Source organism: Hemibagrus wyckioides, linkage group LG16, assembly GCF_019097595.1.
Source record: "Hemibagrus wyckioides isolate EC202008001 linkage group LG16, SWU_Hwy_1.0, whole genome shotgun sequence".
Classification (NCBI taxonomy): Eukaryota; Metazoa; Chordata; class Actinopteri; order Siluriformes; family Bagridae; genus Hemibagrus; species Hemibagrus wyckioides.
Window position 1 is genome coordinate 1,056,024 of NC_080725.1, and position 144,179 is coordinate 1,200,202.

The 144,179-nt window shown below is 39.0% G+C and overlaps 6 protein-coding genes and 1 long non-coding RNA gene across 16 annotated transcripts in view; 4 read left to right on the forward strand and 3 right to left on the reverse strand.

Annotated features, from left to right (window-relative positions):
- Positions 1 to 32,887: 32,887 nt before the first annotated feature.
- Positions 32,888 to 61,030, reverse strand: wrn (WRN RecQ like helicase). 2 transcript variants are annotated; one of them, XM_058412451.1, is made up of 35 exons: positions 60,073 to 61,030; positions 56,553 to 56,671; positions 56,198 to 56,343; positions 55,969 to 56,117; positions 55,666 to 55,815; positions 55,159 to 55,207; positions 54,378 to 54,483; positions 53,703 to 54,036; positions 53,540 to 53,620; positions 52,363 to 52,477; positions 50,602 to 50,677; positions 50,290 to 50,357; positions 49,588 to 49,696; positions 48,902 to 48,970; positions 48,728 to 48,810; positions 48,343 to 48,449; positions 48,075 to 48,262; positions 47,812 to 47,986; positions 47,049 to 47,230; positions 46,814 to 46,915; positions 46,361 to 46,453; positions 44,755 to 44,896; positions 44,470 to 44,640; positions 43,032 to 43,126; positions 41,788 to 41,854; positions 41,578 to 41,645; positions 41,384 to 41,462; positions 41,034 to 41,146; positions 39,861 to 39,975; positions 39,610 to 39,747; positions 38,471 to 38,633; positions 38,212 to 38,372; positions 36,832 to 36,960; positions 36,025 to 36,168; positions 32,888 to 33,050 (listed from the first exon to the last, which is right to left on the reverse strand). In XM_058412451.1, exons 1-35 carry the CDS (start codon positions 60,136 to 60,138, stop codon positions 32,937 to 32,939), a joined length of 4,266 nt encoding a protein of 1,421 aa, XP_058268434.1. In that variant the 5' UTR covers positions 60,139 to 61,030; the 3' UTR covers positions 32,888 to 32,936. The 2 variants fall into 2 exon arrangements, with proteins under 2 accessions (XP_058268434.1, XP_058268435.1); XM_058412452.1 differs by lacking the exon at positions 53,703 to 54,036 and having other exon boundaries at positions 32,889 to 33,050; positions 53,540 to 53,648; positions 60,073 to 61,028.
- Positions 59,308 to 83,590, forward strand: LOC131367181 (testis-expressed protein 15). Of its 5 annotated transcripts, none has more exons than XM_058412448.1 (9): positions 59,308 to 59,401; positions 74,928 to 75,072; positions 75,219 to 75,384; positions 75,465 to 75,702; positions 75,842 to 75,985; positions 76,643 to 76,805; positions 76,969 to 82,139; positions 82,229 to 82,278; positions 82,609 to 83,590. In XM_058412448.1, exons 2-9 carry the CDS (start codon positions 74,952 to 74,954, stop codon positions 83,267 to 83,269), a joined length of 6,714 nt encoding a protein of 2,237 aa, XP_058268431.1. In that variant the 5' UTR covers positions 59,308 to 59,401; positions 74,928 to 74,951; the 3' UTR covers positions 83,270 to 83,590. The 5 variants fall into 5 exon arrangements, with proteins under 5 accessions (XP_058268431.1, XP_058268430.1, XP_058268429.1 ...); XM_058412447.1 differs by lacking the exon at positions 59,308 to 59,401 and adding an exon at positions 59,870 to 60,043; XM_058412446.1 differs by lacking the exon at positions 59,308 to 59,401 and adding an exon at positions 73,529 to 73,682.
- Positions 63,738 to 70,536, forward strand: purg (purine-rich element binding protein G). Its single transcript, XM_058412453.1, has one exon. The coding sequence runs from the start codon at positions 64,762 to 64,764 to the stop codon at positions 65,770 to 65,772; it is 1,011 nt and encodes a 336-aa protein (XP_058268436.1). The 5' UTR covers positions 63,738 to 64,761; the 3' UTR covers positions 65,773 to 70,536.
- A 3,559-nt stretch (positions 83,591 to 87,149) lies between the features above and the next one.
- ppp2cb (protein phosphatase 2, catalytic subunit, beta isozyme) lies at positions 87,150 to 93,731 on the forward strand. Its single transcript, XM_058411526.1, has 7 exons — positions 87,150 to 87,653; positions 91,556 to 91,765; positions 91,854 to 92,027; positions 92,123 to 92,212; positions 92,461 to 92,622; positions 92,746 to 92,864; positions 92,992 to 93,731. Exons 1-7 carry the CDS (start codon positions 87,552 to 87,554, stop codon positions 93,062 to 93,064), a joined length of 930 nt encoding a protein of 309 aa, XP_058267509.1. The 5' UTR covers positions 87,150 to 87,551; the 3' UTR covers positions 93,065 to 93,731.
- Positions 93,732 to 94,205: 474 nt separating this feature from the next.
- Positions 94,206 to 99,952, reverse strand: ubxn8 (UBX domain protein 8). 2 transcript variants are annotated; one of them, XM_058411528.1, is made up of 8 exons: positions 99,796 to 99,952; positions 99,456 to 99,584; positions 97,712 to 97,791; positions 97,076 to 97,201; positions 96,802 to 96,927; positions 96,624 to 96,665; positions 95,961 to 96,035; positions 94,206 to 95,321 (listed from the first exon to the last, which is right to left on the reverse strand). In XM_058411528.1, the coding sequence occupies exons 1-8, from the start codon at positions 99,878 to 99,880 to the stop codon at positions 95,157 to 95,159; spliced, it is 828 nt and encodes a 275-aa protein (XP_058267511.1). In that variant the 5' UTR covers positions 99,881 to 99,952; the 3' UTR covers positions 94,206 to 95,156. The 2 variants fall into 2 exon arrangements, with proteins under 2 accessions (XP_058267511.1, XP_058267510.1); XM_058411527.1 differs by having other exon boundaries at positions 96,802 to 96,939.
- Positions 99,953 to 118,973: 19,021 nt separating this feature from the next.
- LOC131367296 (roundabout homolog 2-like) overlaps positions 118,974 to 144,179 on the forward strand; it is a 134,784-nt gene continuing 109,578 nt past the window's right edge. For 2 of the 4 annotated variants that reach the window (XM_058412628.1, XM_058412629.1), the window contains exons 1-2: positions 118,974 to 119,755; positions 126,092 to 126,418. In XM_058412628.1, the coding sequence (XP_058268611.1) occupies positions 119,701 to 119,755; positions 126,092 to 126,418 (382 nt within the window). In that variant the 5' untranslated portion in view covers positions 118,974 to 119,700. The remainder of the gene's footprint in view (positions 119,756 to 126,091; positions 126,419 to 144,179) is intronic. The other 2 variants (XM_058412630.1, XM_058412631.1) reach the window with 1 other exon arrangement.
- On the reverse strand, positions 133,587 to 142,658 carry LOC131367298 (uncharacterized). Its single transcript, XR_009206922.1, has 3 exons — positions 142,547 to 142,658; positions 133,840 to 134,004; positions 133,587 to 133,742 (listed from the first exon to the last, which is right to left on the reverse strand). It is a non-coding gene; the product is annotated as an uncharacterized LOC131367298 (long non-coding RNA).

A 144,179-nucleotide genomic window follows, 5' to 3' on the forward strand; every position in this document is an offset into this window, starting at 1 on the left:
TATTTGGCTTCCACCTAAACCTCTTAAGTCCACTGACTTGGACCAGGCAGAAACCAGTTTCCCAAAAACATTAAAGAAACCTGCAAGATTACACATTGTTGAGAATAGCAAGCTTCAATGTCATGCTCCTTTCCATTTAACTCGAATCATTACTGGCAAAACTGTTTCTGAGAATCCGTATCGAGATCTGGTTTTAAGATAACGGCGCACACTGATAGACCATTTGTGGATGTAGATACAATTACAGTTTACCAGCAGTTTAAATAATTGAAATCAGGGGGTTAAGGGATATCTGCATTGTATTTACTATTAATTCTACTAATTAAAAAAATAGGATTTTTTTGCAGAGTTTGCCGTATTTTACTTTACACAGAAAACATAAAAATCATTTTGTCATCAACAAACTGTTTACTTCCTCCTTAAAGTATGGATCACTGGCCATTTGCTCGTTTGGCTCATGCTTTTATCAAAAAACAGCTTACAAAGGACACAAGATAAAATGAAGCAGTTAAGAAGGTGTGCTCAAGGACAAGTGCTGAGAAATCTCCAATTTATTTAACTCCAGTTAAAGTTGTTTCATTGGTCTCATTGTAGTTTCTATAAATTATACAGATCACTGATAATAGATGTCTTATGAGATACACAACGTTCATCTAAAGTGGATGGAAAAAGTGATGGCAATCACATCTTTTTCTATTACGCTTCAGTCCAGAAAGTCTGAGGGTCAGATGGGAATCGGGGTCTTTGGGAAATACACTGTGATGTTGTCAGTGAATTGACCTGTAACTGTTGTTTTCACACCCATTAAAGTTAACAAAGAAATAATCTTTTATGGGATATCTAGAGGAGCAGAGTGTGGACAAAAAAAAATTTAGTTGCTAGTAGCAGTCTGAAGATGGTAATGCTGAAGGATTACAGTATGTAGGCTCCATCTTTTCATCTACAATCTATATGCATTGGATGGCGGTAGATTTCATGGGTCACTACAGAATGAGTCAAGTTCTGATTACTCACCAATGTTGTTTTGTCGGAAAAATACACCGGCTTTGATAAAGTAAATATTTTTCCCAACTTTTCAGACCACAAGTGGGAGTTGAACCCGATGAACATTTTTTACGCAGGTGTATGTTTTTATTCCCATAAAAGGTCATTTCAACTAAAAACCAATGACAAAAACCACAATTAAAGTTGGGCTTTGTAAATATTATGAGTAATGGAGGATAGCATTAAACATGCACTTTTGCTTCGCTGTGTTCGAGCAGTTATTCAGAAGAACAGAGTAGACCGCCGAATCATCAAAGCCATTTTTTTCACACAGAAAGCCAGATGTTGTCTATGTCATGTGTACTCGCTGTAATGGAGTGTTTTCATGAAACGTTGTTGAAAGTGAAGTTGTTCTAAACTGTTTATTAAACACAGTATAGTCTGAGGAAAAGTCCACTCAGCAAAGCCTAGAACATATGGATCTGTAGGGAGATTACAATGTGGCCAAACATGTACACTACTGCTCAAAAGTTTGATTTCAGCTCCAGAGGAAGACTCCATCGGCCAAATAGCAGCAGTGTACATGGCCCCTTAACGGACGGTGGTGGCTCAAGTGGTTAAGGCTCTGGGTCGTTGACCGGAAGATTAGGGGTTCAAGCCCCAGCACTGCCAAGTTGCCACTGTTGGGCCCTTGAGCAAGGCCCTTAACCCTCTCTGCTCCAAGGGCACTGTATCATGGCTGACCCTTGTGCTCTGACCCCAACCTCCAAGGATGGGATATGCAAAGAAAAGAATTTCACTGTGCTGTAATGTATATGTGACAAATAAAGGTAAATTTAACTCCTAATCCTAAATCTCCAATTATGTCAAGATGGGGCCTTGATATCAGCATTTGAAAGTTTCTGGTGTTGGAGAATTTCATAGTACACAGGTCACAAATGACTATGCACTTCTGAGATTCAAGGTATGAGTAATACGTTTCTTTTGAATGGAAATTCACATGGTGCATTTCTGAAGTCAGCAGGTAAACCCTTATCTTCATGGCTCCTAAACATTAGATTTAATGAAGCAGAAACCAAAAGCATGCAGGTCCGGTACTATTTAATCTCCACTTACTGGCTTTCACATGCTTTCTACCGCTTCACTAAATTCTAATGGCAGGATTATGATAATTGGCAGAATGAATGAAGTCATCACCCTTTCGACTGTACACTTGTCTGTCATGATGGACAAATTCTCTTTTATTGTATGCTGAACGACATGAAATAATAATCTTATTTTATGCCAAGTCATTTACTGCATAGTCACACAGCATAAGAGAGTGTCCTTTCAGCTGGGATAACTCTACAAAAATAAACAGTCACTAGTGAATCACAGAGCAACGAGCGTAAGAACAGATGAATCCTCCAGCCAAAGAACATTTGATATTGTGTCAGTGGCCAAAGAAATGGAAGGTCATCATGAGTAATTTGTGTATAATGGAAACCTGACCTTACATGTTTTTACATGATACCTGCATGACCAATGGACAAACAATAAATATTTAAACTAGGAAAGTACCATAAGTACATAAAATAATGTGTTTAGACATGTTTAATCCAAATGAATACATTTGAAATGAAAGAATTTTGGATATCTATCCAATGGGTGAGCAGCATACTTTGCGTGGTTTCCCGTCACTAATCCTACATTAGAGGCTTTTCAGCTTTTATTACAGATTTGTATCCTATTGTCCTATTTGTGCCCACTTTTTAATGTCAGAAACACATTATGAATCCACCAGAGCAATTACAGTGTGAGAAACAACTTGTATGGATCACAAAGTAGGCGTCTGCTGAATTTCTCCATTAGCAGCCACCAAATTTATTGCCTGCTCTCTGCTGGTTTCAGAAGGTTTGAGTTTCTAATATGTTTAATGGCACAGACTGTTCCTTACCTGCCAGGAAATTTATCACTGTGTCCTGCATTGTTAATAAGTCAGCACTTATTAACAATTACACACAAAAGTGACCCAGGTGCACTCGGATAAAACACTAAATCAACATACACATACCACTTATATTCTTTATGTATACATTAAATAAAGTACTTCATTCCCTTACATTACTCACATACAGGTACATTCCTTCAGATTGTTAAATTGATATGCTAATCCTGTGCAGAACTGCCCTAGATTCAGGATGCATGCATTACCTGAATATTAGTGTCATGTTCTCCACTGCTCAAAAAATACACAGCAGACCAAGAATAGCCTGAGATGAGGCTACAGATAAATTACAACCAAATAATAGTTACAACAGTAGTTTTCTTTAAAAAAGAAATAAATATCCATTTGGATGCATCTATGATGAATGAATCTAATCTTCTGGTGAATATAGAGATAATATTCTAGTCCAAACATGGACTTAGCAGTGCAGAATCTTTGTCCTGATGACAACGATGCAGCAATACAAGCTCCAGTTTTGGTACTGCCCCAATGATCCTTGTGCCCGTGGCCAATAAGACCATTCTGCCCCAAGAAGTTTAATCTGTCTTAGACAGAGGCAAAGTTAACAAGTTCTACTCACAGGGTTCTACTCAACATATTTTCTGATTCAGAAGGACACAGATGTTTTTTTTTAAGATTTTCCATTCCAATTCCAGATGAATTCCAATAAAGTTCAACCTATTCCTCTTTTTTTTAGATTTCTGCACACAGTCCTGTCTCCTTTGGTAACCAGAGACCTCACATTACTGCAGTATTTGGATGAATGTCTCTTAAATGTTGCCAGAAAAGAGCAGGTTATTTGTGACAGCCTTCCTCCTTGCTCACCCCTCCTTGATGCACTGGCCAACAACTGTCCCCACCACTTTCTATACACCTTTCCACCTCTTCCAGCATTGCTCATAATCTAGCAACTCAGCCAACTACTTGTGGCTTCAAGATGGCAGGCAAGCACTTGGTTCCCAACCAGTCGGTTTTTTGTACTTTTCCTAGAGGTCAGAACACCCTAGAACAGAACATCTTGGTTAAATCTGTTGTCCCAAATGGACAGTACACTTCAGTCAGGGTCCTTATGTTTGTGGAAGCTGTTCCATGTCCAGTCTTCACTTCTCACTTGGATCCACAACTACTGACCTTCCTGTAGGAACTGCAACACAGCTGAATGTTACCATCTACACTAAAAGCCAGTGAGGTGCAGCACAGCAAAATGGACGGCAATGTATGACAGCCTAACTAAAAGGGTTGAGGTGTTTTTTAGGTGCTCTTCAACAATTCCCCAAGAACCCAGCATGAGCTCTGCTGTTTGTACTTGCTTCCCCAGCCCAAACCCGTCACATATGAGCTTATGCAAAATTCCGAAATGAAATGTGTGTCTCTACAAATGGCCTTATTGCTAACAGTTGCATCAGCAAAGCCTGGGAGGAAGAGTGGAAGAGCTGCATATGCTTGGTCAGTGTGCTTGCTTTGCATGTGTGGTGGTCAGATGAACTTGGAGTGACCTTGTGTTTAAACCTTGGGATCCTGGCCTTTGATTGACCTTGCAACATTCCATGAAGCTGAACATACAGAGCGTTCAGTGTGCACCCTATGGTGTTAATTAGACATTAGATTGAATGGTGGCCATGTGATTCCCAGGTCTAAAACAAAGACTGGCTCACTGGGTGGTGGACATCACCACCATGATCTAAAAGTGAGCTGGGGCCCCGCCATTACCACAAGCAGTCATTCTGTATGGAACATCTCCTCCTCATGGCCATTGCTCCAGGTGTGCCACTCCAGGTGGTTTGCACTATTGCTACATGTATATATATATAACAAGTGCAAGTCTAGATTTCTGTAAAAGCCACTTTGATGTTATAAGTTCTATAGAAATAAAATTGAATTCAATTCACATATAAAGTGCCGTTTTTCACAGTATTTCAGTGAAAGGTCTGCATATTATTAAAATCTGATGCCATGTAATAAATCTTAAAAGTAGAGGAAACTTCCTATTCATTTTTTTTTACCATGAATAAATTTCAGATGTCAGATGTGTCAGATGTTATAAAGGCTTATGTGTTGTCTGTCCTTTCTCTATACAGCTTACTATAAAAGTTCCAAGAATTTAAAAATGAAATATCGGTGTAACCTGCAACAAGACAACAATCCCAAACATACAATAAATTTAGCTCACTGTAAAGTTTGGAAACATTTATCAAGCTAAAGGGTAAGCATACATTCAACTAAACATACACATTTTTTTCATGAGATTAAGAAACATCTGTGAAACCTAACACAATAAATATCTTGTAGCTGTAAATTACATTGATAAATTGCGGTCTTTCTCAAGATGTATTTAAAATTCTCTAGATTTTCTTTGTTTCTTACAAAGTTTATCACAAACACTACAAAAAGTCAAATGATTTAAAATGAACCTAAAATAATGCTGGGTGAGACCGCACAAGCCCTCATGAAACATAGGCAAGCAGAACATAAACACCATAGAAAGCCAAACAGATTAGAGCCCACCACCTGCACAATCTCACCAGGAGATGGCAAAGTGTATGTCACAGCATGAGGAGGAGGTGGAATGGTTACTTACAACAGGATGTGTTCGCCAAACAAACCCACTCACCCCGGGAGAGTACTAAAGCTTGGACTCGTCCACCCGTCCTAACACTTCTATCTTGAATCAGTGAGATATAAACAGTAAGTAAAAGTCACAACAATACAAAACAGCATACAGGGAAAAATATATTGGATGTGTCGTCCCTGAAGAATCGTTCAACTGTTCGCACAGAAAAGCAAAATGTTGACTTGCTGCCTAATATATCCCACCATATATATTTAATATATTTTACATCATTAGATAATTTTACAAATTATTGTTTACAACAAAGGTATGCTTAATTGTTTTATTTAATATATAATACCTAATGTGATCTTAATTATCATGTAGAAAATTTTGTTTTTGTCTTGCTTGACCATGTTCTACTGTATATACCTAATTATATAATTGTTATTGTATTATTGTTATGCAAATATAGTTGTGACACATAATGTTAGCAAAAAACACATTTTACTAAATATTTCTATCAGTGTCAGTGTCAGTTGTGCATTTTGTACTATTTTTAGCTCAGTATAATACATAGGTCCTTGGTGACGTGAGGAAAGGCCTTTATCCTGCTGCAGAAAGACAGCAAGCAAAACAACAGATAAAAGACATACAGTGGGGCCGCCCTGCTCTTTTTTTAAATAGCACAATGCTTATCTAAAAGAACAATTACATTTTCCATGTGCTTCTGTGGATTAGCGCTGTCCAAAAATAAAATGTTTAAATGGTTTGTTAAAAATCACCTGGATGATTTTATTGAAGGGTATTAGTGCCCTTACTAAATACTTTAGTACATCAGGATTTATGAAAGTATGGTACTGTTAAGTTATATAAAACATAATGTGAGAATCCCAGCATTCCTTAATACGCAGTAAAACAGAGGAACAAGTGACACACTGACACTATTTGCACTATTGAAACAAGATATTCTCACTAGGCTGGACATCTGCCACTTGATACCGATGAAGCAGAAGTTTCAGATCACTGATAATCTTTGAGCCGTGGTCCACATGCGCTTGTCACTGATACCAATACTTCTACACATGAATATTAAAAATGCATATGAAAAAGTGATTCATGTGCAGCCCAAATCCCAGTCAACCTAAAGTCTTGTAAGCAAGATGGATGGTGATAAGTCCAACAAATAATTGTCATATAGATATATTACTATGGAACGTTCACACAGGAGACCTTCTTCTCTGGTGATGAATGATCACAGCTCACACTGAACCATTTAAACTTGGTATGATATGAAAGACCAAAGTGGATATAGCTGGGAGTTTTTATAAAAGCTTGTCAAGACAATTAAACACTTTCCACAGTCTGTGAAAACATTTACAATCAATACGATCGGTCATAACATTGTGAGCAGTGAGAGGTGAAGTGAATAAGACTGAGTATCTCCTCATCATGGCACCTGTTAGTGGGTGGGATATATTAGGCAGCAAGTCAACATTTTGTCCTCAAAGTTGATGTTAGAAGCAGGAAAAATGGACAAGTGTAAGGATTTGAGTTTGATGAAGGACCAAATTGTGATGGCTAGACCACTGGATCAGAGCATTTCCAAAACTGCAGCTCTTGTGGGGTGTTCCCGGTCTGCAGTGGTCAGTATCTATCAAAAGTGGTCCAAGGAAGGAACAGTGGTGAACTGAAGACAGGGTCATGGGTGGTCAAGGCTCATTGATGGACATGGGGAGAGAAGACTGGCCCGTGTGATCCGATCCAACAGACGAGCTACTGTTGCTCAAATTGCTGAAGAAGTTAATGCTGGTTCTGATAGAAAGGGGTCAGAATACACAGTGCAGGACGGGTCAGGGCTGTTTTGTCAGCGAAAGGGGGACCGACACAATATTGGGCAGGTAATAATATATTAGTAGGCACTCATTAATACATGAAATGCATTTATGCATTTTTTATAATGGTTTATTATCAAAGTATTTGAAGGTTATTTCTATAAAAACAAGCTCAAATAATGCTACAGTGATTAATTAACAAAGTGAAACATTAACACATTCGAATAAAGCTGAAAAATTTCTGTGAATGAAAATGTTGAAAAAAAAAACAGCTGCTCCTTTCTATAATCTAACCCATAATTAATGTGGAAAAGAGTAGTCATTAACACATTTACCTTTCCTAAGACTATTAGTTTAAACTATGACTAATGGTAATATGGATTGGGTTTCACAACCCCTAGTAAAAGTGACCTACTTGTGCAGGTTATGGAATGTTTAAGACCAGGAATATTGCTGAAATATTGCTTTTGAAAAAAAAAAAAAAATTCAGTGGCTCAGCCCCTTAGTTCCAGTGAAAGGAACTCTTAATGCTTCAGCTTCATACCAAGACATTCTGGACAATTTCATACTCCCAACTTTGTCGGGAACAGTTTGGGGATGACCCCTTCCTGTTCCAACATGACTGTACACCAGTGACCAAAGCAAGGTGTGTTTATGGGAATTTTTGAACATTCCTCTAGAAGTGCATTTGTGAGGTCAGGCACTGACGGACGAGAAGCTCTGGCTCACAGTCTCCACTCTAATTCTTCCCAAAGGTGTTCTATGAGGTTGAGGCCAGTCAAGTTCCTCCACACCAAACTCACTCATCCATGTCTTTATGGACCTTGCTTTGTGCACTGGAGGGTTGTCCCAAAGCTTTTGCCAATATAGTGTATTCTGTTTTGCTGGACAATTGGATAATTAGCTTTCATTTATCATTTGCTCATCAGAGTGAAGTAGTTTAATTTATAAGTACTCACTAATTCATGGTTAAGTGACAGATGTGTATTATACTGTATTCAGTGTGTGATTTGTTGTATATTAACTGAATAATTGCCAGGTGTCGTTAAATAGCCATTAATACAATATACTAGTGCTGTTTCCTTGCAGATCATTACAGATGCAGACATCTGCTTACCTCATTGAATCAACATTAAACTACAGTTTATTACTAAAAAGTGAGCAAGAAAGACCATCACTACTGTAGGACACATTTGAATCTCATTAAGTATCTATCTATTAAATACATGCAATGTATTAAACCATAGCAATTCCTTACAATGTGACATCAACACTAACTAACATTAAAACTATTACAAACCACCAGAAAACCACTGGAAACAATTAAAACCTGTAACTTTTTCCATGTAGGTGGTGAAGGAGCTGACAAAGGTATCAGGCAATCTTTTATGGGTCTCTATGGGCATCACTGTAGGTAATTTCCAATGTGGAAAAACGGGTGTCATGTTAAAGAGGGGAAAAAAGTATAGACACCATGCAGACTCATACCAGCAAGATTCATCCACCAAAAGAGCTGAGAGGCATTATTGATTAATGAATCCATTAAATGAGGTCCACTTAACCACTGGCTCCAAAAGTACATAGTATAGAAGATTTCAGGCAGCTCAAAGTGCTGGACTAAGCAAGAGATAAACAGTAGGACACAGCGCCCTCTCTTGAAAAACAGGGTAAAACAAATCATCTGGACTAAAAAAAGAAAGCAAATAATAGAGATTTCTGATCCGATATATCATTAGCAGCTATATGTGCATTACTGCTGGTTTGAATGAGAATAAAAATCAGATGTTATACAATACAAAATGAGTTACGACTGAATACTTTACATCGTGAAAGGAAATAAAAACAAATGCCGGATTTAGGTCCCAGTTATTTTTCACGATAAGAAAGAAAATGAGTTATCACTATGATTTAGTTCTCTGCTCTTACTGTGCTCACAGTGGTTCACCGATGAAGCATTCGTTCCTGTAAGCATATGCAGAATGTACAAACAGCTGCACACCGTTCACTTTGTGTGTGTGTGTGTGTGTGTGTGTGTGTGTGTGTAGAATGCAAGCGAGGCCCTCTGGGGCTCTACGTTCCTACTCAACATGACCTTTCCACAGCTGGTGCACACTAAAGGAGAAAACATTTGTTGATAAAAAGGCCCTGTTTTTGACTTGAGAGCCAGCATGAGAGGTTAAGCCAAGTTGACCTTGCTGAACAGGAACTCATCCATTAGATGCTGAGCCTGGCCTTATCACAGTCCTGCTGCTGCTGCTGCTGCACCCACCACCCCCGGGCTTGACTCACATGTGCCGCACGTGCTCACAGGCATACAGGACGTTTCTACAAAGCCTTTCCATAAATAAGGGCACAGCACAGTATGGAACATCATTTGTTGGAAGCTGATATTCTGTAAGACACTGATACACCACTAGTGGATTAGATAAGAGAGGTTTATATAGGTGCTGCTTGGCTTCTCCGCACACTTGGACCATTTTCGGTTAAATAAGCAATGGATTCTTCTTTCGTATCAGTTTTACCTTGCATTTGGTGCCTTTTGGACCTCAAATTGATTTATAAACCTGATATTAAAGCTACTACAGAGCACTTGTTTAACTATATATAAGTCTACTTGTTTATAATTACTGATGTGAGAAGCACCTTTATGCTTGTGATGGTGTTTACGTTATAATTTTGGAAAAAAAGCAACATCTGTACAGTTTTTTTCCTAACAATGTGACATGTATAAAAGTGGATAATACAGTATTCTATAGCATACACTTATATAGAAGCAAAAAAGCAAAAAGATAACAAATAAAGAGGAGTGTGAGGACAGTCCGAAACAGAAAACCCACTCAGTCATCAATATTAAATTTTATTCATTGCATATTATTAGCTTTTTACTTTCTTTTTTTTTTAGAATCTAACTAGCTCTATATTGGAAATAAATCTAGAATTTTGTGGCTCATGTAGCAGACTGTATATTGTCTTCTTGTCCGACAGATGATACAAGCACTGTGTAAGAGTCTTTTAGCTATAGGTTTAATTGGTTTACTCTTCAAGTGCACCTTCCTAAAGTCATATCGAATCCTATTAGATTCAAGAGCAGCAAGTTACTGAAATACAACTGTCCAGGTCTTATGTTTAATATTTTCCACATTTAGTGGCCAATCTGCCACTTATAGCACAAGTGTACTCGATGAACTGATTTTTAATGTCATTAAAATTAAAGCGTAACATGTGGCTGCTTAAAACTGGGTCACTTTTGTTCCACGGTACATTTGCCATAACCGGCTCTTATGTTCCTAAAGTCAACTACATTTGGCCAGAAATTCTTAATTATATTTTCTTTATTTTGGCATGAATAGTGATTGAACTGAAATAAAACCAAAAATACATAAGTGTTCAAAACATATCATCTGGTGCAATTTAGAGTGTGATTATTTAATCAAGATCCAAATAACAGCAATAAGGAGAATTCTTCATTTAAAAAAAGCTGAGGCGCTGAGAGAACTATGTGATGCTCACCATAATTTTACATTTTTTTTTATACATTGTGGGACTGTTCCATCAGGAAGAAGCTTATCTAAGTGAGCAGACCCGATGGAAAGCCTAATCATGCTGTAGTGAGGTCACTGTTTACATGGAGAGCTGAGATGGGCTGTTCAACATTTCCTGTTGATATCCACCACTCCATGTGTTGTGTGTCCTTTTTTTTAGTGTAGTGACTGTCCTGAACAACAAGGAGTTTCATTTATCTATGTATAAAGAGCCATCTTGGTTAATTTTAATACATTTTAATGAAATCCAACACTGCTTATGGTTGTAAAGAACATACTTTGGGTCAGGGTTAGCTGATGACTTGTTTAGTTGCACCTTAAAGATTCATTTTAAGATGTGATGAGTTTGAACCAGTACAACAGAAATTTAAAAAAAAAGAACAAAAATGTACTATTTCCCCTTATATCCATGTTTATCATATCAAATTGCTCTAAATTGACTTAATTTTATTAGCATTAATTCCCAATGCAGTACTAACAGGCATGAACTCCATTTGTTTTATCCAAATGCAAGATTTTCTTTTAATCCAATTCAATATATGCATATTTTTTTTTACATTTAAAGATTAATTGGATTTAAAGATTGTGTTAAGTGAAGCAGGTGACGATCTTTAAGATTTATAAGTATACAACACTGCCATCTAGAGATCAGAATGATAAATCCTTAACATTTCAGAAAGTTTGCCTTTATTAAATATGTAAAACTGCTGGAGTCAGGGGCACTGAGTGAAGGTCTAGTGGAAGAACTCCTCGGTCTCCTTTTCCTGGACATGTCCTTTTTCTGAATTATAAAATATTTCTCTGTATAAAACTCTGGATTTAATATTATAGAATGTACCAAACGTTTATTTATTTATTCACACATAGATAAACTCAAGTTAATGATAACACATTAAGTTAATTGCAAAACACAACAAAATTAGAGACTAAATAGATGAATAAGCTGTAAAAGAAAATAAAGAAAACAAAATATTTCTGTTCAAACCCCTGTTTTTTCGTCTGAAGGAATTATTTTGATATGTATTATAATCTATTATAACATAATCTTGCAGAAAGTTTATTTCCATCAAATTTCACCACAGTTAATAACATTCATGACTTTAGAGGTATGCAGCTAGTGTTGGCTGAGGAAATTATTGTGACCATACATAATCTGTCCCTGTTTGTGCGTAATGCTGACTGTAACTGGTTAACGCTTGGAGAAAGTCACGTCCAGGAGATCCGAAGGGTTTAAATTTGGCTGGAGAGGGAAAATGTGTGAACAGAGGAGATGGAGATCCAAACAAACACACAATGACTGCTTGTGTCTAAGGCAGCTGTTACTATCTGTTTAACGTTACAGAGAAACATCACTCTCAGCAAACCCAGAGCCAACAAGCCCAGCTCCAGGCACACAGCCAGACTACTACAAGCCCCACAAAAGTGGAGGTTTTTATTACAAGTAAAGGGAATTTAAAGCAAGTCATAGCTTGTCCTGGGTTTACTCTTAGACATTTAACCATGGCTATTATGTAGGTCTGTTTTCCCTAAACTTAGATATTGTCCAATTCATTGTCCAGGTTCAAATGTTTTCCCCAACATTTAGCCATTTATCCACCTGTCAGTAAATAAGTCATCAAGGAAACCAATTCAACTGATTTATATCTGTACATTTTGACAATATAAGCAATAATAATAACAACAACAACAATAATAATAATAATAATAATAATAACAACATAATTTTTAAATGACTTTATACATTCTAATTAAATGCTTTAAATTTTGGGGATATTTGAGTTCCAAAATCACATTATAATCATATTGATTATGAATTATTTAGCTATTTTATATATATATATATATATATATATATATATATATATATATATATATATATATATATATATAGATATATATTATACAGGTTTTGTAACTACTAGCTACAGTCTGAGCAGGTCCTGTGAGTTATATAAGAAAGTGAGTGATTTAATTGGAAAATTGGTTCTTTGCTTTTTAAATTTATTTGTTTGTTTATTTGTTTGTTTTTTCAGGGTTTGGTTGGAGGAGAGGCGAGTTGGTCGAACCTAGCTGACCCACATTTATGCATGTACACATTCATATACACTGTAGGGTGTTTTCACTGACATGTCTATTACTGTAGATAGATAAAGCTATTCCAAACGCTACACCCTGTCCTGGCCTTAAGCTCAGTATCCAAAAGGTAATCACTGGCACAAACACAAACACACACTATAACTGATCTCTCCTCCACATTCATCCATCATCAGGCCAGTTCCAACTTCCTGTCACACACACATGTGCCCACACACACACACAATATATATAGAGCTATTAAGGTCCCTAAAGACACATTTACATACATATGTACACAAAAAACAGCTAACTCAACATCTATGCCTTCCATGATTCACCATCAGGCACAGATGCCACACACTGCTTAACGGGGCTCACTGGTATCCCCTGCAGTTGTGTGCATGCATATGGCAGCAAAGGGTCCAATTCAGGATCATGCTCTCAGCACACATAACTTCTCCCATGGGATTCCTATAATGACCCACACACTAATCCTTTTGTAGAATGTCATGCACACACACACAAACACACACACACACACACACACATGCATATATGTACACAAACACCCAGAGTACATTTGCACAGTCTTAGGCCCAATTCCAAATCACAAATCGCAGACCTCCCACACTTTCACTTGCAATTCCAAATCACAAGGCAAAATCTACTTTGCAAGAATGCACAGCTGTCGTATTTAAGCCACTTTTCCTAATACCAAATAATGGTTTTCAGTTTTTTCGCATTGGATTCTGGCTCAATTATTATTTGAGTATCTACACATAACCGTTCTCGGAAAGGAATCAGAGACGAAACATCTAAACATCACATTGCACCTAATACACCTAATCCTGATGCTGATTTCTTTTCAGATTCTTTTATGTCTGCATAGAACCTGCATCTGTGAAACTATTGCTAGACACATTCCTGCTAAATAATTCAGGCTATCAAACAGCAATTTTCTGGTCATCAAACACACACACACACACACACACAAAAACCTGGCTAAAGGGAACAGAGTCAGATTTTATTTAATACGGACCAAAGTACATCTGCAAGCCATCATCACACTGAAAATTTTACACTGAATTTGCATTATGTTTAATTAACAATCAATCTATATGTATTTTATTCTTTATCAGTGTATCTTCTTGTTATTTTTGCACCTCAGAAACTGTTAATTAACTATTTATTTCCATTCAGATCCATGCGTAATGAGTGAAACAACTGCAATCAGGCATGTGGACAGAGCCACAATTGTCTAAAAGCATCAGCATCACGTCTGTGAAGTTAGTGTCAGAAGGGAATGTCTGAATCACACATACAGCAAATACTCTGATCTGATATTCTAAGTATATTGATATTGGATTAATCAGGTTGTGTGGTGTGGTGTAGTGCACACTTCAGTGGTGTATAAATGAAACATCCCAGGTTCATTCCTGAGCGCAGATCTCTGTGTGGATTTTCTGTGCATGTTCTCTTTGTGGGTTTCCTCTACCAGTTTCCTTCATGCCAGTAAGTATATTAGTCACTCTAAATTACCCCTTGGTGTGAATGAGCATAAAAAGGTTACTGTAAAAAAATTGATGACTTATTAGAGCATTCACATTTGGCTGTTCTAAAAAAGTTCAATGGGAAGAAACTTTTATTTTGTCACATATACATCACAGCACAGAGAAATGCTTATAGGAATATCCCAGCTTGTTAGGAAGTTAGAGTTAGAGGCAAACATGATACAGCATCTCTGGAGCAGAGAGAGTTAAGGGCCTTGATCAAGGACCCAATGGTGGCAGCTTGAAACCCCTCTAACTTCTGATCAACCTTTGATCTAACCATTTGAGCTATCACTTCAATTTAGAAACACATTACAACACACATATAGAGAGGTGAGGGGATCTGTAATGTCCTGGTGATTCAGATATGATCTCTGAATGTGCATGATGAGGCTGATTATTAATTTACATATATATTTAAATGCAGATTTACATTAAAATGGAGCCCAGGTAAAAAAAATTAATCAGTATATATAAAGCAAAATTGATTTCCACTCTTGCTTGTACTGGGAATTGTAATTATCTAATTACTTGGCACAGTTATTGAGAATGGTAAAAAGCCAACAAGCTTAATTATGATCAAAGCCAAAAATAACCAGTGACAAGGTCTGACTCCAGTCTGGTTTATGGAACAATCAATATATTACATTTAGCTCTGTGCTTACGTTTTAGAGTGAAAAAAGCAGCTATTATGTACTGCCAGTGATGTACCAGTCTGAAAATAAAGAACAACATAATCCTCTTTACTGATCGACAATGTTAAAGTTATTCGATAGATCAGTTTGCTTACAGATGTATAACTTGTCCTATATAATGTATAATGTCCTCAGATGTCAACTTACAAGCTTACCATAATCTATCATATAGTGATTCACAGAAAGAAGCCTATAAAGAGCTCTAAAAGGTGAGTCACAAGACTTTTAGTACCTCCTGTATTTTATTCAGATTTTATATTTATACTTTGATTAAAGATTGCTGAGACAACATCACAGTTATCTCTCAGACCCAGATCAGGAAAACAGACGGCTCAAATCACACACTCCTGCTTGATATCTCCACGGGTGTAATACGAAAATAAGGAGAATCTCAACAACTTGTCCCATTAATTGCAACTGGTTAATGATACCAGCTTGGCAGCAAGGGTACATCAGATGACGATAATCTATCATTCATTAGATTTTTACTTTACAAACTTACCTGTTTTGCAAGAAAAATGGTAAAAAGAGCTTATACATCATGTTCCCTCTTATAACATTGGACTCTAGAATCTTAATTTCAATTGCTTTGTTCACGCTACTATACACTAATCAAGCAAAACATTATGACCACCTGCCTAATATTGTGTCGGTCCGCCTTTTTACTGCCAAAACAGCCCTGACCCGTCCTGCACTGTGTATTCTGACCCCGTTCTATCGGAACCAGCATTAACTTCTTCAGCAATTTGAGCAACAGTGGCTCGTCTGTTGGATCGGATCACACGGGCCAGCCTTCTCTCCCCACGTGCATCAATGAGCCTTGACCGTCCATGACCCTGTCTCCGGTTCACCACTGTTCCTTCCTTGGACCACTTTTGATAGATACTGACCACTGCAGACCGGGAACACCCCACAAGAGCTGCAGTTTTGGAGATGCTCTGATCCAGTGGTCTAGCCATCACAATTTGGTCCTTCATCAAACTCGCTCAAATCCTTACACTTGTCCATTTTTCCTGCTTCTAACATCAACTTTGAGGACAAAATGTTGACTTGCTGCCTAATATATCCCACCCACTAACAGGTGCCATGATGAGGAGATACTCAGTCTTATTCACTTCACCTCTCACTGCTCACAGTGTTATACCTGATCGGTGTATATACATATACTCTATACTGTATCACTCTCTATATGTATATTACTCTCAAGGCTGAAAGCTCCTGCTGCTCACCATGTAGTCTGTTGACTTTTGTATTGTGAGATTGGTATATGATGTAGGCTTACAGATTTGCTGGCAATTGTGCCCCTACACCTTTGTCTGTGAATTATTATTACACAACTCTCAGGGTTACTCAAAGCAGCTCAGAAAGATCTGCTTATTAGATATTTTCTCTGCAATTCAATAAATCATAGCTTTTTAACAACAAAAATAACCTAATCACTTGTAGCTCAGATTAAATTAATAGCTAATTTTTAAGCTAAGTATGCATGATATCTTCTAGCTTTCAGCCTAATAGAAAATTTGTCTTCTCAATGGAAAAAAGCAATATCAATTTTCAACTACATTAATACTCCAGCATTCGATGTACACAGATCAGTCATATCATGACTATAACATTGATTATCTCATTACAGTGGCACCTGGCAAGGGATGGGATTTATTAGGCAGTGGGTCATTTTAATATTATGGCTAATTGGTGTACATAAAAGGGATGATTTCCAGTATTAAAGTATCGAGGTAAAACAGTGGGCTGAATGACTTGAAACCCAGCCAAAATCTACTGTAAATGATCTTTTAGAGCATCATGGTAAAGCACAGGATCTCTAGACAGTAAAGTTGTATACATCAACACATTCCACATACAATGGCAAAAAAGAGAACATTTGCAAGGGACCAAGTAGCATTAAAGTTCAACATCTTTCATCATTCATGTATCTTCAGTAATGGCTTTATCTTGAGAAGGTGGTGTTATAAATCTGGATCTCAGTAGCACTAGGCATAAGGCGAAAGTGGACCTCAATTCATTTCAGGCCAGCATGAACACACACTTTCACATCTAGGGGCAATTAAACATAGCCAAACCACCAACTAGCCCACATTTGTGAAGTGAGAGGAAAGTATGTGTATTCATTTAATTTTTAACCAAAGTTATTAGAAGTGAAAAAGAATCCAATCAAAGCTTAGAGCTGAGCATCTGCTAGCACTCCTCTGGGAGTCTCACAATCTTTTGGCTTTTAGCACAGGACCGTAACAGCAGAGCTATCATTGCAAAATAAGATGTTGCAGTGCACAGTGAGAGACTTAATTATTGTCTATGCAATAACAGAAGACTATCAGGATGGCAGATACTGGGCTGTTTAATTAATGAAGCAATAAAAAAATGGAACAAGACTTTAATCACCGGCTCTTTACGAGATCATTTCGGTTTCTTCAGTGCATTAGTAAAATTATGCATTATGATGATCTATATTTGAGCACCTTAGCTCCTAATCATTTTAAAACAAAAAATTATTATTATTATTATTATTATTATTATTATTATTATTATTTAGTAGTTATTGTTTAGCCTTTGGCATTGTTTTTAATTGATAATTGGCTGATGCCACGTTATCAGACTGAATCCCACAAACACCCAATCCTTTGCTGTGTGATGGTCAGTAAAATAAGAGGGAACATCTGCAGCATGTTTACACATGACACCATGTCCACGGACAGCTGCTGATCGTGTGTCTGCCAACTTGTTTCATGTTTTATGTGGGCTGACTCTCAAAAGCAAGAACAAGCCGATCCTTCCTACTATACAAAACAGCTGTCTGGGGATTAGGGACATATTAAGGACACTTCTGTTTCAGGTTTTTGGGGGCGCTGAAATCAACATGGTGCACTAATAGAACAAAGAATCAGGAAAACCTGCGGACAAAATGGTTTCTCAAGAACAGGAAATATTTTAAATAATAATGTCATAGTTTCCTAGCAGGAAGATTTAACTGCTAACAAAATATTGACATTAATTTTTATTTGAAACCAATTTGAAGATTGTATTTACTAGTGTTTCACAATCAGTTTTAATGCTGTTAGTGGTCATGTGTTGGCTCCTAGGGGTCATATTTGTGGCTTTTTGTCTCTTACTTTACTTGCAATAATACATAAAACATTGGTATTGATTGTATGGGGGTCCTGTGCTAATAATCAGAGAGAGAGGAAGAGAGACAGAGAGGAAGAGAGAGAGAGAGAGAGAGAGAGAGGGGAAAAGACGAGGGGAAGAGAGAGAAAGCTGTGGATTACAAGTCTAAATATAAGCTTTGGGATGGAAGGGTAGTCATTCATGTTGTAGGTTCCTCCAGATTGGCCATAACACTATAGTAAACATATCCTGCTGTCAGTCTGTTAAATGTATTATGTAGTAAAGGAATATCTTTATACTGTAAGTCATGAATGTCTCAAACACCATCCAACCGTATGTAAATCCAGAGCCAGCAAATTATACTTCTCACCATTTAGAGCTTTTTCTAACTGCTTTTGTTTCAAACCTTTATATCCATAAAGCATTAGGCATATTTCTCCGCCTTCAGTACTATATGATCATCTCAAGGGGTAAGTTATGTGAAGTTCCTCAACCATTTACAGCAGGAAATATCACGGACATCCAATTCCTAAAATATGATGTGGCACAACAATGGAGTTCTTATAGTGAAGCACAGTGGGCATTGAGAAGGGAAGCATGATCCTTAACTCCAGCAGTTGTCTTGAGCAGCTGAGGAAGTGGACACAAGAGGAATGAGGATAAGGGGGGATTGGAAGTGGGCACGTGCCAGACGTAGACAGGTGGGTCTACTGTATATGCTACCGAGCCATTCTTCTACACTTGGTGTAGGTGGATTTGAGGCTTTAAGGATCAAAAATCTTAACAATACTGTGATATAAGAACAATTAATAATAATAATTATTATTTACACATAAGTATTTTTGGTATTTTAATTGTGATAGGTGTTTTCTACAACAGTAAGACAGACAGTAGTTCCAGATATAAGGCAAATCACAGTCTTATATTAATATATTAACTTTGTGAGTGGACGTTCAACATTAAACAGATTCTAAAACAGATATGATATGAATTTTGCTGTGAATAGATTTATTTATCATTTCCAGTCTCAGTCCTGCTCCTATTTAAAATCCTTCTGAATAGAGTGGCCTTCAGTGTAACTTCAGATGAAGGTTATATTAATGCTATATTAGTGTTGTATAAGAGGAATAAAACACTTAATGAATGCGCTGTTCATCCCATCATTTTCCCCTGTTTTCCTATAACAGCACTCATGTTTTATTCTTTACATAACAACTCTCTGTCAGATTGCACTTGAGCTATGAGATGGCCATAAAAACTGTATATTTACTGTATGTAGCATATACAGCTGCTGCTGCGCTTCCAAATTTTATAAAGCCCCATGCTAATACAAATCAGGGTGTTTATTGCAGGATAAGAAAAACACAATGTTTTTATTAATAAAGTTATACTTGAATTACGAATAAAAAAAAAAAGAAAAGAAAAAGCTTCTTGATTGAAAACCTCTTGCGGATGTTGGTGCCCCAATTTAAGTACCTAACAGGTGCCCTCAAGAGTAGGACTGAGGCTCAGCGTATACAAAAACTCAACAAGACGTTGTGTCTGGAGAGCAAGCTGTGATCCTGGTGGAAATTTAATCTCTCGTTCATTACTTGTGTACCTTTCTCCAGCCTCCTTCATCTTCCGATATATATTCCCTCTTCACATCTGCTCATTCCATCAAACATGCCTCATCTTCTTACCTCCAAAACATCCAAAGAATTCCCCAGAGCAGATCATCACATTTTCCACACCGTCTCAAAGAACTGTGATGTATAGGAGGATGATCAAGAGGGGATAAGGAGAGCAGGAAAGGACAGATGAGGAATTTCTTTTAGGAATTTTAAAGATTAAGTGGTATAACAAAACATATTGTCCTCTTATGTCGTTATGTCTTATGTCCCCTTATTATATCCAGATCAAAGTCTGTGCCATGTTTATCTTGAATGAAGGCAAATCTCTGTAAGATTAAATGACACAAACACCAAAATAGAACATCAGAAAGGCCAGTGCTACGATAGAAGTGCCCCAGTGCTAAACCAGTAACACAAAGTTGAAATATACATACTGTGGTATGTATATTACCCTGTGAAACACTTCCGTGATATACGTTTCTAGCTTCAGTAACATGATTATTAAGGCTACCTTAGTTTCCTTAGTTCCTAGAAGCTATCAGTGTCCTTATCACTCAAAATGGATGGACTCTAAATACCGAATTAGCAGGACGTTAAACAAAAGCAAAGTTTGTTCCTTCCGAACACAATGCCTCAGTAAACTACATTCGCTACAGTCACAGTACACCCTTTACTTTAGAATCATAATAACTGATGGAACTGCAAGGGCTTTCCTGTATCAAGCACTGCATTAAGGAAAATGGAGCTTTTAAGGAGCCTCTGCTAAAATACATCAAGCATTATACTTGGAAGCATGCCATCCATGCCAGCCAAAATGGGGCTGGTTCAATAACAAATCAGCTAGAATATAATTTACCAGCACATCAACATTACATTTATTCATGTCCATTTGGCTGAAGCTTTTATCCCATGTGACTTGTGACCAGACAGAGACAAGAAGTATTACAAGATTACAAGCAGGAGAGAGTAGAGAGCTGGGACAACAAATATACGACCATGTTCATGTTTTCCTAAAGTTAATCTGCAGAGCTGAACTATTCATACCACAATTACAGAATGTCAAGAGACTGGTTTTATCACCATGTTCCATTCACCAGACCAGCGACTGTCCTGATGAGTGACTATGCAGATGTGTGAAGGTCTATTGATTACTACAGTAGGCTGGTATCCAGGAACTAAACCAGAGGAGAGCTCCATAACAAGCCATGTCTGACTTGAATGATTTGGTTAATAGCTGGGCTTTGGCTGTTACCCCAAGTTTTTTGGAGAGGCTGGATGGAAAAGCTTGCCAGTGATATTGTGTTAAATCGAAGGACATGCCATAAAGACAATATAGTAAGTTGTGAATAAGTTAGAGGTGGCCAAGGCAACTGGCAGAATGTTGAATGAAAATATTTGCTCCAGCTAGTTATTATTTTTTAGGTTGGATCTTGTCCAGAAGTACAGAATTATGGAAATAATTCATATTACATAAGGTTGGGTTGATTTAACTACAATTGAAAGGTAATGTCTGTGTTACGATTTCAATATCGAAAGTAACAGTAAGATTATTTGGAGTATCAACAGCATCAATACCGTTACTCACAGATCGTTTCATTTTTACAACTGATGTATTTTTTCTTATACTTCTATCAAAGTGTTTTCTTTAATTAAAATACAGGGATTGATCTATTCTATTTATAAAATATCACACTGCTCTCTGCACATTGTTAACTTTATTCAAAACCTGTAGATCTAAATAATTCTATGCATATTGCATGTAAATGTGATCTTTTTTGCTATAAATTCCATTTGCAGTACAACACCATCTTATTATACAGTATACAGTGCAAATATAAATAATGTTCGTTATTAATTAGCAAATAAAAAAATTACTAGTCATCTATAATTATTTCTCAGAAAGAAGTGGCTCTACTATCAATGACCAAATGAACGGCCAGTGTAATAAAGCCTTATAAACAGCTTACACCCATTATTTCCCCTGGATACTATAGATGTGTAACTAAAAACTTTTGCTATAATCATAAAGGCTGTTCTGTGTTAATCTCAGGACATTTTCCTCTCATACTTAACACCCTGATTGCCTTTACTCATCACCTAGAAGAGGATGCTTTCTCTTTTGAGTCCAGTTCCTCTCAGTTCCTTCATGATGTCGTCTCAGAGATTTGCTCTTTGTATTTTTGTACTTACTATTAATTTACTGCTGATAAGTATATATGTGAACTCCTGCAAGTCCTGTAAAAAAGACACATATCTGTGCATGTACACTGATCAGGCATAACATTATGACCACCTGCCTAATATCGTGTCGGTCCGCCTTTTTACTGCCAAAACAGCCCTGACCCGTCCTGCACTGTGTATTCTGACCCCTTTCTATCAGAACCAGCATTAACTTCTTCAGCAATTTGAGCAACAGTAGCTCGTCTGTTGGATCGGATTACACGGGCCAGCCTTCTCTCCCCACGTGCATCAATGAGCCTTGACTGTCCATGACCCTGTCACCGGTTCACCACTGTTCCTTCCTTGGACCCCTTTTGATAGATACTGACCACTGCAGACCGGGAACACCCCACAAGAGCTGCAGTTTTGGAGATGCTCTGAACCAGTGGTCTAGCCATCACAATTTGGCCCTTTTAGTCAAACTCTCTCAAATCCTTACGCTTGTCCATTTTTCTTGTTTCTAACATCAACTATGAGGACAAAATGTTGACTTGCTTGATGAGGAGATCATCAGTCTTATTCACTTCACCTGGCACTGTGTTATGGCTGATCGGTGTATTCCCAGCACTGTCAGCACAGCTAGACGTACCTCCATAGAGTGTCTAGGTCAACAGTGGTAAATGTATGTAAGTACCAGACAAAGGGGCTGGATTCAGCTCATACCTGTCCATTAGCAAATGATTTTAAGTTTATGAGAAAGAACGTCCTCTTCATGTGTGTGCTGCTTCCCCACTTTAAGAAATTAGAAAAAGATCTACGGCCTAGGACTTTAAAAGAAAGTTGCTTACTCATCCAGTTTATATGTCAATGTTTCTTATCCATACAGAGCATTAAACACACAGCAATCCATGGTTTGTCATCCATGTATAAAGAAGCACATTACTAAGATGAGGTAAGAGTGTTATTAAATGGTGGGTTTCACCTAAAAACACCCAAAAATATATTCTGTTCTGGATATATAAATGATTTTCCAAATCAGATAAGACTCATGTAATGGATTCTCTTCCCTTTGTGACATAAAAAATGATTCATTAAATAACTATTCAGTTTAGCCGTGAATATTATGCTGATGTGTAAAAAGCGACCTCCATATGCTGTGTTCAGATTCCAAATATATGGCAAACTTGTGATTCCAGTGTGACAGTAATGTACTGCAATGTATTTAATTACAAATCATGTTTTCTTAGTGGCTTATACATTAGCTTTGGATATCATTTGAAGAGCACTATAATGGATTTGGATTTGTGAGAAATGAATTTTCTTGCCATTAAATTTTTAAGTTTGCACCAGATTTTCTCTCAAGTAGTAACGAAGCCATTATTGAGGAAAACATAACAGTCACATTCTTTTAGTCACATTCACCTGGACCACTATAACAAGATAACAGTCGCATTATAAGACTGAATGTTCACAGTCCAAACAAAAGAAAGAGAGAAATGATGCAGTGTTTCCTACACACAGGTAATACAGACCGGCAGCGTGCCCAGGTACGTTGACGAACACCCAGGTATACTGTGTCCTACTTAAAAGAAAATCACATTTTATATATTAATGGATCTGTGAAAAAACAATGCACCTTCTAAATTGGCTATGGCATGAACTCAGCTCAGGGTCAGAGAGAGAGAGACAGAGAGAGAGGCGAGAAAGAATGAGGCACAGACTGAAAAGTGAAGGCCTGAAGCTTCCAGAAGTGTCTAATTAGATGCCTGCAATTATTAAATTAGATTTTTTTTATTTCTACATGACAGTCATGATTTTATACAGCAGTTTAGGGAAGAACCCCATAAGGGTGCAATGGTCAGGTTTTTACATACCGTTATAGGCCATATAGTGTATTTTAGCACAGTAGCAGGGGCTCAGGTTATTATCTGGGTAAAATTTTGAATGTTCTGCCTGTGTTCATATAGGTTTTCTTTTGTTTCTTTCCACCACCCCCCAAAAAACCCATGCAGGTAGGTGGATCAGCTGCAGTGAATTGGCCCGAAGTATGAATGAACGTCTACATATGTGTGCATGTTTCCTGGTATCTCATATGAGGTAAATTCTCTAACCAACTGAAATATGCTCCCGATCCATATACATATAGATATAATGCACTGCACATTCATCCATCTGTTGTTAAAACATATTCCACATTATGTCACACAGTCCCATGGGTAAATAGTTTCCCCATATGGGCAAATAGTAAATCAATACTTTTCAATCAGTCAAATGAACTAACAGTGTTATCTGCCAAGATGATCCAAATTTGTAGTTCCCATAAGACTCCTGTGTCTTTAAAATCAATCTGTTTCCTGGCCATTAGTTAAGACAAAGGATGCTTGGGACAGACCTGAGAGCTCTACTAAACTACTGTACAACAGCACTTTACTCAAATCAGGTCTCTATACAGAGGTATAACCTGACACAACTGGGTTAGTTAACTTCACTGTGCTATGCTTTTACAATGATAATGTCAGTTTAAAAGAGAGAGAGAGAGAGAGAGAGAGAGAGAGAGAGAGAGCACAGAATAGATATGGAGTAGAGACTGTACGATTTACCATGATGTGCTACAGCAGCCACTAAGTTCATGAAAAGAACTTCTTTTTAAGCCATAGACTTTTTTTCTATAGTGAATAATAAATTTCCCAAAAGAAGACTGAAATAAAGAAATGCAGAGAATCACGTGACACCATAAACTCCAGGACTAGATCCCCCTGTGTTCTGGTAAACTGATCTTCTTCATTTAGATATTAAAACATGATTGGCTCTAATATTTTCTGACCATAAGTTTTCTTTGTTTCTGAAAACACTGTGGCTAAATTTTTGCCATAATGACATTTTTCATACAATTACCCCTTAAACTGACGATCCCAAAAAACAAGTTTAATGAGCTTTTGAAGCCTGGTTCATCATTCACATGATGCTAGAAGACAAATTTCCAAAAAAACAAAAACAAAAACAGAACAGTGTCATTTTGCTTAAACTCTTTCTCTAATCAAAATGAAATGTCTTATATTCTGCATCCCATCATGGAATTCACAGATATCCTGCCTGAATGTGTTGCAATTACATTTATGTAATGTCAAATTAGAGACCAATCCACATCTAATAAAATCATATCATGCTATCACCATCTAATGATCCATAAACTGGTGTTCAGGTGAAATGTGTGACCTCAAAATGCCTTCAACAGACAGATCAACAGCACAACATGTAGATATGAAGTGCCACCCTACCAGTTGATTGAAAAACAAAGCAACATTCAGCTACAAAAAGCTCCTTACCGCATTGTTTGCATGCCCATACTCTCTGAAGCAATGCTAAGAAATCACAAAGCAGTGACAGATGCCAAGTCCAAACAAAGTACAAAAGCAAAAATACAGGTTTTAAATGTGTAACACAATCAGAAAAAGAGTATTATTAGTCATTACATTGAATTTTTAGAGCCATGGGAACAGATGTCATACAGTTATGTCTGGGGGGAAAAATGAGTGGAGGTGTTTAAACAATAGACTTGCTTAACAAAGTTGGGAGTATTCACTCACTCACTTTTACAAACCACTTTATCCTGATCAGGGTCACCATGGATCTGAGCTGATCTCAAGAACTCTTTGGATGTACAGCAGGGAAACGAATAGGGCTCTAGGTGCAGGGCACCATGCACACACTCATTCACAGTTAAGGGTGATTTATCTTAAACTAGGTAGGTAGGAAGAAACCAAAGAATCTCCACATAGAGAGATAATATCATTGCAAATATCATTTGGTAACAATGTGGATTCTGTTACTGGACATTTTGCCAAAAGAAAAGATTTTGGGCAATAAACGTTGACCATCTTAAATGTTGACTTAAATATCAACATTTATACAGAGAGAGAGGGAGTAAAAAAGGCCTTTAAAAATCTTTTAAAGGCCTTTAAAAGTCCCCCGCAGGTTCCTTAAATTGTGCCAAGTTCAGCACCACAACGCCTAGAAAGCTCCATCTAGTCTCCATGGCTGTTTCCTAAACACTTCCCTGTTATCTATTTAAAGTGCACTACATTGGTAATGAAATGTTGGCTTCCTAACCCTATGTAGGGAACTATTTGTTCCACAGGGATGGCTTTGATATTTAGTGTCCTGCATCTCTGTGCGCTTTTACGCGGTATGACCTTTTATACAGGCGCAGGGAAATACTGCAGTGAGTCAAGCACAGGGTTGCCAGATTGGAGCTACACTTTTTCCAGATCAAATCAATTCAACTGTAGAAATTCAAAACGCTTTACAGCCTTCTTCCATGGTAGACTCCGAATTCCTCTAAAGGAAAAGATAAAAGCAGTTCCTGTTCTTCAGTTTAGAAAATCTTGCCATCAGGTTACAATCACACCTAAACCAAAAACTTTTCCAGTGTTGCCAGATTGGATGGGGTTTTCGCTCAATATAAGGTTTGCATGGATGACAATACATGAATTAAGCTGGAGAGGTTTATTTCAAGCGTGGTAAGTGCCATCCTGTGACCATGTTTATAGTTAATCTTTCAGAATTGACAGGAAATCGTTAAATGTGTCAAAACTTATCAAAGTGAGGGGAAAGTTTGAATGAATGAATGAATGAATGAATGAATGAATGAATGAATGAATGAATAAAGGATACAATAGATGAGACTCTTACCGCATGTTTGGCACAGTGCGTGAGTGATATCCTTTCTCACCGCGCGCTTGCTCTGCACAGGAGGAGAGAGCGCGCGCAACACCGCCGCGTCTCCGGTGGGCTCCGTGAAGAACACGTACCGCGTCCCTGCTTTCATCCGAAAGCACATATTCTCCCGGGACCAGATAAGAAACGCCACAGCGTCCTTCCTGAGCCCTCCCGTCTTGATCTCCCATACACGGTGAACTCTTATCCTATTTTGGTGAAGCTCTGCACGCGGGTCCGGCTCGCGCGTCTCTCGCGTTACCCCATCCACACGGAACGGTTCCGTTTCGTACCCCGGCTTCTCCGGGGATTCCTCCAGTACCCCCTCTAACACAACACCAGCGCGAAGCGCGAGGTCCCGCACCGGGATGGAGAAACAGTCGGGATTCCCGCACTCACACACAGATAGAGACGTCAAGAGTCCGCAGATCAGGCACAGCAGGCGCATTGTAACGGAGGTTTTAGCACAGGAATGGACGCAGGTGGCACAAGGGAAGGGCAAGATAAGCCAACTGAGTTCACTCGGAGTGCACACTTGGTGCTACTGGAGAGGGCGGAGTTGCCCAAGGAGAAAATCTGAGTCTTGTGTGAGAGGATTTTCCTCTTCACAGTCTCCAGTCAAATGTGACATCATTTATCACCGAATTTACCTCAACACGCTTCATCACAGCAATCTGAGACTCAAAATATAAACTTCATTACATTATCATTAATGTGCATGTACAGGTAAATAGGGTAATTAAGTTAAAAAAAAAAAAACAACCAAACAAAAAAAAACCCACAAAGTATTCCAAGAATTATGTGCATGCTTTAATAAACTAAATCTAGCCTTTTAATGTTTTAGAATTTAGATTTAGACTCTGGTGGAATTGATATTTAAAATATTTTAGACGTGAAACTGATTAAAAAATATTTAAAATGCGAAATTCCTCTGTAATATTGTTCTAATTAGGGATAGGAAGGTATGCCTGGATGGGGTGCCAAGCAACACAAGGTCATGATTTCTCACTTAAAGAGGTCAATCAGGCCAGGATATATTGCTAAGCATCATATAATGCAAATATGGTGCAAATATGAAAATCTGAGAATTGACTGAGCGACTAAAATGGTCATTTCTACCCATAGTGTCTTGCTTTAATAGGTTAGAAAAAGATATTTACTAGAATAGTCTTAATGTTAAGCAAATGCCCCATACTTCACATTATACTCCGATAATACCCAAATACCCCCTTAATTTCACACTGTATGGACATTTTAGCTGGATTTTTTAGGCTAAAAAGAAGTAGAAGAATAAACAACAAATTTTGGAAACTGAGGCTTAGCATAATTTACAGAAATACAGAAATCAGCAGAAATACTTCAAAAGGCAGCAAAACACCCAAGTGTAATACAGCTGTATTAATACTGCACACTGACTGACTGTATCACTTGTGGTAACAAACACAGAGGCATAGTGTGTAGGAAATAGTGGAACGGTCTACCCAGACCCCCTAAGTGGATTCGGCTCCTTAAGGGCTTGGCTGACTAAAAACCTTGCTATATCAAGAGGCCCCTCCTACACTATGTGTCTATATGAACAGGGAAAATTGGAAATCTGTGGAAGGCCCTGGGTCAGAATAGTATAAATAGTGCAGCGTGTGGCGAGCATGTAGCATAGCGGGTTCCTTTTCGTTCTTTATGCTTTGCCCAAAAATGTTTGCCTCGGATTCTTTTCCTGAAGCTGGCATACTGTTATTCATGATCACACACTCTGTTCACAGCAAGGGCCCTGTTCAAGTCTACTGAAACACAATCTTCCAGCAAATGTCTGGTTTTTAATAGAGACTAGGATTTAAAACACAGGAGCATCCCTTTATTTCATTTACTGACATAGTTCTCTGTGTTGAAATGAAACACAGGTGATGTGGTAAAGACGAAAAGAAGAAGCATTTTGTTGTAAAAGGTTATTATCAGATCCAGTGTTAACTTGTAGGACCATTGCATTAAAGGAACTTTCAGTAATATGTGTAATCGGAGTAGTACACACACTCAGTCCAGAACAAGACAATAATTGTGAGAAATGCATTCGTCAAGCCAAGTGGGATCTGATTGTTAGCGAGAACTCCAGCTGGAACTTTTATCAGGTGAAGAGTTCAAGGTTTATTTTATACTCCAGGAATTCTCAAACTTTTTTGTAGCTAGTGATTAATAACATAAGCTGTATTTGATTACATTCTATATACTGTGTTTATTACATTATAATAATATTTTATTAAAGCTTTTTATTCATGAAATTGTTTTTGAAGTTTGAAGTATATATTTACACCGATCAGGCATAAGATTATCACTACTGAGAGGTGAAGTGAATAAGACTGAGTATCTCCTCATCATGGCACCTGTTAGTGGGTGGGATATATTAGGCAGCAAGTCAACATTTTGTCCTCAAAGTTGATGTTAGAAGCAGGAAAAATGGACAAGTGTAAGGATTTGAGTGAGTTTGATGAAGGACCAAATTGTGATGTCTAGACCACTGGATCAGAGCATCTCCAAAACTGCAGCTCTTGTGGGGTGTTCCCGGTCTGCAGTGGTCAGTATCTATCAAAAGAGGTCCAAGGAAGGAACAGTGGTGAACCGGAGACAGGGTCATGGGCGGTCAAGGCTCATTGATGCACATAGGGAGAGAAGGCTGGACCGTGTGATCCGATCCAACAGACGAGCTACTGTTGCTCAAACTGCTGAAGAAGTTAATGCTGGTTCTGATAGAAAGGGGTCAGAATACACAGTGCAGGACGGGTCAGGGCTGTTTAGGCAGCAAAAGGGGGACCGACACAATATTAGGAAGGTGGTCATTATGTTATGCCTGGTCAGAGTGACTGGACAACTTTAGAATACTTAGAAAAATATACCTTTGTTAATAATGGGTTTTACACCAACATGACTACATGTAAAAAATTGGACAAATGCTTGAGAAACACTGCTCCTTCGGATGGACAGCTGACGAGTAATTGTAGGAAGCTGCTGTTTTAAACCGAATCATTACTGAACCATACACCAGAGTAATTAGACTCAGGTCCTGCCCAAAGCCTTCAGTGGTCATTCTTTGATCTTTTTTCCATGAAAATCATCAGAAGTAAATTCAAACTAGAATCTGAATGTCGATCTTATGAAGTAAGTGACCCCCTCATTGCGGCTGCAATAAACAGAACATTCAGGGATTTAAAACACTGCTTACTTTGTTTTTTTTCCTGCTGCAAATTGTATGATGCAGCACTATTAGAAAGGCACCTTGGGCTGCTGTAAAAGAACATAATGTAGCTGTTCCTGGCAGTAAAGTTGGCTCAAAATAAATTATAACGTTAATGACTTAACAGTTAATGTTATTTTGAAGTTGGGTATCATCATTTCCTACAGTTAAATAATAATAAAAAAATAATTCTCTTGCAAAATTAGCATAAATGACTATATATATTCGAATAAAATGCTTCAGCTAACTTCTTGGCTCCACACAGAAGTGCAGCAGTGTTACTCCAATGAATGCATTCATTACACAAGAATCACATTACAATAACAAGTCTACAGTCTCTGCTGTTTGTCTCAGCAGGCGGTCATGTGTTTTGTTTTTTTTTGCTTGTACAGTAAGGCACTGATGCTTACACACAATATCTAACACCCATAGCACCAACACATGTTTAGTAGAATTTCACCACAGCCTTTAACCTCACCCAGTGACTTAGCATGGCAGGGCCAATCACACTGCATGTCCTGGCCCCGAGCATGACCACAAGCGCCTGTGCCCTGGGCAGCTGGGAGCGGCAGTGGCGCCTGCCGTCCACCTGCTTCCAAAGTCTTTCAGCCTCACTGAATACTGGCACATCTGACCTGAGGGCGTGTGACATGACAGAAACAGCTGTGTGGGATTCCCCAGACGCGACGACAACACCGTTTCCTGAAGGCCTCCACAGTGAAACACTGCTAATGATGGATTTCCACTTTTCCGAGTCCACTGGGGTCTCCAGTTCACTAGCTCCCCTTTAACTGTGAAAAAATCCCCTCAGTACGGAATGGTATTTTATGAACATGATCCGACCTTCCAGATTTTTCAGCTCATGTGCAGTAATATTCAGACTATTTAACGGAGCCTGATTTCTGATCTTTCCAAACAAAGAACACATTCTTTCATCTTTAGCAAGCAATGAACACAGACTATCCCAGAACACTGTGAGTGTGAGGCAGGAATACACCCTGGACTGGACATTACTTGATGTTTTGAGTTAAGGTTTGGATTGAATCCATTTAATACAAGCAATCTGTTAAACAGGCTAACACCACTGGAACACCAGACCTTCTAACAAAGTTCCACAGATCTCTGGGGTCCTTCACAGACCACTATGAAAACCAGAGCACGAATCCACTTCAGTGCAGGCAGAATTACTGACCGGATTTGCTTCAATGAGTAGCAATGTGTGAGTCTGGGCACTTTCATATAATAATATTATTATTTTGATAAATCATGCTAGATTTCTCTGGGTTATAATTCCCCGAGACATGAGAATGCAAGAACAGCTGGGATTATCAATGCTGTTAATATGCTAAAAGAAAAAGAACTTTAGATGGAAAAAAGACTTGATTGCATTAGAAGAAGCCTGGAAGTCTGAAAAAGCATTAATTTCACTCATCAGTAGCTGTCTAATGAGACAGATCGATGCACAGAACTTGTAAAGCATAAAAAAGCGCCAAAGTTTAGCATGTGCACAATAAACCATGTTAAAAGTTAGTTAATTTAATCGATGTTTAGGTATTCTGCCAACTTTTCGATCTAAAGGCTTTCCTATAAACGCTGCTTTACAATTCCTTAGACACTCGGACAAGTTCAATAGATACATCATTTCATCTCTTCTGAACAGCAGAGTATTGTCATGCCTCAGGTTAAGCCACTATCTCTGACTAGTAATCCAATGACAACTTAATCTGAAAAGACAGCAGAGCTTTACTTCACTCAGGATTAACCCTGTACACAGGAACTGTTTCTATTCGCAGAGTAGCTCTTAGTCTTAGTGTCTGGTCTGAATGATTTATCATTTCCTGATTTTTATTCTTAATGAACAGAAATCCATTACTCATAAAAAATGTCTGTTTACTACCAACAGAGGTGTAAAGAAAAACTGATCCAAATAAAAAAAAAATTACATACAATTTTTTTTAAATATACACTGATCGGGTATAACACTATGAGCAGTGACAGGTGAAGTGAATAAGACTGAGTATCTCCTCATCATGGCACCTGTTAGTGGGTGGGATATATTAGGCAGCAAGTCAACATTTTGTCCTCAAAGTTGATGTTAGAAGCAGGAAAAATGGACAAGTGTAAGGATTTGAGGGAGTTTGAGGAAGGGCCAAATTGTGATGGCTAGACCACTGGATCAGAGCATCTCCAAAACTGCAGCTCTTGTGGGGTGTTCCCGGTCTGCAGTGGTCAGTATCTATCAAAAGTGGTCCAAGGAAGGAACAGTGGTGAACCAGTGACAGGGTCATGGACGATCAAGGCTCATTGATGCACGTGGGGAGAGAAGGCTGGCCCGTGTGATCCGATCCAACAGACGAGCTACTGTTGATCAAATTACTGAAGTTGTTAATGCTGGTTCTGATAGAAAGAGGTCAGAATACACAGTGCAGGACGGGTCAGGGGGACTGACACAATATTACTCAGATAGTCATAATGTTATGCCTGGTCGGTGTAAGTTTGTTTTTTAAAAAGTTGTATTCAGTTGTGAATGAGGTCTGAATGAACACTGCACTGAAAAGAAACAGTTCAATCCTGATTGTTACAGTGAAAATGGAAAGTGTAAATGCTTGTCATGAAGATTTCCTGATTTGGGTTTGAACCGGATCATATTTGGATCAGTACTGAATTAAAGTACCAAATCATTGCATGTATCATATTGTAAAATATGTATCAAGAAATATATCCTATATCTCTAAAAGAAGCAAATTCACACTCCTACAATAAAATAGAGATAAATTAAAACATTTATTTTTATTTAAACTATATACACTTTTTTTTTTTTTTTTTTTTTTTTTTTTTACACACAGTGTAAATGCACAGGTTTTTCTGAGTGACACGTGAGGAGTCACATGAAGAGTCCTTTCTTTTTTTTGTTGCTTTTCGATGCAGCAGCGTTCAGAGAGTCTGCTGGTGCTTCTATCCAGTCAGGCATCTTCCTCTTAGCTGCCTCGATTTCAGTCTGTGGGAAAAAGTGATCATGTTAAAGCAGCGAGTAGATTTTTTTTTTAATTGAAGCAGTACTCTTCACTTCAGGTCTATAATGAAATGACATGAATTAATCCAAGCAGAGGGTAACTGTAATTCACTTTATTTCTACATTCAATACCTGACTAAAATCTTGCACTGATTTTTGTACATATTGGAGTTAAGTACGGTGGTCGAGAAGTGCAAAACAAATTAACAAATCCAAAAACACAAGGACGATTCAGACAAAGGTAGGTATAGTGTGTGAATGGAATTCTTCCCTCTGATTGGACGAGACATGGGTCACTCAGGATCTACAGGAAGTCCAGCAGTAGCTGCAGCAGTAGAAAGTGGATTGGTGTGTGTATGAACACAGCTCTGCTCTTATAGCGCTCCTTACATCCTTTAATCTGGAGTTTGATCTTCCGAACATTCCTGCGTTCTTCAGGTGTGTTTTTAGAGATCGCAAACTAATCTTTATTCCATGATATCAGTATATCCAAAATCACGCCATATGATAACGTCCTTCCTCACAGTAGCGCTGAATGAAGTCCATTTTCTTATAAATATATGTTCGTTATTTTCTTTAAGATTTAAAAATGGTTTAAAGTGAAGGCAGAACTCCACACATGTAGAAGTTACACAATTTCCTACTTCCTGTATATCCTGAGTGACATGTCTCGTCCAATCAGAGGGAAGAATTCCATTTGCAAACTATACCTACCTTTTCTTCTTTGTCCAAATCGTTCTTGTGTTTTCGGATTTGTTATTGTGATTTGCACTTCTCAGCCACCGTAGTTTAGCCAGTTCTTTTTCACTTCGATCTCTGCTAATAATGAGCAGCAACAGTTTGGTCATAAAAAAAAAGTAATACCAGATTTTTACATCACACTATAAAAATCACACAATAATATACACAATCTGTGAAAACAGCAGAACTGAAATTATTATTAGTAGGAGTAAGAGTATTAATTAAATATGCAGTGAGGAGGGCCTGAGTCCTCTTGGTGAAAGTCTTTTGCCCCATGCATAATTTAACTTAACCATGATAACTATCATTAGTGTACCATCCAATTGACCATTAATCTCCCTCCATGCATTTCATTGTCTTCTGGCCCTCATGATTTTTCTCTCTCCTTAATCTTAATGACCTCACCAGCACCACTCCAGACAGGATGCAGCAGATTGAGGAGTTTATCTATTTAGAAACGAACCCTAATGCTCACATATTGATCCATAGGTTTGTGTCGAAGCAGCAGGAAAGACTGTTGATGAATGGCCTCAAAAACCTGCTTATATCACCATAAACGTCCGGGTCAAGATATATTGCGGCTTGTTAAGAATCTTTTGAATAATAATAGATGCTGCTTGTGCTGGTATGAGAATGTTGTAATGAGCAGTGATGTAAAAAAAATTGGTTTTAATCCTAGATTTTTATGTTTACAAATTGCTTTTTTCCCCCCACTATTATATTGGCATGAATAGCCAAACATCAATCAACAGCTAATATTCACATAAAAAATAGACGCCATTCTCCAATTGTTTTATTTTATAGCTTACTGTGCCTTTCAGAGAGAAATAAGAGAACAGGAAGAAGCAACACAAAGAAAGCTCCACTTTTGTCCCATGACAATACCTCTGCTTTTATGTCCAGCAAAAAGCTCTGGACTAGACGGGAAATTTACGGCAGGAGGGGATGAAACCCCAGATGTGGCGAGTGAGTCTGTGTGCATGAGTGTGAGTGTGTGTGAGGGCAGTCAGGGGTCAGACAGGAGCTAAGCCACACCCCCTGAGCTAAGCTACACCACTGCACTCATCTTGTTAGAGGTGGCCATGATGGCCTGATCGATCCTGTCGCGTGTCATTAGCCTCGGGGCAGAGGTCAGGTCCCAGAGGCCAGAGTTGCAAATAAACAAAGCACTTCACGCTGCACGCCCATTAGACCTACATTAGCTCGACCACTGTTGTGTATTCACACACCTGTTTGAAAGCTGTCCTTTAGACGAGAGGACATGGAAAAGGTCAGCGAAACCATGAAACCAACACCAAAACCCAAATCTAGAGCTTATAATTAGATCTCATAGCTACAGCTGAGATTCAGGTTTAGGTTCCAGTCTGTGCAAGTCTTTGCATGTCTGTATTTGCATTGACATGCGACACAAGAAAGTGGCTCCTCAGAGTACATACGGTCACTCAGCAATGCTGTAAGAAGGCTTTGTACACAATGGAACAGACATGTAATAGCCTTCAGATGTCAGGAGAGGTGGCACAACCTGCCACAAAAAGAACACCTATTAATCTATTTGGTGAGTCCTTATCAGAGTGAAACTAATGCATTTGTTTTTTTTTTTGTTTGTTTTTTTTAACACGTTACTAAACCCCAAAACTCATTCATTCATTGGTTATAAACACAGTGATGGAAAAACACGACAGAGCTATCCACAACCCAAAAACACCAGACATGTTGAGTTCACTTTCTGAAGGTTAAATGACTTAATACAATGAAATGCCAGAGTTCCTGAACTGAGGCCACACTGCCCAGACGTGTGACGCACTCACCCCCGGGTGTGATTGACGTGTCCTTACCTCCTCAATTTGACCACAATAAGGTTTCATTCAAACGGCTTAAACACGGCTTGTGTGAAAAAATGACGGCTCTTTAATTAATCTAATATGTATCCCAGGTATAATATTCTTTGGCAGAATTTATTTCTGATATAAAGTCTAAGGCAAACCGCAGAGCTCTGATCAGCAAAATCAAGCGTTTTTTTTTGTAGGATGTTTTATCACAGTAAGCTGACAGAAAGGTTAAAGGAAATAATTCTCGAAATTGTTGACAGTTAATTATAAACCAAAATAATTGTAGCTCTGTTGAAAGATCCTGCAAATTATTTTCACATGCATTATTTACAATTTATCACCACAATAATGGCTGAAATAACTAATGTTTAATGCGTTTTGAAGAATACCTTAACTGGTGAATTACTGAACAGGTCTTGAGTGTCTGAGTCCAGATTGGTCTGGTTCCAGGAAGCCAGCTCAATCCCACTGCTTTTAGAAGGCCTGGCATCTTCTACATTATGCTGAGCCACGCTGCTGGTTGACCCTGCAACCTAAACACAGTGTGTGAAAGAAGCTGCTTTAGACTTATAAACTTATAACTATAGTCACAACCTGATATTACTTGGCTGTGTCTGGAGAATCGATCAAGGATGATATTTTAGAAGACAGACTGATGTTTTATCCACTTGTTATTACTCTAGAAGGTTCTTATGGCCAGGTGCCCTGTCAGGTGCTAAACAGCAGTGTAGCCTACAACGGACGGGTCGTCATACACAAAGTTGAACAAAAAGTTAACCAGTTAAATAGGTCCATTTTAGTCAACATCGCAGTCAGAACATCACCTAGCTAGGTGATCGCTAGGTAGTGATGTGAAATGGCTTGTATCTGGATGTAGATATTATGAGAGCTACGTAGGTTTGTTAAAGAAACCTCATTGCAAAGGTCTGTAGAGCTCAGGACTGCACATGATTCAAGACATTCAATTAAGAAGAAATAAAAATCAGGTGAACATTTATCAGTGATGAAATCAGGAACTTGTTTCTTTTAAGATCTTAAAAGAATCTTACAGATTTGGAAGAAACTTCCAAACAGTCTAGAATTGTAAATAAGAATATTTTAATTTATTATCTAATTTGTTAATTTATTCATTAACAAATTAGTGACTGACTGGCCAGCAAAAAGGCAAAAAAAAACAACGAAATAAAGGACAATACTTCAGGCATGGGAAGTTCACTAAAGAGTTCATCGTCACTCATGTCCATATTGTCCGGCTCTGGCTCCAGCTGGTGCGTTCGACCTGAAGTGACCGCTTTACCAGCACCATCTGCCTGGACAAGCTTTCCCTGAGTGAAGTAAGAGAATTATTTTAGTTACTTTCCTTTTAAAACTCATTAGAATTCACATTTCATTTATAGAATTAGTCCATTTAGATTTGATGTAGAGGCACTGTCAAAAAATGACCGCACCAAGTAAGTATTCCATTCAAAGCTAAAAGCTACTTTTTTTGTTGTTGCTATGAACACTCCTGGTGGAAAACAGGTCTAAAGCAATCAATCAGAGTGAGAGGAGAGAGCAAAGGTCACACACACCGCCTTTTCCAGCCCTCCTCTCTCTTAATGAAAGTTTTAAGAGGTAACAATGTATAGAGAAAACAAGAGCTCAAAGACACAGCTTTCTTAAAGCACCGTGGACCCGAGACTCGCGCTCATTTCCTGCAAGAATGCACTGGGTTCAGTGGAGTTCTAACGTTTGCATTTAAACAGCACAGCAATAGAAACTTGAGACGTCCAATTAACATTTAATGGTCACATTCTGCCAGAGTTGAAGCATAAGTGACCTCAGAAGTAATGAAAAACATTGTGATGGAATAGCAGAAGTGACAACATTGCCAATAAGATCCTAAGAGGGCAGAAAAAAACAGGAATCTACCACAAATTGTATTTGTTGGTTTGTTGCTGTTTTTCCCAAGACAATAAAAACAGTCAGAAAACAGCAAAGCAAAGCTCTGGTGTGAACACTACTCACTAATTACCGGCTCAACCATATTTTACTGACCAAAGACACCACAGTCCCGCCTTTCTGTTGTCTATCAGCTCTGAGGTTCACAAATTCCCAGTACAGAGTTCACTTATACGTATTGCAAGTAACATATCTTTCACTTCCTGCATCTTTACCTTTAGCTAACTGGCTTTTCCTATCAGGCAAGCTGCTTTTTATTAGATGTTTTTGCTAAATAAGCGGAAAAGCTTGCTGTACACGTCTCCTGTATCACTGTAGCAAGTGAAAATCAAACACAAACTATATTAAAGTTATATAGAAATCTGAGGAAGAAAGGATACCGATTTAAGATGGCTGCTACTACTGTTTTCTGCTAAACCCTTGTCCTTCTGTAAACCATAGGCTGAGAGAGAGGTGCAAGACACTATAAACAGCACGTTGCTGCCCTCTGCTGGTCACTCATAAGAACTGAACAGCTTGGATTCTGATATTTTGTACTACAAAATCAATTCAGGATGGTGCAAACATGCTTAATTAGTACATGTTTCTGAACCCAGTGAGCTGTTAACCTGATTAGCATTAGCACTAGCACCAACCTGAGGCTCTATCCAGGTGATCTGGTGCCGTTCTGATGGCAGGTTGACAGGCTGTGGCTTTGGAAAGCCTTCATTCTGTAGCTTAGCAACACACAGCCTGAGGAGAAAAGTGCTGACGTCTTCTGGCACCATAGCACGGATGTTCTTAAAGTCACTGAGATCTGCAAGAGGAAGGACAAAACATGTTTACACCGCATGGCTATATAAATTTATAGCATCTTATTGTACCATAAGTGTAAGTGTGAAATCTCGGTGTTACCCGAGCTAAGAGGAGGAGAGGACAGAATTCGTGTGATGGTGTTGAATAGAGATGAGGACAGGCCAGCTCGTTCGGCGTCCAGTGGCTGGCTGGCCTTCTGAGCTTGTAGCAGATGAGATTCCACCACCGCCATGGGCAAGCTGCGAGCATCAGCTACTTGCCTCTGCACATGCACACAAACAGAGCTGATTATTAGATGCACATGAAAATCAAATTCATCTGTCAGCCACGTCCCTGTTTCACACACAGAAACTGGATCATTAGAACAGCAAAGCTTTAAGCCGTCAGATTTTTACCAATTATCTAAAACATCAGTAGTCTCTACAAAAGCACAAAAGTCCTCCTCTCCTGCATATGTTACTTCTTTGCTCAGGATGCACAACGACATGTTTAATGTGCTACTCCTTAAAAGAGGAGCCGTCTGAGACAGCACCTTTCTGCCATTCTTTTTTAGTACTATAAACAATCGGGTATCTGTTCAGCTTCAGCTGTTGCACACATTTTTCAAAAGCTGTAAAATATAAATTTCATAAACCATTTATTATGTAATCATTTCTAAAGTCATTCTGAATAATAAAATCAATCGTATTGGCTGAAGCAGGGATGTGCCGAGAGAACATACAAGAGAAGACACTGAGATCTCTCCAGAATTTCAGGTTTTAAAACTGAATTAAAATCACTTTCACTAAGGCACCACTCCAGTTCATTTTCTTCAGCTCTCCAGTTCTTACATGCTGTCTGTCCTCCATCATTTTGTTCTTAGTCCTTTACTTCTTTATCATCTGCATTTTTTTTTGTTATATGTGACTAAGGACTTATTTTGATTTAACTGTTTTATCTGCCTTATAATGGATTTTATAACATGACCCTTAGCTTGCGACAGGCTAGAAAGCCACAAATGAAAAATTCAGTCTCTTGACAAATAAAAGAAAAAAGAAAAAGAAAAAAACCCCAATTCAAATAAAAATATAAAAACTCTGAAAAAAGGTGCATCATCATAACTCATTAAATATATTAATAATCAAATTTCTTAATTCTTGTATTGTTTGTGTAGCAGATTTATGACATTTATTTGTGCCTAAAAATATCTGATTTTTCCCAAGAATAAATAAACAGTTTATTCATAACCTGCACCCTACCATGCTTTTGCCATCAATCTGGAAAAGTCTATAAGTTATGGCCACGCTATCAGACAGAAACAGCGCTGGGATTTTTCTTGTCTGTGCACTGTGTGTCTGTTCAGCACAGGAAGTAGAAGAGCTAGAAGTCACAGCCTCCTAGAAATACACAAGAGAGGTTAGGTTCATATGTACATAATGTCACCATTTGATTTCACACAGACAGATTGGAATATCACAAATAGGTTTTTAAGGCTTGTAGTGATATTTACCTGCAGGCCGTGTGTCTGGCAGAAGTCTGTGATGGTCTGGAGTAGAGGGGCCAACATGGCTGCTTTAGCCTCTGACACGCCGTCCACCAACTTCAGCTTGGCTACTGAGAAGGGCCTGGTATGTACACACACACACACACACACAAAACCATTGCCTTATCTGATGGCTTTCTGCTACATGCAGATGGTGAGAATTTGTCTACAGCTCTAAATGGTGGTTGTGGTGTAACAGTGTTTTATTTGTATTTAGCACTTAGTACAAACCGAGCATTGTCTGAGTGCCACATCCTATCCATGTTGCCAACCACATGCATGAGCACAATGACCCCTATATAATGGCAACCAGAATGATAATCCACCACATCTCAAAACACAAACTGACTTCATGAACATGACAATGATTTTAGTGGACTTCAGTGGCCTCCACAGTAACCTGATCTGAATCCAACAAAGCTAGAACAGGCATGAATGTGCAGCTGACAAACCTGCAGCAGCTATGTGATGCAATCAGGTCAATATGAAGCAGAATTTTGAAGAAGTGTTTCCAAAACTTTGTGGATGCCTCTCAGAACAGCCTAGTTATGCCTCAAAAACCTAAGGCTGTTCTGAGAGCGAAGGCTGATCTTGCCCAGTAGTAGTATGGTATCACTTTTAATAAAGAGGACAGTAAGCATATACACCGATCAGCCATAACATTGTGAGCAATGCCAGGTGAATAAGACTAATGATCTCCTCATCATGGCACTTGTTAGTGTTAAGACAAATTGTGATGGCTAGATCACTGGATCAGAGCATCTCCAAAACTGCAGCTCTTGTGGGGTGTTCCCAGTCTGCAGTGGTCAGTGTCTATCAAAAGTTTCATTTAAGTCCAGTAAGTCCTTTAAGTCCTGTAAGCATCCTTTAGTCCTGTAAGTTGAGAGGTGTGACCCATGGAGGCGCATGGAAGCCCACTTTACAACTTACAGGACTTACAGGATCTGCTGCTAATATCTTGGTGCCAGATACCACAGCACACCTTCAAGGATCCGTCCATGCCTCGACGGGTCAGAGCTGTTTTGGCAGCAAAAGGGGGACCAACCCAATATTAGGCAGGTGGTCATAATGTTATGCCTGATCGGTGTACATGTGAGATTAAAAAAATCATTCTGATCTTGAAGCATCATTTCCCTATACCTTAACTTGGCCAGGTCCAGGAGGATTTTGTTGGTAGCCAGAATGGCAGGAGGGATGTCCTTCATGCTGGCTAGTTTTTGCCGCTCAGCTACCAGCTTGCTGTACAGCTCAGCCTTCAATAGATCGCAACATAAAGAGGGACAGGATGAACCGAGACGACCCGTTTCCTCAGTTTTAGAGAGGTAACAATTTTGATGCTATATCATAAAAGTATCCCATCTGTCTTATTCATTAAAATTCTAGATAACACCCAGCCCATGCTTTTGGCTATAAAACATGAATAAAAAGCCAGCAAACTGACTAGACCTTTTTTTTTTCTTTTTTTTAAAAAATAAAACCAGCAGCAGTACCTGTAACTCCATTTCCCTCGCAGAGACTGCAGGAGGCTGAGGTGTGGCTTTAGGAGCAGGTTGCAAACCAGGAACTGACCTGAGAGGCAGCAATAACATTAACTTTTGTACTAATTCAATAATCTACATTAAATCATACTGAATCTATTAAACATAGATATAGTTGCTGTTTTCAGCAGATAAATTCACTATACCTATAATGTGATGCTCTGTTATTTTTGCCCACAGCACTGGAGTCCACCTGAGGCCTAAAATTTGTTCTCTGCAATAAAACAGAGGACGTGTAACAGATGATTAGGAACACAAACACGTCCACGTTTTAAACGGACATCTGGGTCGGCAAACGTGGATAACAAAATACATGATCCACTCTGGCTTAACTGCCCACACTGACCAACACTAACCTGAGCTGTACTGGGTAAAGCCTGGTCTCGAACATCAACCACAACAGGTTTTGGATCTTGTTTTTTCCTAAAGACAAACATCATGAACACAAATACATAGATACGAGCTTATGTTGTGATAATAAACTCAAAATTAATCTTATATTAGTCTTTACATACACTACTTTATTAAATTTCAACCAGTAATGCATTAGAAAGAAAGAAGGAAATCCTGGAGTAACAGCTGGAGTCTTTAAAAGAACCTGACAAGAGGAAGAACCTACAAGGAAACCATGGCAGGAAGTATTACAAAGGTTCCCACACAACAAACAGTGCATGTCTGAATATTGCCACATGCCTCGACTCAATATCATGTCTGGTGCATGCTTTGATGTCTCATTTAGCGACATATGGTTGTTCTCATATTTAGTCAGGTTAAATTGGGCCTAATACAGAAGCCCTCAGTGAATGTACCAGAGCATGAGAATCAGAGTGTGAGTAAATCCATGAAAGGCTTGGGGTATGAGTGAAAGAATCAGGGCAGGAGTGAACATGTCAGTGAGAGTAAATGAGCGAACAAATAAGAGCATGTGTCAATCTATGAATGCATCAGAGTCCAGCAAGGAGAAGTGGACACAGTCCCTCCAGAATTTTATGCAATTTTTTTTGTGATTGCTGTGGCCAAAAATGATTTTACTGCACCATTTTACAAAATTTGTGATGGAGCAGGTTATGTGCTTTTTAGACATACTTAAATTATTGAAACTACAAGCACAGGATTCTTCTTTTAAACTTCTACCAGTGAAGACACATACAGTATGTAATTACTTTTATGACTGCTGCCCTTATGTTCGAAGCCTGAGTTTCAAAGAGGGCTTTGGATGAATGCTCATCGTGATGACAATCTGAGGAACTGCAAAACAATCGGTGGTCATTTTTATCTGCGGTAAAATTGCAAGCTTCTCCAAATATTGTGGAGTTTGCTTACTTTTGCATTCATTTCCTTAATCACAAAAAAATGTAAAGATCACAAAAACCCTGGAGGGACCGAACACGAGAGTGTGAGGCAAGGCCCGAGCAAAGAAAAGTGCAGGTGAATTGAAGTGAGCTTGAAGGAAAGAATGAGTAATTCAGGACATGACAGGAAGGAGGAGGAGAGTGTGTGGTTGGAAAGTGAAAACGCAAATACGCAGGGTTCAGTCAGACAGTGATACACAATGAGTGGGTGAAGCAGTAAACTCTATCAGGAAGATGTTTACACTTACTTTGGCACATAAACTCTTGAAAAAAGGTTTCTGTTTGGGTGAAGAAGGAGGGTTCTCTGCTTCTCATCCTGAGCTTTACTTAACCATGTCCTTCCCTGTGACCATATCATACCACATATCACATATCATATCATTCAACCATATACAGCTGGTCTAGTAGTAAACAGTACCCTACAGTGATTGTGTGCAAACGTGCATATCATATATCATATCATATCATGACTGTCTTTATGATCTCAATCACCCTTGTTAGTGGGTGGGATATATTAGGCAGCAAGTCAACATTTTGTCCTCAAAGTTGATGTTAGAAGCAGGAAAAATGGACAAGTGTAAGGATTTGAGCGAGTTTGATGAAGGACCAAATTGTGATGGCTAGACCACTGGATCAGAGCATCTCCAAAACTGCAGCTCTTGTGGGGTGTTCCCGGTCTGCAGTGGTCAGTATCTATCAAAAGTGGTCCAAAGAAGGAACAGTGGTGAACCGGAGGGTCATTGATGGACAAGGCTCATTGATGGACATGGGGAGAGAAGGCTGACCCGTGTGATCCGATCCAACAGATGAGCTACTGTTGCTCAAATTGCTGAAGTTAATGCTGGTTCTGATAGAAAGGGGTCAGAATACACAATGCATCACAGTTTGCTGCATACAGGGCTGCACAGGCCAGTCAGAGTGACCACGGTGACCCCTGTGCACCACCGAAAGCACCAACAATGGGCACGTCAGAACTGGACCAGAGAGCAATAGAAGAAGGTGGCCTGGTCTGATGAATCACGTTTTCTTCTACATCACATGGATGGCTGGGTGTGTGTGTGCGTCTCTTACCTGGGGAACACATGGCACCAGGATGCACTATGGGAAGAAGGCGAGCCGGTGGAGGCAGTGTCCTGCTTTGGGCAATGTTCTGCTGGGAAACCTTGGGTCCTGCCATCCATGTGGATGTTACTTTGACACGTACCACCTACCTAAGCACTGCTGCAGACCATCTACACCCTTTCATGGAAACGCTATTCCCTGATGGCTGTGGCCTCTTTCAGCAGGATAATGCACCGTGCCACAAAGCAGAAATGATCCAGGAATGGTTTAATGACCACAACAACCAGTTTGAGGTGTGGACTTGACCTCCAAATTCCCCAGATCTCAATCCAATCCAGCATCTGTGGGATGTGCTGGACAAACAAGTCTGGTCCATCGAAACAGGACTTAAAGGATTTGCTGCTAACATCTTGGTGCCAGATACCACAGCACACCTTCAGGGATCTAGTGGAGTCCATGCCTTGATGGGTCAGGGCTGTTTTGGCAGCAAAAGGGGGACCAACACTATATTAGGCAGGTGGTCATAATGGTATGGCTCATCTGTGTATATATGGCTACTGAAAACAGCACTGCTATAGTGTGTGTTGTGTGTTCAACTACACTGGGTGCTTCAAACAACAGTACCTTGGGAGTGAGTATACAGAGCGTGGTGAACTTATTATAACCAGACGCCTCCATTAGGTACTTCTCACTGATGAGCTCACGACCAAGTGCTCTCCACCAGGCTTCAGACACCCCCCTGCCTGCGCCAAACAAAGTGTGCTGACGAAAGCGTTCAGGAACTCTCTGAGCGGTCTGCAAAAAAAAAAGGAAATGAGTTGGCAAAGATGTTTAGCCAAACATTCCATTTATTAAGGAGGCATGTAGTGTATTCTCCAGACCAGACTGTGTAGTTGCATTGCATCTTACTGAGCCTCGCAGCAGCAGGATGGGAGCTGTAATGCCAAATTTCTCTCCCATTGCACTCACTGCCCCCATCAGCTGGAATGCACACACACCGAAATCCTCAACATCTTGCTCTGAACAGTCCTGGCTTTGGCTTTTGGTGGGCCTGAGGAAATCACAAATGAACATATTACAGCTAAGACAGGAGACCACAGAGTACCTCCTACCATGGGTATTGATGAAGTCAGAATACAGAACAGAACAGAACCAATAATCATAATACTACCCGAAAGTGTAGAACATCAGCTCATGTATGCTAATTTTTTTATCTTTGATAGTTATCTTTCATTTTCTAAATGCAAAACATTATTCATTGCTTTACACCTCAGTGTTGTTAAATTCTCAAATCTGATTGTTCATAAATTGTTTATTCATTCTCTATAAAAGCAGTACAGGGTTAATCCCATGTTAATATTAATAAACTCATTATTAATAAACTCGTTATTTTTTAAGTGTGAGATTGTTGATATTTGTTTGAAATTCTCCTTCATCAGCAGTAGCAAAGCTGAGAGTTACAAAGCACAGAGTCACATCACAAGACAGACTGAATAAAGCTCGTTAATCTGAATTGCAAATATCCAACTAGGATATTTAAAACATCAACGTGGAATTCCTACTGAAAACGACAGGCATGTATCTCAACCCTGAGTTCAACATATGATGTCAGGACAACATGGCTGCCTGGCCTATTAACAATAAATTAAAAAATCATTTCAAATTTATAACACTGAAGTTACAGTTCTACATCTGCAGAAAGCAAATACATCATAAACACATGATCACTGATATCACATGATCCTGGTTCACGTGCATGTTGTTTGAATGCACAGAGCTTGAGAATGATGTAAACCCAATTGCACCATATAATTATACCCAGATGTCAATTTTGCATATGCAATCTCACCAACTGTAAACACATATCTTGAATCCTGTGATTATTTAATTGTGGTGAGATATATATATATATGACAGTTAGCATTTCTGTCCTACAACCTTGCACATAGTTTGCTATGAACAATACAGATCATGTTTTCAAAAATTTACACATTTATCCTCGTCACTATTTCCCTGAAATACACAGTAAGCTACACAAAATTACCTACTCCAAAGGTGAATAAATGCCTAGTTGTTATCAGATATTTTAAGTCCTTTTTATTATTATGGCCAGACTACCTGGTTGGCAAACACCAGACTTTTCAGCCTTATTAGGAATTCAACATTCACCGAGCTGTCAGTAAAATTTCAGATGATGCCCAGAAAGAACACGCGTAACAATTGACATACAGTAAGTGACTGGATGATTATAGAGTGGATGATTATAGAGCAGGAAAAATCAGAATGGGAAAATGACATGATAAGTGAGCGGGCGATTATCGAGAGAGGAAAAAAAAGGGAAGAGAGTTTTAGAGATTACGGACAATCAGATGATTATCAAGAGAGAAAACTGATCTTGAGATTACAAAATCCGTGCTGGTCACGGCGAGGATAAATGAATTATTTGTCACTTGTCAGATAAAGGATTATCATTGTCCGTTTGTTTTATTGTAATTCACACGCTGCTGACTCGTACCCAGATTTGCAGTTGTCACAACACTTGCCGGTCCCCATAATACCCGAAGTGACTTTTCTGAGTTGCTTATCCTCAAAATGAGACAAGATCAACCTGCAAAATTGAATATTTTGATATGAATAATAGAACATTGTCTTGAAAACACAATCTATGTTAAATCACAGACCAGGTTTCTGCTTGTGGAAAATCAATAACCTAATGATCAGCATTTATTCTAACATATTAGTGTCAAAAGTGACCTGTGTTATAAAAATCTGACTACTGATACTGATAGTATTGTTTCTAGGTATAGAAATATAGGACTATACTATTCTAGAAAAGTAAAATATGGCTAAAAGGGCTTCTGGACACAGTGAATTCTATTATAGAAACAATACAAAGACAAGGTTGTCAAGCCAGCACATTTACATATGTAAACAGGTAAGAAAATTGTCAGGCACGCAGTGAACCTACTTCCTTCTGCATTTAGTGGAATTCAAATATTTTTCCATCTTGGCCATCATTTCCATTTTGTAGCCCCTGAATCGATCACTTTTTGTCTTGTTGAGTAGAAACCTGGGCAAATAGAAAACTACGTAAGACCAAATGCTAACTTTAGCTAAAACACTGATTTTTTAAATGCTATTTATGTTGCTAAGCCTTGCATGAAAAGGACTCTAGAGAATGTTGAGCATTAGAGAAGAGTCACCTGTTGAGTATCATATCGCTAGGTGTCCAGAGGACGTGGCAGGCACTGGGCAGTCCGTCTCTACCTGCTCGTCCGATCTCCTGGTAGTAAGACTCCATCTCTTTTGGTGCTCCGTAGTGAATGACCTTTCTAATATCAGGCTTGTTAATTCCCATTCCAAAAGCAACAGTAGCCACCACACACTAGAAACAACACAGAATGGTTTTAAAAATGAATGACCTGAGGTAATTATCAGTCTTACAGGGTTTTCTAAGGGATGTTTCAAATGACCAAGCTATCAGTATAATGTGAAGTTCTTCTCATTTCAGAAGGATCATAAATAACCAATATACATTCAGTAGAAAAACCATATTGTTTAGTTTTCAGCTCCGTCGCACTGTATTGTATGATTTGTGTGTTATACTCTCACACAGGATATAACAACTATTTTAGTGGAATGTCCACATTTCACTAAAATCGTGTGGACAAAATACATACCTTAAAACAGAAACACAGGATCAACCATCATATCATTACTTCCGTATCTGTATGAACTACGTACACTCACCAGAGGGAATCATTTTGATGTACTGCTTTACCCGGTCTTACCTAATTTTACTAGATCTTAGAAAGTCTAAATTCAAATGTTGCTGTGTCGCTTGCCATTGTTGCTACTTCGTGTTGCTCAAGTAGGTAGAAACTGAATGGTTTCCTGTCACTTTGTTGCTTTCCAGTGTGAAAGTAGGGATTACACGCTGAGCTCAAAAGGAGATCAGAAACAAACCTGTATCTCATCTCTCATGAACTGATACTGCGTCTCTCTCCTTTGCTTGAGTCCGAGGCCTGCGTGGTACACTCCACAGCGGATGCCCAGCTTAAACAGAGCAGAAGTCACTCTCTCTGCTTCCTTCTTAGATGGGCAGTATACAATGGCTGAGCCCTCAAACTCATAATCACCCCTAAAATGAGATTTCCACAAAGAGAAAAATAAAATCAGCAGTCCTTTCTAAGAAATCATCATGGTTTAGAAACAAGGCAATGACACACCCTTTCTTTTTCACCAGGAACGACTTGAGGTCCTGGATGATGTCACCAGATTTGCGGTTCACATCCAGATAGAGGTTAGGCCGGTCAAAAGAGGTGCAGGTGACTTGAGGGGTAACCAAGTGGAGGCTATTCACTATGTCGTCTCGAATAGAGGGGCTTGCCGTGGCTGTAAGTGCCACAATGGGAACCTATACAAAAGTGGAATAAATGTATTACTAAAATAAAAAAGTGGGATGTTTTGTGGAATTACTACGTGAACGTAACTCACATCTGGAAGTCTTCTTTTCAATTTGCCGAGGTCTCGATAAGCACTTCGGAAATCGTGCCCCCACTGAGAAATACAATGGGCTTCATCCACTGCAATCAGACAAACACCTAAAAACAAACAGCAGATTTCCATTAGTTTATTAGTTAAATCAAAATCTAATAAGGTTTCTGAAATGATACTAATATTTGTTTTTTTAAAAACACATGCTAGTCAGGTTAAGATGACATATTCCTGGTCACAGCCACCAAGACATACAAAAAAAAACAATTGCAAATGAAGTAAGCAGCCAATCCTGCCTCATCGCACTTCACTGGAGGAAAGTTCAGTAGTGTGAAGCAGGTTTCTTAAACACCACGGCCTCTTTCACCTTTTCGTGTTTGCTTACCAATTGATTTATTCAGCTGTTCAAGAAGAGATATATTTCCTGAGCAGAATTCTGGTGTCATGTATACGACTCTGAAATGCCCCCTAGAGGTCAAACACAAAACCAAAAAAATCCTTGTGTGAGAAAAGTAAAAGCACAATGCTTTTGGATTTAGATCAGATCACAGCAACCTACTTTTGTAAATCAGGTAATACATTCTGGGTCTGGGCCGATCCAAGGAAACAGGCGGGGATGTTGGACATCCTGGAACGCACAAGGATATAAAGAATGCGTCACTTTACATTACAGAGCTTGAACTCTAAGAACAAGACATAATGGAATTGCTTAAGCATTTCTTATTTCATATAGAAACAAGTTTTTAAATGTTATGTACATGTCTGTAGTATGGATGACATGTTTATGTTTATACAGATATACTTGGGATGTGCTTAATGATTCTGGTGCTTGTTGATCTGTTACAGTGGTGTTTGATGGGAAAACATTTCTGGACTATTGAGTAAGCATGCTTCAAGTGGCATAGATTCCCACTGAAATCTTCATGCCCTGCTGCTGAAGTTGTCGCTTAACCTCCAGTGCAGCCGTCTAGTATAAGAAGAGGCAGAGCTCATAAATTATTAAATGGAAACACGAAATAAGCAGCAAATTCATCTTGTCTGTATTTTGCACCGCAGTATGTGAGATAACGGTATTCTGTCTCATGCCTATCACATGCTAATTATAGAGATTTATATCAGAGTAATCTGCTGTTACGTCAAGCAAGAAGCATCTCAGGATGTATAAAATAACATGCAAATTAAATGGGCTGGCCAAATCAAGCTGCTCGTACAACCGGGAAAATGAGCTCCCTCAGGGTTACCCACTTGAGCTGCAGCACCTGGTCCTCCATTAGTGCAATCAGAGGGGAGATGACCACGCTGATGTTCACACAGTACACAGGCGGGAACTGGAAGCACAAACTCTTTCCATAACCTACAAAAGAGCTCAACATCATTCAAATAGAATCAGCTTCAACTTTCATCATGGAGTTAAAATCGACTAGCATGTAGCATTTAAAGGGACAGTCTGTAGGTTTTAGAGCCTTCTGCAAACTATTAGGCAAACTGCAATTGCAGGGGGGGGGGATCACAGGATTTCTCTCTTTCCCTTTCATCTCACCAACATGTTAACGGATAAGTAAATCTGTTGTAAAATGTTAGGAATAGGGACTCATTTCTGGACCAGAAAAACAAAAGCAAACAGAAGCCTGAAATAAAATACTACTCTGATTCATTATACTGAAATATTGTTTCTACAGGTTCCCACCTGAGAGTTTTATCTTCAGGCATTACATAATTTAAAATGACCATGCCAAGAGGCTTGCACACACACACACAACACATCTTATATAAAAAACATGATATCTACTGTATAAGCTAGCAAAAGAATAATACTAATAATAATATAGCAAGGCCACTGCTATGAATCGGCTAATTATACGTCCACTAGCGCACAGCAAGTGCTTTAAATATCTCTCTCTCTCTCAAAAATTCATCACCCTTCCCAGAAAAAGGAAAAACCCATACCAGTTGCCATGACAACAAGGTTATCCCTCCTCTGCTCAAGCACGGACTGAATCACTTTCCATTGTACCCTGCAGACGAGTGTCATGTGCTAAATTAGACTTAGCTTCATTGAAAATTACAGTGGTAAAGAACATGCACAGCCTTTAACACACATTAACATCAAACAAATACGATCGATAGATAGATAGATAGATAGATAGATAGATAGATAGATAGATAGATAGATAGATACCTCTGTCAACCTGGACAAGTGACATATCTGAATATTTATTACATTATATGATTAAAACTGGAAGAAAAATGTAGACATACGGTTTAAAACTGTGATGTCCAAAATACATTTTCAGGCATTTGATCTGTTCAGGAGTTGGTTGAGGAAGATTTGCATCTAAAAAAATAATGACAAACCCGTAAACAAAACCTGCATTGAAAGAGCATTAGTTAGGAAGTCAGCTCTGTTGCCTTGCATTGTCTATGTTATGAAGGTTGCATTATATTCTGTGTTACTGCACACTTCATGAAACAGAACATGAACATTCAAGCAAATGGTTCGTTTATGAATTCCATTTTCACTACTTAAATGTTATTCTGCTTATTTGCTAAATCCTTAGTACTATTACATACATTTTAGCATTTAACCCTCCCTAATATTTTATGAAATGTTTTAACAGAAAATGTTTTGGGACACCCCTCCAGATCATTGAGTTCAGGTGTTGTTTTTCAGGGGTTGGACTCGGCCCCTTACTTCCAGTGAAAGGAACTCTTAATGCTTCACCTTCATCCCAAGACATTTTGGACAATTTCATGCTCTTTGTGGGAACAGTTTGGGGATGACCCCTTCCTGTTCCAACATGACTGCACACCAGTGACCAAAGCAAGGTCCATAAAGACATGGATGAGTGAGTTTGGTGTGGAGGAACTTGACTGTCCTGCACAGAGTCCTGACCTCAACCCCATAGAACACCTTTGGGATGAATTAGAGTGGAGACTGAGCCAGGCCAAAACTGGGATGTCTGTCTTTACATGCACATGAATGTAATATGGAGTTGTCCTGCCCTTCGCAGCTATAACAGCTTCAACTCTTCTGGGAAGGCTTTCCACAAGGTTTAGGAGTGTGTTTATGGGAATTTTTGACCATTCTTCTAGAAGCACATTTGTGAGGTCAGGCACTGATGTTGGATGAGAAGGTCTGGCTCACAGTCTCCACTCTTGCTTTGGTCACTGGTGTGCAGTCATGTTGGAACAGGAAGGGGTCATCCCCAAACATCCCACAAAGTTGGGAGCATGAAATTGTCCAAAATGTCTTGGTAAGGTGAAGCATTAAGAGTTCCTTTCACTGGAACTAAGGGGCCGAGCCCAACCCCTGAATGCAATGATCTGGAGGGGTGTCCCAAAACTTTTGGCAATATAGTGTATATTTGCATTTTCATACCATACCACTATCAAAGTCTCAATTCTGATTGGTAGGAAGTGATGATTAAGATCCTATAACAGCAGATTAGACTATAGTGACAACTTGCAAGCCAAATCATACGTTTCTACTAATGAGCTTGTTCCAATATGTGTGTATATTTGTATATTCCAATATATGTGAAAAATATATGTATTTTTCAAAGCATTTTGGACGCAGTCACTAGCGTCAGCATTTCAGTCTTCAAGATAGATGACTTCAGTAAAATAAGCTGCATTGTCTGTCTGAATGGCTTTTCAATTGGGAGACAAATTATGGGGAACAAGAATTAATACAAAGCTGTTTTATGGACCTTCCACTACAGGTAACTATACACAGATACAAAAGTATGATGTGTCATTCTGTAATAATGTACATGTAAATAAGGATTATCATCATCATAGGCAAATAGCAGCAGGATAAGAGGAATAAAGCACTTCTGAACCTGTTATAGGAAATGATTCAAGTTCATGGTGGCGAATGCATCATCGCCACTAGGTCACTGATTATTTCCTAGCTGTCTTAAAATAATAATAATAATAATAATAATAATAATAATAATAATAATAATAATAAAAAAAGTTATTCTCTGGAAATAAAAAAGCCCAAACTAGATCACTTGCCAAATCCTTCCTCTTCGTCCTCTTCAACAACCTCATCTTCATCATCAGCAATTACCTCAGCTTCATTAGGCTGCTTTTCAATACTGTCATTCAGTTTCTCCATTTTTTCAGCACACTATTAAAAAAAAACATGAACAGATTCAAGCTGTAAGCAGAACACACAGAAGCTTATTTGAGATGGCAGATGTTAGGATTAAATGGCTACTGATCAAAAAGGAATTTCATTTCTGATTTCCACCGCTTGAAATTTGCCTGTCTGGAAGACAAGTACGACGAGCTACACATCAGCAGAAACGTGGGCTGTGTATTTATAGATAAAGTTCCAATAATATATTAAGATATACAGCAGCCTCTAGAGTTTACACAGAATGGTGCGAAAAACCAAAAATATTGTGTGAGCAACGTTTCTCTGGGTGGAAAATGGAAACGCCTTGTTTGATTAAACCACCTTGGGGTCAAAGGAAAATGACCAGATTGGTTCAGACTGCTAGGAATGATCCAGTAACTCAAATAATCACTCTTTACAACTGTGGTGAGCAGAAAAGCATCTCGGCATACACGAAACATCTAACCATAAAACGAATGGGTGACAACAGCACACTGGGTTCCAGTCCTGTTAGATGAGGTTATCACGGACACAAACACATAGAAACTGGACAGTGATAGCCTCAGATTCCTGTTCTTGGCTGACAGGAGTGGAACCCGATGCGGTCTTCTGCTGTTGTAGCAAATCCATCTCAATGTTTGATGTGTTGAGATGCTTTTCTACTCACCATGGATGCAAATAGTGTTCATTTTAGTAAGTTACTATACACTTCCTGTCAACTCAAACCAGATCTTTTTCCTCATTCAGTGTTTTCTTTTCTGCGTAAACTCTAGAGGCTGTTGTGTGCAGAAATCCCAGGAGATCAGCAGTTTATAAAATACTGAAACCAGTACATCTGGCACCAACAACCATGCCCCGATCAAAGTAACAGATCAGAGAACTTTTTCTGCCATTTTGACGTTTGATGTGAACGTGAAGTGAAGCACTTGACCTGCATCTGCGTGAGTTTTTTAGCACTGCGCCTCTGCAGTCCGCCTCTGGCTGACCAGATAACTGCATGAATGTGATGGTGTTCCTACATAGTGATTATATATAGTGAATGTATATGTGAAAGCAAAAACATGGCTCTACCTGAATCATTTCATTGTCAAACTCCTCATCGCTTTCAAGTTCATGCGACAACTCAGCAGAGTCTTCCTGAGCCGATCTCTCCTTCGTTAAAGGGTAGAAGAAAGCCGAGCTGTTAAAATCACACAAAGCAAACGACTCGGTTTAAGATGCAGAAAAAACATACCTCGAAAGCTAAAATGGATTGCTCCTCGTTCTCTTCCTGTCTGGCCTGCATCTCCAGCATCTGAAGCTCATACTCTGAGATATCCAAGGACATGAGGTATTCCCTCTGTACTGTCTGGCCAGGGCCATTTTTATCCTCTTCCAATGACACTGAATGCTTTACATAATCACGATTGGCTTCAGGCTCAATGGTGTTGATCACAGCACTCTGGGAGTTAGTGCTGTGATTCATGCTGGCTTTAGAGAAACGTTCTTCTGCTGTGTTTCGGCTGCTTATCAGGTGATCTTTAAGAGATGAAACATGCTGAGATAGGTCGTCCACTAGCTTTTCAGTTCTGCAGGATCAAAATGTGTCCATTATTAATAAATATTCTTCAACCAGTTTGCTTAATTATTAAAATGTGAGGGAACGCCCATTAATATTTGTATTTATAGACTCTCCCAGTGCATGTAAATCCATAAAAGTCTATCGAATACATCTCTTCTAGGTGTAGTCAGAAATGTGCATCATACTGCGTCAGCTTTAAACTGTGTCTACAGAAACGCCCCGAACTCCAGGATGCAGAAAAAGAGGAAGTAAGAATAGCATAACCAATAATTCAAATACTGTGGTTACAGATCTATTACTACAACAACTGTAACATAACACACAAAACATAACAAAAAAATATTTAACCTGCTTGTACAGCTGAGGCCTTCAGGAAAACAGCTAGTAATGTCTTCAAGTTCTTTGCTAATCTGACAAAGCTTCTGTTTCAAACAATCTTGAGCTTTCACTGAACCTGTATCATTGCAACATGAACATATTTGGAGAGATGATTAGCAGATTGAAAAGAAAAAAAAAATGGCAGAATCAGAAATAGTTCATATGGCCAAAGTTTTTGTGGACACCTGACCATTACATCTATAAGTGCTTGATGAACATCCCTTTCTACATGTTAGCCTCCCCCTGTGCTTTTATAATGAGCTCCACTCTTCTGGGAAGGCTTTCCTCCAGATTTTGGAGAGTGGCTGTAGGGATTTTATGCTCATTCAGCCACAAGAGCTTTAAAGAGATCAGGTAATGTTAAGTTAGGAGGCCTGAGTCTGTTCAGTCTGTGTCCCAGTTCATCCTAGAGGTGTTCAGTGGGGTTGAGGTCAGGTCTCTCGAGTTCTTCTACAACCAACCATGTCTTCATGGTCATCACTCTGTGTACAGGAGCACCGTCATGCTGGAACATGTTTATTTCCAGTAAGAGGAAACTGTAATGCTACAGCACACAAAGACATTCAATACAATTGCATGCTTCTCATTTTGTGGCAAGGGTTTTAGGAAGAATCACATGGGTGTGATGGTCAGGTATGCACAAAAACTTTCCATATATAGTTTACAACTTTCCCTTAGTTTCTTTATTTAAAAAAAAATAAATAAATAAATAAATAAATAAATAGAAGCAAGTGTATGCAGTATTATTCACCTGGGTTCACCACCATACTTTCTAGTTTCTGGTGTGCTAGGAATCCAGCCTGTAAGGAAATGTAAAGAAGTCACTAAAATGTTTTTGGCTGTTTGTTTGAAATAAATTCTTTTTGCATTAACAGCACAGTCTAGACTGCTTTATTCTGCTTGTATCACAGCAATCTGCCAATGATTACAATCAATGTTTAATTTAATAACAAACAGTATGTTACAGTTAGAAATGTCCACAAGCCAATTTAATTCCTGTTACGTCCAAGCAATTTCAAGTTCCATCACCATCATCACTTTTTGTCTCACTTCAATTTAATAAGACAAAAACAGAAACAGACAAATCCTCACAGCCACACTCCAAAATCTAGAAGAGTGGAAGTTATTATAACTCTAAACGTGGATTAAATCTGGAATCGGATGTTGAACAAGCACACATGGGTGAGATGCACACAGGTGGCCGCATACTTATGAACACCTCTCGAGAATATACGTAGTAAATAAGTGTCCCACTCACATAGGCATCTGTTGCAGCATATCGTTTCTGCTCCTCTGTGAGGCCAAAGTCATCCCAGTGGCTACAGCGGACGTCCTTGTCTTTAAAGAGACGCTTTTTGAACAAGTGCTTGACCAGCCCATCCAAGCTCCATTTCTCAACACATTTCAGCTGATTTTAGAGAAACAGTCAGGAAAAATGACACATGGTATCTTAGCATTCTCTGGTACATCAACAATATGGGCTCTGACTAGGTTTTCTTGCCATTTTTAAGAAAAAGTATTTAGCTTTGACTATTTGAGTATGGAAAAAAAAGTGACTTACTTTCTCGTTTGCCAATTCAGAAAGCTCTACAAAATTCTTCACTTGAATTTCATAATCAGACAGTAGCTTCCACTTATCTCCTTCGACACCCACCCCAACCTTTCTGATGCGCTCATCCTCCAGAAATATTTTTAGGCCAGGAGGGAATCCTGCAACGGCATGGAGAGGTGAGTGGGAGGCTTGGAGAAGAATCCATGATTCATTTATGACTGCAAGCAAAGCAATCTACCTGACATTGACGAGATGTGAAAAAGGTAGCATTTCTCCTCGGAGGCGCAAAGCTGAACCAGAGCGACCTTCTTAGTCTTCCCCTTGGTGAAAGACGGAGGCCATTCTAAATCAAAGCCCACCGCCGAGCCGGGTACGAGAGAGGATCTGCGTGGAGATGAAAAACATGCAACCAACACAACAGGATTAAAAATGTACCTTGTATAGTCTCTATTTTTCCATTAAATATGTATGTATACCTATATCGTATACAGTGCCATTGTGTGATACAATTCAGGGTTAATACTGGGACATAATCTAAGCTTTTAGGAGTGACATTCTTTGCAATATTCTCTATTACAGTTATTAAATATTACCTTAAATCCTCTGCTAAAAAAGAGCAATCATTTTTCTCCTGGCTGTAGATCACTTCACCACCAAATTCCAGATAAGGAAGATCATCCTCAATGACATTCTTTATGTAGATATCCTGTGACTGATCAGAAAAAAGAAACACAAATATCTACCTTTTTTATACTTAAAAAACAAACAAACAAACAAAGCAGGTCCTTGGCGGTTTACAGTGTCCACTCTTACATGCAGAGTAGGAGTATTTAAATGTTTGAGCTTTGTTGTTCTAAACATATTTCCCTAAGTATGTAAAGCACTTGAATGTAATACCATGCAAATTTGCTCACGCTCATTTGGTTAAGCCAAGAAGCCTTTTCATTGATCATGAACCAAGACTTTTACAGTAAAAACGAAAGCAAAAGAGCAGAAAAGCATGTGACCATGAATCATGCCATATTTAGCTTTTTTTTTAATTGTTGCTTTTATTTATTTTATTAAACTTTGAACTTATTATTAGAATAATAATTATTATTGTGTTTGTATACAATCCAGAAAATATGCAAAAATAAATCTGTTCATTTGTCTTCAGTGACTGTATTATAAATGCTGTGGAGGACACAGGGCCTCTCCTGTGAGCACTGGACTTTATGTTCACCTACAGTGATTTTATGGCTGCAGTGAAGTCTCTAGTAGGTGTTCCTACAACTGGTTGCCATAGTAATAACGTATACACAGATGAGCCATAACATTAGGACCACCTGCCGAATTTTGTGTTGGTCCCCCTTTTGCTGCCAAAACAGCCCTGACCCATTGAGGCATGGACTCCACTAGATCCCTGAAGGTGTGCTGTGGGATCTGGCACCAAGATCTTAGCAGCAGATCCTTGAAGTCCTGTTAGCTGTGAGGTGGGGCCTCCATGGATCAGACTTGTTTGTCCAGCACATACCACAGATGCTGGATTGGATTGAGATCTGGGGAATCTGGAGTTGAGGTCAACACCTCAAACTGGTTGTTGTGGTCATTAAACCATTCCTGAACCATTTCTGCTTTGTGTCATGGCACATTATCCTGCTGAAAGAGGCCACAGCCATCAGGGAATAGCGTTTCCATGAAAGGGTGTAGATGGTCTGTAACAATGCTTAGGTAGGTGGTATGTGTCAAAGGAACACCCACCTGGATGGCAGGACCCAAGGTTTCCCAGCAGAACATTACCCAAAGCAGGACACTGTCTCTGCCGGCTCGCCTTCTTCCCATAGTGCATCCTGGTGCCATGTGTTCCCCAGGTAAGAGACGCACACACATATTCTGACCCCTTTCTATCAGAACCAGCATTAACTTCTTCAGCAATTTGAGCAACAGTAGCTCGTCTGTTGGATCGGATCACACGGGCCAGCCTTCACTCGCCACGTGCATCAATGAGCCTTGACCGTCCATGACCCTGTCACCGGTTCACCACTGTTCCTTCCTTGGAGCACTTTTTTCAACACCCCACAAGAGCTGCAGTTTTGGAGATGCTCTGATCCAGTGGTCTAGCCATCACAATTTGGCCCTTCATCAAACTCACTCAAATCCTTACGCTTGTTCATTTTTCCTGCTTCTAACATCAACTTTGAGGATTTGCTGCCTAATATATCCCACGCACTAACAGGTGCCATGATGAGGAGATACTCAGTCTTGTTCACTTCACCTGGCACTGCTCATAATGTTATGGCTGATATGCACAAACTGAACAAGAAGCAGTGTGTACTCTACACCCCCACTGGAAGCCACTGCACCAAGTCGCTCAATATTTGCATGAAGTTAAACTTTTCACAACTTTGTTGTGCCGCTGACACGCTCACATCTAGTCACAAACGGTCATAGGTGTTCAAGTCTCAAGAATTCGACACCTCTCATTCAAAAAGTGCTGCTTTGTCGCTGTATGTGTAAACGTCAGGCGCAAAAGCATCAGCATATGTAAAAGCATTGGGCAGGACTATATTCTAGATGGGACACCAGTACATCTCAGTGCACCAGACACACATACATTCACAACCAATACAACCAAAGACCTGTAATGTGTGAGGAGAAACCTTTATATGTCTAATGTCATACAAAAATACTTCAGAGATATTCTAAAATAAAAGAAGTACACTAAACCCCAAACAAACAAATGCTTTAAACAAAATGTAGATCCTGTGCATAAATAAATCTTTTATTTCTCCTTAGTCCTGACACCGAAACCAGTACTAATGATTATACAGCTTTTCCCATTCAACTTGTACCTGTCTGATCAGGAAAAAAATTCCCAGCACAGCACATAAAAGGTAAATTTTTTCCTGTTTTTAATGTTCTTCAAAAATGCACTGAGGTAACAAATTATAATTAAAATAATGGTTAAAGAAACTTGTACTATATATGTATAGATTAAGGTTAACCTGTACCTCCTGTACATCCTCCATATGTTTTTCTTAACCCATTCTCCACCACAAAGACAGTTTATCAGCTATCCACCAAACTGTATGATATCAGAGTAACGAAAATTTCACTTTGTACTATAAAAAAATAAAAGAAAAAAATAACATATCAGTAAAAAAACTATTCAGCACATACAACCTTTCCAACATATAACCCACAGGGGCAGTTTTCTGTACCACGACACGCAAATTTGTCAGCAATAGTCAAATAAGAGAGATAGATGGCAAACTTTAAAGCTGGAAGCCTGCCAATAGTTTTCCCTACAGGCAGACGTTGGGTCATATTGGCTTTCCAGACTAAAACCTATGCAAATAAACTACAGAGATGCCACAGAGTCACTCTTTGGTCATGAACGTCAAAAATGATGGAGGACTCGGCTCGAGTGAGGACAACACGAGACGTGATGACAGAGGAAGCGGTAATGTTTATAAATGCTTCTCAAAGAGATATCATGGATAAATGATCATAAAAGCGAAAATGTTTTGTTATTGATGACGATGATGTTTTTAACAGTATTCTCTTTTTAACAAATTTCACAACCCTTCAACTTCACGGCTTTAAAGATCAGAAGTACGGGATATGGATATTTATGACAGAGACATACAGAAACATTTCAAACATTTGGGGTTATTCACAGGTGATACAAAGGTGATGAGGTTACAGATAGCTCAAGTACAGGTGTCTTTAATGTGGTGATGGCTGAAGGGAAAGGTGTGTGTAAACAGTGAGAAAAACTTCAAATTAGCTTTAGACAGAAATTAAAGCAGACTCAAGACTATAAACAGTGCTTCAAGTCTATTTGAATATGACCATAGAGATGTACCTGGGGAACAAAATGTATGCAAATTAGGGAAAAGTCTCGACCAATAGAAACGCAACACCTTACTGAAAACTAACAGCACAAAGACAACTACACATGCCTGGGCGCTTCAACCTGGTCTGCAGTGAGCGCTGAAGATATAGATATTTATTTGTTTTTATTTTGCTTTACTTCGTAAAAGCTTGTAACAACTTCACAACGAAGACGCCGTCTAGCTATGTTAAAGAACTTCAACAGCAGGTGAGTACTCAAAGTTTTCATCTTCTTACCTGAGGCTCGTGCTTTTTCCGCATCCATTCCGGAAGCGACCTGTCACTCGCTTTAGAGTGATCCATAGCTCGAGCCGTGCACCTAGGATTTAACTGTAGTTTAACAATAAAATCTTTTTACGGTGTAGAGACGACTTGTTCAGGATGCAACGCCAGGTCCGTGTTCAGGATTCTGTATTTAACACTGATTTCACAGCGACATAAACACATGTGTTCTCCAGGTTCAGCTCGTGCCACTTCCCTGCAGCTTCCCGTCCACGCGCTTACATTAACAACATAAACACCAGAAAACCTTTTCCTCGCTCTAGGAATGCCTCATAACACTTACAGATAAATACTTTATATTACAGACGTGTGTGCTGAACGCCCTTTAAACTGTCTCTTAAATGAACGGGTTTAATCATGTTGTCGGTGTTGTTTTTGTATCCCTATCGGTTCAGACGTTATCCCTGAACTCTCGCGCCATCCACTGCGTTACTTTTCACGCTCGGGTTCGTTCAGTGACTAACACAGCGACACCTACAGGCCTGGAGTGGCGGCGAAAAGCCGTCAGGATCCTGCTGCCTCTCATTTTAATGCCTCGTTATTTAAAAACAAACAAACAACAAAACGCCCCCAGGTTAGCTTCAGGTGTGAGCTGAATAAAATGCCACCCTTGTTTCAATTGACACTAATTTGTGTAAAAATGCGTTGATTGCCTAAGCAAATAACTCACAGCTGTTGATGCTGAGCAGAGTGGACTTTCATGTTCCTCTGGGTTCTCTGGTTTTCTCCCACCTATGAAAAACGTGCTGATAAGCAGATTGGCTATGCTAAATTGCCCAAATGAATGCAAATGAGATGCCCTGTGATAGACTGGTGTCCTATCCAGGGTGTATTCCTGCCTTATGTCAGGATCACTGTGACCATGACCAACGATAAAGGTTACTAACATTATCCTGACCTCTAACTAGCCAACAACATTAGCTAACAAAAAATGCTAGTTGTGGTGGGGTAGTTAATAGTAACACTGGGGTGTTAGATAGTTGTTGAAATATATTAATTATAACATTGTAGAATATATAATATTCGATTTTTGATAAAAGCAGCTACATAATTTAGTTTGTTTCAGATAACTAACGTTAACTTTAGCTACATGGGAACATGCTATGAGCCTTTGTGCTGCTCGTCTGCCGGACTGCAGCTACATTCTATTGAGATTGCCATCTTTGAACTGTGGACATGTACAGATTACAATTTTTCAGTTCCGTTTCATTTTAGATCTTTCCGCCATTCATGTCTGTATGTGAAAATAAAATTATATGAGAGACCTAGACAACTACATCATTCTATACAAAGTAATGTCAAGCCACTTGGCCTCCATATTGGGTCTCCTTCTCCACTATAAAACTGCTGAAATATTTTTGCCTTAATTTATTGAACAAAAACACCCAACTTTAGACAACTGATCTCTGTAATGCCTTATATGTTTAGTAGTGAAGAATTATTACTTAGAATAGCTATCTAAGATACAGTAGCTAGTCATTGTTGTCTGTAGACATTAGCTAGCTACATTTGACTGCTTATTTGACAAATATCAATCATGCAAGTAAGTAATAATAATAATAATAATAATAATAATCCACACGTGTGATTTAAAGATTTTTTGAACAGGATCTAAAAATATGGATGTGAAGGTTTCCAGGCTCCCAATAATACATCAGTCTTATTGTGTTTTTAAATAGCAGACTTCACTCGAACTAATGAAGCTCCTTGGATGAGTGTGAAAGTGTCACCAGGACCTTTTCTGTAAATGAGATTTTTTTTTCCTACCTTCTAGAGCAGAAAGTATAGTATATATAATATGGTAAAACATATAGTTTGTACCCATTCAGATACAGCTAATAAATGTGTGCTTGTAAATTAAATGTAAATATACAATTCAGAAGCTAACAATACTTTAGAAATTAGGTAATTTACTGAGAAGATATTTCTGTCAACCACAGAACTGATGTCACATACTTATAGAAATAAAACAAAACAGGATGCATCATTGTGGGTCATTTCTGACTCACTGTTCTGGTCAAATCACTCCCTAAATGGTCATTTTACTTCATCCAATCCATGCCTGCTTTTTTTTTTATTTTTATTTCTGCCTTGAAATCAGGTTGAACATCCCCCGAATAATTAGCCAATCCATTACCCTGTGGCCTAATTAAGCACATGATTTTAAAGGGTGTACATTACATTTTCATAGCATGGTTAGATCTGCCTTGCATTACTTTGTATTTAGCAGATGCTTTTACGCAGAATGTGATGGAAGCAAAAGCTTAATTAGCATCAGATCAAAGCCAGTGGAAGTCAGGGGCATCTGAGGACATCTCTGTCTCAGTGTGATAAAAGGCTGCATGCTGCAGCCTCATCAGCATTTCGCTTCTAACCTCAAGTCATGAATTTTGTTGTCACAAATAGCATGCCGCTTAAAACACTACTCTAGACCGGTACTTCAAGATAAGATCTATTAAATAATCTAGAGTTTACAGGGATTTAGGTCACTGCTCTTTCTGTGGTCTTACACCTGACAGACTGAGAGGCATGTGCCATTGTAAAAGAGGAAACAAAAAAACAAGAGTGATGTCATCAAATTACAAAATAAAGGCACCTTACTGGTGTTTCTATAGAGTCTAAAGCCACGTTTACACATACAACAGTTTATCGCTGCAAGCCACCATTCGCTGTACTGTGAAGTCATCAGTACGTGTGTCTACAAGTGTTTACCATACTGATAACCTTCCTCAGCGTGTGGTGCCACTAGCATTCCACGTGAGAGCAAATCAGTTTTCTCACTGCTAAAATTAAACGTTTGTATCTAGAATCCAATTGTGTATTTAAGCATCGTATCGTACGAGATGAAGGAGAAGCAGCGTGTACTCTTTGCCACGGATCACGTACGCCCGGCTGTCTCCGCCCCCAGTGGACCAAGTCACTCAATATTTGCATAAAGTTAAACTTTTCTCAATTTTGTTGCACTGCCGGATTCGTTTCCATCGAGTCACCAAAGGTTGTCACTCGTTCCTCTGGAAGTCATCGGCTCTTATTGAAAATTAATAGTCGCCTTGCCACTGCAAGTAGCTGTATGTGTGAATGTAGCAAGGGACTCTATTATTGCTTTTATAGATGGGTTTATGGGTTTTTAAGACAAATTCATCATAATTGTTTACATGTTTAACACATTTGGAAGACACCCTTATCCAGATGGACTTTGTGCTGTGAGGTTCATATCAATGAACACATCTGTACTGGTTCAGTAGTTCACGAATCCGTTAGGAGATAAATCCATAGACTATTTGTTTATTTATTTTTAAATTTTTAATTGCTAGTTGAAGTATTTCAGGAAGAGGCAGGTCTAATTGGTTGGGCATATTTTTGCTGTGATTATTATCAAAAGCAAATGGCACATTTCACCTGGTCAGTTGTAGGATTCAGTTGAGGGAATCGACTCAATTCCCAATACGTGTCAATCGGAGAATCGATGCTTTTTTGGACGGATCGACTCTCATTTATAGCTCACCAGCAAAAAAAACCCGGATGCCTGAGGTAAGAAAACTGTTAAAATATTTCTATTATTTAAAAGATTTATTACTGATATTACATATCTGAGAAATGATCCGAACTGTAAGTTTTAGCTGGTGTTCCAAAAAAAGGTCGTTAAACGCCAACAAATTGCATTAGCACCTGAGCTAACTAGCGCGACTAGCTGAAAACTAGCAAAGCCGCGTTTGAACGTGGGCAGATTTTAATATTTATCTAAAAAAGGTGAGATTCCTGGTATTAAAAAAAGAGCCATTCATAAATGTGTCTTCCTCCTATACACAATATTAGCCTTTTCCCCTCCACATTTTACACAAGCTAACATGACCGAGAGACTGACCTGACAGCACGTGCTTGTGTGATAGGGGGATGTGACACGACTGGTTTTCACTTCTGCACAACGAATAAAAACAGACCGAATCCAGGTCAGAGGTAATCATTCCGATATCATTTACTAAGTGAAACTTTACAACTGTGCTCAAAACGTGCATCTTTCCTATGCGTATTCGTAATGCGTATGTCCTGATTGAGAACGGCCATATCTTCCTTATTAGTGTAATAAAATGTCAATGCTGGTGCCTTCAGCAGTGTGTCCTCTCTCTCTCTTAAGTGGAAATGAGAATTACGCCACAGCTCTACTCCACACTCCGTCTCTTTAAACGGTGGAGTGTGTTATTGTAGAGGGGAGGGAGGGAGAGAGGGTCATTGAGTTCATTCCCATCCCGTACTGATGCAGCGCCCTCTAAAGAAATCCAGGATTGGATGATTTCTCTCCCTCTGCCGTTTCATCAAGCTGGCTGGGCTTTTAGCAGGCAGAGATAAGTGTCAGATGTGCGCTAAGGAGGAAAAAAACCCACAGCAGCCGTGTAATCAGCTAATAATTCGACTGTGCCCATGCGATTTGATTTGACCTTTAATTCAGGACACCGAGCCGCGATCAGCTGATGACTAGCCGGGCAGCTGCCATTTTGCAGGTCAACCGGGGTTTCGCTTAAAACTTGTCCAGCGCACAAAGCCGACTAAGCTAAATAATTGAGCTGAGCTCGCTCCGTCGACGGCAACAACAGGGTATCGGAGATGGAGAAGAAACCGGGCCGCTGTCGGGAAATTTGAGCGAGCATGGCTGACGGTAACACGAGAGAGATGGATAGAGGGAAAGGCAGGATTACGGGCGACTCGTTTCCGAGAGGCGGGTATGCACAGCAGTACAGCACGACTCTGCCCGCATTGCAAGGTCCCGACATACAGGAGCTCGCGTCCAAACGCGTAGACATCCAGAAGAAGCGCTTCTACCTGGACGTGAAGCAGAGCGCGCGGGGCCGATTCCTCAAAATCGCAGAGGTGTGGATCGGCAGGGGAAGGCATGACAGCGTGCGGAAGAGCAAGCTCACGCTATCCATGGCCATGGCTCCCGACCTGAGGTATTGCCTGGGGGATTTCATCGATTACTACGCGCACGTAGGCCTGCGAGGCGGCCACGCGCCACGGCCTGAGGAGTCGAGTGACGCGCAGCGAAGGCGACAGCCAGACCATCATGCAGCGCCCGCATCACCCAGCGGCTCGGCGGCGTCCGAAGAGCCCGCACACCGGGTGCTGAAGAGCGAGTCAATCGAAGGCGACAACCGGAAGTACTATTTGGATCTGAAGGAGAACCAGCGCGGCCGCTTTTTACGCATCCGGCAGACCGTGAGCAGGGGGCAGGGCGCAGTGGGGTACTATGGCCAAGCCGTGGAGCAGACCATCGTGCTGCCTGCGCAGGGCTTAATCGAGTTTCGGGACGCGCTCTCACAGCTCATCGAGGACTACGGCGACGAGCGCGAGGCCAACGGACGAAGCGCGAGGGCGGAGCGCGATCGGGAAGCGGCGTGTGCCGAGCTGCCCGAGGCAGCGTCCTTCCGAGTCGACAACAAGCGCTTCTACTTCGACGTGGGCTCCAACAGGTATGGTGTGTTCCTCAAAATTAGCGAGGTGCGACAGCCGTACCGGAACACCATCACGGTGCCGCTGAAAGCCTGGTCCCGCTTCGGTGAGAACTTCATCAGGTACGAAGAGGAAATGAGACGCCTGTTCACCTGCCGCAAGGAGAAGAGGACAGAGGCGCAGGCGGACAGCGAAGAGCGCGAGGATTGACAGCGGCCCGCCATCTATGTTCTGTTGCAGTATGTCACAGTGCTCCGGTTTATACAATATCCTCATACATGTTTCAAACAGTGTACCTCTATAGCCTGTTCAAGTACCGCACTGTACTGTACAACTCCGATCAATCACAATAGCACTTTTACATTCAAGTACTGTTTTTGTTTTCCTTTTTAGTTCATTTTATGAACGGTTGGCTTGAGATCAGGTTGTGTATGAGCGATAGCCTAATATATATATGAGTTTTGTTTTGTTTTGCTGACGTTAAGAGGGTCTGAACACGAAATGGAAAGGTCCAGATGGAAATGTGCATTCAGCAATCTGCAGTGAGGCTGAAGCGCGCGCGCTCGTCTGTGGGCGTGTGTGTGTGCGCGCGCGGGTGCCCAGGGATTCTCTCTTTCTCTCTCTCGATTATACATGCAGAATTAGTGCACTACACAGAGTGTACAGGTTGTGCAAATTGGCTGTGATGCATGACCACATGCACTCTTAGAGAAATCTAGGAGTTTTTTAGTAAAAGGGCACCTTAGATTAGGAGAACACATCAGTTTGGTCTAAATGTGGTATGTTAAGTAAAGACATGTATAATACTATGCCTGAGACAGTACTATACATTATTTTTTGAAAAACGTTTCAAAACATTATACCACATCAGTAATACATACCTCCTGGATACACTAATACAATGTTTTTTTTCTCCCTTTGTGACAAAGGTTCGACCCACAGTAATGTCAGTCAAACAAAAATGTAATGATCCAGACTGCTTGATTTTGTTAAATTTTTTTCACTGGCTTGTTCAGCAAACCTACAAATATCACCCATTGCTTTTATTAAAGCAATGTTTAATGAAAGGTTACATGCACTATTTAACAAGCAGAGACTCATTTAAACAATGGGTCTGTTCTAGTTAAAAGAGGGTTACACCTTGGATTATAATTCAGTTTTCCTTACGAAGCTATAAAGATAAAAAAAAAGTCAAGATATGAAATTAATATTTAGATAACTGAATATAAATAAGATTTATAGATTGATCAAATACCTAATATCAGGGGGCATGGTGGCTTAGTGATAGCTTGGGGGTTCATTTCCTGCCTCTGCCGTGTGTGTGCGTGGAGTTTGCATGTTCTCTCTGTGCTTCAGGGGTTTCCTCTGGGTACTCCGGTTTCCTCCCCCAGTCCAAAGACATGCATTGTGTGTGAACGGGTGGGTGTGATTGCCACTTTGTCCAGAGTGTCCCCTGCCTTGTGCCCTGAATCCCCTGGGATACTCCAGGTTCCCCATTACCTTGTTTAGATGGATGGATATACCCAATTTTATGAGCACAATATGTTTAAACTATGTAAATAGGTCTCGAATAAAGATTAATATAATAAGATATTCTAAAATTAATGTTCACATAAATGTGAGCACCTGTCATCCTCTCTGTATCACCTGAGAGCGATAATAGCAATAGTCACTAGCTGAAATGAAGAGAATCAACAGAATTGGTAGACTTGTATGTGGTTTCAGCAGTAATGCTCCTAATGCTAGGCTTCAAGTTTGCTATTAGGTTAATTGCTCGGGAGAATTTGTGTTCTCCAAACACAGACCCAGTTTTTACAGAAACGTGTATGTTTTAGCCCAAGCTGGATTCACACATACCTGCACATTAGGTTCAGCTAAATTGCCTTGAATTAAGGCAGAGAGAAATGTCATCAACCCTCTAATATCTATTATTATTGTTATTATTATTATTATTATTAATAATAATAAAAAAAAGTAAAAGAAAGTGTTGTGAAAATGTAGAGATGAATTTATCAGCGCTAAAGACCTGCATATTATTTTGCATAATTATAACGGATGACCGGTGGATAGCCACTTCATGACTTAAATGATAAATGTTATTAAATACTTAAAACTTACAGGATATTATTAAGGGCTTTACAGCATGCATTTTTAAAAGGGGACTTCATATCGTAACTGTTTTCACAGTTTAACAGCTCTAAGGTCCTTTTCGAAGGTGTTAACCAACGGAAAACATTTAATAGCGCTCTCTCAGCGTTGCCAGTCCCCTTTTGAGGACAGCACAAATGTTTAAAGCACTCTTATATAATAACACTAAAATGTCTGTCTTATCATTTATTTTCATTCCAGTTGTATGCATTGCCGGTGTTGTGCAATTTGCTGTGGAAACTTAGACGGACACAGTAAATCTGAAACAGTTTAAAAAATAAAAAAGTGTTCAAAATCTTAGAGATTTTAATAGAATAGTGGTGTTTATAAGATGATAGTGCAATGAAAACAGTGTTCCTCATTCAGTCACCCATTAACCTCTAAATTGACTGTCTTTTAAATGCCTTTTCTATGAGGCGAGTCCTCGTAGCACAAATATACTTAGAGGTTAACTTCCTGAAAGAGATAAATCCCCTCTTACTTATTAATAGCGGGTTGAGAAATACACTCAAGCATGTTCACGTATGCAAATAATTGTCCAGCTGACAAAAAAAAGCAATCGTTTCATCAAGTCCTATTGGTTCGTAGTGCTTTAAATGACTTTTCCTTGTTTTCTTTTGTTTTTTTGGACCCTCAGCGATTTATTTTCACTAAATGAGTTAGATCTACTTCACATGATGAACATAAGGAAACTCTAAAAGCTGGGCTTTTGCTCAGAAGGCTGATATAAGACATAGGCAGCACTTCCCACAAGCACTTTATTCAAACAGCACTTTGAGCTGCTGCTACTGCTGCTGCTTTTACTATTCAATCTTACCGAGAGGATCCGTTTCTCATCCGAGCGACTACAAGGGAGGGGTCTCGTTCATTTCGTGAGAATGACAATCATACACCTAAAAACAAAAAACAAACATTTCACTGTACACGCTTTAGTGATGAAGAAAACACAGCACACACTAAACGCCCTGTAGAAGTATTATGCAACCTTAATGTTAGTGTTTTATGACAGCTAAGGTCTTTCAATGCTTATGCGAGACCTTAGCTGTCATAAAACAGTAATAAAAAATAAATAAATAATAGTTAATGAATCATATACTGCATGTATAATTGGAATTCCTCCTTTCAGACTGTCCAAGCATATTGTATATGAGAGTTGCTTCAAGTGCAACATTTCTGCTAGCAGTACACTTTTCTGGATTTTCTGGATCTTTTTTGGATCTTCTGGGCATGGATTTTACACCCAGTCTCCGTCTAAATTGTCAGTGGGAAGGTAATCTAGGACTAATCCAGAAAAACCTGCCCTGACAATTCACCTTGCTTTGTTTCATTAACTCTTTAACAACTGTGGTTTATTACCTCTCTTTTATAATTTCTTTCTTTTTGAAACATTTCAGGGCTCACTCATTCTGGGCATTGACACAGCATAGGTTTTATATTACACTTAGTTAATTGTATCCAAATATGAACCTAATTTCTTAAAGTTAAAAGGCTGTACCCTTGACAAAGTGATAAAGGAGTAAAGGCCATAAAGGATGTTACCTCTAAACAACGCATAGGACAGATGAAACAAACGCAGAACAGGTTTTATGCACTTTAAAACTGCATCCACGTTTGTTCCCTTGACCTCAAAGAAATATTGAAAACCATGTTGTGTGGAAAATGGTCAGAGTTCTGTGGTGTGTCGTGTGGTACCATTTTATTCAGGGTGGTATTGCTATACAGACGTCGTGTTTGCTTTATCGCTAGTTTACACCGTTTTTCTTTCCAAGTCGTTCAGGACGATTTTGGTAGAAATTTGAGAAATTCAGTAATCCGTGAGGCTGTTTAAAAAAGTTTCGCCTGTTACATTGCAGCTATCGTAGTTAATCGTGAAACTTGAATTCACAAAATTGGACTGTTACAACGCATCCAAGTAACACTTTTAACCCATAAGCCTTAAAATCATTACAATGTGATTGTAATGATTTAGTTTAGGTTTATGATTTGTTGGCACAACTTTGCAGTCTTTCGTTCCTCACCAACACTTTGTTGTTATACTTCTTTTCAGGAACATTTCAGGCCTAGCAAGCGAACGTTTGGATCTTGTAAGGGAGGAGTAACCGAGCATTCCTGTAGTACGAATAAAGAATTCAGTCATGTTTCAAAATAGCAGTCCAGCCAAAGGTCACAGGCCTTTTTTTTGTGTTCTCAAAAGATAAAAGTTCGATGTAGGTAATGTGCTGTAAAGGTGTAGAAGCTTTATTGATTTCTTTCCTTTTTTCCTTTGTGTTGATAATGGCATCTCTGCTGCAGTTGGATCTTAGAAGTAGTGTTCGATAAAGGTTTCAAAAGAAATGGTGAAATAAAAATGTTTCGGTGTATCTTTTTTGACAACGTAACGTACATCCTTAGTGTGTCCTCCTGTAGAGTATTATAAGACTCGAAACAAGAAAGCAATTGTTCTGTATTGTAGCACTTTCTTTATCGTGTGTACTGTATTAGTTCCGGTTTAATATGTATGGTACTGTATGAATATTCATTAATTGCCTTGTAATGTTCGTAAAAGGTTGCAACATGTAGGATATGTATCTGAAGGCTACATAATGTTTTTGGGGTTTTTATTATTATTTGTTCTCTCTTTTTTTGTTTGTTTGTTTGGTTTTTTTTATGTTCATGCATGCCGACAGTTGGGTCCTTTCTAACTCTAAAAAATGGTGCTATATAATAATATATAAAGGTGCTCATACGGACCACAGCTGCATGCATGTCGAGTTAAAAATTGATGAAGTAGAACAAACGTGAAGCTAGCCATTGGTCAATTAAAAAACAAAACAAAAAAAAAAACAAGATATCCTCCATGAGCAGAAGTGGGTTTGTGTAACTGTAAATTGCACAAATGGTCAGTTGAAACTCAGACATCATGGCTGACCAAGAAACAGCATGACAGTTGCTAAATTTGCACCAGCAGTAGAGTGCAGTGATCATCAGCCCATCTGAGAGTACTGGGATATATATATATATATATATATATATATATATATATATATATATATATATATATATAGATATATATATATAATAACCAGAATCTTTGTTGTGTTTTAAAGCTTTGTGAAAAATACCTGCACCAAAGTAAATGCTGAGAAATAAAATACCTATTTACAGTTACGCAACCTTGGTGTGGATAAAGTCCAAAAGATCCATAGACAATCTAATATAATTCAAATGAAACCTTTTTATGCTCATGTTAAAAAAATGTTTTTGTCTCTCTTTTTTTTTATTAACTTGTGTCACAGAGTATAAAGAAAAATGATCGCTATATATTGCAGATTGTTAAGTGGAAAGATATATAAGCCTACGCTTTTAAAACAAAGGAGAATGTGTCGAATGTTGGTTGTATCTATCTTCGTTTCTTTTAATAAAAATCAAAGAACTGAAACCGAAAGAGACGAGTGTGTGGTACATTGTGTGTTCACCTATATAGGACATTTAATGAGTATTAAATGACGCGCACACACACACACACACACACACACACACACACAAATAATGACTTGAATCAATGTTCAGGGTTCTTCAGTCTTGGTGCTTGTGTTCAGGTCCATTTATAGAACATGATTAAATATGAGTGGCGCCCTGGGGAAAACCTTCACATGGTGAAATTTTCCTCTGTATATAGTCCTAAAATCTGTACGTTTTCCTAAGCTGAATTTTTTTCCCTCTTTTGCATAATCTCAGGCAAATTTGTAACACTTCTGCTTAAAAGCTGGTTAAAGGAGAAAGTGAACATTGTGAGTGCAGTGGAGGAGAAACACCATGAACCTTTTGACAGATTACAACGTGCTATCTGACATCTCGATCAGACGGTGAGATTCGCTGTGTAAGGAAACGATATTTAGCTAGGAAGAATGTCGAGATCTTTATGCAGGTTTTATCTCTGTGCCTGATTAACCAGTTCTTTAATTACCAAACATGGTGGAAGGCAGCCTAGATCTAAACAAATAAATAAAATGATATTTCTGTCATTTAGGTGAAATATATATTTAAGGTGTCAAAGTATGGAACAGGCAAATTTTCTTTATCTTTATTGGCTGATTTCCTTCTGACTTTTCCCATACTACTGCACATATGACTGTGATAAACAGTTGCTACCATGTCGGGGTCTAAAAACAGCCAAAGGCGCAGCAAAGGTTAAAATGTTCACGGGTCATGACTAAAAGGACTTGACTCTTCAGTTCTTTCTGAAAGTAACAGTTCAGGCTTTATTGCAGAATGCTACGAGAGAGTGTTTCTATTCGAGTGTACACTTTCCTGAAGCAGGAACTCATGAAACAGTATCAAAATTGCATGAATTCGAATAACACAATGGGGCATGCTGTAAAAGGAAAATAACCTACAAGAAGGTTATTTTCTATAAATGTAATATACACTGACCAGGCATAACATTATGACCACCTGCCCATGTTGTGTTGGTCCCCCTTTTGCTGCCAAAACAGCCCTGACCCGTCCTGCACTGTGTATCAGAACCAGACACCTTTCTATCAGAACCAGCATTAACTTCTTCAGCAATTTGAGCAACAGTAGCTCGTCTGTTGGATCGGATCACATGGTCCAGCCTTCTCTCCCCACGTGCATCAATGAGCCTTGACCGCCCATGACCCTGTCACCAGTTCACCACTGTTCCTTCCTTGTACCACTTTTGATAGATACTGACCACTGCAGACCAGGAACACCCCACAAGAGCTGCAGTTTTGGAGATGCTCTGATCCAGTGGTCTAGCCATCACAATTTGGCCCTTCATCAAACTCACTCAAATCCTTACACTTGTCCATTTTTCCTGCTTCTAACATCAACTTTGAGGACAAAATGTTGACTTGCTGCCTAATATATCCCACCCACTAACAGGTGCCATGATGAGGAGATACTCAGTCTTATTCACTTCACCTGGCCTCACAGTGTTAAAACAGTTTCTGGCCAATCAGATTTGAGAATTCTGCAAGTCTGTGGCATTATGAAACTTTTTTAAGCTCGCTAACATCTATATGTCAGGTTTTACAAAAGTAGCTATAGTGTAATGTAGAACTTACATCAGTAATTTACTAATAGAATAATCAAATTTAATTGTTCCTTTGTGAATTTCATGCATTTATTTATTAAGTAAAGACCAAGCGTAAACCTGACATGCTTTTGGCTGGGGCTCTAATTAAACAGTCAGAAAGAGGAAGTGGTAATGACAAAACTGCATTCTTTGATTGTGAAAGGATAGCCTCTCTCCTCCCTGAGGTCAGTTGATGCAACTGTTTCACCAGACCACACTTCCTGTTTCACAGCTACTGTTCTGTTCACATGATAGGCGCACACACACACACACACACACACACAGCCTCAACACATTACAGTTCCTACAGCCAACAAATCATGCCTTTAGTTATATCAAACTTATTGTATTTTTGTGTTTTGGACAATGACCTTTGCTGCTATTTGACCTGTACGAATAAGACAAGGCAGTTTGATCCAAAGAATAAATTTGCTTTTCATTTGCATTCTAACAAAGCAGCATTGAAGGTCAAATGTAAAGAGAAGGTTTAAAAAGAAAACAAGGAGAAATAGACAAACGTCCGCTTAGGTCCACTGAGAGAGGCACAAGTCACCAAGTCATCATCAGATGTTCATAATCATTAGTTATCTCTTTAGTGATGTCAGTGAGATGTCTGTAAGACTATATAAATTGCTCATTTCTCTTAAGATCTTGTCATGTAGCTAATTCTGTACAAGTACACGTTGCTCTTGCACTAAAGAAGCCCAACCTATGTTCTTAATGCTAGCAGTGCTGGGTAATTTCCTGTGCCTTAGCTCTTCACAGTTTGAGGTCAAGCGATTTCCTTTTTGGTGTGTCTCAGTTGATGTTCCTCAAACTAAAGTGACAAACTGCAACAGTTCCCTAGGCAGGTCACACATGCTAACTCGTGTGCTTAAGCAAGCTTTCCACAATGGTGAGTAGATGAAACCATTATCTTAACAAAATACATTTTTAAAAAAAAATGTATTGTCTTTAAACTGGCAGCTAGTTCAATAATGATAACCCCATTGGGAATAAACACAGATTTTAATTATATTTGTCTACTTTCGGTGCTTATCTCCTAATATTATACTCTCTAATCCTTGCCGCTGTTATGTCTCTGAATGTGTATTATACGTTATTCTAGCGCATGAAAAAAGAGAAAATGTTTGCTTTCCTCCACAGAGGTGTATTTCAGCACTCTTTCATGCGCGCCTTCAGCAGTGTTTCCACAGTATATCTTGCTCAGAGATCCATATCTGTATTTCCACATCTTGTCTCATCTCGCTGAAGAGTAGTAGTAACACACGCAGCCTAAAACCGTGCCTTAAATCAACTGTTTCCTCTGTTTATACTCTCTATGAGCATTTTGATAGACAGACAGCAAATATTACATCAGCAAATTTTCTATGGTTATTTATTGGTATAGTGAGTTTGAAGGAAATATGGTTATGAAATAGTATTATATTTTACATGATGTGCAGTCACATGATTTAAACATAACAAATGGAGGATCAAATGCTTATCTACTGAGAGTAGTCAAAGGTCAGTTTTAAAGAGCAGGGCAACATTAGAAACATGCCATATCTAGGACAACTGTGTAGCCAGGACCGCTGTTGGCATGAAGCTTGGTGAGATTTGTTTTTGCAAATAATTGTACATACACAGAGACATGTATATCGGAGCTGACTCAGGAAGGAGTGGGCTTCAAAATTTAGAGGCAACAAATGACTGGACTGGAAATAATTACTAATAGTCAAATTGATCTTAGATAAAAAGACAGAAGTAATGTCTTTAGTCAGTGCAGCAGAGGTGCTTTGTGACTATTTGTCTATTCACAAATAGACTAGATATGTAGAGATTGACAAAAGTGATCAGCTACATTGGTGTGTGTGTGTGTGTATGTGTGTGTGTATGTGTGTGTGTGTGTGTGTGTGTGATGAGTGTAAACGATCTATCTGGTCATCTCAGATGATTATTTGAACTGTCTCTGTAACAAAGCCAGCAAGTAACACTTCTACAACACGAGTGGGTAGTTCTTCACACATTTTTTTTTTTTCACACTGGGGAAAAAAATGTCAGTGTTCAGAAGTACAATAGCACTTACACATATCGAAACAGAGGGCAATGACATACAGAATTCAGGAAATTAACATTTTGTATTTTTTTTTTTTTGCAGGGACATATTCTTCAGTAAGCAACTATGGAAGTGCGAGGAAGAAAAGGGTCCATCGAGCTTTCCACAACTAACTCATCTAAGCCAGTAGGAACCGTGGCATTGAGGAACTTCACCATACCCAGGAAGAAACGAGTGTCTGGACAAGGTTTTTACTTAACTTACCAAAAATACATATGAGTAGTCTTCCTGAGAAGAAGGCTGTTTAGAGATTACAGTGTCTTTGTCTGAACAAGCCATGCCCTCTTTTTAAAATGTGCTTTTTATTTTTTCAATTTGTACTCCATTAACCAGTCCTCCTGGAGCCTTGTCCAGAAGACAGTCGTGATTATACTCTCATTCAGTCCAAACTAAAAGAATCCAGATTAGACATGAGGAAGGAGCATACTAACACATGGCTATGGAAAGATGTCAAATTAGTGCACAATGATGGGTTTCTTAAGGAATTCTCTGAAAAAAGGTAAGGCAATCCAACAATAATAGTATAAACAAACCATTTATTAACAACTTGTTTTTTTGATGATGATTTGTTGTCTGCAGGTCAGAGATGCGTACAAAAGGTAGACATGGCAGAGAAATGGAAGAACGTTTTTGCTTCCTGGTAGCATCTTCTGAAGCAACAAATGAAATTTACCAGTTTGGACTAAGGACTGGGAGCCAGGACCAGTATTCTTTGGGAAAGCCCTCACATGGGGTTTATTTGTTTAAGCATGTTGATGTGGCTCTAAAACATGCAACTGCAAGCACATGTAATGGGAAAAATCTGTTCATTTTCAAGGTCGGTTTAAGTCACAGCAAATCTGAAAGGCGTCATTCAGCCTGTTCTGCTGTTCAGAATTTAACATTTAATAGGTTCACATAGTTGCATTAATTGATATGATGCATTTAATGTTTTTTTTTAAATGTTTATACTAAAGGTGCTCTTTGGAAAGGTGAAAAAAGTCACACCCAGTTTGGAGTGGAACAGAACCGTAGACCCTATGGTTGGCTTTGACTGTTACATGGCAAAAGATGCTGTTTCTTATCATGACAGTGTTTACCAGCAAGTTTCGGGCTCTTCGGTATGTTTAACAATGGCATAAAGTGAAAAATAAAGAATTAAACATGACAGACATGATGTTATAGGGGGAAAAAATCAAAGAAGGGTTGGAATGTTGACACCATAACTGCATGTCCCAAAGTGTTTAATTCCTCTTATACCAAACCAGCACTTACATTCTTACTGATTAAACAATGAGACGTCATTCTTATTATCAGCTTATAGTTACATTTGATGGTGTGCAGTGTCCAAGAAACAAGTTAGTTCCCATTTTTACTTGCATTTAACAGCTAGAAAAAAAACAGAGCATATCATTTTACTGTTCCACAGAACGTTGTCCTGAGGCAAACAGTGTACTGTTACAAAGTGCTGACAGGGGACACTTCATCCATGAATGTCTCCTTACACAAACCATCAGCATATCAATATCATACAAGTCCTCATAAAAGGTCCTCTTTTGCGAATTAGCTGTTAATATAGAAATGACAACAAATTAGCATTAAAAGTGCATTACTATAAGCCTGGGATTTAAAATACAGCTGACATTATTGCTGCTGTTACAGACAAAAAAAACCAACCACCTACATGACAATTAGATGTGTGAATTCAATAGCACTGTGGTACAAAACTTATTACTGCAAAGGGTTTTGATTATATTGTTGCTGTTTGATTCTTGCAGGTGTTTCTATTTGACTACAATCAAAACCAAGAACTCAACAAACGGCCAAGGCAATGTTTGCCATATGCTGTGGTTTCATTTGCTCCAGCTGTTAGTGCTGCAGCACCAACATCCATAAGTCCACCTGTTTCACCCATTAAAGCTCCTGCTAGCCTTATGCATGGTACGATAAAGCATTCCATAACAAATATGTCTTTCACTAAACTACTCAAGAATTCACTAATTCATTAAACGGCAATTCTTTCATTTGTCTATTCAGAACCATCTGTGATGACACACATCTGGATTTTAATAAAGCTCTGATTTTTTCCAATCTACCCTGGCAGGCCCTCTAGAGCATTTGAAAGGCTGCACTGTGGCTAAAAGAACAGGCAAAGGAGAGAATACCACAGTGACGTTCAAACGTTTTGCGACACAAGGCTGCCCAGGCGTGGAGTGCCAGTCACAAATGCCAAGAGCAGAGGCTAACGGAGTAGATGCTTCTCCATTTCAGTACAACGATCTGCAAACTACACCTCCATTTATCCTTCACCAGGCATACATGCCTTATTATAATACAACAGATTATTTCAATTTGTCACTACCATGTTATGACAGTGGCATTTCATGGCAAAGCTCTAATGACACACCTGCATTCCCTCCAAGTGTATACAACCTGAACACTGCAAGTGTCTGTGGAGGTAATACAGACACCTTGGGGGTAATACCTCAAACTTCAGAAGAAAAAGTGTCCACCATAGTCTATTCATCTCGTCTGGTTAAGGACCCAAGGTTGTCCAGGCAAGAAACAAACATACAGAGGAAAAACTCAGAGGAAGAAAGAACATCTAATGTTTCAGAAGGTAAGGAACAGGAACGCCAGGCACACTCACGAGACCAGAAAGAGGAGAATGAATCCACTTTATCTTGTGAAAAACAGTCACTGGAACTGGATAAGGAACACAAAGAGGGCAGGTTCTCTAAACCCTCACTGGATGATCCAAGCAAATCCAATTCCACTGCACAGCCAAAGACTGAGAATATGCCTTCAATTAAATTATTTAAAATGAAATTTCAGAAATATGCTCCATATTTCAAGATGACAGAGGACGAGAGACACGTAAAAATATGGTCCAAAGGAAATCTGAGTCCAGAACAAAAACAGTTATTGATTGACCGCATACATTTCTATGAGATGCATCACGAAATGTATAAACAGGGACTGCTTTTTCAAAAAGACACAGAGGCAGAAACTGCCTTCCGTTTGTCTCATACAGAGTCCCAAAACAATGAAGTCTGCTCATCCACACATTCCCCTTTATTGAAAAAAGGGACCCAATGTGAAGTAAGTCAGTCCCATATGATAAATTCAGTAAGTGCCAATGTTTCTAATTTGAGATCTACTATGGTGTTGGCGGATTCTGAGAGAAATAAAGTAGCTCTACTGAATACAGACAATGATGAGTTCAACCAGGAGATTTGTAGACCAAAAGAAATCCATGTGCAGGAAAAAGAGCAGGATCCTTCTCCAGATTCTCAGACTGAGCCTCAAGATGGAGGTTTGATTCAATCTGTAAAAGAAAAAGAAAGGATTTCAGGGACATTCATTGTGCAGGGTGCCATGCAACCAAATCCTTCAGACAAGAGCAAAACTATAGAATCTACACATGATTTTACCCCATCTTTATGTCCTTCAATGCAAGAGATAAAGATAAAGAGCCAAGATGTCTGTGAAAATGAGATTCCCACAAGCCCAAAAGAGTATTCTGCATGTAAGCCTACACTAAGCAATACAACAGAAGACTGTTCTGAATTTGAGCAAGACATAATAGCCATGGAAGTGGCAAACTGTGTCGACATCTCAGCCACTGATGTACTAGAATGCGATGACTGCTCCTATGTCACTGCGATGAAGCCAGGTCAACAGAGTCAAAGTAATACTGAAAAACTAGATGGGGAAACACTGACTCATTCTAAATCTGATACAAATTCTGAGATGTCTATAGAGGTTGAGAGGGAAGAACCACAACACAACACTATTTACAATTCATTATATAAACGATTACAGCTAGATCAGCTATTGACCAATTCAAATGAAGCAAACGATTTCTCTAACAAATCTTATCTCAGGGCAAAAGGTCTGGACAAAACGCTTGCTATCAGTTCACCAGATGTTAATGAACCGAAGGAAGAAGACCTCCAGCTTATAGTTAAGATAAAATCGAGCCAGACATCCCCAGAAAGACTTACGCTTTCTGAACGATTCTCAAAATTGAGACAGCTTGGTCGGAAACTAGCATCCTTTGTTCACGTAAACAGGCTAACCAGTACCTACAGCACTCATCTCAATGGAGACTTGAAATGTGAACCAGAAGCTCGAATCTGTAGTGATGGAGGAAAAGAAATAAAAAACAATAACGCTGAATTGATTAAACTCATGGCACAGAGGTACAATGAAAATAAGTTCAATGCAAATTGTAAACGTCGCAGACAGAGAAGTTCAACGGTTCTATGCAGAAAAAGCTCAATATCAGGTGTACTGAGTAAAAGAACTTCAGGTCACTTGCCGTTTCGTATTCAGGCTCAGACAAAGCACATTAGGAAGAATCAACTGCTGAAGGCGAAGAGAAAACGTAAAACAAATCTAGCTTTAAAAATGAGTTCTTGTGGTCAAGCTTCATTTAGCAAGTTGACTTCTGACTCATCAAAAGATCTTTCATGTACCGGCACAGCTAACGATGTTGATGGAGGTTCTGAGTCACACCTCAATTCAGCTGCTGCATCTCAGTCTGGTTCACAAATCCATGGCAAACTTCTGGGGTCCAGTCAGAATGACAATGCCACTAATATTTTAAATGCAGAGGGTTCCTGTGCAGACAGTGAAAATGAGACTATACATGGTGATGAGCTCTCTCAAACGAAAGAACGGTGCATTAATCCTGTCAAACAGTCAGCAGAAATTGTCCATGATGATGTTTCAAACCATAATGAGATCAAAGAATCAGAGGAAAACATCACTTCAGATACTAAAGGTCCAGTAATCATTGAGGAAATGGAAACAGATAGCGGAACAAACCATAACAAGACAAGTCATCAAGAAAAATCTTCCCTGGTCACATGTTCTGGCAGCAATGAGTCAAGTAATGGTGAGAGTGCAGAAGCAGAAAACAAGGAAGAGGCATTATTACTGAAAAAGCTTTCTGAGGAGGACAATAGTGACACTAAAGAGGTTTTGCCTGATTACAACACTGGAGCTTATAAGGATACAAGTAGCCCTGTTCCCACTGTCTCAAGTATCCCTAGTGATATAACCTCAGGTAATGTGATAAGCAGCTACACTGCCAAAGCCCAGACAGCCCTGACTCCAGATTCACCTAAAGTAATGAATAATGAGACCGACACACAAACCGAGGACGGTGACACTGCTGTGAACAATTCTGGTAATGGCTTAACCCAAAGGCTATCAAGCACTAACAAATCAGGGAAGACCAATAACATCTGCAATCTTCAAGATGGAGAACTATATCCAAAAAGCACAGAGGCAAATGAAGAGAGGTCAGATGCTGACCAGAACTGCTTAAAAGCACTGAAAGGTGCCAAGGGCGATGTCGCAGGGATCTTCACAGAGAAAACAAATCACCATTCTGAGTTAGCGTCAAGTTCTCAATGCCAACCTTCTTTACAGGATACTAAAAGCAGTGGGATAACAGACTCACTTGTAGAGACGACATCAGATTTCCACAGCAGAATCATTAAAGATGCACAAGAAGACCTTGCTGGGACAATGGACAGTCTGCATTTAGCCTGGCGAGGACAAGACAAAAATAGCCTTCCAGCAACTTCAGATAAACAGGTAATTTCTAAACTGAGAGAATATTTAACCAGATTTGAGTTCACAGTTAAAAAACAGGATCCTGTGAATAACTCTACAAGAGAGGATCATGTTCCAACCACATGGATAAGTTTAGATAGTACAGCTCACAAACAGCTTTTACACAACACAAGACACTACAGAAAACAGGCTGATCTCACACACAGACAGAGTGAAACTATACCTTTCCAAGCTGCCCCTACCAAACACAAGCAAAGTAACGGAGACAGCCAACCTAACAGCCCTATAGTGAAGAGAAGGAGAACAAGCAATTTGGAAAGGGTCAGTCCAGACAGTACCTTTTCTGAAACAGTCAGAAATGAGCCAAATGCAAATCTGGTAAATACGAACACTCAACCGTACCAGACTGCCTCTGGTGTACCTAACCACTGGTTTCAAAATCATGGAACTAATCTGCAGGAAAATCAGGTCATCTGTCCCCAAGTTTTAAGCAGGTCATGTGGACAGCAAGGAAACAGATCAAGAGAACAGCCATGTAAGATAAATCAGTCAAACAAACAAACTGCATACGAAAAAGTCCACACCAAATACATCCAGGAAAAGTACAGTGTCACTGATATCTCCAAGACTCTAAAAATGGCTGACCATGCAATTTCCGTGATAGAACTTGCTCCCCTGCAGTCAAAATGCAAAAGAATGCTCCAACATTTTATCTCCAACTTCGAAAAAGATCAGAAGGTTTCTTTCCACCAATCCTGCATTACAAGAAATCTAATCTTGGAACAGTATCTAGACCATCCTCCTCCACCAGTGGAGTTGAAGTTTGAGGCAATAAATTCTTTCTTGGAACTACAGATGATAATCGAGGCCTGCCAATTTGTTGACAACAAAATAAATTTCCTGAGAAGAAAACCAACGTTTAGGAGTTTGCTCTGGTATGATCCTTCTCTCTATGGCGAACTTTATAAGGGCACTGTTGGGTTTCAGCAACAATCATCATTGTTTTCATCGTTCCAGCAGTGCCTAACCAGCGACGACTACAGAAGATTGCGGGAATACTATTGTGCAGTGTCCACTTTGCATCAGCAGCTACAAAATTCCCCTGACACATCGTACTACATGTACCTGAAAACCAAGCGGGAGAGGCTTGAAATAGAAGCTGCATTTAGAAATCCCTCTGATGTTAAGAGTTTCTTTTTATCTCTACCAACAGCCACCATGATCAATTTAGGAGACCGCTTGGAAAATTTGAAAAAGACGCATGATATAGTGACAGCATTTATTGAGACACCAGCAGATCGGTTGCCAGGTATATTTGATGTAGGGAAAGCTGAGCACCTGTCCATTATATGCAGATATCTTCAAGAAAAAATCCTCTATTTGAAATCCCATAATGAAATTACTAAAATTTCATGGTTTGGGATGGAACATCTTCTTTACGATGCATCGAAGGTCCTTGTATGGAGTGAATCAGAGCATGGGATTCCAAATGAAGTGCTGACGAAATACAACAGGATAAATTCAAAGTTTGTTTACGGGGAGACAGAGGCTCGTTTAGCCCATGTTAACAAAACTGATCAGTCCCCCCAGCCTATGGATATTGTGAAAAGCACACCACCACTGCAAATGAATGCTAGCAGAATCCCATCAACAGGGGGATCCACTGAGAGGACTCAAACTGCGCTAGTAAGTTTTGAGAACTGTTTACTCTTTTCCTTCTTACAATAGTTTATCTGTGCCTTGCAGTAATAAAACACATATTTTACCTTCTCTAGATTCAAATGGAAGATGGAACAAAAGAAACACATCAACCATCCAGCAGAGGGTAAGAACAAAAATCACTGAAAATTTGTTGCAGGAATGTGGTGAGGAGAAACTCTATGCACTGAGTTTTACAACATCTGGTTGAATCTGAGTAGATTGATTTGAAAATATCTCTTGGCAAGTTTCTATATTCCCCTCTCTATTGAGACAGGCTGACATTTTGCCATCTTGCAAGTTATTCTAGTTGTATTATTTTATCTTTGCTTTTTTTGATTCTAGATGTCACATCTAGGATCATCTCTCCAACTTTGTGCCAAATGTCCAAATATTTATGAGCAGTATTACTGAACAGGCATTCTTTCCTTGTTATGATGAATCTCTTGTTTTTTAGAGCAACGCTCTCATGCCCAAGAAGTAACTTTAGTGATGGTGTTACCCCGCTTATTCAGCCCAGTCTGGCAGCCCAACCTGGAAGCTCACCTCTTTACACCGATTTCACGCAAAGAAGTAATGCATCGCATTGGAGAATTCCCAGAACTTCTGCCTGGGACTGGAGCCCACCTGACGCTATCCAGTCACCGTCACACTCCGAAATAAGGGCTCTGCTTTTGTCTAAGAGGCCACCTTCAGCACACGCAAAACCAACGACAACATCGTTGACAGATCTGCAAATCCCTGCAGTCAGACAGCAACAACTGTCACAACCACTGATTGTGAAACCTAAACCAGTCGAGAGGAGTAAAGTTCAGCCAACAATTAGTGCACCTCAGCATCTGGAGCTCTTAAAAGAGCAAGCAAATGAGTTCAGCATGCCTATGATACCAGCTTTTCCTTTCCCAAGTTTCTCCCCAGATGCACCCTCAGTAATCCCTCCGCCTTTTCCACAGCTTCCGTTCTCCAGCACTTCGAATCAAGTGGCACTGCATAACAATCCAACACCGATAAGCTACCCTTTCTTTGTCTTCAATGGACAAACATACTCCACTACAGGCTCCTCCATGCCTGTGTCAGCTATTCATACTGAAACTCAACATCTTCCTCGCCCTGTTTAGAGAGTGCATACAGTATTTGGTACTGTTAGAATTTGTTCTGTTCTTAAATGTTTATGTTTTTATTTCAGAGACTTTTGAAACCTCCTTCAATGTTATTACTCTAGGTCAGTCATGCTCTAATCGAATATGTTCCTAACCAGTTCTTATCTTATATGTTTAACATTAAATTTCTAAATACATGAAAAACAGTATCTGTTTAAACTGTAATAGCTTTGTTAATAGATGTTACATTTATTGTTTTTTTTTATTTTTATGAATAATATATTTTAACATTAAATTGTTCATATGTTTATAATGATTTTAAAAATGCACTTTGTTTTATAGTGTCAAAACTGTTAAATACACGTTTTTGAAAGCAACTCGAAAGTCATGGTTTTTCTTCATAGTTCAATGGTTAGAAATGAACACAACTTACCCAAGAAACTTTATTCACCATAGTAGGGTTTGACATGATTTGACATGATGCTTGATGAACTTCCTGAATACCAACACGGAGTTATTTTGCCTTAGTATTGCCGTAGGTCTCTCGGCAGTCTCACTAGTAAGATTTTGTCTTGTCCATTTACATATTTTGGGAATCAGGGACTTATTTTTAACATGTAAATCAGTTCAGCACTCTCAAGTTTGGAATCAGACAACAAATCTGTCTTTCTTCTGAACAAGAAAGTACACTGAAATGCCGCAAAATAGTGTACACTATATTTCTACAAAGACATTCTAGGCAACAGTTTGGGAAAGGCCAGATCATCGGGTGTCCATATACGTTTGACCACATATTGCATGTTAAGTGGACTCCTTGTTCTGTAATATATATTCTCTACCTCTGTCCAAGAGAGAACAACTTTCTGGTCAGAGCAGCAAACTCGATGGGGACTGATACCGACACATTATTGAGCCCTGACAGTGGACACATTGTGCCCTTGCAGCATTATCATAATAACCCACTGGTCTTATGTAATCTCTGCCCAGTGAGCAATTGTTTTCATCTAAAAGCTTCCTGCCATCTTCCCCCTAGCCCCTATAGGTCAGATCTGCAAGACCATTTTAATGGTGAGATGAAGAACTCTAAGGATCAATTGTGGTCAAAGAGCATGACCATCAGTTTGGGGCTTTTGCTGTGCTGCGGTGACCTGTGGGGGCTGCATGGCCAGTGCCTTTGGCTGTGCTGGTGTTTAGTTTCTGAAACCTGTGGTCTTTGGTAGCAGGCTTAACCCCTGGCACACAGAGCAGATTTTGTAGTGCTGCTTTACACATATCCGTCTATGACAGGGCTGGGCAATTAATTTCTACCGGGGGCCACATAACAAATATGAACTGTGTTGGAGGGCCGAATCAATGATAACTTGAACTTAATTCTGCTCAATATTAATTTTCTCCCATTCTAAAAAGCAATAAATGATATATTTTGATTAGCTGCTACTGGTAATCAGAAGAATAAGGATATTCTGTAAATATTTATGTAAATTTATGAATTGTTGTGTAGGTCAAAGAGGAAAATAATCCCATAGAAGTAATAAACAGTTTAAAACGAAAACAATTATTGCATCACCGTTTCATTTTACTTTTAACTTGTTAATCTTCACAAATACTGAAAAGATGTTTTGCATTATGTTAAAGATAAGCAACTGCTCAACTTCATTCAGAAAGCAATAAGTTCTTGTTTTCAGTTCATTTTACTTGTTCAGTGAGAAAAATCCAGTCTGCCAGCTCTTCCGTGATTTTGAAGTCTGCAGTGATCCCACGTAAGAACACGAGTAGCTGGGCAGTGTCACGTAGATCTCAGCTCTCACCCAGAGCCAGTGAAAAATGGTCAAAGTTGACCGCTCTGTTCCTCAGATGAAGCTCCAGATTTCCCGCGATGTCCTCAACCCTTGTCGTTACAGTGCGTCGGGAGAGGGGGACGTTCTCAAATGCCCCCTTTTTCTCTGGGCATATCAGGGCAGCAGAGTCCACCATACACTCCTTAATAAACTCTCCGGCAGAAAACGCTTTACTTTTGCTAGTGATTTTGTGAGATATGACATGACTTGTCTTGACAGCTGCATCTCTGGGTGTGTGAAGTTTTGTAAGAAGTCCTTGTTGGGTTTGCAGCGTGGCCACAGCCTCCGACTCCTTTGCGCTCTTCATCAGACAAGTTCTTGTATTTCTCCTCGTGTTTGGTCACGTAGTGGCGATTCAGACTGTAATCTTTGAACACAGGGACCTGTGTACCACAAACTAAGCACACGGCTTTACCTTCGATTTCTGTAAATAAATATTTTGCAGTCCATGTCTTGTTGAAAACGCGGCATTTGGAACCAACTTTTCTTTTTTTAATGGGAGCTGACATTTTTAGGGGTATCTGACCAGCATTAACGTGCAGCATCACCTGTTACTGTTCAGACACACACACACACGTCCATACGGAAATAATAAAACTCCAGGCGTTTCAAAATAAAAGCAACACAGTTGTATTGCGTGCACAGCATAAATACTTCTAAATAATAGGGACGTCCAAAGGGCCGGATATGGCCCGTGGGCTGCAAGATGCCCAGGTCTGATCTACGAGAACTGTGGCAACCACACTTGGTGCATAGACCAGATTAGCAGAGTCGTCCCATGTTCAGGCCTAGGTGTGCTTGGGGTGCAATGGATAATAAATTACCTGTTTGTGAGGCAGTGATGAAAGATCACACCAAAATGTCATCAGAGCATCAGTATTTGGTGCTTTGGGAGATATTTGGATGCAGTCTTTCATCTGATAAAAACACCAGTGAGAAACAATAGAGGTTTAACTCGCAGGTTATGGGCCAATCTGCTATAACAATTCATTTCAATGAAAAAATGAACGATTGTAAACTCTGGCACAGCAAGAAGCATAGAAGTCTCAAGGTCCCTGATTCAATCTTGAGCTCTGGATCATCTGTGTGGGGCCTTCTCACACCTCCTATATTTATAATTAGAACTATATTTAAAATATTTACACTGACCAGGCATAACATTATGACCAACTGTCTAATATTGTATTGGTCCCCCTTTTTGCTGCCAAAACAGCCCTGACCCGTCCTGCACTGTGTATTCTGACCCCTTTCTATCAGAACCAGCATTAATTTCTTCAGCAGTTTGAGCAACAGTAGCTCGTCTGTTGAATCGGATCACACGGGCCAGTCTTCTCTCCCCACGTGCATCAATGAGCCTTGACCACCCATGACCCTGTCTCCAGTTCACCACTGTTCCTTCCTTGGACCACTTTTGATAGATACTGACCACTGCAGACCGGGAACACCCCACAAGAGCTGCAGTTTTGGAGATGCTCTGATCCAGTGGTCTAGCCATCACAATTTGGTCCTTCATCAAACTCGCTCAAATCCTTACACTTGTCCATTTTTCCTGCTTCTAACATCAACTTTGAGGACAAAATGTTCACCTGCTGTCTAATATATCCCACCCACTAACAGGTGCCATGATGAGGAGATACTCAGTCTTATTCACTTCACCTCTCACTGCTCAGAATGCCTGATCGGTGTACATTTATAATATATAATTGTTCTGAGTTATAAATAAGAGTGTGAATGTGTGTGTATGCATGATTCTCTGATGTCCCATTGAGGGTGAACTCCGCCACGTTCAGAAGGTTCCCAGAAACTCATCAACAAATCTACTGGGATAAGGCAATTACAGAGACTAAATCATTGAGAACACTTTAACACTGCCTCCTTTCTCACCACGGTGTTAGCATGGTGTTAAATTAGCAAACCTACCCCTAACAAACAGAAAGTGTCTCCTGTCGGTCCGCTTAGCCACACGAGGGCAGGAGAGAGGGTTTTTTTTTTTTTTAAAGCGTTTATCGCGCGCGACGCCCATCCTCCGCGGATGCCTTTGTGATGACGTCGATATGAGGCGGACGCGGAGCGGCCATTACGCAGCGGCTTTCTCTCGGAAAGGTCGGCCGAATTAAAGCGAATCCGCCGGAGATTATCAACGACGATCTGCTGGTTTTGCCAAGCGGCTTTATTAGCAGACTGACACCAGATCGCGTAAAAAACACGCCTACGCTCAGAGTAATCGGTTTTCTAGCCGTGAACGCGTAGTTTCGGGGCGTTAAAACTGCGAGAAAAATTCCCTGTGGTGTGCTAAGCTATCTTGCATTGCTAAGCGAAAATTTAGCTAGCCGAGCTAACTAGCTAGACCACCATTAGCGCCGCGGGTCTCGAGGGGGGGTGTTGAGCTAACTGAAACCTCTATATCGCTATTTAAAAAGGTAAACAAGGAAATCCGTGCCATCCTTCAAGACGTATTCAGAATGGACGATAAAGCGTTTACTAAAGAATTAGACCAGTGGGTAGAACAGCTCAACGAGTGCAAACAGCTCACCGAGAATCAAGTGAGGACGCTGTGCGAGAAGGTAAGCCTCTGATCCTCTGGAGCTAGCGCTAACTTGCTAGCACTGCTAACTACGTATAAAGCATTGGTTATAAACGGACAGATTGTTAATGATGATGTATTTCACAATCGGACGCCAACTTGGGTGAGCTTTTTAACTAATAGACACTGACTATTAAAATGGATTCCTGTTTTTCCCCCTCCTTTAGTAGATCTAGCTAATTTGGCTAACCGCGCAGTTTCCTCGTTTGTTAGCCAGCTTGCTAACCGCTGCTCAAAATAGAACATGGCTGATGATTGAGCCACAGCCCCATTAGCTCTCTGGGTTGTTTAGCTAGATTACAGTCAGTGTGTGTGTTTTTGTACGTTTTTTAATTCCAGATTCAAGTTATTAATTATTATGATATTCGCAATAATAAATGTCTACTTTATGGTCCAACATTATCTAAAAGTACATTTACAGGTTATTTATAGCCGCAGTGTTATTGAGGTTAGTTATGCAGCTAACATGGACTAGCCGCGCAAAAATGTCGTCATCGTCGTTACTTCAAAAAAAAAACCTATTACGGAAAGGTAACGTTATATTCAGCTCTAACTTGATGTCTGATCACCCCCCCCCCCTCTAGATTAGAATAAGTTGTTCTAATTTTGAGTTTTGTTATAAGCCGTGCTTACTGTTTAAGGACAATTTGAACGTTTTGTGTTTATTCTATCAGCAACCATATTCAAGCTAGTTGATTAGCTAGCGTCGACGATGCAAAATGACGTCATCGACGTTGGCTACAAACTTTCAGCGATTTCGGTTGTAAATAATCGGGGTAGTGACCTAAGCCCTCGCGTAGCGTGCTGTAATTCACACGGACCTTTAGTCTCTTATGACCCTGATATCTGATGAGGAAGTGTTTTAATCACGCAGGTTTGTTCGTGTCAGCTTGGCTTCCACGATGACGCTGATTCTCTAAAACGATATGCAGCCTTTTATCTCGCTTCAGACTGTTTGATATTTGCATGTGATTAAAATCAAAGGGTTGAATTTTTAAAACGGGCTTCTGTGGTCAGTTATGTCCAAGTCCTCCATCAAAACCATGATGCACAGTGACAACTCTGATGTCCTGAAGAGCCAAAACACTTTCTAATCTGTACACAGTGAACAAATACATTCACACGTGTCACTTATACCCGAAAACAAGCTTCTTTCTAGTCCCTTTTTCCATCTACTCCATTTCACACCATACACACACACATTGGATTACCTACTAATCCCTCTACATGGTGACTGACCCACTTCATGAGATGAGAATTGTGGGTGGAAGAGTGTTAGAGATGCTTTATGGCATTTGAGAGGTGGCTCGCTTTCTGCCTTTATTAATTCAGCATGCCCGTCAGCATGCATGTTCAGTTTACCGTAAATAAAAAATGCACTGTGTTTGGCTGAAAACAGTTTGTTGTATTGGGTAAAGAAATTAGAAAATGCACTTTACACCAATCATACACTATATTGGCAAAAGTTTTGGGACGTCTGCCTTTACCTGCACATGAATGTAATATGGAGTTGTCCCACCCTTTGCAGCTATAACAGCTTCAACTCTTCTGGAAGACTTTCCACAAGGTTTAGGAGTGTGTTTATGGGAATTTTTGACCATTCGTCTGGAAGTGCATTTGTGAGGTCAGGCACTGATGTTGGACGAAAAGGTCTGGCTCACAGTCTCCGCTCTAATTCATCCCAAAGGTGTTCTATGGGGTTGAGGTCAGGACTCTGTGCAGGACAGTCAAGTTCCGCCACACCAAACTCACTCATCCATGTCTTTATGGACCTTGCTTTGGTCACTGGTGTGCAGTCATGTTGGAACAGGAAGGGGTCATCCCCAAACTGTTCCCACAAAGAGCATGAAATTGTCCAAAATGTCTTGGTATGAAACTGAAGCATTAAGAGTTCCTTTCACTGGAACCAAGGGCCCGAGCCCAACCCCAGAAAAAACAACACCTGAATCCAATGATCTGGAGGGGTGTCCCAAAATCTTTGGCAGTATAGTGTATGTGGATCCTGTTCCTGATGCTCTGTACAGAATACTTTTAACTGTTATGTTATCCTACTTCTCGAAATGCATTTAGTTTGGTGGGCAGATATGACAGAGCCCAATCATTACAGTCTGTATGGGACTGATATTTCCACTGAAAGACATAAGCACAGAAATACTTTAAGTTCTGTTGTGGGAGACCTGTTATCGACATAATTGCAGAGTAAACTCGGAGAGATTCACTTCTAACCTCTAAAAATTGTTTTGCTAGTGCTGAATACCAGGCGTAATGTGTTACATAGGAAAGGAAAGCACTGTTTGTTTTTTTAAGTGCTTTTTAAGAACTTGATTAAAATGGAGATATTTTAATTGTATTTAGGAAAGATTTTTTGGATTTTGTTTATGGTTGACCTGCATATTGCAGGTCAGATTTTTAGTAGTGTTGACCAAGTGAAGATCTGGAGCATTATGGCTGCTCCAAAAAAAAAAAAGAGAGAGAGAGCGAGCTGATTACATTTAACTGCCCCACAAACCTGCCTTGCCCCATTAACCTGTATGTGTAAAGCAGATTACAGCAGGCTCGTTGTCGCAGCAACTACTTTTTCATAATTCACAGTGGCCGTCCCCCGCGTTTCAGACGGTGTCTGCATATACAACACTATTCATAAGCTGCTTTGATCTACACCTGGCTTTAAAGCAGTGAAGTCCAGGCAGATCTTGTCGTGAAACTGGAAAAGAAGAAAAATCCTTCTCAGAAATTCATAGCTAATGTTTGTTTTTATCAGTACTTGAATCGACAAAATTTAGGAAGCATCTTGGTTTGGTTTCATATTCTATATATTTTTTTAATGCTTCATAAAAATGTGCTTCTTTTTTCTTCCTTTCTATCAGTTTCTTTTATTTGTATGATAAGTACATGTAAGTAAACAGCTTCTCGGAAATAACTTTTTTTATTTTAAACCTATGCTTCTCTAGACCCATGTCCAAAATGAGCAGTGTTCGACTCAGTTTCACGGCAGTTATTTTGGATATCGAATTGCATTGTTCTATCTCCAAGATCTTTTATAAAAAACTGACATCACACATGCGTATATGGAAGCCTTAAAAAGTGCAGGGAGCAAAACCACATACGCCGTCGATAATGAGCACTCTGCACTCGATTAATCATCCTTGCATGAAGTCTCGTCCTTTCCTTGTACCCGAGTTCTCGACACGGATCTGTTGCCAAAATCACTGGCATGGCATTCATTATTTATTTATTCGTTATTTACATAATCTCCAAATCGATCGTTTCATTTTTAAATGTGCCAACTGCTTGGAATCGCTTTGCTCTCTGACTATTTTGGTCTTTTATCAGAAAAGAGCATGGCACCGAGAGGCTAAACTTGGGTTACGGCTGTCCGTGGCACCTGCTGTAATGTCCTATTTACTGTGTTAAATGACGGAAGGGTGGGAAAGAGGAACAAGACTGCAGAGGAGAGGTCTCCATGGAAACCCTTGCATTGTCTCCATGGTGACGTAGGGGGTCGTACTTACAGCCAATATCGATTTGATTTCAGAGTTTTACAAAGGTCGTTTGGGCTCAGTAACACAGTGTTAAGAGTTTGCAACACATGTTTGTGTGCGAGAAAAGGTTTTTATTTGTGCATTAGGAAGAAGGTTAGCTCTTAAAACAAGGTTTGCAAGACAAATATTTAAGCATGAATGTGAGGGGGTGAACATTTTGGTACAGATTGTATTATGTTGTCTCAGAAAAGAACATTTGAAATGTTTATGCCTAATGTCTAGTTGATACCACCTTCCTCAGTGTGATGGCAGTGCTTTTGTGCTGCAGATGTAACTGATATCTCGTCTGATTCCCTCTCACTACAGCATGACTGATCTTATTTGTTCCATATCCACCCAGGCTAAAGAGATCCTGACTAAGGAGTCCAATGTGCAGGATGTGCGCTGCCCAGTCACGGTCTGTGGCGACGTGCACGGCCAATTCCATGACCTTATGGAGCTGTTCAGAATCGGTGGGAAGTCTCCTGACACAAACTACCTGTTTATGGGTGACTATGTAGACAGAGGCTACTACTCAGTGGAAACAGTCACCTTGCTTGTTGCATTAAAGGTATTTCTAAGATACACGCACTGCAGGATTTGCAGGATTAGCCCTGCACAGATTTGTTCTGAGTGTTCCTGTGCTTCTTTCTTGACAGGTCCGTTTCCCAGAGCGCATCACGATATTGCGTGGAAACCACGAGAGCAGACAGATCACACAGGTGTATGGCTTCTATGACGAGTGCTTGAGGAAATACGGCAACGCAAATGTGTGGAAATACTTCACAGACCTCTTTGACTATCTACCCCTTACAGCCCTGGTTGATGGACAGGTTAATATACCCCCCTTTATTTATTTTTTATCACGCACTTTCTAGTACCTGACCACTCAGTAAATGTATACACTCATCATTTTTTTCCTCTACAGATCTTCTGTCTGCATGGTGGTTTGTCTCCATCTATAGACACACTGGATCACATTCGAGCTCTAGATCGTCTTCAGGAGGTGCCACACGAGGTCAGTGCACAATTTTCTAGATTTAAAGCTACAAGGCATTCCTCCTTCTTCCGAGAGTGTACACACAGGTTCCTTTGTGTGTGTGCTGTTTAAGGATTCTGTAAACCTGAAATTTAGTAGGTTTAAGCACTAGAAGGTTTAAATGTACAGATCCCACCACATACCAAATGTAGTCTTGCCAGACCACTAGATGGCTTTGACATCATCAGGACTCCTGTGGTGATCAGTTGCTTGCTGATGTGTTTCAGGGGCCAATGTGCGACTTGCTGTGGTCAGATCCTGATGACCGTGGTGGCTGGGGAATCTCTCCCAGAGGTGCTGGTTACACTTTTGGACAGGATATTTCTGAAACTTTCAACCATGCCAACGGTCTTACCCTGGTCTCCCGTGCCCATCAGCTTGTTATGGAGGTGATCATTTCCCCCATGTTAATCTACTTAAATCTAATCTTTTGTAATAAACAAGCAAAGAGAGAATTCAGAAAATGACTGCTGTGTTGTTTTGAGATGTTTAACTGTTCCTTTATCCTTCAGGGATACAACTGGTGTCATGATAGGAACGTTGTCACCATCTTCAGTGCACCAAACTACTGCTATCGCTGTGGCAACCAGGCTGCCATCATGGAACTGGACGATACTCTTAAATATTCCTTGTAAGTATTAGCGACCCGAAGACATTTTTATTTGTAAATCTTCACATAAGTCTTGGCTTTTAAACTTGCGGTTGAACTCGAACGTCTACATTAACCGTTTCCTAACTGAATGAATTGTCTCTTTCAGCCTTCAGTTCGATCCCGCACCTCGGCGTGGAGAGCCCCATGTCACCCGCCGCACCCCCGATTATTTCTTATAAACACACACACAGGCCTGACGTAGGAAAAACGACCTCTAAAGCAAACGACAAATACGGCAGATCCCTTCATATATACATGTATTCATCCCACCGCGTGTGTATATATTTGGGGATGTGTTACGACATGACAAGCACTAACATGGACCAAAATGTGCCATACAAGCATTTAATGCAGAAATACAAATTGCCCTGTGTCTCAGTACTGCTACACAGTGTCCCGTTTTAGCCTTTAGTGCAATTGCCTGCTGTATACTATGGATAGTAATGTTCTCTTTGTTCTTGAAATGTACATGACTCTGAGCAACAAAAAAAAATCTGATATCTAGCTTACCCCCCCTTTCAGTATCACTGGACAAACGATGTTCTTTAAGTTGGCGATGCCAGGCATGTGAAATAAGGTAACATTTTATACAAGTGCACAAGCTTACATCCTTTCCTGTCTTCACCAAACACTATAATATTGGGAACGAATGCTTAATCTGAGGGAGGAGCTTTTTCCTTTTTTGGGAGTGTATGCTTTCATGTGTATGGAGCCCTATCTTAACTCGACTGTCCATCCCTTCGTCTACCATCTTTTGTGTTCTCTGTCTTTTCTGTGTATTTGTCATGAAGTGATTGCCTCTTCTTTGGTGTATTTGAACTAATAAAGTCCTTTTATTGCAAGCTACTCCAAATAAATGTTTTGGACGGGATTCTTTTTTTTCCTTTGTGGAATGTATTGTAAGATCTTTCAGAAGAACTTTAGGTGAATTCTGGTTTTTGAAGCACAAACCAAACCAGCTTCTTTAACATGCATCCATCTAATGGTTCAGCTTTGCAATTGCCATTTGAAGTTTGCTTAAACTTTTATTCATTTTTTTGTTTTTCTTTAAATTGTCTTTGTTTGCCTTTTTAAAAATCCTAATGTTTTCTTTCAGTGCAACCCATGATGTAGAAATCTTGCTGTGAATTTGCAGTATCCCAGCTCAACCTATCTAGGGCAAAGTTAACTAAGCTCAAGCCATAATCCAAGGCTAGGGTTTGTTTTTTCAAACCTTTTTCTGGATCTCTGTCATGTAAATGTCCTTGTTTTGTTTTGTTTTATTGCATGCAACAGCTACCTTTTGATCAACATGCTTATGAAACAGTCCTACTGCAAATATAGAATTAATATTTTATTGAATTTCTTGTAATCAGTGGTTATACAAAATCACCTGCCTGAAAAGATTGTCACCAAGTGTGCAGGATGGCCTATACAGGTGGCATGGCATAAAGGGATGTGGGGATTTCGCTTAACATTTAATCTTCTAGCACTTATAGCAGTGTATTCATGATGAAACATTTTCATTCGCAAAACATTTCATATGTTCTATAATATCATCTTACACATTCTTACCAAAAGTATTGAAACAGTAAGGCCTTTGGGTCTGAGATCAACAGATTTGCTGCTTTAGTGTCTTTATCTGTTGAGATGTCCTAACAGCATGACACCTATTGTTTGAACTCAGCAATTGTTTCAAGGGAGACAAAAAAACATTACAAAACTGTCTGGTGAGGTTTTGCACCAGCTTGATGCAGTTAAATGCACATGCAAACAAATCTGAGTGTTACTCGCTTTCAAATACTTTTGCTAAGTTGTTTACCACATCCTGTTCATAACAGGAAATGAAACCTGAAATCAAAGTGTCATTTTCTTTTAATCTCGTACAAAGAATGTCTGTTGTGTAGAGCAAAAACAAAAAAAATAATCAGCCTTGATGTTTCAATACTTTCAGATAAGGATGCAGGTTTGCTAACAAACTTCCAGGCAGTGCTATTAAGGTACAGAAAAGCATATCACAGTGTCATATTGTTACACTGCCCGTCCTTCATCAGTCAATAGATTTCTATGGTTTATTATAAGTGGTTCTGGTTATGATAGATTTTTGCTGCAAGAAAAAAATATAGAAAGTATGTAAAGTATCCAGAGGTAACTGCAATCTGTGTTGTTTTCTGTTGAACTGGGTCTAATAGCTTCATCAAAGATGGGTGGACTTTTATTAGGAGCTTGAAGACCATCTAATATTTTCATGGGTCCAGGTGCCTCTAAGGGTCCAACTCCTTGGCATTAACTCTAGGACGGGTCTTTCTCCTCCACGTTAAGAGCGGTGTGTGTGACGATCCCAACATCTTCCACACTGAGGTCTGTTCGTGTGAGCAGCGGACATCTGGGGTAAGGCGTGTACAAGGCGTACAGAGTGGGAGAGTATCCAGACTTGTGCAACCAGTCTAGAAGGACCTGAGGATGATAAATCAATATTGTGTTACACCTTTAAAGGAAGTATTCAGTGGAACAGTTACACAATATTCCAGGTAAGCCAAATCCAGTCAAGACACATTTCCACCCTGATATGTTAGTGTTTATTATTTACTTCTTGCTTTGCTTTACATTTCAATTCTAGGCATTCTCACTCCAAACTCTTCTATAAATACACTGTACAGACAAACACTGTAAATAGCACTGTCACATAGATTGCTGTACTTCTTCAGGGCACAGTGTGACTTAATCTAATCTATAAAACAAACAGAACACACACACACACACACGGTGGATGACATTTCAGCTTTATTGTCCTGGACAATCAGAAAATTCACATTCTGGGTCAGATCAGAATCTAAAAGTGTGTTTGGAGGATTTTTTGGGCAAATCTGTCATAAGTTTTGAGGTGTTTTACATTTTCCACATTGTTTTAGAATTGTAAAAATCCTAGATGATTTATTTATTTGTAAAGGTAACGGATTTTGGGGTGAGACAGACTCGCACTGTTCGATATAGCTTCAGAGTCCCAGTACAACTCAGTACAAGAGGCAAACCTCAGACACCAAACATGTCCTGGCTGGCAAAGTATTTCTTTAACATGGAGCAGGATTTACTTACTGTCGATCTGCATGTTTTTAAAAACCTTCTCCGGACTGTTCTTCCACTGGGAAATCTCAGAGCGATTTTTACAACCTGAGGAGGAATTGTTACATTAATCAGTTGAAATAAACAAGAACATAAACATCGTCATTCTTATTGTATTGCTGTGCAATACAGACGGCTTCGCATTTCATTTGGGAACAGAAGACAATGGGCCACAATAAAAATAAATATTTTTATTGCATTCGTCTCGTGTAGCCCAAGAGGGCGTCTGAATGACATGGAAAGATTTTAGTGTCTTGTTTTGGGCAAGAAATTGTAAAGTCCAAACAGACTGGTGCGCAAACAAATCATTCATTTAAGAAATTTGTGCAAATTAATGAGTCTATACAGTGAATTTGGAATGAGCTGTTCCTCATAAATGTCATATTCTACTATGAGGGAAGCAAAGAGTCACAACGGCTTTGTTTCCAGGTGGACTGTTAGAAAACGTGACACACACGTCTCCCAGAGATCCTGTAGGATCCATCCAATCAGATTCAGTTTCATCTATCCAATTTTGTGTGCAAGACATTCGGCTAACGGTTCATGTGCGTAAAGTCTGAGGCTGAGACTACTGCATTGCTCTTACGTAAATGTGTTAGTATGTCTAAAAAGTGTTTTCAGAGAATAAACACTCACCCCATTAGCATCTTCTGGAGGTTCATCAGGTAAAGTTATGATCTTAGACAAAAAAAAGAAAGAAAAATGAAATCATTGTGTAATGATAAATACAGCCTTATACTGAATTCCATTAACCTCACTGACCAGTGCAGCCATAACACTGCTAGAGCGGCAACGTAATCAGAACATTCCCTACCTTTTTTTCTTTGGGGAGTTGCGTTCGGACAGGAACCGGATTCGGAACCTCTAGCTCCTTTCGCTTCCTTGCAGCCCTCTGGTTAGGAGTCTCGTCATCCGCATCAGTGTGTGTCACCTGTTCCTCCTGCGTCATTAACTAGAGTTAGTGCAGTGGGAGGCATTTTACAGCAACTATTAAACAACTAAAATGGTCATAGTAACAAGACTTGTTAGTGATTAGAGTGAAAAGACTCTAGTGTTGGGTGAAACAGGTGCATGGTCAGGCGTCTCACCCCTCCTAGAGTGAAACCCTGGCTCAGTTTCCAGCTTTGTCCTGTCATACGATAGAAGTCTTCCTCTTTCTTCCTGAGCACTGCTTCCTGTCGGGGCTTCACTACTGCCTCAAGGTACTCCTCTGACTAGATTTAAAAGAAAATACAAACTCGGTTTAAGTGACACATGACATTAAAAGGTGCAGAATGTAATGCTAATTGACATGTCTCAACATTGCCATGTAATGCATCTGCTGTCGTCTGGTTTCTGGGTGTCTACTTGCGAGTAGCTGAGAGACAAAACTTGCAGAAGTTGATGTTAAGCATTATTAGACTTTAGAATGTAATCTATCTTTAATGTTTATTTAAATCTGTTATATTAGAAGTTGTTTTCCAAATATTGCTTAAACTCATAGAAATATACAAATATATAAAGGAAATATATATTATATATATATATATATATATATATATGTATATAAAGGAAGTACATTTAAATAGAAAATATTTATGCAGCAAGATCTTAAGATCACTGAATTTTCATTTAGCTTCCATTAGGCGACTGTAGAAGACTATAAACATTACAAACCGCTTCTCAGCAAGCTGAATGAATTATCGCACTCACTTCTGCAGTACAATTTGGGTGACTGTCCAAACCTTAGCACTGTGTTGATGCTGTTGCTCCTTTCTTGCTTTTTCCTGTTTAGAAAATCTACTGTGTGGATCTTCAGCAGGACCTGCAATGACAACACAGCACTCAGAGCAAGTAGGTATAAAGCGTCCGAGAATTACTCGTGAAAATAATCTACTTAAGTCCAAAAAATTCAGCTGAGATAAAAGCTGGGAGCAGAATATGTTCTAAAAACGTATCTTAGCTGCTCTGAAGTAGAAGTTAATCCTAGTAATAAAATCATGATTTTATTGTCAGACAGAAAAGCAATCCTAGCCAGGGAAAAACCTGAAATGTAATACACACATGGTTTTTTCACTCATGCCATTAAAGCAGAATGCAACACAAAACAGCACCGCACTTATACATTTCAGTCTCGTCTTCATTTTAAACTTTTTTCTTGGATATATCTACCAAGTAACAAAAGCACAAAATTCAATTTAATTCAGTTTTTATTCTAGTCTGTTTCCAGCTACTTTCTATCAGTGCTTATTTTTGTCTACACCGATCAGGTATAACACTGTGAGCAGTGCCAGGTGAAGTGAATAAGACTGATGATCTCCTCATCATGGCACCTGTTAGTGGGTGGGATATATCAGGCAGCAAGTCAACATTTTGTCCTCAAAGTTGATGTTAGAAGCAGGAAAAATGGACAAGTGTAAGGATTTGAGCGAGTTTGATTAAAGGGCCAAATTGTGATGGCTAGACCACTGGATCAGAGCATCTCCAAAACTGCAGCTCTTGTGGGGTGTTCCCGGTCTGCAGTGGTCAGTATCTATCAAAAGTATAATCTATCAAAAGGAGGCTCCATCTCGCAACTTACAGGACTTAAAGGATCTGCTGCTAAAATCTTGGTGCCAGATACCACAGCACACCTTCAGGGACCTAGTGGAGTCCATGCCTCGACGGGTCAGGGCTATTTTGGTTCTGATAAAAGGGGTCAGAATACACAGTGCAGGACGGGTCAGCGCTGTTTTGTCAGCAAAAGGGGGACGAACACAATATTAGGCAGGTGGTCATAATGTTATGCCTGATCAGTGTATATTCCTCATAGAAATTTGAGTATTTTAAATATATAACTACTTTGTGGTGTGCCATGATTAAGGACTTCATCTTTTTATAACAAATATAATCGATGTAATATAATTATAATCGATTATACCTCAGTGCAGCTGAATACTCAGATCTGATTGGTCAGGAGGTGTGCATTATTTTTCTGTATGACAGCAACATGTCCAGCTATAAATATGAACAGCCGCCATTTTTTGTTCTGTTTCCATAGTAACAACTCAAAACTTGTACGGCCCTGCAAATGAACGTATGACGTAATCCCCCGTTTGCTCTGACTGTTTCCATAGGAACAGCTCTCATACACCGGAAGTGTACGGCAGTGAATATACAAATGGATGTGTGACGTCATCTGGCGGCGCCTAGCACAGTTCTGGGAAGAATGTGTCAGCGGCCATTCCCCCTGAAAAGAGACGAAAAACGCTACCTTCTCTTACTCTGAACATTAGGAGACACATCTGAAGCACTCCTAAAGTGCATTAAGAGTACAAGAGTAAATAGTGTGTACTTTGTTCTTATTCATAAGCATAAGTTCATAGTGTTTTTTTTTTTTTTTTACCACTTAAGTCGTACTCTGAGAGGTTTAATATGACATCACAAACCTTAGATTAGCTCTCAGACCTGTATCATGGTCCTGACTTCAAGATAAAATCCTTGTAGTACCTGTCACTGGGGGTGGAGTCGCTGGACACAGGTAAGATTTCAGCTTGGGGTAGAAGCAGGAACTCAACCAAGTCAACACACCGAGCATCAACAGTCCACGTCCAGCTAACTTCACTGCGTCCTTCACACCTGGACAGCACACAGGGATAGTCCATTTATTACACCTCCACACACGTTATAAACAATAAACACTGTTCTTTTTCGAGTAAAACAATGAGAGCCAGAAAGTGGCCAGGAACAGCGTGTGTTCAAACTTTTTATTAAAGTGTGTAAAAAAAAAGAGACTTTTCTGTTTTTTATTACATGTTTTGAATTAAATGTTCGTAAACAGAGACATCACCTATTAACGAAAACTTCCATGATACAATGCAAAATACCGAGAAAAAGAAAACGCCAAGAAATATACACTCTCTCGTTGCAGCCATTTCCTCAGTGATGGCTCAGTCCTAAACGGATCGTTCTTGGACACGAAGGGCACTACGGAGTCTGGTTCCTACGCCATGTAATGCACGATAGAGTCCATTTTAGATTTGGGATTCTACACTGAAGGCTTCTTCTTCTGGTTTAAATGGCTGTTGGCAAAACAACTTCAGGTGCATTACCGCCACCTACTGGATTAAAGTGTGAACAAAACTTTGGCAGCTTAAGAAAAAAAGAGGAGATTAAAATTTTCCAATTTAACCAATTATTTCTCAGATAATTTATTAGAAGATTGCGCACTTTCTCAGATGTTTTCCCAAGCAGATTCTCTAGTGCAATGTTTTGTTTTTCAATTTGCATCTGTCTTCCTTTTCTCTCATATGCAGTTTCTCTCACATGAAATTTAATAGTATGTGTTTCACTGTTTCCTGTGCATTACAGTAAGACCAGTCTGGTGTTTTCCTATTCTATATAATGTTAAATTTAATCTGGCATGGCCTACTCTAAAACACGTAATGATCATCTCTTACTTTGGGCCCCCCTCCACCCACCTCATAATCATGCCTATACACCGATCAGGTATAACACTGTGAGCAGTGAGAGGTGAAGTGAATAAGACTGATGATCTCCTCATCATGGCACCTGTTAGTGGGTGGGATATATTAGGCAGCAAGTCAACATTTTGTCCTCAAAGTTGATGTTAGAAGCAGGAAAAATGGACAAGTGTAAGGATTTGAGCGAGTTTGATGAAGGACCAAATTGTGATGGCTAGACCACTGGATCAGAGCATCTCCAAAACTGCAGTGCACTGCCGTGTGATCCGATCCAACAGACGAGGTACTGTTGCTCAAATTGCTCACGTACCAATGGAAGAAGATGGCCTGGTCTGATAAATTGTGATTTCTTTTACATCACGTGGATGGCTGGGTGCGTGTGTGTCGTTACATCGGGAACACATGGCATCTGTGGGATGTGCTGGACAAACAAGTCCATGGAGGCCCCATCTTGCAACTTACAGGACTTAATGGATCTGCTGCTAACATCTCGGTGCCAGATACCACAGCACACCTTCAGGGATCTAGTGGAGTCCATGCCTCATCGGTCAGGGCTGTTTTGGCAGCAACACAATATTAGGCAGGTGGTCATAATGTTATGGCCGATCATTGTATGTTGTCCTGTGTCAACTATATCCCAGTATTCCTGCCACCTTTTGCCCATATGATCCTTTATAACAGTTTTAACCTTTGCCCTAGTTGATGGTACTTGTATATAAACTATTACATGTTATTATTCTATTATTCAGTCAGCGGTATTTCAGTGGACGGAAACACTCTGGTAACGAGATCATCAATGGAGAATGGACAGATTTGTTTGAGGTGACAAAAAGGCTACAGTAACTCAGATATCCACTCTGTACAACTGTGATGAGCAGAAAATCATCTCAGAATCTTTGTGTATGGGCTATAACAGAAGGAGACCAGGTCAGGTTTGTCTTCCAGCATATGATAACACATCATGTAACAAAGCAAACGTGAAGGTAGTGTTGCCACCTCACAGCTCCTCAGCTTCCTCAGCTTCAGTCCTGAGCTTGGCTTAATGCCTGTGTCAAGTTTACTTCATGTTCTTCCCAAAGATGTGTGGGTTTTCTCCAGGTTCTTTAGTTTCCTCCCTCCTCCCGCAAACATATGTGTCAATGAATGCTTGGTGCCTAGTGATGAGCTGGCATGTCATCATAGGTGTATTCCTATCTCATGCCCAGCATTCCTGGCTACAGATCACCTGTCAAGACTTAAGAGGGATGAGTGGAGTGATCCATCCACCCATCCATCCATCCAGTGGCGGACTGGGACAATCCTCAAAAACTCACTAGGAATACTCCACCTATTCTACCACACCACAGACAAATATAAAATTGGCTTACACTTTTACACTGACACACATTTAAATGCTGAAATATATATATTATGTATTTCCAATGATCAAGTACAGTATATTAAAAGTATCAGAAACACAAACTTAACAAAATCTATGACAGTGTAAATACCAGATAACAATGTTCACTCAATGGCATAAGAACAGACCAGTAAGAGTAAACAGTAAGTGATTAGCACTAGTAAATAAATCAAAATCCTTGGACTGAGGACGGACAAAATAATCACATGGATTATCAAGGCTTTCACTGTCTCTTCCATCTTTCCCTGAATCTCTCTCTCTCTCTCTCTCTCTCTCTCTCACTCTGCACATCTAGTTGCTCTGCAGTATGAAATAAACACATTCAATAATCTATACTTATATTAATTGTATATTACAGTCCTACTACTGATGATCTTATGAATCATAAAATCACATATTGTTCTAAGAGTATAGCCTTAAAGTTCGCTTAAAGTTTACCTGAAGGTTCCTGCTCTGACTCAAACGCTGACCTGTCCACCACCTGTAGTTCAGCACCAGGAGCACTTGCAGTAGTAATCCTGCTGCTGCTTCCTTCCTCACCAAAAAAATAATTCTGGTGAAATTTGACACTTGAAAATACTGTATCCCCATCTCTAAAACACTGTGCTAGTTTGTCATTTTCTATGATATTGCAACATGCTCTTTTATAGTTATATATTTTTTAAAAATATATTTTGTGAACACCATTATACTTGCACAAAGTGGACTTCTTAGGTGATACTTATCCATGCTGTAGATGTGTGTGTGTGCAGGTAATTCATTTTTTTTTTATAAAAAAAAATTCTTGACCCTCTAGGACTTACACTCTCTATTCTACTTCTATGATTTATTTTATTTATTATATACAAATCCTGACCCACTAACACTAGCACTCTCTATTCAATCTACATTTTATTGTTTTTATTTATCATAAAAAAAACATGCTGAATGTACTGAATTAGACTAAACGAGACTTCTCACAGCACTTACATGTTGCTCGTTTGTTGGTTTGATTTTATCTGTTGTAAGTTGCTTTGGATGAAAGCGTCCGTCAGCCAGATAAAGACACCAAAGTATTGCGGAAAATGTCCCAGTGCTCCCATTGGTCAGTCCGCCCCTGCATCCATCCAACCACCCATCCATCCAAATACCAACCCACCCACCCACCCATTTCTACATTTTCTGCTACTCCTGCTGGGTTACAGGGAACCTGGAGCCTATCCTAGGAGACCTGGGGCACAAGGCAGGGTAGACCCTGGACAGGATGCCAGGCTATTGCAGGGCACACACACACACACACACACACAGATTTAGACATGCCAGTCAGCCTACAACACATGTCTTTGGAGTTGTGGAGGTAACCGGATTTGAATGAATGCCAGTGTTTAAAAATAAAACACTTAAGAGTGAATGTGGGTTAGACGATGATCTTAGATGATTTTTTTTTAATTTTTATTTTATTTACAATAACTTTATCCTGATGATTAGTGATCTCAAGCCGGTAAATTAAAGCATTTCTATTGTAAGATCTTTTGAAAGGGGCTAAAAATACACCTGTGAAAGAGGTTTTATTAATGAGTAACCTGTGCTGAAAAATCTGCACACTGCTGCTGAAATACTGCTAGAGAGCGAGAGAACATCACCCTGATATAATAATCGACCTTTGAAGCAAGCTTACGTTAGAGTGTCCAAGTGAAAACCACACAACATCCCGCAGAATGAATCTAGCTGTCAGGCAGCAAGTGTTTATACACTCATGTCCTGCTGGAAATTCAATTAGGGCTGTTAAAGGGAAAAAGCTGTGGCTCAGCATTTTAGGTTGTGGAAAAAAAACCCTACTGAGCTAGTGGTTGGAAACCACCACCCTCACATCTGTTCACATCTGTACTGGAGCTGGATTTGCCTGGCTTGCACTTGGCTTTGGATTAAAAAGTGTTAGCTAAATAAACACATTTATTTTATCTTCAGTAACAGCTTTTTCCATCACAGGCTAACTGCCCAACACACAAACACACAAACAAACAAACACACACACACAGACACACAGACACACACACACACACACATATCCACATAAACACACAAACAAACAAAAACACACACAAACACACACACACACACACACACACACACAAAAGCCCTCTTTTGTAAAGAAAACCCTGGCTTAAAAAATCAGGAGAATAAATCTCACCAGAAGAACAGAGCCACTCACACTGGAACAATGCTCTTATAAAAGTCAGTTTTGTATGCGCTGTAACTCAAAGCTGCTTTACAAATTCAGATCTTTCCACTGGAACATCAAAAGTACTGTTGACCAGAAATGACCTCATATATAAAATTAATCCAGTGGACCTGGCCTTGCTCTGAAAGGTCACTCACCACTCTAATAACAACCACTGTGATGAGGACAGCTCCTGGGATTTATTATGAAATTTAAAGCAGAATTGTTTGTGTGTTTGTGTGTGTGTGTCACTGTGTTTGTTTGTGTGTGTGTGTGTGTGATTATGCCTTGTGATGGGTTGGCACCCCATTTAGGATGTGGGATGTGGTCCATCAAGCTGTCACTGCTGGGTATTTGCATATAATATAAGATAAAATGTAAGTCTCTCTGGATAAGTGTATCTGCTAAATGCCAGAAATGTGAATGTCCCCCTGGTTGTACCCAGAGTCCAGTGGGATAGACTCCAGGTTCCCTGCAACCCTGTGCAGTACAGGAAGTAAATAAATGTGTTGCATAAATACTTACTCAACAACATCTCTTAGATTTCAAATTGATTTTTGTGTGATTTTAGATTTTCTGTCAAAAATATTAATAGAGATTTGGTTGAGTATAATATTCTATAATGTATAATGTTTGTTCCATGTGCTGGTGTATGTCAGTGTGTCTCTGGTGGTTTGGATCTGGCTTTTTCTGGACACTGAATTATGACATTTGATGTGATTATTGTGATTATTATGGCGATGTGATGTGATGGTTTCTTGCTTTGGAGTGTGTTTGCCAGAATGGACCACTGAGGGGCAGCACTGCTGTGCAAAGATAAAAGTGTCTCCTGCTGCTGGAGAGAGGCATCAGCCTGAGGAGCCTTCACCTAGACTGGCTTCCTCAAATGAACCACATGGTAATGGTCTTGGATATAGAGCGTAAATATAATGCAGATTTGTGCTTCCTGTAAAACAACACAGGTTGATCATCACAGTTCTAGAAAGATCCAGTATTTTTTTTTAAACATATTTTTAACTTCAACAATACAATTGACCCATCTAAAATAAAGATATGAGTAAAACAATAACCCCGGCTAATGATCTACAGCATTTTAAAGCTGCAACTGTTCTTATATTTATGACCTCACTGTTACAAATAACACCACAGACTCCTTGGGTGTGTTTCTCTCATCCTCTTCCCCAGAGTCTCGTTACTTGCCCATTTACTTTATACACTGAAAGGCTGACATGTTAAGTCTAGCAGTAAATGTCCAGCATAAGCAGATGTTTTTTTAATTGTGCGCTAAACCACAATCATATGCCACAAGAAGAATTACAACAAGTAGATCTTGGAACTGCTTTTACCACAAACTGGTGAACAAATCCTGATTTATTTTATTCCTCCCACACAGGTAACATGATTTGTATCATCATATACTCATAAACTCCTGATCAAGCAATACTGAAACACCTGCATGGATTGTAAATAATGTTAAGATAAATACATATTTTGTAAGCTAACTAGCTATATGGGCAATACTCAACTTTTAATGCTAAAGATTTTAGGATGAGCCATGTAAAAAAAACAACCAACTAAACAAACAAACAAATGAAAATGCAAATAAACAAAACAAACAAAAAAAATGTTGACAACAGACATTAACAGCTGTAAGGTTTGTATAAAGCTTTAGTGTGGAATAGGCATAATGTGAATAACTCTGGGCGTGTCAGAGGCGGGGCTGGTGTCTGTGAGCTGGGGCTTGTCTACTTGGTTACGGATAGGAGGAGGAGTCAAAAGTCAACAAATCTTTACATTATTCTACATTTATTAATAATTCTACCTTATGGTCCAGAATAATTTTTCTTTTGTTCTATTGTGGGGAGGTATTTGTAACAAGGAGGAAATTTACTTAATAACAACTTAAACAAAGCACATTTTATTTTATTTATATATAAGGCTCTGCCTTCCAATACATTTACATTTGGCAGACACCTTTATCCAGAGCAACTTACAATTTATCTCATTTTATACAACTGAGCAATAGAGGGTTAAGGGCCTGGGATTGAAACTCACAACCTTCTGATCAGTAGTCCAACACCTTAAACACTAAGGTACTGGGCAATATCGCTCACAAATGTGTTAATGTGTTGAACCCACAGACTTACAGAAATATACCCTTACAAAGCGCACTTGCAATAAGTAAGGAATAAAACATGAAGGAAGATGCTGTTTTGGGAAAATCATAAACACCAGGGTGGTGTGATGCGACCCCATGCGTGAAATTGAATATTTTCCAGTAACATGCCCTGAAGTGTTTTATTCCTCTTGTACTGTAGAATTTTGCCAATAATTACTTTTTGTAGCATAAAGAACAATACAAAATGCTTTGTACTTTGTTGATATTTCTAGGCATTTTCTATTTTTTTTTTCTTGAATCCAATAACAAAAGAAAAAAATGCTATCAGGAAATAGCGCTGACCATGGAGACCTTTCAAAATGCTAAAAAGAAATCTCACAAAAAAAAACAAAAAAAAAAACAAAATCATATCAATAGTTTTGTTCACATTCGTATGTGGAGCATCTATTCACCAGTCAAGTCCTTAAAACCTTGCAGCAGATTCTGTTGTTACTTCATCGACATCCTCCTGACCAATCAGAATCAAGCTGTCAACAGCACTGTGGTATAAATAATAATAACAAGCAATAAACAGAAGAAAACACAGTTCTTCCTGATCGCATGAAAGAAATTAGCAGTAAACAGAACACATCCCTCTCAGATCTCCATACAGCCATTTACATGAACTCGTACTCCAGAGGCAACGTGCTGGAGGTGTTTCTGCATCAATATTCAAGTGCTCTCTGAAGAGCAGAGTGTTCAGGCATTTCTAGAAGTAACAAGCAGAAGAAAACAGCCTGATTACAGCAGACACGCCACGCCACATGAGGAACAAGGCGAGGAAACTGCTGCAGGTGATGATAAAAGCAATAGATAGTGCATCGGAATAATAATCGCCCTGTTTGTTGGCTTGGAGGAAGAAGAAGGCGAGAGCTGCAGATCTTTGTCTGGTGGGCCCACGGCCGTTTGTGTTTTCGGTGCATTTGTTCGGTAAGCCGGGATCACTGTGTTTACTCTAATTTGCTTTCTTCAGCTGGAAGGCTGGTAGTAGGGCCAACAGGATTAGGAGCCCAGTGCCACGTCTTCCTCTCGCCCCGTCAACCCGCTGGAGATATGGGATAGAGGCCATTACCATGGAAATGCAATGTTTACATGGATGGGAGAAGTCTATTAGCTGCCTTTTTGGGCATGTAAAGAGGACAGCAGGCTGCGCGAGGGGGTTTATCACTCATCTGGTTCCTCTCATGCTTTTTCTCAGTGTTAATGATTTTCCTGCCTTCTAACCATGCACAGGAAAAATAAATTGTTTAAATGTCCTTGTCGATGATTACGCACATCCCCTCCTCAGTCGGTGGATGTGGAGAGTAAACTTGCTCTTGTTCCCTAGCATGACTCTCATGGTTCCTGGATTGTTTAGCAAAAAATTAATTTAAAGCATCTTGGACGGCATAGCCTTGAATGGAACTGGTTAACAATGCTATGAAGCTCATGTGTATTCACTGAAAACCACGTTATAGAATGGTTTAGTGCTTTTGTATAGTTTTAATGTTATTATTGTTACTTCAGGTTGGATCTCATAACTTATGCATCTGTATTTACGGTTTTAATATTAGCCAACTTAATTAACCTTCAAAATTAAAATCGGTGCCAGCGCAGGGAATGTGTTAGCTGCTTACTCTGGTTGTTAATTATTTAATGACAATTATTTGAATACATTAACTGTTTGTAAATGCAGGTTTCACTCTCAACTAAATGACATGAGAGTGATTGTGGAACTGCTCGGAAGTTCGGGGAACATCAAGAACTATACTATAGCCGTGCATATCATAAAAAGTCTTTGGTGAATAGTGTGCAAATGCTATCATCAATAGTGCGAGAGAGAGAGAGAGAGAGAGAGAGAGAGAGAGAGAAAGAGAGATCTTTTATAGGAAGTTAAAGAGAATTTATAGGAGGTTAACTAAAAAAGGGGCCTAGACTTTTCTTTACTCCAACCTTCAGCTATTGTAGAACATTTTTTAGGGATTATGGAACCACTGAGCATCTTCTACGACTTTCAAAAATGACTTACAAATGGTCATTACTTTCAACCCCTTCAGTAGGAGAGCCTTCAGAGTAAGATAGAGCTTCTGATCAGTTCAGAATGGCTCACAGCTTTTACTGACACGGCACACTCTTAGAAATCAGCATTCTTCAAGGTTGTTTGGATATTTAAATACTCATAGCTTCCTATAAAGATCTGGCTTGGAATACAATGTGATAGAGTTTTAAGCAGAATATTTAATTCTGTTCCCTCTCAAAAAACAATTTTTGTACAGATTTAATACCACCAAAGTGGGTTTTCCAAAATATCCCAGTGTTCAGTGATTAGACCATTAACCCAGTATAAAATTTTTATAATTTTTTAAAAATATACTAATTTTAAATTCCTGTTTTAGTCAATCAAACATTTTAAAAGCTCCTGAATTAATAAATCAAGCATGTTCGATCATAGCGGCAAAAAAGACTCAACAATCAAACACAGGAAGGCTCAGTGAAGTGAAGAAATGTTTAGTTAAACCCTTTTAATCCTTTCTTACAAAGTACTGTTTGGATCCAATTTAAAAATGTCATTTTCATGTTCCTTGTTGCTGTTGCATCATCATCATCATCATCATCACCATCACCATCATCATCATCTCAAATAGGGGGTGTATAAACTTTTGCACTCAATTGTGTCGATAGTGCCTTTACACTTTCACTAGAATTGCATCAAAATTGAGCTGAATTGTGCAAATATTACATGATGGCATGAATTATAATTATGGACTGACTACACAATTATTTAATAATATTAATAATAATAATTAAGGACTGGCATTAACAGAGACAGTGCATTGTGTCTGTCTGTTTGGATTATGATGTGGGTGTGTGAGCACATCTGATTCACTTCATGATGAGCTTGTTAATGAGCTATTGAGTTGTACTGTAGGTAGGAAACAGTAAAGCGTACACCCATGATCCGGTGTTTATTTATTTATTAATTTTTTTCTATTTGCTTTTCATTTTCACAGAGGAAAATTACAGAAGGAAATGGAGCTCGTGGGTGGTTAGGGAAATATTATTCTTGCATTTAAGTCCTTAAAGCTACAGTGATACGCAGCTCTATTTAGTGATGTAGAGGATGAAGGCTTCCCGGTGAATGAATAGAAAATGGCCCAGTGTCAGACACTATGTTACTTGACCTCAGTATAGAGAAAAATGTCACATATCTGGGATGAATTGCAACAGTAAGCATTTCATTTCCCCTGCCATCTCTATTATATTCTCCGTCTGTTTGACCATATCAACAGAATAATAAAGAACCTTGTTGATGAATCCAGGACAGTGACAATTAGATGAACATTACAGTTACAGAGATATTCACTGGCTGTGAATAGGATCATTTTTTAGACCGAATCATAAAATAGAGATGACATTTTCCCCAGAAAAAACATTTTGTTTCGTTTAATAGTCCAGGTGAACTCATTAAATTTTATCTGTTATTAAATCACTTTTCTATTCTTCACACATTGACATATTTTGACCTTCACTTTATAGAGCCATGAAAAAGTGGCACTGTTATGTATGAATGTTAATTTATAAACTTAACACAAATGGCACATACTATATTTTCAAAAGACTTTCAGTTATACGCATGTTTATATATATATATATATATATATATATATATATATATATATATATATATATATATATATATATATATATATATATATATATATATATATATATATATATATATATATATATATATATATAGGGTGGAACGTTCTGTGGTCTTTTTGTGTAAGCGCAAAATATTTGGAGTTTCAATCTGATGAGTCTCTCTTTGTTGTACTTGGAGAAATATGGATGTAAGGGAAATTTTTTTTAAGCCTTTTCATTTGCTTTAAAGTAAATACCAAAATAACTGTAATGGGATTATGATTGGCGTGATTATATTAGCAATTTAGATTTATTTTATTTTGAATAATCAACGCTAGCATTGTGAAATAATAACAATCCGATGAATTTGTTGCACATGTTTATTATATATGAGTATATATGAGTAGAACAATTTTCCTAAAATAGAGTGAGGGGAAATTTTTTATTTTTTTTATTTAATATATTTCAGTGCATATTTCTTCTTCTTCTTCTTCCTCTTATTATTATTATTATTATTATTGTTATTATTATTATTATTATTATTATTATTATTATTATTATTATGTACATAAATATATTCATCAGCATTAAAAATATATTGAAAAAAAACCAAACGCTGATAGAATCAAAAAGTCTTCTGACACCAAAAATGTGGTACATTAGTACATTACAACATTAGTACAAGGTTGTTAGCAGTTACAGATGTGAGATGTCTGTGAAAGGAAGTAATTAGCTTTTTGCAGCATTGTGGTTAAATTTTGGCTTTCAAATGATCTCCAATTCCCCAAGGTTTCAGACAGAGTTCATGCAAGGCCTTCTCCAGTTAATTTTGCCTGTATGTTTCGAGGTCATTGTCTTGTTAAACCATCCAAATTGTCCCCAGATTCAGTTTCTTGGCCAACAAGATTTCTTCTCTAATCCATTGCTCCATCCATGCCTTCTTCTCTGATGTCTAATACCCCAGAAATACCCCAGCAACATGTTCGCAGAGAAGCAGCACCAGATCATGATCCGTATGTCACTGTATGATGTGCCTGGGATCATAATGCAACCCTTCTTTCTCCACATATAATGAATCATTGCCAAAAACTTCTCTTTTGGTTTGTCTGAGCAGAGTATATTGCACCAAAAAGTTCTGGAGCAGAGTATATTGTTTAAAATGAGTCTTCTTCACCTTTAACTTTATTACTTTATAATGAATACCAATATCCTTTTGATTGATTTTGATTTATTTCTATCTTCTGTAAAATATCCATATATACACACTACATGTATAAATGTTTGCAGACACCTGACCATCACACCCATATCTGATTGTTAAACATCACATTCTGGATTTCACCCCCTGTTATATTTGTGTTTCAATTGTCTGAGAAGGTTTTCCACTAGATTTTAGAGAATGTTGTGGAAATTTGTGTTCAGAACAATAGTGAGACCAGGCACTGATGTTGGGTGAGGAGACCTGGGGTATGTTGGTGTTGCAGTTCATCCCAAAGGTGTTCAGTGGGGTTGAGGTCAGGGCTCTGTGTAGGCCTCTCAATTTCATCCACTACAGTAACTCTGTGCATGGACATTGTCATGCTGGAATATGTTTGCGTTCAGTCACTTAGTTCCAGTGAAGGTGAACTGTAACGTATCTACACCTATCTAGCATAACATCCTGAGCAGTGAGAGGTGAAGTGAATAAGACTGAGTATCTCCTCATCATGGCACCTGTTAGTGGGTGGGATATATTAGGCAGTAAGTCAACATTTTGTCCTCAAAGTTGATGTTAGAAGCAGGAAAAATGGACAAGTGTAAGGATTTGAGCGAGTTTGATGAAGGACCAAATTGTGATGGCTAGACCACTGGATCAGAGCATCTCCAAAACTGCAGCTCTTGTGGGGTGTTCCCAGTCTGCAGTGGTCAGTATCTATCAAAAGTGCTCCAAGGAAGGAACAGTGGTGAACCGGTGACAGGGTCATGGGCGGCCAAGGCTCATTGATGCACGTGGGGAGAGAAGGCTGGCCCGTGTGATCCGATCCAACAGACGGGCTACTGTTGCTCAAATTGCTGAAGAAGTTAATGCTGGTTCTGATAGAAAGGTGTCAGAATACACAGTGTATGAAAGGTGGAACAACACAATATTAGGCAGGCAGTCATAATGTTATGCCTGGTCGGTGTATAGCATACTGTATACAATTTCATGCATCCAACTGTTTGGGGAAGACCCACATATGTGTGCGATGGTCAGGTGTGCACAAACCTTTGGCCATATATTGTATTCCATCTCACTATACATCAGCTGAAAAAAATCTGAAAGATATTTCAGATTTTCAGATTTTCAATAGATCTCAATTAAAATGAATCTGACCTCTTATCAGATCACTTTACTGTATTCCACACCTTCTTTTTAGCTTTTATATTTACACAGATATACATCTAAACCTTATCTCAAGCATTTAACCTCAACTATATAGCCTCAATCCCACCTAACTTAATAAATGACACAGACATTTTACAACACAATGAAACCACAATATTGAATTTGGACGATGCATGCTTAGAGACACTGTAAATGATACTCCCTTTTGAGATACCAATAATGCATGTGCTGACAGAGAGCCATACCCTGACAGTAGAGAGAACAATGCCCATATTTGAGGATTTCTGCAAAGTAATCCATCATCGCTATATTTTATTATTAGTTTCACAACCATTGCTGTATTTTTTTTTTTCTTATTTCATATTTCCCTTTTTCTGTTTTGTGAAGTTCTGGATATTCTGACAACCCACATAAACTTAAATAGATTAACTTATTCAAACTTGTATTCGTATTCTAGCACCACTGATCCAGCATAACCTGCCTAATAATTGGTCCCCCTTTTGCTGTCAAAACAGCCCTGACCCGTCCTGCACTGTGTATTCTGACTCCTTTCTATCAGAACCAGCATTAACTTCTTCAGCAATCTGAGCAACAGTAGCTCGTCAGGGGCCAGCCTTCGCTCCCCACGTCCATCAGTGAGCTTTGACTGCCCATGACCCTGTCACCGGTTCACCACTGTTCCTTCCTTGGATCACTTTTGATAGATACTGACCACTGCAGACCGGGAACACCCCACAAGAGCTGCAGTTTTGGAGATGCTCTGATCCAGTGGTCTAGCCATCACAATTTGGCCCTTCATCAAACTCAAATCCTTACACTTGTCCATTTTTCCTGCTTCTAACATCAACTTTGAGGACAAAATGTTGACTTGCTGCCTAATATATCCCACCCACTAACAGGTGCCATGATGAGGAGATACTCAGTGTTATTCACTTCACCTCTCACTGCTCATAATGTTATGGCTGATCAATGAATCTTATAGATTTATAGAATCTTATAGATATTTTGAAATTCATCAGTCATATTCCTTTTCTGGACAAAAGTCAAAGGAAAAATATACAAAATATTTGTACACTCCCATTATCACACAGATCAGTTTGGATGTATACTATGCTTTTAACAGCTGTTTGCATCAGACAGTGCTGTGAGTGTGCACTGCTGTTGAAACAGCCAGGGACACTTGTCCACTCTCACTAGATGCGTTTGACTGAACCTCGGCCCGACAGCCCAATCGCCAACACCATCTGTTCTCACTACTGCTCCGTAGACAAACACAGTCATGGAGCTCTAATGGGGCACACAACGAAGCCTGTGACCTTGACACTGCTCAAGTGTGTGTTCCAGAGAGATGGAGAGAGGTAGATGATAGGTATAACACAGTGTGATTTTGCTTTGTCAGTGCAAAACACTAGCGCAGGTTGCCTGGCAACACTTTTACCTTAGTGATTGAGTAAGGATGGTAGATGGAGTTCTGTGGAGATTGGTGACAGATTTGGATAAATGGGGATGGTGGGAAAACACAGGAGTCATTTAAGCTTATGTTTACTGTAAAGGACCGCTTTTGTAAACATGAGCTGAGCTAATTTGTGGATAAATTATAAGATCAGTCATGCATTTCCCGGTTTATGGATGTTTTTGTTCTTTTGAAGTAGCTGCAGATAATGCAAAAATGAACACTTGCTACGGATTATGCCTAGAATGTAGAGAAATATGGGGTGCGAATATTTCTCATTATTGTTACTATAGTTCTTTATAGATGGATACCTAATGAACACAGGCAACAAAAGACAATTATAATTAACTTTCAGTAGACTGTGGTCATAAATGTTCTGTCTGTCTTCAAGGAATATCCATATCACTCCATATCATTCATCCATAGAAATTATTACTTATGTAAAACATCATAAATTTTTTTCATTCTCTCAACGTCCAGCATCTGACACACATGAGGAGTGACCAGTGGCAGAAAATCTGAATAGGACACCAGATGATCAAGTCTAACCGTTTCAGCACAATATAAACAACAATGTCTATAATGGAAGCTCATCCCTAAATCTGGAAAATAATCACATTCAGAACTCTACTAAAGCCATTGTACCATTTTATATATTTTATATATATCTACCTGGCAGGTGTTATAATATCATTAAAACAGTACATTGATGTGATTTGGCTGTTTTGTAGAGATTTTTCTGTCTTCTAGCTTATAGTCTGTGCTCAATTTGAGGTGGGGGGTAGTGGTGGTGGTGGTATTAGGGGTTACAAAGGGTTGGCTGCCCTTTTGTTAAAACAAATGACACCAAACATCTCTGTCATAGAGCTGCAATCCCCCTTTTCTCTTGCCCTTTGGTTTTATTTTGTTATGTGATATGATTTAAGAGCTGTAATACCATTAACCTTTAAAAATGCGGAAAATCTTTAGCTTATTATATTAGACTGGTTAGCTAGGTATATAACCTACTGGTTCATGTGGATTTTTCTTCTGAGATTTTTTTATGCCTACATGTGTAAGGATAGCTTTAACATTGGTCTCGAATTTTTAACATCAGACCCATAGTTATTGAAACCCACCATCCATAGGATTTTCTTTCTTTCTTTTTTTTTTTTTTGGTGATACAAATTTTCAGAAATATAAATTAACTTAAATGAAACTTCTCTGGATTCATCTCATTTATGAAGGATTATATGCAAAACATTATATAGATATTTTGTGCACATGTTTATCATTTCCATCCACACACTGAGTACTGTCATGAACTTCAATAAACCCTTAATCTTCTTCTTTGGGCTTTTCCCTTCAGGGGTCTCCACAGCGAATCATCTCTCTCCACCTATCTCTATCTTCTGCATCCTCAACACTTACACCACTAGCTTCAGATCCTCATTTATTCCATCCATATTCCTCCTCTTTGGCCTTCCTCTTTGCCTCCTGCCTGGCAGCTCCATGTCCAACATTCTCCTACCAATATACTCACTCTCCCTCCTCTGGACATGTCCAAACCATCTTAATCTGTCCTCCCTAACTTTGTCCCCCAAACGTCCAACATGAGCTGTCCCTCTGACGTACTCGTTCCTAATCCTGTCCAACCGTGTCACTCCCAAAGAGAACCTCAACATCTTCAGCTCTGTTACCTCCAGCTCTGTCTCCTGTCTCTTCCTCAGTGACACTGCCTCTAAACCACAATGAACCCTTAATATTAGGGTTTATTTTCATTTAAAAGCCTGACACAGTGGCACAGCAGGTAATATTTGTGCCTCACAGCTCCAGTGTCTGAGGTTTGATTCTGAGATCTGTCTGTATGGATTTACTGTCAGTTCTCCCCGTGTCTACTTCCATATATTCCGGTTACTTCCTCCTTCTTCAAAAAAGTGTGAATAAGTGTGTGAGTGAGTGTGATGCCTTCCAGTGGACTGGTGTTTTGTTCAGGGTGCATGAACAGTGTTCCTGAGATTCAGGAATTCACCACAAGGCTGATCAGTTATTAAAGATGTACTGTAGGAGTGATTTAATTTAAGAGGTGTATTAATCTATACAAAAAAAAAACAAACATCCAGGCTCTTTTCAGAGTGTGTGTTAGAGACGCTCTTCTGTGTTTCTTGAAATCATCGATCTTGTGGTGTTCAATTTCAATCCTAACCGAACACATCACTCTGGCCTATTTAGATACTCACAGATAGATGAGTTCAGATGAGTTAAAATCCTACGTTCATTTAAATTGGTTCCTTGAGGTTCTATATAGAGCCCTGGTCTACTGTAGTTGGCCAATAAAACCTTTTCCACAAAAAAATTTCAGTGTAGGATCACTGAATATTACTGAACCTTTTCTATTAACAAAGAATTTTATCTATTTGTAGGTAACACAATTTTTTTGTTTTTAGAAAATATCAAATAATTTCTATAATTTCTGATTGAATTAAAACTGAAATGACAGAAACACATACTGTATAAATGTTATATGATATTTTAATTACACAGTGTTGTTTTTGTTGACAAATTTATGTGTATAACCAAACAACAACAACAACAACAACAACAATAATAATAAATCATTAAAAAAAGAAGCCTCTAATTCATTTATTTGAAATGGTTTTATATAAAAACACATTTTGGGGTTCTATATAGGAAGAAATCGATAGAACTGCCAAGCAGCCATTTCTGGTTTCTAACAAAATACCTTATTTGCTAAATGCTTGCACTTTACCTCACATTTCATAAAATCACCCGCAAATGTCTTCATTCGGACTGGCGCCATGCCTCTCAGTGGTACACTTGCTCAAACAGTTGTTTCCTTGGAAGTCAATGTTTTTTCTGTTGCACAGGCCTGAAACCTTGACAAAGATAACAAAAGGCAAGCAAGAAATGGAAGCGAGAGATCGCTGTCCCTAGCAGTATTTTGATCTTGTCTCGTGGACTGAACACCGCTCAAGCCTGTGTAGCGGATTTGCTCCAGTTCACCCATCTCCATTTTGACATCCTTCTCTCCACAGTGGCCGCTGGGACTGACACAGCCATCAGCAGATGTTGATCCGGGTCACGAGAGCGATGTCATAAGTGCAATTCCTACCAGTGTCACTCACTGGAATGTAACCGAACCCTCAGCCAGCTGCTGAATGGTGTGGAGTAGCCATCTTATGTCATTTTGCAGAATGATGCACTTTGACAGCGAGCACCGTGGGCAAACTGAAATTTTCTACAGTAGAGGTTTTTTGTGCCCTTGGAGATTTTTTTTGCCTGTTTTGCAGGAGTATCATAGAGTAAGGTCAACTGTAATACATGCTATAACTGTTTTTGTGAATTATTACAATCTCAGTTGTTTTTTTGGTCAGAGTTAATCGTCCTATTTAGAAATTTGACCACATAGTCTCCATAGAAACTCCTCAGTTTCTATTTTCCCTTAAAATAGAAATATTGTTGGAAAAAAACGCCCCCAAACAAACCACGTTATAACATATGTAAATCTGCAAGTCCACATTTGCTTGTTTCTCCTGGGTATACGTATGCAGAAAATAAGCTCTAATCCTGGCCTGGATGACCCTGCTCACTGATAAATAATTAAGAACCAATCTACAAGATCATATTAGGTCTCATTTTTCCCATTACAGCTTCGAATAATGAAATTACATAAATTAATTATGAGTGAATTTACATAATGAACATGTTGCGATTAGTTTGAGGTTTAGCGCTCTTTTTTTTTCCTTGGGCTGCTGAAAAAGATGAGGGAAGGTGTTTGAAGATGGTTAATAAAGCTATAACTTCAACCGTTCTGATGACAGAAGTCTTTTTATGACATGGAAATGGCAATATAAATATTGTGCTATCTTGTTATTAAGATTAAACTATCACCAGATTTCATTTTCCAGTTACTCCAGCCCAGTAGTAAGAATTATCACTTGGTGTGTGTGTGTAGTGTATATAGTGGTGTGTATAGTGGTGCTATCTGCACTATGAAAATAATATCTGTTATTTTTTTCAAGGATGAAATGGTGAGATAATTTTGCTCATTTGAAGCATTTATTTCTAGACAGAAGCACAATGTATCTCCCAATAAAAAAGAAAAATGGAAAATGATTGTAAAAATATCTTGACGTGGGGTTAATAATCTTAGATACTGTAATCTAGTAGATACTAGCTAAATTGGACTGTATTCAGCATATCTTTAAGTACGGAGCCTTCTAAAATCAACGTACAGTTGGGTCCTAAAGTCTGACAGCATTAGTCAAAATGCAACAATTTTATTATTTATTATTGCTAACTGTTGAGTGAAAAGTAGAATTTTTGAAATATCTACATGAATTTCAGAGTTTCTTAGTCAATGCTATGTCACCTTTGTGCTTTAAGGACCGCGTGCACTGGACATGACATGGACTCCACATGTTTGTTCAATCCATTTTTGACCAAATTCATCAGAGTGTTGTCTGAGCATGTGCTTCAATAGAGGAAAGGAAGCACGAGGAAAATCTGACACTCTGTACAAAGCAGTTAACATGATCAATATCACACACTTTAATCCATGGAAATTGAAATAATGCAGAATCCTGAATATTAAATATTTAAACAATTGCTTTCTGCCCTTTAAATATTTCATAATAGTAAAAAAAACTCTGTTTATTTCCACAATGTGCAATAATGATAGGCTTGTTATTGTGAATGAAAATGAGGGTGAGGTTCCCTTCTGAGTCTGGTTCCTCTCAAGGATTCTTCCTCATATCATCACAGGGAGTTTTTGCTTGCCACCGTCGCCGCAGGCTTCACATTAGGGATAAAATAGTTTAATAATTTAATTATTAATATTTTTTTCTCCTGTCTCTGTTTCTCTACTTTTGTAAAGCTGCTTTGAGACGATGTCCATTGCTAAACAAATAGATTGAACTGAATTATCCTAATTACTAGTTAATTACTCTAGATAATTACTTTTCTACTTTAACTAAAAGTTAGAGAAGCTTGGATAGGTAACCGATCATTGTGAATACAGGTTTGGGATTTTCTTTATTTTGTTTTGTTTGTTTCCTTTACTTTTCTATCCCTTTTCTCTGTCTCGATCTTTCCCTGATACCCAGTAGACTGTTCCTGTTAGTAATCAGAGGAGGGAGAAAAAGGCACAATGTGTCGACAGGTGCCGCCAAAACCCTGCGCACTCCAACCACACCAGGCAGAAAAAGCACACCATATGACTTTAATACGATTTTCTAATTTAAGCAATTTTATGAGCAGGGTTTAGACTGTAACCACATCACACCGTATCGAAATGTACACATCATTTAGTTCCTGCTCGTGGCAGAGATTCAGCACGCGGGACACCCGAGACTTCGCACCTTGTGAATAAACTTGCTCTGTTCTTTATCGGAATGATTCAGAGATTTGACTTCTTCTCTTCATCAGAAATGGCAGCGTGCCTCTGTAGTTGTGTGTTTGTTAAAGCTGTGTTTTCCGCATGGTAAATTTTATTTGAGGGTGTTTTCTGCTGAAGGAGGACTAACCTGATCTTCCCTCATTGCATCCTGCAGATGTGCAGCTCTACGCACACACGCGCGCGCGCGCACACACACTCACAACCCGCACAATCTCTCTATTTCTCTCTCTCACACACACACAGACGCGCGCGCGCGCACACACACAAGCGCTCGCTCGGTGGCAAGGTGCATTCCTCCTAATGCAAATTCGACGCATTTAATTGCCCGATTTAAGGAGTCTGAGGGATCCGATACTGCGCAAACTCATCCGACGGCATTCAGCCTGAATTTTGCCTTGATATTCAGCAAGAATCTGGCTTCGAGTGGATGTGTGCCGCGTTCACTGAAACGATGCTGTCGAGAGGAGGATGACACGGACTGCTGAAATAATGTGTGGATAAGTGAAATTCTCCATCCGGTCATGCCAAGAAGGAGTGAAGAAACTTTCAGCTAAATGATCGGTTCCTGTTCCCATTCAGGACTAAAGAAACAGTCAGACAGTCACTTCTGAGAATTTATTTCTGCACCAAGTTGTGATTAATCTCCTGGTCGCGATGAGCAATACTCTGTCACCATGAAGCTTCTGCGATTGGTTATTTTGTGCGGATTTCTGTACACTCAAATCGATGGTGAGTCCTCGGATATCTTTCTTTCTTTATTAAAATAAGGACTATCTGTAGTTTCTTTCAAGTTTGTAAGAGGCAGTGCTACAGTCTCAATGCAGTGGTACAGGGACTGAGGCAGGTCTCCTTCAAGGTTTACTTGATGTCCATGATAAAGGCTTCTTCACACTCATGTATGTATTAGTAACATTTAGAAGGTAAATTGCATATATTTTAATTTCATTAAATTCAGATTGGAAGCTTATATTTGTGAGCTATATTTCATTTCTCATCTCTAGCCCTAACACAGCGTTTTTGCTATTTTAGTGGACATTAAACTCGACACCACAACCTGGCAAGTTTTTACACGTCTTTATTTTTTAAAAGTCTTTGACTGACTCCTGCTGATGAATTCCAGATTAATTAGCTTCCACCATCCCTCTTATTCCCCATTAAATCGATAGACAGAACCAGTGAGCATCCTGAGGTCTACAATATCGAGCCCATCTACGGAAACTGTATCTTGGCATTCTTTATATAGATATCACAGCTCGAATTTAGGCACTACTATCGATTTTAACGCTTTCTTCTAAAGGTTACTGTGTGAGTATTATCGCCTGGATCGACTACAGACTAGACTTGCAGACAGAGCAGAAACGGGATAAAATTTACTGTATGTTAGACTGTACAGCACAGTATCACTGTATAACGTGCTAGAGTCTCAGAGAACTGCACTATTCCCCTGTCACTGGGGCGCTTCCACCAAGGGAACATCTTCTGAACTAGTGAACAGTTGATAACTTCAACAAAAAAGAATTCATGTTACATCTAGAACCAATTTCACAATAACATGATGGTGCTGTTTATGATTATATAAGTACAACAGTTATAGAAAGGAATTATTTATAATCAAACTATCTGCAGAGGGAGGATGAGGCTCCTCTCGAGGTTTCTTCCTCGTTTCGTCTCAGGGAGTCTTTCTCCACCGTCAGTGAGCTATGGCTTGCTCATTAGGGACATTTTTTAAATGCATATCCTGAATTTTTATATTTCTGTGAAGCTGCTTTGTCCAATACAATGTCTAATGTTCAAAGCACTATACGAATAAAATGGAATTGAATTTTTGAATGTCTTGTACATGGGTTGATGCATGTGGTGTACCTTTAACTAGCTTTAATACGCATATCAGTGGTCCTCAAGGTCCAAATATATACCTGAAATTATTTATAAAGCTATAAAAATGCTTAAGAGTACAAAAAACTGTAACCTTAATGGTACCACCCCAGTGATAGGGAACAGTGCATAAAGGATTGGTGCTTTGATTTCCTAATGCTCAGTGGCATTAAAATGTAGTGTAGCATCAAAGAAAGTATTAGTAAATAATTAAATTAGGAAAGGGTTATTCATAGCTTTATTTAAAAAAACGTAGAATTACATCAGGATTCCCAGTTCAGTCCTGATCATGGATTACTGTCTGCATGTTCTAGTGTCCATGTGTGTCTCCTCTAGCTCCAGCTTCTTTCCATCTCTCAAATAACATGCCAGTAGGTAGACTGGCTACTCTAGATCGCCCCTAGATGTGAATGTGTGTACATGGCATCCCATTCATGTATTTGCTCCTCACTCCCAGTGTAGGAGATGCTGTACATCCGCAACGATCCAAACCAGGATAAAACAGTTACTAAAGATTAATGAATGAATGCATGAATTTATTTTAGCGCATATTATTTATTTATCTTGTTGTATTTTTTTACCGCATCTTTGCCTTCAATTTATCAAATTATGCTAAGTCAAAACTAGTGATTCAATTAGTTAATACTATACCAATGTTAAAGCATTAAGTACTGGGCCATACATGATACTAAACCGATACTGACTTCCTCATAATAACGCCCGAGTGCTTCTGCTGCCCAAGTTATCCAAAAGTATCAAAACATTTGACAGGATTTAAGACAAGCTGTGAACTAAGTTCAGGGCAAGAACCGCTCTGTCAGTCAGATTCATGTTTGTTAACAGCATTTCATTTGATAAAACTCAGTTATCATGGTGCATTTGTACACTCTCACTTTCCTGGTTGGGGTGGTACCCTCAAAAGAACACCTTTTGTGTATTTAGTGTCTATCTTTTACCTAAAAATGGTAACGGTAGCAGGAAAATTATGGTCCAGTGTTTGTGTGTTCTTCCAGAACTCTTGTGCCTTCTGGCTAACTCACTGTGCATGCTGAAAAGGTGCTAGAAATATAATATTAATACTGTAACCATGTTTCTACCCCAGTGTATATGGTGAGCTTGTTTCAGTAAAAAATAAAAATGTTATCATTGCAGGTTTGTGTTGCCTTTAACACTACAAATCCTGAATTTCTATAGATGCTTATTCTATGTATTCCAATAAATATACAGACTGAATATTGGTGAATATTTCACCAGTAGATATGTGCATTTGTGAAGCTTCATCTGCTACATTTAAATCACTATTATCAGGTAATATTTATATCTGAAGTTCAGAAGGACTGTTTCATTTCTTTGTCTTCTTGACACCTTGTTTGTGTAGTCTTGGTGTGCTTGCTCTCTGCTTTAAAAATTGGTTTAATGTTATGATAACCAGCAAAGTGGAAATAGATGGCAGTGCTACTCACCACTCACTTGGAGTGATTTGGGTTCACACCTTATCTTGGGGAATGAGATAGCCTTTGCTATCTTTTTGATTCCACTAACCTGTTTAGAAACTCATTAAAAGATGCCTAAGGTGCTCTCCTGATTGACTCTTTAATATAATCCTGTTTGCCCATTTATTTGATTACCGCCCATCACCCTTTCTACATTATCTCATACTATATCCTGATCTCCACGCAGTCTGCATGTACATGATCGGGGCTGATTTGGTTTTGAATCTGAGACAGCAGTTAGCACTATAGATCGCCAGCAGTTAGCGCTATTAGGAACACACGATGTCTCGGCTGCATGGATTTATTTATTTATTTTTTAAATTCCTGAGCCTTCACTATTATCAATCTTGTCCTTAATGGGAAATGAGATGTAGACTGTAGAGGGAATGAAGCAGTGGAAACTGCTCCCTCAGTCCACCAAATCCCATTCTCCATGGCCTAATGGCTGATGGTAGAGTAACACCGAGTAAATAATCGGTATTGCTTTCATCTTTCTGTGCTGTAAGCTGCAGCCCCAGTGTCCAAATTGCATTCCGGCCTCACAGTGGATTTATTGAATTGACATCAGGAACATGGCACAACTGTGCCCTAAACCACTCAGCTAGTGAACTTGTTATAACCAGCGCCTGCTGTTTCTGAATTTTCGAAAGACCATCAATGCCAGGATGCCGACTGAGCTCCTGCTTTGGAAATCTATGCTTATAGCAAAAACATGGCATGTATAGGAAGCTTGTCAAATCTGACAAGGCGTTGAAGGGTCGTGCATTCCATCACCCTCCCCATCTGCCTCGCCATTTGCTTACGGATTTCACACGATTTGAAAAGACATACTCATACATCTAGCATGCATACAATGGCAGATACGCAGGGTGTGAGTTTCCGCATATGCTCTAAAGCTTCAATCCCTGGTTGTCAATCTTGCATCTGCCAGCATAACAGACCCACACACATGGTGCACATGCCTTCATTTCTCACTTTTCCTTTCCCTTATCCTGAGGGAATGATCTAAATCTAGGGTATGCTTATAAATGAACGAAAGGCCGCCAGCTTGTCAGTAGTGTCGGCGGTTTTCTGTTTTCGTGGATGAAAGCTTATGAAATCTGGCCACTCATATGTACAGGAGCACTGAAGGGATTAATGAACCAACAGCAGTCCGAGCGAGCGGTTGATCATGTTTATGCAAGAATCTCTGCGACTGAGCGAGCCGAGTCGTCTAACTGCCTCTTTATGTTGGGAATTGCTTTGGTCAGACAGGCCTGCAGACAGTCAGTTAAGCAGACAGTCTAGAGAATGAGGTTTTGAAATTGAACTAGTGATGGAATTTCATATATTGAGGCTCTGGTGTTAAATCTTTAATGCAGCCTACTGCCACGGCATGTCAGGAGCGAGACGGAGGTTTTAGCTGTTATGTTGCTAAGAAAACTGTTCTCATTAGTGCGCTCATTAGCATATCGTTGTTGAGAGCTTTGACCCGACGTCTCTTATTTCAGTCTGCTGATTCCTTCCAATCTAACAAACTACCCTTTTCACATATAGCAATATTTAATATAAATATTGTTTAGGTCTGATAGTGAACATGCTGAAGCAGAGAACTAGGGACGATATTAATGAAAATCACACTGACTAATCCAACAAGCACACATTCATTTATATGTAAATACGTGTTTAAGGAAACACAAACCTACACACGTGTGTGTGTGTGTGTGTGTGTGTGTGTTTGATTGTATGCACACACACTCCCAGTGTTTTCAGCCAGGGAGAGAGCTGAGCATTTGAGTGAGCCTCTTAATAAAATAGCTGATTGAACTCCTTCACTCCTGTGGGTATATCATAAATATAACATGCCCCTTGCACTCACCAGTCACTCTCTCTAACTTAGACAATCTGGTCTTCTTTTGGCTCGTGATAGACACCTGGCCTAATTCTAGAGCGCATAAAATCTACGGTATATAATCACACCATTTCTATGCAATATCATGAATTTCTATCTATCTATCTATCTATCTATCTATCTATCTATCTATCTATCTATCTATCTATCTATCTATCTATCTATCTATCTATCTATATCAAGTCGATACATACATATATGTTATATTTATTATAGTTTTGGAGATGCTCTGATCCAGTGGTCTAGCCATCACAATTTGGTCTTTGGTCAAACTCACTCAAATCCTTACGCTTGACCATTTTTCCTGCTTCTAACATCAACTTTGAGGACAAAATATATATCCCACCAACTAACAAGTGCCATGATCATCAGTCTTATTCACTTCACCTGACACTGCTCACAGTGTTATACCTGATCGGTGTATATCTATATCTATATCTATATCTATATCTATATCTATCTATATAGATAGATATAGATAGATATAGATATAGATAGATATCTATCTATCAAGATATTTCAGTGTATTTCACCCTGAATGACTTGTATATCTAAATTTCTAACTAATATGAAATATTAAGTGACGCCCAAAATGTATTTTATAATTCAAATTCTCAGTTGAATTTTTTTTGGTTTAAAGATTTTCTTTGACATTTAGGTCTACTTTCATGTATCGGTTAATGCTTTCCTACATGATTCCCAATGAATACCAGCTGATAGCTGCACTCGCGGGATTTAACTCTCGTTTCATCTTTACCTAAAGACTGTGCTGCAGCAGTGCTTTAGTCCTTTTTAAGCCTGTTCTGGTCTCTGATCTCCTCATCTGTGCACTCTGCTCAAACAGATCAGTTCCTAAAGCTTCAGTTCTTCAACACATCTTCAGCTAATACCACCATCAACACCGCCATTCTTGCATCTAACTGTTTTAATTTTGATTTGTTTTTAAAAGATTGGTCTTCCTACGACATCAGCCTGCCAGAACCACTAACTTCACACGGGAGTAATAAATATACAGCACCAATTAATAAATTAGCATCTGAATTGCTAAGCACATCATAAATATTTCAATATAAACTCATTTAATGTGATTCAGGGTGAAGTATTCCTTTCATCTTATTTTAATTAAGCCTTATATTCAGTGAATGTAGGAGTAATGCTCTTTTAAATGATTTATTTTATATGATTCTCTGTTTGATTCATGACCAATATTCAGTATAATGTACCTTTTTCTCAATTCACACATACAAACCGTATTTGGAAACATAGGAATGCTCTCAACATACCTGAAGATTTTGATGTCTAGGACAATCAGCTTTTTGTTTTGTATTTATATCATTTGAAATCAGTTTATTTTTCCTTGCTACTCTCGTACCAACACGATCTAAATGAGTAAAATCACAGTCATATAAAATGATTTTTATAAGTGAGTTTTCAAGATGAATTCAATATGAATTTCAGTATTTGTTTTTTTTTGTTGGTGAACAACATTTTATTGGATTTTACACTACAAAGGCAAACACATAATGTGACAACATTGATATGGCATCCCTCAGGGGACAGGGAGGAAAACTAAAGGGAAAGTGGGATGTCAAATATGATCTTTCACAGATTGTGTAGCATCAGTAACAGTCCAGAGAGAGATTCAAATACCTGCAGTCAAATCCAAATTCTGAGAATGCAGGAAGAGTGGAGAAAAAATGCCATCTTGAGTCAGCTCTTGAACAAAATCACATGTTATAGAGCCAGATGATGAGGACAAATATGCATTTCCTCTCTAAATAATCCCCATTTTTTTGTTATTCCTAGGATCTCGTCTCCGTCAGGAGGACTATCCCCCACGGATTGTGGAGCACCCGTCAGACCTGATCGTGTCGAAGGGTGAGCCGGCCACGCTGAACTGTAAGGCCGAGGGCCGTCCTGCACCCACTGTTGAGTGGTATAAAGACGGTGAGCGCGTGGAGACGGACAGGGACAACCCGCGCTCGCACCGTATGCTCCTTCCCAGCGGCTCGCTCTTCTTCCTGCGCATCGTGCACGGCCGCCGCAGCAAACCCGACGACGGCAGCTACGTCTGTGTGGCCAAGAACTACCTGGGGGAAGCGGTCAGCCACAACGCTTCACTGGAAGTAGCATGTGAGTAACCACATTTGACTGCTCTCTGTTTTTAGTTATCAAAAGGCCCTTTGATCAAGAATGGGTTTGAGTTGCACTGATACCAGGACTCTGGGTTCAGTATGATGCTGTGTATGTATGACTTGAAACATAAAACGTATACAAACCTCTCACCATTGCCAGCAGCTCACAGCAGCAACTAACGCTAAAAGCAAATAATAGCTAGGAGAGACAAAAATGTCTCGAGAATGCTAGGTGATGGAAAATAACAAGCGCAGCGCAGTAGGTTCTTGGAAATCGGTCCAACAACAACAGCGATTTCTGATGCAGTGTAACCAACGAAACACACTGTGAACAGAAGCACTTCTCCCAAACAAAGCTCTCTAAAATAACTATAGTAATGCAGTTAGCTAATGCACTTCATTTAAAGTCAACCAGATATTGTTATGAAGATTGACCTGAGTAGCTTGTGTGCATAAACAGGGATGTGTGCTGCTCAAAATGAAGCTAAACCATGAATAAAATTCTGTAATGTCCTGATCGAAGAATGCGAGTATGTTATTCATTTCAATATGAGTATATCGCTGAGTACAAAAATCAGAGAAAAAATGGCACGGATCCATCCGTAGGTGTGTCCTAGGCACGGACTATGGGTAATGTCGATTTTTTATGCTTTGTATTATACACCATAGCCAGTGGCAGTGCAGGATGAGTATGTAGGTTGAGATTTTGTGCCAGGAGGCAGAAGGTTGTAAGTTCTAGACAGCCTCTTGAGTAAAACCCTCAAGTGCTCGTCTACACACTCGGATTGGATTAGACCTCCCTCAACAACTCGCTTTGGATAAAAAAGCAAGTGCACAATGAACGCATATCAAAATGTAAGTTGGCACAGTGCCATCCTTTCCCAAACACGAATGTAGTTTGCTTTGAATTTCCAGCAGCTTTAACATTTTTCCAATTACTTCTATAACAGCTGGGTAATACATTTTTAATTTCATGGAGGGAGCTTATTACTGAAAGCCAAATTAAGATCAGCGGAATAGATTTTCTTGAACACAATTTCTTTTGTGTTTGTGTGTGTGTGTGTGTGTGTGCTAGTTTGTGTGTGTGCGCGCATGCGTGTAATGGCTTTAGGCTGTGTGAGAACCGTTGGTCCTAACGGCCTGACACCAGCTTGATCTATAGAGTGTCATTACTCCCTGTGTCCTAGGAACCTACTTGACGGAAAAGCCATGAAACATTGATGAGGTCTCTCTATTATTCTCTTATTTATTTTACCCTTCCGCGTGCTCTTATTTTGCTGAGAGAAAGGAATAGGTGGCTGTTAAATGAGGCGTTGAATTTTTCAGAGCGTCTGACTCTGGGCTGGAGTCGGTTCTGATGTCAGCAGGTTATCAGATCCAGCAGAGAGCCTATGAGAACGGTTCAGACTGTCAAAGGAGATGGACCTGGAATTATACCGAGGACTTAATAGTGTAATCACAATCCATGGAGGAATAAAATAAATTAGATCCGCACAGCCGTAATAATGATCGACTTAATATGTTTGCTAATTATTTGATATCATTTGCAGGCTGGAGTTGAAATGGTTTTTGAAGAGAAGCCTGATACTTCGCCCTGAACCCGAGCAATAAACGGAACAGTAATGTGGAACGCTGAGACATACCGCTTAATTATACCATCGCACTGACGATTTCTCCGTTTTCTATAACAGCAGCTCTGACAGTAGTTCCAGCTGCAAGACAAATCACATGTTTATATTAATGTACTCGTTCGTACATTATCGTCGCCATAGTAACAGCTCATTCTCAGAGTATAACACACATTCTCTGTGTATAATTGTTAACATAGTGAAAAGACATTTATTTATTCTTTTTGGAAGTATCTCTGCTTTAGAACAGTCAGAGATAAAGACTGAACCTGAAGTGGAGAACAAGCAGAACTGTCTGGAAATAAATAAATAAATAAGTAAATAAAAAGGAGCTCATTGAATTTACTTACTTCGAATGAAAGTGTACATCGGTTCCATGTGAACGAAGTGAGTGGCATTAACACAATTGATCACATGATCCGTGTTTTCTAAACCCCGGATAAAAAGGAAGCCTGCGCTCTCTCTGACCCCAACTCAAGATCAAACCTGGGTCACGGGTTTTGTGAAGAGGTGTTATATCTGCTGTCTTATCATACACAGCACCATTTAATCAGGTTTATATAATACTCTAGATACTTCTTCTTCCCATGCAGGATTTTATACCGTGACTGAATTACATTAACACCACCTTCTTTGTTCACACTCACTCTTCAGAATTCCAACTAGTAATTAGAAACTTGTTTAAATTCAATTTAGTGTGAGCAAAGAAATCATGTGTTGATGAGTAATATCCTCTCTTCTGTTTTTGCCGTGTAATGAAGAGAGAAAAAGAGGTAGATGAGGATTAGGGAGTGACTGCTTACTGCTAACTACAGCATTTAATCTCACTCTTAATGGATGCAATGTGTCGTACAGTAATAAATAAAATTAGTGGCATGTTATAAAAAAAATTAGACACTTTTAGGACATTTATTTGAAAAGAATGAACTTTAATGGTGTCAGGAAAGCTTCTTTATAACACCAACTGTATTTGATTATTATTATATTATTTTAAAAACTATTTGATTCTATGTTGTGTGCAAATTAGGTGGGTATTTTGACTACACACTACAACTTTATTTATTTGAAGGTAGTGTGAATAGAGCTACATGACACCTATTGAAGCCCTTTATGACAGCTGACATAAATAAAATATAAAAATTTCCACCCAAAAAGCCATCAAGTGAAGAGCTGAAGGTGATTCCATTATTTCATGTCCAGGTGAAATAACTGAGACAAAGAAGTACACTGTTCAAAAGTACAGAAAGTCACCGGGAAAGTTAACGTCAAAAGAAAAATGTATGTCACTTGAGTGACGCATGCCAGAATAAATACATATGTAGCTTTATGTCACTTGTCTGTTGCGAACACTACAATTACCTGGAAATTTCTACAGCTCACCTAGTGTAGAATAACGTATAGAAGATTATTTTTAGGTTCTTATTGTAGGTCAGTTTGGAATCATTTCCCACCATATGGCAAATCTTATCCATTTCAGCAAAATAGGCCATTATAAAATAACGAGCAGTGAAGTTATAAGCATATGCAAATGCAGTAACATGCATAATGTTGGCATGTTAAAATGCACACTGTAACCTTTATCTAAAATACATTTATTCCAAAAAATCATTTTTAAAGGGTTCAGTGATCCAAAATGATGCATTTTTCCATACTAATGTTTCTGTGTGTAATATATCCGAGTGCTGAAATTTCATATCGCCTAAGAATATACAGTACGCAGATTAACATCCGTGATATTTCATATTTAACACGGAATGAATGGAATTACTGATGGAAATCTGTATGTTTGCATGTCTATTGATCAGAGTGTGCAGCTTAATATAGCCATTATTTATATAACTGTCTCTGCTATCCAATGTGTGTCCATAGTGTGTGTGTGTGTGTGTGTGTGTGTAGCAGTACAGAACAACTCTGAATTTTGTATGTTGGCTAAGAGAAATGGACCAGAGAGTGACCTTTCTGTGCAGTGTGTGGGCGAGCGAGTGAGTGAGTGAGAGACTGAGAGAGACAGAGAGAGAGAGAGAGTGCCTAAGGCCACTGAAACTGAATTTCCCATCAGCTCCACGCTGCTTTCTGCAGGGTGTCAGTATTTTATGCACTTTGAGCTTAGGCTCAATAAACAGCTCATGTACTGAATCTGCCACAAACTTGCTGAATGCATTTAAGGTTATTTGGCCTGGTACACTGTTAATGCTCAGCATGTATGGTTGAGGAAGAAAAACTTCTTTACAGCCTGATTCTATATATGTGTACGTATGTAACTGGTGGACCTCTAGCTCTTTAGAAAGTTCAGTATTAATATTTTTGAAAATTATTTTCCAGCTTCCTTGATCTCTTATTTAAAAGGCCAGGCTTTACTTCTTTGTAAGATCAGCAGTGAAAAAGAAATCCAGTTCTTACACCATGCTCAGTAACTTGTGTTCATACTTGTAAAAAAAAATGCTCGGATACAGAAACCTACGTGATGTTAGGATAATAAAGACAGAAATGGCAGCAATCTAGACACACTTCACATATAATGAACAAAGAAGAATGAAAATTTAAAGAGCAGGAATGTCTTGATCTTCATCTGTCAAAAGAGGGAACAAGGATGGCCACAAAGCCGCAAAATATCAGCGAGCATCATCATTTCAAAAAATGTATTTGTGAGTGTGGAGCAGTGACAAAAGAGAAATTGTCACACAGGAGAGCAGTTCAATTGTGCGAGCACTGAGCACCCTCTCATGCCAGGATACTCATGGGTCAAAGGGCAATTCACACACATTGCACTCATTTTTAATGACCACGCTCGCTGCTACAGCTCTATGCAACCTCTGTGCAAAGTCATCCACTTACAATCTCTCTTAACAATCCTGTTGAAACATTATAAGATCTTAAATGACACAAGGAGCTTATTGCTTGCAGCACACAGCATTTGAGTAATACTCTGTACTCAGAAAATAAATAAATAATATGATTGCCTATTATTTTGCAATTCCAATTCCACTATATTTCTCTGACTGTGTGGATAAATCCATATAAATAGATGTATACATGTTGGATACCAAGAGACAGGCATCATATAATGATCATTTTAGACTATAAATAATACAATACATGCATCTAATACACTGGATACACAATGCAAATCTGCATTCACCTCCAGAATTATTGGCACCCCACATGGAGTTTAGATTAAGGTTAAGAGTCCAGGTTTCAAAGGGTGTTATTGTGTTATGTGTGTTATTGCAGTTTCTCATTTGCCTCTGGTTATAAGCTCAGGACTCAGGGCTTATTATTCTTTAATGACCTATTCTACTGTGATTAATGGGATTTACCTTACTGTTTGTTGGGCAAGGTTTGAGAAAGGTGATGAAAATTTCTTCGTCTTCTTCTTCTTTTTTTTTTTAAATAAGTAAAATAAATGTAACTTAAAATAAATATATAAAAACCTCCACCGCAGCTCAAAACAAAAGCCGCTCTAGCTTTTTTTCGTCCTAGCCGTCCTAATGAAATGCCACATGAGTCTGGAATTGTAATAGGTCAGGAAAGATTTGAGAATCAGCGCCACAGATTCAGCCAATTATCCCCAGCTCTGCTTCTGATACACTGCTGATTATCTGACCATTTGGCAATTAGCAGATCAGTAACAATGTGTCAAGTGAAGTCAAGAGTGACCAGCTATCATCACTTGTAGCTGACAAATCCAATACCCTGGAGGACCAGCCCTCCAACAAGGCGTCACATATTTGCATATCTATACATAATTACTTCATGTGGAATAAGTTTAATAATAACTACACATGAAGCACGATGAAGAATATTGTGGCCTTTTGTTTTGGAGAGTAGCAATACAAGTCTGTTAGTTCTGTTAGTGGAAAGTAATCAATCAGTTCATTTGGGGTGGCATCACACCACCAGGTGATTTTTTAGTACTTACTTTAGCTAACTAAGTAATGTAAACAGTTGCCTAGAATTAACACATTCATGTTTATTTTATTAATAATCTGATTAGACTTTAAACACAAATCATTAAACAAAGAACAGTTAAGGATAAGGTGTGATTAATTTCTTTATGACGATTATCATTTTTAGCATAACAGGAACAAATACTTTGATGCATTCATAAATATAAAAGAAAAGATGTTTATTTACAGAATTCTTTGACCTTTTGACTTTACCAAATTTGGAGTTACAGAGGTTTATAAACACATATATTCTTTATACCAGTTTATAGATTTTTAGGATAGAGATGCCATGGTTTGTTTGTTGGTTTTTTACTGGTTTTTCATTGAGCGTTTAGTTTCAGGGTTGGTGAACAATAGATTTGAAAGGGGTTGGCTGGTATACGCATGATTGGAGACTGAAAATGAAAACTCACTGTCTTCTTTATAATTGGTTGGTTTTGCTTCGTTTCATAAGGTAACAGACGGTGTCATTGTCTGGTTAGGAAAGGAGGAGTTTATCATCTCTTATATACTGTATCTATCTAATTATTCGATTTTTATTCCTAGGAAACTTCTGTCCTGTTTTGAAAAAAGAAATGTAATCGGAAAGGATTGGAGATTGTTTAGTCAGTGGTTTACTTACGTATTAAAGGGTAGGACTGTGTTACGGTTTCACAGGTTAGTCCTGGGGTTACTCGTGTCTGGATTTTCACGTCGCAATCGTCTCCCTGTTTGACTCAGATCACACTACAACAAAATCTATTCACTCGTGAAGAAGACACGGATTGTACCGAAAACCCTTCGGGTATTTAAGCCGCTACTGTTGTAAATACGTGACATTACTACTTCTACTGAGAATCCTGACATATTCCTATCTTGATCGAATGCATAGAAGAGCAAGCCACTGCTGACCAGAACGGAAAGGAAAAATTACATAAATAAAATGTATTTTATTTATTGACAGACAGATGGAAAAGTTAATTTAGAAAAGAGAAATATTTGGTTTTCAGTACAGTCGCATTCAAAAGTCTGAGCTTTTATTTTGCATTCTTTTCTATTTTTTTTTAAACACAACAATTTATAGGAGAAATTATATTATTGTGAACCACAATTGAATGAGAAGTAGAATCTTGGAAATATTTAAATGAACTTCCGAGTTTTTTAGTATTTGCTATCTCCCTTTTTGGTTTAATAGCCATGTCTACTCCAACTTGCCTGGATGCCACACATTTATGCAAAACCTTATCCACTTTAGATCAAATCCATCCGAGTGTCATGTGAAGACGTGCTTCAGTAGAGGTTCTGCATGAGGAAAATCTGACCATTTGTACAAAGCACTTAACCTGGTCATTATCACACATTTGCTTACATCTACATATTGAATATTAAATAATTGAATATATACTTTTAAATATTTTACTTTTGTATATATATATATATATTAACCAAGCAGCAAGCATGTACACCTTTGTACAAATCATTTGTAATATTTATTTCTTAATTTTCACCATCAGTCTTTTTCAAGTCAGTTGTATCTTGTTTCTATGAAACTGTTATCATTTCTACATCAGATTATCATACAGTAAATAAAACCTCTTGTATTTAGGCAGTGGATGAGTCTACTTCCAGAGCTACAGTGAAACTAAAACTGGACAAAAAGAGCAAGATAAATGGAATAATGGGGCCCAGTGGTTAGAATTGTTATAATCAGAGAAGTGAGAAGATTCGATTGATTGCATACAGAGATCCAGATCAGGCATCTGAGGAGCTGTATAGGAAGGGGGAAGTTAAGTGACCTTTGTTAATGGAATGTAGCATGGCTGTATTATCTGGGTGAATGAGTATTGATTGATGTCCATTCTTACCCCTAAAGAGATGCGACACCACCAATGGGATGTGACCGATGAGATGGAGTTTGGGATGGTGCAGAGGAGACTTCACCCAGGGCCAGGATGTCAGAGCCAGGGTCCAAAGGGTCACAGTGATCGCTCCCATAACACCCCCACACACTCCCATGCAGACTGGGGAAACTGTTAAAAAAAAAATGGGGTGGTGTTACCTTTTTTGTCTGTGGCCATGTCGAATGGACAGAACAGACATTCCAAATGAGCAAAAGGTTAGCGTAGATATTGCGAAAATGCAGTTTTGTTCGACTGAAAACATGACTGATTTTTTCGACTGAAAAAAATGTGTCTATTGATTTAGATCCTACATTTGATAAAGGGTCACAGAAACAGGTTTTTTTCTGATGACATAGCTATTATGCATCCTAGTCTCTCAGTGTCCATTGTCTCTAACCACATTCTGGTGTACAACAAAGTAGAGGTGAAACGATCCAATGGTTCCAACTTATTAAAAAAAAAAAAAAAAAGACAAAAAACAAAAATGATTGATCGATACATGATTGATTATTATTAACATCTGGTGTCTGAAAAAACAATCCAGATGTGTAAATAATGTAATTAGGCAGGCAAGGTGATTAACTGTAATTTTGACATTATCTAACTCTAACATTTTATACATCATCATCAATATTCGTGATGTAATGGTAGATCTGCCCAAGACGGCTTTTCACGCATCGCTTAACCTCGGCCTATTGTCGTCGTACACCTCATTTTCAACCCCAGGGTTATGAAACCCTCTCTGAAGCAGAGTTAACATCACTTTGGCAGGGTTAACCCCGCACTGTGGTACCAAACATGTGCAGTGTGAAATGATGCGGTGTTAGAATGTTACGAATAGTTGCTTAGCAACAGACAGCCAATCAGAAATTGTAGGGTTTACCTGCTGAAATTCTTTGCTCGCTAATGCAAAAGCGCAAGACAGGCTATTATTTAAACTGGTTCTGTTTAAATAAACATGTTTGCTGACATCACAATTATGCAGATTAGTGAATAAACTAGTGACTAAAGCGTATCGTATTGTATTGTATCTACAAATATCCAATTGTTCCCTTGGCAAATGAAATTTTATCATATCATTGTGGAAAGTCTGAGGTTTACACTGTTAAAACTTAGTATGTTCACACAGCATGTAACTTATAGTAGTGCACTGCTTAGCGTAGTAATGTGCCCTTTCAGGTCATCAGTGTTGAACTGGCATTTTAATGTTATAATCTTGCTCCCTGCTCTTTCACATTACAACATTAAATGGCGACTTCAAACATCTTTCTGTGACATTTTCAGAAACCGGCTTAAAATCTGTGAAACTTTTAGATGAAAACGCACCAACTGCTGCAAGATAAGAAGCCCAGCTGCAGGTCAGTGGAGGAAAGAGATTGATCAGTGAAGCAGTGGACAAGGCTGTGTGGAGTAAATGAGAAATAAAGTACTGACCCTGAGGCATGACACCGGAGGAGACTGAGGTGTGGTGAAAGGATAACACGCTCACTTGTAATGCATTGTGGGAACTGGAGGACAGTGTAAAGCGGAGTTTGTCCTTAGGCAAAGATGTTTTTAAAAAAAAGAAAAAGAAAAGAAGGCATAAGACGAGAGAAGCGACAGCTGGAGAGAAGCAACAAGGAGCTTTTAAAGGAAGCAGGAAGGAAAGAACATTGTGAACCTGAATGTTAGAGGTAAAGAAATTGGACCTTGGGACGGACATTTCAGGCAAAAAAAGCTTTTAACGATTACTCTGTTACTGAAAAACAAGTTACAGATGTAGGTTTTATAGAAGCTTCAGTTTATGTTAGTACCATTTTTATGACACTCACAAAGTGGTCGGTGTAAATAATTGCGTATGATCGTATACGGTTTTAAAGCCACGCCTCCTCTAAGCCTGTTTCAGTTCAGAAAAATGACCATGTGAGCACACTAATCTGATTTGCAGTGAATCATATAATGGAAAATACTCTCAGACACACACTCCCACACACACACAAGCAGTGTGCAGGTAAAGGTGCCACTAGAAATGATTTCCAGTTATAATATTCTATACACAATATTTTATTGGGCCTGGGAAACCCTTCACTTTGTAAAATTGTGATATTTTCTATTTCATATTACTCTTAAGCTACAGGTTTAAATATGAAAAAATAAATTTATTCCTCTAATTCCACGGTAAGACACTGTAAATACCCACACATTTATAACCCACATTAGTCAATTTTGTAATGTTCACGTTTTCTCAAAGTAGTGATATCTAATAATATGTTAAACATTATATACATACTCAATTTTAGTCAAAAACCATTGTTTCCAAAATGTCGTCGCAGCATCCATGTGACATGTTTACCCAGACAGACACACCTTCCAAAATACAACATTATTAAAACCCATTCGATGAACTAGTACTATACTTTTGACCAGTTGAAAGCTGTTTATTTTATATATGTCTTGTTAAAAGATGTATTTGCGTCATTTTTCGAAGACACTGTCCTATACTGCTCACATTTTTGGAGATACATCATTTAAAGATAACTTACTTTCTTGCTGTTTAACAACATCTTGATGTAAAAGTGTATAAAATATAAGGAAAAAGGGGGGAAAAATTCAGACACTGACCCAATCACTCATTATCTATATAATGTAATATTAAATATAGATTCAGTGGAAATATATCATTTAAGATCTTAAATACAGCATGCATGGAATGGGTTAGTCAGTAACTAGTATTGTTGGGTTGAAGACCACTTCAGCCAAGACCGTTGAGTCAAGAGCAAAGCCAATGGAGTCATAAACGAGTATGACTGAGGGCAAGACCATGATAAGAGCAACACCACACATGATATGAAATTTCCCTTGAGCTAACTAAAATAATCCATCTAATTTGATATCATGATTTTGAACGAATAAGTGCACAGGACATACAGTGGACATGCTAAGCACACCTTTGGACATGCTAAGCATTCTTCTAACAAATGCTGAAGTGTGTAATTCTGCATTGTCAGGATTGAACAATGGAACTTGTGCGAGGTAAATGAAATGACCGTGTATGAAACGAACAGGAAGCAGTACAGCACAGGTAAAGATCTGTAAATCGATGCATATTTCCTTTGGATTAAAACAAACAGCAGATAAACAAAATGTGTTGAAACTAGATTTATTTTTTTTCATAGACCAAATACAGCTGTGCTTTAAGTTGTTATGCTATATTATTTTGAAACGTAGTCTCTTGTAATTTACAGACGCTATAAAACTTACAGAAGTGGACCTTTACATTTTGTACTGTAACGGAAAACCCAATGTTCATGGACATGGTCTTAGGTGGTGCTGCAAAATAGACAGAGTCTGAGATTAGAACGAGACCAAGATGACCAGTGTTCCATAATACTAGTAACTAACTGTGTGAAAATTTCCATAAAAAATGAATCTGAATATCCTCTTTTGTTTGTAAACAGTAGAAAAGTGGCTTTTTAGTAATATATTCTTCTTCTTTTTTTCATTGCCTAAATGAATACTCCAATAAATGATTTCATTTTACAGAAATAAAAACCCTTATGAGCTTATCCTGCCCGATTTACATTTTAGACGTAATGAGCTTTAGAGAAAACAGTAGCTTTGTACCGTTTTTAATAAACTGCTGAAGATGAAGAGTGTGTGGCGTGTATACGTGCGCATCTTAACAAGTTTGTTGCTGCTGTTTTCTCTAAATGAATAATTGAATCCTTTTTAATCATTTTTAGTGCTGCTGAAGCTTATTACATTTATTGTTTTTATAATGTGGCATTTTCAGCAGGTTGCACTGAAAACCAGGATATTAAGTTGTACGGCTACTGCTGGAATATTTTAACAGCGATCCACTGAATAAATAATAAGGAGTGTGGTGCGGTGTTACCTTTGGACATGACTCTGTCTATTTAAAAGTGTTAAAAAATGTAGACTCTTGGTTGAGAGGAGACTGTGACATGTTTTCGGGTGCCGTATACTGATTTCAGGTATAAGGAGGTAAAGTAATTCACGCACTCCGACGCTTTGATTACGATCACTTTGATGTTGAGATTAGGGCGTAGGAGTATAACATGCAACTGCACACAGGAAAAGCTCATACACATTCATCCAGCAGCAGCCATTTGCAGCACCGTGTCTCTGGTGCTAAAGATTTGACATTTGAAGTGTCCCTTGGGGAAGAGAGTCCTCAGAACAAAAGAGACTTAATAAGCAATGATTTTAGCCTGGTCAACACTTTCCTCCCCTGGGGCGTGAGGGTACGTTATCCACGCTGTAAATCCATCATAAAGTGGTGGTATGGCATCAGCTCTGGGCTCGGGTTTAGCCGCTGTGTTTTACCACACCATCCAGTGCAGGCAGGCTTAAATGTGGGTGAAGTGAAATGCATAAAAACGTCTTCGGAAGCAGCTGAATGCACTATACGTCTAGAAGGTTCTAGTGTCTAACTCACCCTGCATTTGGCTTTCTCTTACACACTGTACCCCTTTGGTTGTCTCTGTTTTCACACTGTGCCCTCGCTCACAGCAATGCCATCTCATGAAGAATTCATAAGAGTTATAACCAACATGGACGCTTTTATTGGATTTCATATGAACAAAGTCATAAAACCGTTATGACTGCTAAGCGGACGCAGCTGGAACCGTAACTTCATAGCCTTCCATATGAGGCTTCCGTCAAATTTGCAAGTGAGGCACGCGCTTGATAGAACTGTTTTCTTCCTCGTCTCATCGTTCTGATAATACACGTTTCCGCCGTTGTCCACAATCTGTGTTTTTTGTCACGGTTTTCTCGGCAAATCGGTTACAGTTCTTGATCATGCCTGGATCAGTGAAGACATGGGAAAATATGCAAACATGAAACCAGAAACACGGTCATCATGAAAGACCACAGCTGTGTGTCTGCATGCTCAGACATGCTCATTAGAGAGGGATTATGTGTGGAAGGATGTGTTAGTTTTATACAATTATTTAATTGTGAAAGGATAAGTCCATCATTCGGTTGCGGTTTGCGGTGATTACGGACGTCACGTAAAAGTAAAAAACATTTAAAACATAAAAACATTTTAAATTGTCCCTTCCAGACTAAACTACACTTTACCTTAAAATATAATCATTCCAAAAAATTTTTTATTAACTTATGGACATCTCATCCCTAAAACAGACTTTTCAATGAGTCACATATTATAGGTGCTGCATAATGTCCATGTCATTGTCCATTCACTCCACCCTGTAACCTGACCACATTCAGCCCTAAGACATATTTGAAATATTTCCACAGTTTCCACAGAAAGATCCCTTTTTTCAGTCTTTATTTTAAATAATGTTATGATATTCATCTCACATATCTCCCTTTGAAAGCACAACCCTGAAATTATAGCTTGAAAGAAAATGATTAATTATTGTTCATTTTAAAGTAAAACACTGGACAGCCTCATGAAGTTAGCATGGATTCACTGAAAGACATTTCAAGTCAGTTTTAACTTAAAAAACGAGAGTTCACCAGCTGCTTTGACAATGTGAATAAACTCAACTTGAAGAAAAGTCATCAAGACAGTGGATTACTTCAAGATTAATATTTAAAACTTTGTTCAGTATCCAAAACTTCATGGGTCTACCATGTTTTTCAGTGGATCTGCTATAAAGGTCAAGCCTTTAACTTATTTAAGTGCAAAATGCAGCAGAGAAGTATTTTAAGCTGAGATTGTTGCCAGGTTTCTGAATACATGCTTTAATAAATTAAGTTTGGGGGAAAAAAGAAGAAGCTAGAAATAAAACTTAACTTTTAAGAGTTAAAGACACCGCACACCCCATCACTCCCAATTAGTTTTTAGATGATGTTTAAAAAGCTCTGATTATGATTTATTTCATTGTTATTTTGCATTTTACATTCAGATTTGCATTTCAAATCAGCATTTCAGCATTTGCATTGCCCCCCCCCCTCCTCCTCCTGCACTGACCCAGTTGCCCAGCCCTCACATTATCATCTGAACTCATTTACTGATTTCATCACTGATGGTTTTTCAGGCAACATCACAATTACACTGCAGTCATTAGCCTGAAACATCAACATGACGGAAAAAATACCCCCCCCCCATCTACAATCATCTGTAATCATCTGCATGATATCCGTGACTTACAGTTCACACACAACTGCTCAACAGCTGGATGAACCTGAATAAGAAATATTTCTGGGATCCATCTTTTTCTTTCTCTCTTTTTTTCCACATTCGGTCTGTTATAGATATCAATGCTTGAAACATTCTCTGATCGCACTCCTGGCATGCTTCTGTTGTTTATTTAGTAAACTGTCACACTCGCAAATTTAGGGCAACCCTGTTCAGATGGAAAGAATGAAATTTAATGTCATTGTCAATGATTATTCAGAGCTGTATACATTTTTTGTAGCATTTTATTCAGACATTATGCATATATACACTGATCATTCTGAGCAGTGAGAGGTGAAGTGAATAAGACTGATGATCTCCTCATCATGGCACCTGTTAGTGGGTGGGATATATTAGGCAGCAAGTCAACATTTTGTCCTCAAAGTTGATGTTAGAAGCAGGAAAAATGGACAAGTGTAAGGATTTGAGCGAGTTTGATGAAGGGCCAAATTGTGATGGCTAGACCACTGGATCAGAGCATCTCCAAAACTGCAGCTCTTGTGGGGTGTTCCCGGTCTGCAGTGGTCAGTATCTATCAAAAGTGCTCAAAGGAACGAACAGTGGTGAACCGGAGACAGGGTCAAGAACGATCAAGGCACATTGATGCACATGGGGAGAGAAGACGATCCAACAGACGAGCTACCGTTGCTCAAATTGCTGAAGAAGTTAATACTGGTTCTGATAGAAAGGTGTCAGAATACACAGTGCAGGACGGGTCAGGGCTTTTTAGGCAGCAAAAGGGGGACCAATGCAATATTAGGCAGGCGGTCATAATGTTATGCCTGATCGGTGTACATACAGTCAACACACCTTACCTACAGCCGTTCTGCAACATGTCAAGTGACCTTCATCAACCCATCGATTCATTTGCAACAGTTTACATTTGTTACAGGGTTTTTCTTGGCCACAATTTCTCCCTAATTTGGTCTTCACAAATGTTGAGCTCTTCCCTGTCATGCGACAGCTACTAACCAGAGAGGATGAGAGAGTTTCCCTTGAGACACATGAAGCTAGCAAACAGCATGTCTTTGAACCAATGCTCCTGCTACAATACGTCACAGTGTTCAGTAGATATACAATTTATTACAGGATCTATGGACTATCAACATTCTCCTTTAGCTTACAAAATACAGCGGGACCTCGGCATAGGAAGCTAATCCGTTCTGGAGGTGAGTTTTTAAGGTGAAAATTTGTATTGAAACGAATTTTCCCATAAGAAATAATGTAAATGCATATAATTCGTTCCAGCCGCCCAAAAATATGACCAATATGAAGCGTATATAAACTGTATGTCTGCTTACAAAGAACTGACCCAGGCCAAGCATTCCATGTCAAGGCTCCTCACAGGAAGTCGTGCCACCAAGCTTGGGCTAAAAATAGAACAGACCGCCCACGCCACCAATCTGTCAATAAAAACACACCCCAAAAATCACGTAGCTTTTGAATGTGTGCTGAAGGAAACATCGGTATCGTGGGCTGACTCTTTCACAACAACTTTCACTGTCTCAAAAAGAATTCAGAAAATTCATAAACTTGCTTCAGTTGGCTTTCCACTGACACTAACAAGTTTTGAGTGTCTCCAACTTAGCCCGAGTTCGATTCGCTTTGTCTGTATGCTGATGCTAATTTCTTGCAAAATTCCATATGCCGAGATTACACTGTATAGGAATGGTCCAAGACAATTTTTAGTGTTCTGGATATAATCTATAAACTATTAAATATTTTATATTCAGCTCATGTGGACTTGACTCATACATTTGTTGGTTTCTATCTATCTATCTATCTATCTATCTATCTATCTATCTATCTATCTATCTATCTATCTATCTATCTATCTATCTATCTATCTATCTATCTATCTATCTTAACACATCAGTCCTTTATCCTTTATTTTTCCACGTGTCATTACTATCTAAATGATGTTTTCAGGTTAAATTTAATACACACCCTGCTTTGACGTGAGTCATTCACACTGTCTTCTTGTGTCCTGGTTGGAAGTGTCAGCTTCACAAGCTCACAGTTGGTGGCCTGTCACTGCTCCCACGTGTGTTTCTGTGTTTTCGCCGTTGTCAGAGCTGATTATTTTAATTTCAATTATTTTAATAACACCCTTATCACCTGCTAGCACTGTCAGCGTCTCCCCCCGGCATCTCAGACGCTTCTTCAGCTGAAGCCTGCTCCAGCATTCAGACCCACAAAAACACGCCAGTCACTGCTGAGCAACTGACCGGTGCCTGGTGTAACCCGCGCTTTAATAATAAATAACGACTTTAATAAACAGCTTCTTGGGGACTGTAGGGGAGAGATAGAGAGAAATAGAAGAGTGTACATAATGACAAATAATTACTCACATCTTTAACAGCCCCTGATTATAGACTAATATCTAATCTGTGTTTGAGGATAGAGTCTGCTAGATAGAGGCACACAGACACACACACACAAACACACACACACACACACACATACACACACACACACACACACACACACAAACAAATAAAGGTTAATTTTGTAACTTACAAGGAACGACACTCCAATCAACGACTCAAACACAATTAGTTTCAGATGATGATGTTAGTAAGTTGAACAAACTCTGATTGTTTATTATTTCCCTCGTACTTTGTGTTTTACGTTCAGATTTGCATTTCAAATCAGCATTTCAGTATTTGCATTATCCCCAAACCCCTCCTCCTCCTGCACTGACCCAGTCTCCCAGCCCTCAGACACACGTTATCATCTCAACTCATCTACTCATTTTGCCTGTGGTTTTGAGAATTTGTTTGAGGATAGAGTCTGCTAGATAAAGGCTTTTACACACACACACACACACACACACACAAACACACACACTGGCCTGAAACTGACACACTGCTCATGCAGGCTACTGACTGGTGGTCAATATTTTTGAACCTTGAAATACTGTGGTATTCCTGATAGATCTACACAGGAGATGTACAGAGTAAAGAAAGAAGGAAGGAAGTAGAAGGTTCTTTAGGAATGCTGATAATACTGAATAAGTAAGTAAGTAAGTAAGAAAGAAAGAAAGAAAGAAAGAAAGAAAGAAAGAAAGAAAGAAAGAAAGAAAGAAAGAAAGAAAAAGAAAGAAAGAAAAAAAAGAAAAGAAATTTGATATTGCTGATAATACTGAATAGGGGAAGGAAGGAAGGAAGGAAGGAAGGAAGAAGGTTATGATATTTTGGTAGTTTGGTACTGAATAGAAAGAAAGAAAGAAAGAAAGAAAGAAAGAAAAGACAGAAAGCTATTATTTGATATTGCTGATAATACTGAAAAGAAGGGAAGAAAGGAAGGTTTGAAAGAAAGAAAACGCGATGGTTGCAAATATGGATCATACTGAAAAAGAAGGAAAGAAAAAAATGTATATAGTAAAAGGGAGAGAAACATGGTGCATATAGGAGAATAAAATAGAGACAGTTGTAGATAGGGAAGGTATTAAAGGAAGGAAGGAAGGAAGGAAGGATCAGAGAGTGAGGGAGAAGAGGCCCCTCTGTGTGCACATGCACTGATTGGTCAGCTGTGAAGCACATTGTGACACCACAAGTGGCAGCTGGAATTCAAACTGACATCCTGTTAATGCATTTCAAGTGGAAAATCTTCACTTTAGACTTAAATATATAAAAAAAATAAAGATCCGTTCATTCTTACTCGCCAGATTTGAAGAGCGGGTTTTGTGCCACTGGTGTGAAAGCTCTGAGCTCCGTGTGACATCATACCGGACACACCACCTCGCTTCTGCACTAATCCCTCGTCTGTTTGTCCAGCTGTCTGTCAGTCAGTCATGGTGTCATTTCTGTCACTTCACACCCTGCTGAAGACGCCTGCATGCTCCTGCACCAGCGACAGTCTCAAATGTCAGCTGGGCTTTTCTGTCCATCAGAAGTGCGAGCGTACGCACTCCATCCTGCGCTTGAAGCTCTGAGTCGTGTCGCTGTGAAGCAAGGCCGTCTCTCTGTAGACTTTTTCTCAGCAGTCTGACGCAGTCTCAATATTTCAAGAATGGAGAGACACACAGGGAGCATCTATTTGTGTGTGTGTTTATGTGTGTGTGTGTATGTGTTTTAATGTGTGTGTGTGTGAAAGTGTGTGGAAGACACCAATTGGAAGTGGAAGCCATTTAGGCATGCAGCTGGAACTA

What these genes read in the sequence shown, in the direction of transcription:
- ubxn8 (XM_058411527.1), bottom strand. Translation starts at nt 99,880, where the DNA reads ATGGCTGCAACGAGAGAGTGTATATTTCTTGGCGTTTTCTTTTTCTCG. An exon ending in AACTCCCCAAAGAAAAAAAG is followed by an intron (nt 96,666 to 96,801) that starts GTAGGGAATGTT and finishes TTTTTGTCTAAG; the next exon opens with ATCATAACTTTACCTGATGA. An exon ending in CTCCAGAAGATGCTAATGGG is followed by an intron (nt 96,036 to 96,623) that starts GTGAGTGTTTAT and finishes ATTCCTCCTCAG; the next exon opens with GTTGTAAAAATCGCTCTGAG.
- LOC131367181 (XM_058412448.1), top strand. Translation starts at nt 74,952, where the DNA reads ATGGAAGTGCGAGGAAGAAAAGGGTCCATCGAGCTTTCCACAACTAAC. An exon ending in AAAATCTGTTCATTTTCAAG is followed by an intron (nt 75,703 to 75,841) that starts GTCGGTTTAAGT and finishes TTTATACTAAAG; the next exon opens with GTGCTCTTTGGAAAGGTGAA. An exon ending in AGAGGACTCAAACTGCGCTA is followed by an intron (nt 82,140 to 82,228) that starts GTAAGTTTTGAG and finishes TACCTTCTCTAG; the next exon opens with ATTCAAATGGAAGATGGAAC.
- ppp2cb (XM_058411526.1), top strand. Translation starts at nt 87,552, where the DNA reads ATGGACGATAAAGCGTTTACTAAAGAATTAGACCAGTGGGTAGAACAG. An exon ending in CCTTGCTTGTTGCATTAAAG is followed by an intron (nt 91,766 to 91,853) that starts GTATTTCTAAGA and finishes CTTTCTTGACAG; the next exon opens with GTCCGTTTCCCAGAGCGCAT. An exon ending in CAGCCCTGGTTGATGGACAG is followed by an intron (nt 92,028 to 92,122) that starts GTTAATATACCC and finishes TTTCCTCTACAG; the next exon opens with ATCTTCTGTCTGCATGGTGG.
- purg (XM_058412453.1), top strand. Translation starts at nt 64,762, where the DNA reads ATGGCTGACGGTAACACGAGAGAGATGGATAGAGGGAAAGGCAGGATT.
- wrn (XM_058412451.1), bottom strand. Translation starts at nt 60,138, where the DNA reads ATGGATCACTCTAAAGCGAGTGACAGGTCGCTTCCGGAATGGATGCGG. An exon ending in TGAAAAGAAGACTTCCAGAT is followed by an intron (nt 48,263 to 48,342) that starts GTGAGTTACGTT and finishes ACTTTTGTATAG; the next exon opens with GTTCCCATTGTGGCACTTAC. An exon ending in TCAAGAGTTTATGTGCCAAA is followed by an intron (nt 41,855 to 43,031) that starts GTAAGTGTAAAC and finishes GTTTGTCTTTAG; the next exon opens with GAAAAAACAAGATCCAAAAC.